A 116,672-nucleotide genomic window follows, 5' to 3' on the forward strand; every position below is an offset into this window, starting at 1 on the left:
GCTATTACTTGCCTAAGGGAGAATGTGGGTTTAAACTCAGCTAGTTTAGCTTGTATTAAAGGTAGTATACCTTGTCTTCAATAGACTTAGTTACCATGTGTTAGCTAATACCACACCTTAAAATGTAGGTGTAGAGATGATTTTACATCTGTATAGCATTGGTGATATTGGAATACTGCATAAAGTTGTGTCCATATTTTTAAAAGGATGTTAAATTGGAGAGGGTGTAGAAGAGCACCTGGAACAATTTCAGGGCTTGGAGAAAACGCCCTTACACTGAGAGACTTAAACTAAAATAATTGAGTTATATGAAAAGATTGAGGTGACTTTGATTACAGTATGTAAGTACTTTCACAGGGAGAAAATACTGGGTACTAAAGAGCTCTTTAATCTGGCAGAGAAAGCCATAAGAAGCAATGGATGGAGGTAAAAGCTAGACATTCAAGGAAGAAATAGGCACACATTTAACAATAAGGTTGACTAACCACTGGAAAATTACTGAAGGAAATGTTAGAGTAGGCTTTAGGAAGCTGCTTAAAAAAGGCCTTAGGCAAATGTTTGGTATTGCTAACCTAAAACCCATTCTCTATTGCTTAAAAGATCAGTTTCAAAATGAAACCTGACAAAGGTTCTTTTATTATATCATACTAAGCTTGAGCTTTGTGAAACTCATCTTATGGATCCTAGTATCCAAAGAAGGTTTTTATTACGTTAAAGCAGGGGTAGGCAACCTCTGGCACGCATGCCAAAGGTGGCACATGAGCTGATTTTCAGTGGCACTCAAACTGCCTGGGTCCTGGCCACTGGTCTGGGGGGCTCTGCATTTTAATTTAATTTTTAAATGAAGCTTCTTAAATATTTTAAAAACCTTATTTACTTTACATACAACAATAGTTTAGTTATATATTATAGACTTATAGAAAGAGACCTTCTAAAAATGTTAAAATTATTACTGGCACGCAAAACCTTAAATTAGAGTGAATAAATAAAGACTCGGCACACCACTTCTGAAAGGCTGCTGACCCCCGTGTTAAAGTTTGGTTACAGGTAATTTTAAGATGAAAAATGGCACCAGTCTGGCTGAATTTTGAACTTTAAGTAAATGAAATTTTATACCAGCTTTTGGGCTGTTGCCACACATTCTTGAAGCTAGCACGTTTAAAAAGTAGATATTTTTGGATGACCAAAATAGCGCACGCTCCAAAGCAATATCCTTCCTGTGGTATGCTGGATCTGAGTTACACATTCTCCTCAGCATCTTCTGCCAAGTCAGAGGAGGAAGATAAATACCAATTGTATCTTTACTCAGGCAAAATTTTGCTGTAACCCTCCATGTCATACAGAGCGTCCAGCCACTCTTCACAGGACAGATACTGTGACCTACAAACCCTGATCCACGATTCCCTGTATCCTGGCCCCTAGGCTCGTACCCTATTGGGGACCATCCTGCTCTGCCTAGACCACCTTTAGCCTGAGGGACTAACATCTCCACCAGAGTTGCTTCATCTGTGTTGCTGGTCCCACAGTCCTTCCAACAACCACAGGTACAAGAGGAAGAGATAAAAACAAAAACTAGAGGGTGACCTCCCAGTGATCCTGTCCTTGTCCCCTTCTGAGGCTGTAGTGCCACTAACAACCCTACAAAGGTTCCCAAGATTTATTAAAAAGAATAGCTGGCCCTTCAAATCTCTATTGGGGGGCTCTAGGCCCAGACTCACAGGTTAGTGAACATTCTCCAGGCTTCTTCAGTGAGGAAAAATACTCCTCCCTTTCAAGAAGGCTATCGTGGACCCAGACAAAACCCTGTGGCATATGCCTACATCTCCCAGGGTAGATAGGAAATATCAGGTGCCTCCCAAGCATGTGACATTTTTACTGTCACCCTATCCCATATTCCCAAGTAGTCAGAGCAGCTAACTAAAAGACAAAACAAACTCAAGTCCACACTTGAGAAAAAAAACCCAAAGCAATTAGATTTATTTGGCCAGTAAGCCTACACCATATTGGCCAGGTATGACTTCCACACCCATAAGAGACTGCTTGCCTTTGCAGACCACCTGCCCACCAATACTGCCAAATTGTGGTATTAGTTAACGAGGGCCAGCTAGTGACCAGGACAAGCCCGCAAGTTGCACTAGATGCGGCTAACATTGCTGCCAGATCCATGATGACAGCAGTTAGGTGACTAGCATCCTGGCTTCAAGGATCAGGATTCCAAAATACACTGGAGGACTTGCCTTTTGAAGGAGCTGAATTGTTCAGTTGTAAGCTATGAGCTTCTCCACACATTGAAGGACTCGCAAGCTACCCTTCATTCCCTCTGACTGTATGTGCCAGCTCCTGAGGAGACATTTAAAACAGCTGTGTGGCCCTCTCAGAGACCACTTCCTCCACCCTTCTACCATCAAAGAATGAGTGTTAAGGAAGAGACTGGGAAAGGTCTAGTTGAGGCCACAGGAGGAAGCATCCGAGTGATACAGTAGAGGGTTTGAACAAACAAACTTCATCTGCTTCATATGGGGTCTCTGGCTACCCCTGGACTAGACCATGAGTCCTAGGGAAATTGTGGAAGTCCCATCATTTGGGTCATTTAAAATGAGAAACTGTAATTTAAGAAACAGTCCTGCAGTAGACACCATGGTTGAATACCTCTCTGACATGATTTTATAACCTCCCCCCAAGAAAGGCATCATATTTATCCAGTCTTCAGTAGCGTGCTTTTTAAATCATTCTCATTAGCCATCCTAGACTTACATCTGTCTTTCACTATGTTTGCCTGTTTGCAATGGAAGTGGTCCAGAGAAATGACTTATTTGGGAAAAGTTAATTAGTCATTACAGAGAGCTATCCTGGCCATAAAATACACCATACACTTCATGAAACATACTGTTCCACTCATAAAACAGGTTTCTGGCAACTGTACTCCAATTTCAGATTGTTGGTTACTAACATGTTAACCTTTTCTCACCTTGTTCTGTTCCATTCCATATTTGATTCTGGGAGTACTGCTGTCAACACCTATCTTTAACAGGACTATTTTATGAAGAGCCCTTTTGCCGCTGCTGTACATGAAGATGCATTAAGCTAAATTATTAGACTGCAACCTGGTTTCCAATGTTGTAGGTACATTGTATGTCTGCAGCTAAGTGCTGATGGAAACAAGAGGATTTAGCCAAACTTCCCTAGTTGTGGGAACAATAAGGTTTTTAGCTGTCCAATTACCTATCACTTGTACCTACATTAATTATGGGAACAAAATTGTGCAGGGTGGTTAGGGGTGGGGGGTCTCTGGAGGGGGTAGTCAGGGGACAAGGAGCAGGGGGGGTTGGATGGGCAGAGGTTCTGAGGGGTCAGTCAGGGGGTGGGAAGTAGGTGGGGGTCAGATAGGGGGCAGGGCCAGGCTGTTTGGGGAGGCACAACATATTGCATACACCATGTTCTAACAAAAATGATTTGCTGACTATTAATAACAGAAATGCTCAAGGCCAAAGCAAGTTCGATATAACACGGTTTCACCTATAACGTGATAAGATTTTTTGGCTCCTGAGGACCGTGTTATATCGGGGTAGAGGTGTATTTACAGACTGGCAGTTGCCAAATGCACAATGGCCCACCCGACTCTGTGCTGCCAGCATGCCCCTTCCCCTCGGGTGGGCCCATGCGGTGCCACATAGCCCCCCTGCCAACACCAGAACACCCCCCCATTCCCTATTGCCGAAGCCCCCCGACCCTTCCACAAATGCACACCACCACAAATTCCCAGCACCCCACACAGAACACCCCCTCCCTAGTGCCCCAACACACAAAGACCCACTGCCATGCACCCTGCCTCCCAGCCCCACTCACCGGCCCTGCTGGGAGGCGACTGTGTCTGCCGGGCTGAGCTGCCAGTGCAGACAGGGCTGGTCCCAGGCTGGGGAATCACTCTGGGCCCTCGGGAGTGGCGTGATCAGCCAGGCCAGGGCCTGCCCCGCCCAAACTCCATCAGGATCCACTTGCCTGAAGGGGCCCAGACAAGCCCCCCACACTACCCCCCCCCCCCCAACTGGCTGAGATTGGCCAGGCTTCTGCATCAGTCCCAGGTGGCTCAGCTCCAGGGAGACAGGTGGTGGGAAGCAGAGACTGCCTGGAGCCGGAGGTGCACTAGGGTCAGGCCAGGAGGCAGAGAGAAGCTGACGGGTGGGGCCAAGGGGTGGAGAGGAGCCCTTGGCCGGCCAACAGGTAGGTCGAGAGGAGCAAGGGGTGGGGGGAGAGCCAGCAGGCTGGCAGGGTCTCAGGGCACAGTGCAAGCAGAGCAGGCCGGGGCCCCTTCTGAGCATGGGCCTGGCTTCATGGCACCATTGTAAACCCGGCACTGAGTGGAGACACTGTATTAGAGCTACTCACCACTGGTTGTTTTCTTAAAGGACTTGCTCAAAAGCGAGACCTTTACTACAGCTACAGTGCAGTGGGGGATCCACTGAGCCAGTTGGCAAGATCTGACTATTTGCCAGTGGTCTGGGCATTACAAGTTCAAAATGCAAGTCATTTGAGACACCATCAGATCAAAAATTATGGCCAGCTAAATCTCCAGAAGTCCTAGGAAACTGAAGTTTCTGTTGCAGTGTTTCCTTCAAATGCTCCCTTTAAGAGGGAGGTACGTTTGATCTTTGGAAGACTCAGAGGTTAGAACTTCCAAATACTGCAAATCCCTGGCATTTGCAGCAAAGGGAATTCCCCATCCTGTGGACTGGCCCTAATCATAAAACTTAATCATGCACCCACTGAACTCAGAGGTAATGTTGCCAATGATTGCATGGGGTGCAGGATTGGGCCTCAAGAATTGCTGACCACATACTCACATGACCAGTCCCATGGAAATCAATGTGCGAGGTCACATGAATGTGTAGTCTACAATGGAACTGTAATCCAGTGCTAAAGCAGTATAAGAGCAACCCTTACATAAAGCTTCTATACTGTCAATGTGAAAAATGACAGTATGTTTTTTAGCAAGATGATCGTGAGCAACATTAACTCAGAAGTGCTTTTTAATGTTAAGAAAAGAATTTTAAGCTTTTAGGCTGAGTAAAGAGATGATTTTACTGTACATTATACTGTATTAAGATCTAAATCGGCCACTTATTTGCATACTGGGGATCACCAACACAAATAAGTTGTTTAATAAATTATTGTACATACTCTTTTTAAACAGTAGACAGTTGGATGCTACACTTTACATTTCTGTGAAAACTGTTTATTTCCTAGTTTACATACACTCAGTGATTACATACTTATTTCACAACAAAACAGAACTCAGTGCACAAGTGACCTCTAGAGGGTCACTGGTCTTTTATTCCAGACTTGGTCAATATGTGCATCTTTGCATCAGAAATACTTAAAACTGTGGTTTGATTTTGCAAATAACATTAAAAATAGCTGCTTCTTACTCATCTGATCTGCTCCCTGTATGTACTGAATCACACCCTCTTACTTTAGTGACAAAAATAAGTATTTACTGCTTGTTTTACACTTGCTAGAGCTGCATAGCCAACAGGACTGAAAACAGTGAGCTGGATTCTATTCTGGCTTGTGCATTATCAACAAAATAGTAAATTCCAGTTGCAGGACTAAATTCTGTCCTCAGTTCTACCTGTTCAGTTTTATTGAAGACAATAGGGTTAAAGAGATGAGACTGAAGAGGCAAATGTTCAACATACATTTTTCCACCTTATGCCAAAAGGAAGACATACATGTGTATTAAAATATTGTACAAAGTGTGGTTCTTTTCATTTGAAGGTCTAACAAACTGCAGTTGCTAATCTTCAGTTTGAATTTTTTGCCTAGAGTTCAGTGAACTTTGAGATATAAAGGGACTTCAAAAAGGCTGCTGATTTAAATATACATTCTTATTTTATTCCCATATTATAGATTATATTCTAGCATTTTAAAAGAAAAAATATAATGAAATAAAATTTTAAAAATTGCTCCTCCTGTCCAACTGTCTGGAAAAAATGCTGTTTCACATAGTGCACACCTGAATCAAAACCTGGTACACGCAAAGAGCAAGCCAACATACAGAGTGGCTGCAATTGCTTTGTAATAGCTGAAGCAACAGTATTTAGAAACTGGTGAAGAGACTGAGTGGGATGTTGGTAGTACTAATTAAAGCAAGCAGAAGTAGTAGAAAATTAATAAGTGAACAGCCAAACACCATAACATACAGTACACTTCTGCCTTTTTTTTTTTTTTTTTTAATGTTAGTGTTTAATTTCTTCAAAGTACTTTGGGAGGGCACTGTAACTGTACACTTTTTATGTCATTAAGATTTGGAAAAAGTTGTATTTGCAGCTGTTCTGTATTAAGTTCCATGAACAGAGATGCCAAACAATCTATAACTGTATCTCAAACTCTTTCATTCTATGGGCCATTACATAAGAGAAAGATCTACTCTCCTAACATCCCAGTTCCCTAATACTTGTCATGGGATTACTGGCTACTAGCGACAACAAGCTAATTTAAGAGGAGGGAGCCTATCCAGGAAGTTAATTAAATAATGAGCCCGGAGGCCTGATAAAAGGCCCTCAGGTCTCAGTTCCAGGGACGTGCTTACAGAAAGAGAAGCTCAACTAAGGGGGAAGAGCTCCCAGCAGACCACAGGTCCTAAGGAGGGCAGTCCAACCCGAGCCAAGGGGCAAGACTTTATTTCAAGTTAATTTGAATTTAATAACGTAGGGGAAATTTGTCTTGCACCTCCCTTTGGACTATGTCAGGCAGAGCCGGCTCCAGAGTTTTTGCCGCCCCAAGCAGCACAAAAAAAAAAAAAAAAAAGCCGCAATCGTGATCTGCAGCACTTCGGCAGCAGCTCTACCGCCGTTGCTTCATTCTTCGGCGGCAGGTCCTTCCCTCCGAGAGGGACTGAGGGAGCCGAAGAGCCGGACGTGCCGCCCCTCTCCGTTGGCCGCCCCAAGCAGCTGCTTGCTGAGCTGGTGTCTGGAGCCGGCCCTGATGCCAGGAGTAAGGCCCTGCAGCTGCATATGTTCAGTACAAGCCAGCTAGGCTGCTTGTCAGATTGGCTGAGGAAGCTAGCAGGCCAGTTCTTAAGCTCAGCAGCAGCTCGATGGCTGCTCAACACACAAGTCCACAGACTCTCTGCGCTTTTCTCTCACCAGGCCCTACTGCTCCAGTCCAGATTCTGCCCTCCAGCCAGCCTTGTACCCATCCTATCCCAGCCTTGCTCCTGCCTTCTCTCTTGGTAATCTGGCTCTGACCCTCATCTTTGATTCCAGAATCCAACTCTGTCTTCGGTTTTAACCGTCGGCTCCGATTCCTGGTTCTGGCCCTGTATCGGCCCCTAGCTCTAGCAGTCAAGTTCCAACCATAAGGCCTGACTATTGCTCTGATCACTAGGCCTGACCACCTCCGACCCAGTCTCCTGCCACTGTAGAGTTCTTAAGGGGCCCAGAGAGAAGAGAAACTGAGGAAGGAAGTACCTGCACTGACACTCTAGGTGAGGAGGGGGTACTACAGGGTAGCCACAGGTATGACCGGTGACAACTTGGTTCCCAAAATATTTAAGTTATGCAGACCAGCAGAACTGCTCAATAGGCAACCATTTAGAGACACTGATTTCTATTTTGCTTTCCAGCTCCTCTCACTCGCACCACCACGCAACATGCAAGTGAAAAAACAACTATTGAAACAAATGCAGGATTAGAAGTAATCTCTCTTTGATAGGCTAATTTTGTTGTGTTTTGTAATAAAAGATTTGTCATAGTGGAGGGGCAGTCATCCACCAAGATCTAACTGGCTCTAATCCTGATTATTCTTAAACCTGGAGAAGCACCATCTCATTGTGTCTGTTCTCAACTTCTTTCATTAATCAAGCTCGACTATAAGACTTTGGCATAAGTGCTGGCCAATAGATTACATGTTGTGCTTCCTGGTATTATTCAGTCCAATCAAGCAGGCTTTATCCAAAGAGAGTTCTAACTCGCCCACATATACAAGCAGGCAAGTACTTGATCTTGTACAGCACAAGGGCAATCTGTGTTTGTGCTGAAGAAACAGCTTTTAGTAGAGTGGAATGAGTGTATTCTGTATTTGGCCTAAACACTCAAGATGGAAGGACAGGCTATGTTAGTATCAAAGAATATCTCTCTCAGACATTTTAGTGGTTTGTTAAACTTTCTGAATATTAAAAAAAAAATTAACTAGGAGAAAAATATAGTAACATTAAATGAATTGATGAACACTATTTAGACTAGCGCCTGTTGTATTCATTTAGATGGAATATATGGGCCAAAGGCACCATCCAACAGCAAACAAGGTTTGGTATACAGAGACCTCAGCCTGCTTAGTATAGTGCACACACTGTTAAAATCCTTTAAAACCTTTTATTAAAAATACAGAAATGAAAAACAGTTAAAGTATTTGAAATGTAAAATATTAAGACTTTCATTTTAACAACATTTGTTGGTCCCTTTAACTGGAGTTTTTAGAAGGCAAAAACCCCTTGTTTAACAGGCTTTTAAATGGTATCAAAGATAGAAATACTTGTCTTTCGGGGGAAAAGGAGAAGAGACTAGTATTGATGGACTGAACCTGCTGTTAAAGTCCAGTCCTGTTCCTTAGAAGACAAAACAAGACAAATGCACAAAAGGGAAGAGAAAAGAACAGAAAAGATAGAGAATGAAGATTCTGTCTCTGGAGTTGACTTTCAATTGCAACCTCACAGCTGGAAAAACACAGGCACAGCACACCTCTTAGCCATTCCAAGATCTGGCAAGCTTGTACCAGCATCAGGCTGTTTAGGTCACAGCATTGCTTTTAGCTGCCCCTTGCTGGTCACAGGCTTACAGCAGTGTTGCAAAATATGCAGTCTTGGCCAGCTACACCATACTCTTATTATTAGACAGGAGGAAAAATGGGAGAGGGATAAGAAAGAGAAGAAATAAGGTAGGAAAGAAAAAAAAGATACATTTGGTGGGAAGTGGTGGGGAGACAGTCTTACATCCCAGGTGGCGTTCAGGATTCAGCTGGAGCTGATGATGTCATCTGGCTCCCTCTCTCTGGCCTGGTCCCATCAGGACATCTCCTAGGATTGGAATACAGAAGGTCCGGGTCCCAGGAGATGACAGAGGTAGCAGTCATGATTGCAAAACTCACTCACTCCCTTTCTTTGAGTCAGCTGGTGTAGTGGTAGCCTCCATCTGATTGTCTATTTTCCCCAGAGTTTCTCTTTTTTAAGAACACCGAAAGGGAGTGATAGGTGAAACAGCCCATCCCCTCATTATTTCAGACACACCAATTTTGGTTAATTGATTTTTTCAGTGTCGCACCATTCTTGTTTAGCAGGCATGATCTTAACACAGTCCTTCAATTATATCAGTAGGTCTTTTTATTTGGACTAGTTCACTGTTTGCTTTCTGCACCATTTCCCATCAACATTTGTTGTTATAGGTTATTGTGACATTTCATGAACTTTCACTTACTTTTCACAGTTGAGCTCCTAATTAGGGTAAATTTGTAGGCCCAACTATTACAAAACATCTGAGCTAATGCAAGTCAACAGCTTTAATCTAAAGTGGAGAGCTGAGATCATACTTTAAATTGTGTAGGTACAAATTATAATTTCTTTTAGACAGACTACAACAATGATACTCAGACCTCAGTGGTTCAGTAGCCAAATTAGCAATAAACATTAGCCAAAAGAGCCACTGTAGTGTGAATTCATTGTTTCATTTATTATAGTACTATATATTCATTTTTAAACCATATGATAGGGGAAATATATAAACATACTGTGGCAAAATTGGCATTACACATATTAATCTCACAGCAAAATGACTGATCAAGTATTATTTTAGCAACTATAATTAATAAAGTAAAAGCATCTTGATTTGTTAATTAAATCATACAGTATTTTAATATCACATGCTGTAATGAACTGCAGAAGACACATTAAAGAGCCACTTGTGGCCCGAGAACCACAGTCTGAGTATCACTGATCTAGACTAGCACATGATTAATGAATAGTTTTGGCTTAACTAAAGGCTTGCAAGCCCAAAATTTGCAATGTCAGATGCATCCCATCAGGCAGGTTCAAAAAGCAAAATCAGAACCAAACACAAATCTGGTGGTTTAAGCTTGGGAGTCATCTCCTCTAATTTCTTTTCCCCTTCAAAGGTGGAGGTTACTAGTTTGCATTACAATTTTGCAGCATTCAATAGAGTGCAAAAACCCAGATTAATCAAATAGTTCACATCAATCGCATTTTTAATATCCTACTCAAAGCATTTCCAGCTGAGTCCTGTGGCTTTTGACTGCCACATCATTCAATGAAAAAACAGTTACCTTTTCTGTAACTGGTGTTCTTCGAGATGTGTTGCTCATGTCTATTCCACAATAGGTGTGCGTGCTCACCACGTGCACTGGTGCTGGAAGTTTTCCCCCTAGCAGTACCTGAAGGGGGAGCACCCCCGCGACCCCTGGAGTGGCACCTGCTTGGCACGGTATAAGGGGAGCTGTGCGCTCCCCCCACCGTCAGTTCCTTCTTGCCAGACAACTCCGACAGAGGGGAAGGAGGGTGGGATGTGGAATAGACATGAGCAACACATCTCGAAAAACACCAGTTACAGAAAAGGTAACTGTTTTTTCTTCTTCGAGTAATTGCTCATATGTATTCCACAATAGGTGATTCCAAACTATATCTGTTGGAGGGGGGTAGGAGTTCACAAGTTTCCAGGATGGAGGACAGCCCTGCCGAACCTGGCGTCATCCCTGGTTTGGGAGACGATCGCATAGTGCGAGGTGAACGTGTGAACCTATGACCACGTGGTGGCCCTACAAATGTCCTGGATGGGGACGTGGGCCACGAAGGCAGCTGATGAGGCCTGTGCCCGGGTCGAGTGTGCCCTCACAATGGGCGGCGGGGGAACGCCCGCTAGCTCATAACAGGAATGGATGCACGAAGTGATCCAATTTGAAAGCTGCTGAGTGGAAATCAAGGTGAGGCAACAAACAGTTGCGAGGACTTTCTGAACGGCTTAGTCCGCTCAAGGTAGAAAGCCAGAGCCCGCTGCACGTCGAGCGTGTGGAGACGGCGTTTCTCACTGGATGCGTGAGGCTTGGGGCAGAGGACCGGTAGAAAAATATCCTGACCCATGTGGTAGGCGGAGACCACCTTCAGGAGGAACGCAGGGTGTGGGCGGAGCTGGACCTTGTCCTTATGAAAGACAGTGTTCAGTGGTTCAGAGGTCAGGGCCCTGAGCTCTGAGACTCACCTGGCTGACATGATAGCAACCAGGAAGGCCACCTTCCACGAGAGGTTAGACCAGGAGCACATGGCCAGTGGTTCAAACGGGTGCCCCGTGAGACGAGCCAACACCAGGTTTAGGTCCCACTGTGGAACCAGGGGGTCTAGAATACGGGAAAAGACGGTCTAGACCCTTAAGGAACCGGCCAGTCATAGCATGGGAAAACACCATGTGTCCTTGCACCGGTGGATGAAAGGACGATATGGCCGCCAGGTGTACCTTGACGGACGAGAGTGCCAGGCCCTGGGCCCTCAGGTGGAGGAGGTAATCAAGGATAAGCTGGATCGGGGCGGTCACCGGGGAGACCCCTTGGTCTGCTGCCCACCTAGAAAACCGGGACCACTTTGCCAAATATGCGCGGCGAGTGGAGGGCCGTCTACTTTGGAGGAGGATGCGCTGAACTTGCTCTGAGCACATCCTTTCCTCTCTACCTAACCACTGAGCAGCCACGCCGTAAGGTGAAGAGCCACTAGGTTGGGATGGAGGAAGCGGCTCTGGTTCTGTGACAGCAGGTCTGGGTGGAGCGGCAACAGCCACAGCGGAGCTACCGCCAGGCCCATGAGGGTCCCATACCAATACTGCCTGGGCCACGCCAGGGCAATCAGGAGGACTCGGGCCTTGTCCGACTTTATCTTCTCCAGGACCCTGCTGATTAGAGGGAACAGGGGGAAGGCGTAGAGAAGCCGGCGTGACCAGGACAGGAGAAAGGCATCAGAGATAGCACCCCTCCCCAGGCCTCCCGGAGCAGAACCGGGGGCATTGCCAGTTCTGCTGAGTTGCGAATAGGTCCATCTGGGGAGTTCCCCACCTTCGGAAGAGCTGGTGGGCCACTTCCAGGTGGAGGGACCACTCATGTTGCGAGGAGAAGTCTTGCTCAAGCGATCCACCCTCTCATTGCAGGCACCCGGTAAGTGGAAGACCTTCAGGTGGATGTCATGGGCTATACAGAAGTCCCACAGCCTGAGGGCTTCGAGGCAGAGGAGCAGGCCCCGCCTTGCCTGTTGATATAGAACAGTCAGACCATGTTGTCCATGAGGACCCTGACTACCTTGCCCTCCGGGTGTGAGCGGAAGGCTATTCATGCCAGCCACACCGCTCTGAGCTCTTTGACGTTTATGTGTAGGGTCAGGTCCTGAGCCGACCACAGGTCTTGGGTCTGAAAGCTCCCCACATGGGCCCCCCAACCCAAGTCCGGCACATCGGACAGCAGTTCCAGCGACGGGGCCCTGTCCCTGAACAGGACCCCTTGGAGCATGTTGTTTGGGGTGGACCACCATCGCAGGGAGGTAATCACAGCGTCCAGCCTGGTGAGGACCTTGTCCATCCTGTCCGTGGCCTGGGAGAAATTCGAGGCCAACCAGAGCTGGAGGGGCCTCATCCTGAGTCTGGCGTGACAGACCACGTAGGTGCACGCCGACATATGACCCAAGAGCTGCAGGCAAACCCTGGCTGTTGTCACCGGGAACCTTGTGACAAGGTTGAATGAATTCTTAAATGCCATTTGTTGTACAGATCTCTTCAGTCTCTATGCAGCTTTCAAAATGAAGCCCTGTATTGTTCAATTTGATACTTTCAGGGTCTCACACCTGTCTGGCGGGAGGGAGGCCCTGGCCGACGCTGCATCCAGGAGCGCCCCGATAAACTCTATGCGTTGAACCGGGACTAACATGGACTCAGTGTTGTTTACCAGTAGGCCCAAGGCAGTGCACATGGACAGGAGTGCCACGTGATCCCTCACCTGCGACTGGGAGGTGCCCTTGACAAGCCAATCGTCCAGATAGGGAAATATCTGTACCCCCGCCACGTGAGGTAGGCCGCTACTACCGACATGCATTTTGTAAACACTCTGGGCGCAGTGGACAGCCCAAACAGGAGGACCGTAAATTGGTAATGATTTTGTCCCAGCACAAAATGGAGGAAGCGCCTGTGCCCCTTGAATATGTGGATGTGGAAGTACGCATCCTGTAGATCGAGGGCAGCGTACCAGTCCCCGGGATCCAGGGAGGGGATGATGGAGGCCAGGGAGACCATGCAGAACTTGAGCTTCACCATGTGCTGGTTCAGACTCCGTAGGTCCAGTATGGGCCTGAGACCCCCTTTGGCCTTCGGGATAAGGAAATAACGGGAGTAGTACTGCTTGCCCATGAACTCCTTGGGCACCGCCTCTATTGCTCCTAGTCCTAGGAGCCGCCCCACCTCCTGCTTGAGCAGAGCTTCGTGCGAGGGGTCCCCCAGGAGGGACGGGGGCGGGGTGGTTGGGCGGGGTGGAGGTAAACTGGAGGGTGTAACCCTGGGAGATGGTGTTGAGGACCCATCGGTCCGAAGTGAGCTGAGACCATTGTAGAAGGAAAGCACACAACCGGTTGGAGAAGGGAAGCTTTATTGGGGTTGGATCCCTGATGAGGACTGGCGGGTTGCCCCCGAGCATCCCGTCAAAATCACCTTTTCCCCGCCTGCTTGCCCTTGGAGGGTCCAGGCTGGGGGGCAGGCCGAGACTGCCTGTCTCTTGTGTTGCTTCTTATGGGCGGCCTCGTACTTCGGGAGGGCGGCCGGGGTCGGAGTCTGCTGCGGCTTGAACTTAGGTTGTACCGGAGCTGGGACATAGAGACCCAGGGTCTGGAGGGTCATGCGGGAGTCCTTCATGCCATGCAGCCTTGTATCTGTTTCCTCCGCGAACAGAGCTTTCCCATCAAATGGGAGATCCTGCATGGAAGATTGGGCCTCGCTGGAGAGCCCAGAGAGCAGGAGCCATGACGCCCGTCTCATGGACACTGTGGAAGCCATTGAATGTGCGGCCGTGTCCGCAGCATCCGAGGCAGCCTGCAGGGAAGCCTGAGCTGCCGTTGCCCCTTCCTCCACCAGCGCCCTGAACGCCTTCTTATCGCACTCCTGGAGGGAGACCTCAAATTTAGGCAGGGAGCCCCACAGATTAAATTCGTACCTACCCAAGAGAGCCTGATAGTTTGCCACTCGTAACTGGAAGCTCGAAGACGAATACATTTTTCTTCCGAAAGAGTCTAGTCTCCAAGAGTCTTTGTTTTTTGGGGTCGGGGGTGGCTGACCCCGTCGTTCTCTGTGGTTGACCGACTCGACCACCAGGGAGTTGGGCGCCGGGTGGGTATATAGGTACTCATACCCTTTAGTGGGTACAAAGTACTTGCGCTCTGCCTTTTTTGATATGGGGCCAACAAGGCTGGTGTTTGCCACAGGGCATTTGAAATTTTAGCCACCCCTTCATGGAGCGGCAAGGCCAACCTACCCAGTGCCGATGGGGACAACACGTTGAACAAGGAGTCTGAGGGCTCCTCCATCTCCTCTGCCTGGAGGTGGAGGCTTGCTACTACCCTCTTTAAGAGCTCTTGGTGAGCCCTGAAGTCCTCCTGCGGGATGGAGGGAGGCGGGGCCGCAATTGCCTCCTCAGGGCGGGGCAAAGAAGCCGGTGCGGGGTTTTGGGTGTCGGCCAGCACTGGAGGATCCACCACCTGACCGACTCTTCTGTCGGGGGTCTGGAGAGGGAGGCCGATGGTGCTTCCAAAGCTCCGGCCACCAAGCGAGATCCCACCGGAGGCCACGGTGCCCACTGGTACTACTGGGCCATACTAAGTACAACGCTCAGTGCCACTACACCTGTTGCCCGGTCTGGCCCATCGAAGGATGGCTATGAATGGATGGGCTGGCATAGGAGCGGCGGTGCCAGGATCTGCGATGGTCACGGGACCGCGATCTCGACATGGAGGACCGGTACCGCTGGTAATAGCTATTCCGCGAATGGCCTCGACGGGCGGACCCACGCCAGCGAGGCACCGGCGATTTCCGCCCAGGGCTGCGGTGCCTTGGTGGAGACTTGGAGCAGGAGCCCGAGCGGGAATAGCGTCAACGACCGTGCTGTGACCGACTGCGGTACCTTCTCTGGGATGAGGACCAACGATGACGTCCACTGCGGTCCTGTCGATGTCCGCTCTCTGAGGAGGACTGGTGCAGAGAGGCCCGGCCGGACAGAACCCAGCCCGAGAGTCTGGTTGGTGTCGAGGGCGAGCCACATGGACCCTGCTCTGAGCGGACGCTGGGTGGTGATCGGCATCGGGAATGTTCCCTCAACCGAGAACGGTACCGAGCCGGGGGCGACTGTGGAGATCCCAGTGGTGGCTTCCCTCTGGAGCGTGGGGCCGACATCGGCGGCGCTCCGGGCACCGGCATGGACAAGACGTCCCGGGCCGCCTGGAGGGCTTCGGGCGTGGATGGCATCCAGAGAGGCCTGTTCCGAAGGGGCCGGGTTACTCCGCTCTACGTGAGTCGGAGGCCTAGGGCCAGTGGGGATCGAGGACTGCCCGACATGGGCCTAGCCTCTGTCCCAGACTTCCCTCGGTGCCGCTGAGAAGAGGGAGTCTTCTTGGCCCTCTTGGCGCGCCCCGTGGATGGGGAGTGGTGCCGACTAGTTGATGGCACCAGCGGATCGCCGTGTACCGACACCGCGGTGCCTAGTACTGGCTCGGAGCGGAGTGCCAGGGTCGGGTCAACACCAACTCCATCAGAATGGCTCGGAGACTAATGTCCCTTTCTCTTTTGGTCCGAGGCTTAAACGATTTGCAAATCTTGCTGATATGTGTTTCTCCCAAGCAGCACAAACAGTCTGTGTGCAGGTCGCTTCTTGGCATAGAACACCGACAAGAACCGCACGACTTAAATCCCGGGGCTCGGGACATGCCCTGGCCCGGGCTCACTGACTAATTAAACTAACTACGCTAACTAACTACAGGTACTAAACGAATGAACAGTTCTGGGGATGAGCTACAGCAAAGCTGGAGCAGAGCAGTTCCGACGCACCTTCACTGGCGGCAAGAAGGAACTGAGGGTGGGGGGAGCGCGCAGCTCCCCTTATACCACGCAGGGGTACTCCCCCCTACGGGTACTGCTAGGGGAAAAACTTCCGGCACCAGTGCACATGGCGAGCACGCACACCTATTGTGGAATACACGAGCAATCACTCGAAGAAGAACAGTAACTTATCACTAAATGCCCCATAATTTATTCGGCATGATTTACAACAAATGACCTGCTCAGACGGCAAAGACTGCAATGAGCAGAGTTAAAATTAGTTACAAAAGAAAGTACAAAAGGGGTCTTACCACAACCGGAGAACATGTTTCAACACAATTCCTACACACTTAAACAGTTAATCCTTTTTATACCTTATTTTAAAGAGCTGGTGATGTTTCTACAACTGGAAAAAACATTGGCCAAGAAGAGGGTGGTTGTTTTTTTTAATCCTTGTGCAGAGACAAGATGCCAAAAGGCTAGATCAAAATCCAATTAGACTTTTTCCAACAGAGTGCTTCAAAAACATCACACAGAGGCTACACCATTTTAATATGCACCGTATGTAATTTCCCCTCCACTTCTGATTCTGATGAAAGTTTGATTCATACCAGATTGGTGCTAATTATTTCTAAGTCAGATGTCCATCACAAGAATTCTCACTTTGATGGAAAACAAACAAAAAAGATAGTCACTGAGCTGGAATTCACTTGGAGAAGTCAGATAAGGATATCAAAAATGTGGACATCAGAATGAAGTCAGTGGAACAGCATGTTGCAAAGCTGGTCACGTTATACTGGAGATTATTTAAAGAATAGCGATGCAAGATCGCTGCTTTGGAAATCAGGTAATCTAGAGAGAAATTCGGATTCTGAGGACTACAGCAGATAAAGAAACTCCTGAATTAAATACTTTCCTGGAAGGCACAATGTCATCAGTCTTGCAGCTGGATGTGAAAGATTATTCTTAAAGTAAACAGTATGCCTGAAGGATCCTCAAGAAGGCAAATAATGAAGTTCAGAAGAGGCTGAGCTCCTAGGTTTTGCTATTCTGAATATATCAAACCAGTGCGCTACCTAAAAATCCATCTAATATATTACACAAATCCTTCAATGCTCAAAGGGAAACCCCATGAGTCCAGAATCACACCCTTCTGAATTCTATACCAGGGCAAAACCCAAATGATAGTAAACACAGTGCTGAGATATTTCCAGGCCACTGGTGATTGCTTCAGAAGTCACTTTAAATTGAATTTGGAAGTTGAGCTCCTGAAGGGTAGATCAATGATTGTTCCTCCCTTTCTCAATTGGTGGGCTGAAGGAAAGCAGCTGTCTCCTTGCTAAGGCAGACAGTCAAGGAAGGTCAGCATCTACAATTTAGCCTTAGCTCTTTAAAGGAATATTTATTTGGATTTATAAGAACTGACAAAAAAAATTCCTCTCTCATAAGGATTTATTTCAAGAAACTCTTTTGGTATAGACTAGAAATCAGAGAAGTAAACTTGGAATGATAAGAATTACTGTGGGTGTATTGGATTTGGTGCTTAATTACCATTAACTAGAGGAAGGGAAATGCAGAGTGGACAGGCTATCAATAAATTTGTTAGTCTCTAAGGTGCCACAAGTACTCCTGTTCTTTTTGTGGATACAGACTAACACGGCTGCTACTCTGAAACTTCAGAGAGTTTCTTTCTCAAAAATTCATCTCCTGATTGGTGTCTCTGACTAACTTAATTGAGACCAAGCATTGCACACTATAACAAAAACAATTTGAAAAAGTGGTCCTCTAAATAATTGCACTTTAAGTACAAAATAAAAGCTGTATTAATAAGTGAAACAAGAACTTGTAGCAAATGGCAACACTAGTTCTAATGTCAACATACCCAGGACGGTGCTAGCAGAGCATCAAGTGATTCAATGGTAAATATTGAATAGATGAATAAAACATGCTTTGTTTGCTCATTAATGCGAATAAAAATAAATAGAAAAAATTTCACAGCTTTTTCTCTGGCAGGGACCTGCCCTGTATTTACATGTGATTTCTACACTACCATCTCTCCTTAATCTGGCAGGGTGATTTCCTACAGAACTATTCTTATATTGAAGTTATCACTCATCTCCTTAATGGGCTATATAGGTAAATTAATTTTTAAAAGACCTCAATAGAGTTATCATGAGTAAGACGTCTGTGCATAAACGAGTCTCAAATAAAAGTTCAATTGCTTCACAGGTACAGTATCCACCAAATAATGACGTGCATCAGAGAAGCAGGAACTACTGAAAGTACTTAACCATGAGAATGAACCTGCCTCAGCATCTTTTTTGGTTAACACTACTAAAGAACAAGTTTTCAGTCCTTAGAAACAGAAACAAAATATTTTGTTAATAATCCTGTGAACTGATTAGCAGCAAAGTGCAAATGATTCTCAAAACTATTTTCCCAGTATCCTTAAAGGCTTAGTGATCCTCCTGCAGTCCCCTCATAGGCAAAACTTCCGAAGAGTTGAATTAGGTGTCTTTCCTATATAACAGGGGTTCTCAACCTGGGGGTCGGGACCCCTCAGGGGGTCGTGAGGTTATTACATGGGGGGTCACGAGCTGTCAACCTCCATCCCAAACCCCGCTTTACCTCCAGCATTTATAATGGTGTTAAATATATAAAAAGTGTTTTTAATTTATAAGGGGGGGTCTCACTCAGAGGCTTGCTATGTGTAAGGGGTCACCAGTAAAAAAGTTTGAGAGCCACTGCTATATAGGGAATAGTGGACTGAGGCATTAATGGGTAAAATGCAATTAAGTTCAGGCCTGCCAGGTATCATGGATGTGATAAGTGACATGGAGTCTCTACAGGGAATTACAAGTCTCATCTCGTAACCTGCTCTGATTACATTGATTCTATTATGCTCCTCTGCTTCTGCACAGGAAGAAGTGTAGTTTATTTTATTCCGGAAAGAAAAAATATGATTTAAATGTTTTGTTTTAATTTCATTCTTATATTATTGTCAAAAAGGTAGACAGACACTAGAGAACAGCAAACAAGACACTCAACAAGAAAGTTTTAAAAGAGAGACATACGCAGTGCCTGATGGGTAAGCGGGTCTGATAGTATAGGGATTTTTAAAATTACTAAATAGAACAATTTTAAAAATAAGCTATGGGAATAAAACAGAAGAAAAAAGTCAAGCCCTCTCTGAAGGTTGATAGGTCATATTTTTGACTACCTTTTAAACAAGTAAAATCCATTTATTCATGTCACAAGTGACACCATAACAGAATTTTCAAAAGCCTTCTCAATCCATCACTAACTTCAAGCACTCAGCAGCTGATCTCCCAGTGATTTGCAGCATTCCATTTAACCATCTCCTCACTGGTCAACCCCTATTATGAAGACCTTCCACCATTCCTTCCATGATAACTTTCTCAATGTTATTTTCATCTCTATCCTTGATGTGACTAAAATACATAAGTTTACATCTGTTGGTTTCTGAAAGCAGGGTCTGTTTCTCTGCAATCATATTTCTAACATAAGCATTTGTCGTCTTTTCCATCCAGAACATACACAAGAATCTTTGCCAGCCCACATCTCAAAGGCTTCAATTTTCTTCTTGTCAAAGCAGCATTAATTTCCCATGATTCACATCCATAAATCACTATGGAAAAAATTAGGCTTTTCACCAATTGAACCTTTGTACATTTCAAGATGCCATGGCTTTTCCAAACATTCATAAGGGATGCCATGGCGGAGCAACCCATTTCTAGTCTTCTTCTGATTTCTTTGGAACACCTTCTTTGGTTGGATATATGTGATCCCAGGTAACTGAATTCATCTACTGCCTTTACAACTTGACCATTAATTGTGATGTCCAATTGCATTTTAACTGTGAAGTGTTTGAGCTTGCAAAAAACCACAAAGAGAAAGACAATGGTTTGGCAGCTGAAGAATATGAGAGAGAGTAAAAGAAACTGAGAAGACAGATCCAAAGGCAGACTAGAAGAGACAAGACTTTATAAGGGCAAAATGCATGGTACTTGAGAATTACAAAGACAGTAATAATACAAAAGGTATGTTCACAGTGGTCAGACTTCTTACAAAAAAATGTTTTCCCTGTTGTAATGGGGTGTCCCTGGACTTTGTAGTTCCCTATGGAAGGCCCTGTGGGGTCCCACTACACCCTGCCCCAGGAGCAGTGAAGGTGGGTTCTCCAGGCATGCCTAGAGAGGCCTCTCAGAAGCAGCCAAACAAAGCCCAGCAGGCTCAGCTAAAAGGAGCTGCAGGTTCTTAGCAGCTCAGTTCCCATCTAGGAGCAGAGGGGAAAGGAAGGGTATGTCTCTCTGGCCAAAGGCGCTTGAGAGATAACCAGAGTTTGGTTCTGGCTGTATTTAAGCTGGGTTTGCAGAGACAAAGAGGACCTACAAACCTTAACCCTGAGGTAAGGGCGAACCTAAAATAGGCCAGGTAGAAAAAGGCCAAGGGAAGAAGCAGCAATGTACTGGTGTACTTGCTGTTTATAGGGTCCCTGAGTTAGAACCTGTAGTAGTGGGCAGGCCTAGGTTCCCCTGCAAGCCACAGTGGCAAAAATCCCAACAAAGGGGACAACCCTGAAGAACCTAGCAAGGATGACGGGACTGTCAATTTATTTAACTCTTTGCTACCCCCAGAAGGGGTTCATTTGGACTGTGTGTCTTGGCTGGAGGGCCAAGCTACGGAAGACCAACCAAAGTTGACTGGCAGCCTGCAGGGGGCACCAGGGACAAGAAAAGGATTGCAGGGCTGCACCTAGCTGCTAGGAGGCACACAAGAGGTGAGTGACCCATTACACCTGTGATCAAACATAATAAAAATCATAATGGCAGTGTCCTTACCCGAAGTGATATCAAATGCCAGTGGAGAGATTGTGTCAATCTGTAGGCCTTACCAGAGCCATCTTGCATGAAGTGAAGAAACTGCCTGCCAGCACAGATGTGAAGGAGAGCTTTGGGCCCAGCTAGCCCTGTCCCATTATACCTGCAGCCAATCCCAGGCCTGGAGGGTCGGGGGAGGAAAGGTGAGAGCAGGGCCCAGTTCAGGGCTGAATGGTGAAGAGGCAGGAACTAGCTACCACCCTACCTGAAAGGATGGATTACCAGCCTGGCAGCTAAGGCAGCCACCAAGGAGCACATTCTGTCTCCCAGCCAAGGGAGACTGTGGAGGAGACCTCTGAGCCTCCAGCAACTGAGGGGGTGATTGCAGACCAGAGACACTGTGGGGTTTGGCTTCAACAAACTCATGGCTGCCCTGCCTGAAGGACCCTGGGACTGCAGCAGGACACTGCCCAAAATCCATGAGAGGGCACCACAGGAAGCAAGTCACCCCAGCAAATTGGACTATAGTGGCCACACCCCAAACTGAAGGGAGATCAGGGCAGTGGATTCAGACTCCCTACTTGGAGTTCCCTCCATTCAGGATCAACTCAGAGAGCCCTGGGCTGGGACCCAGTGGAGTGGGGGAGGGCCTAGGTCCCCCTATTCCCACTGCCTGAAAGACTGAGGCACCTTGACCTGGAAAACAAAGGGCCGGCAGGCAGGCGCACCAACCACTAGCCCACCTGGTCCTCCAAGCACCCTGTTACCGAGCTATAATACAAGATGACAGAGAGTATGGAGTCAGAGCCATCAATCCTGTGAGAGCAAGTGGTGCATGCTATTATGAAAATGAAACCTGGGAAAGTACCAGCAATAGATAACACATCAGCAAAATAGTTAAAAGCGATTGGTGAGCACGGTCTACATTTTGCTTCATCCCAAACCATTTTTCAGTGACTTACAAAAAAAAAAAAAAAGTCACAAGTTTAGCACTTGTATTAAGAAGGAAAATCCATTCATATAGCTTTTGTCTCCAAAATTACGTAATAGGATCCTTTGTATTTGCACTGGGTAAGAATTGCTTTTCCTAGGTCAGCAAGAACACTAACACATTAAACTACCAGGAATTTCAAAATTCTGCCAAGTTAGGCCTCAAAAGCTCACTGAGCTAAAGCAAACAGATGTTCTATTATGCAGATTGGCTACTGTAAGTATTTTTAACTTTCTTCATGGTGAAATAATTTGGCAGTTCTTGGGATTGTCCAACTGGATGCTTTTGTCAACACTGCATTAAGAAGCAAAGCCGTGTTCATACACGAGGAAGACAAAACAAAATTCAACAAGGTAACAGATTTCACTTTAAGGTCCCCTGGAGCATACTTTAAATCAAAGTAAGTGATTATAAAAGACATTGTGCATGAGCTTTTGTTTCTATATGCATTATATATAAAATTTCTTAGGATAATCATTAAAAGCACTGAGTTCTTTTGCATCAGTTTGTTTTAAACAAATAACTATAGACAAGTCAAACTGAGATCAAACAAGAGGTCTGATCCTCAATGCTGTTGAGCATTCTGTTTTCAACTACCCTGTTCTATTCACTCCCTGTGAAGCATCTGACAGGATACTGGACTAGATGGACCATTGGTCTGACCTACTAAGGCCATTCTTTTGTTCTAGATAGACATACAAAACAAGCTCAGAGACCCAGACAAAGGCTCCATCTTATTAAGCGTTACTAACATAAAAAGAGCCTTTAACTGAAATGGATCAGTGTTGTGGACCTCACAGAAGCGAATAAAGAGTAAGCAGAAAGAATAGCTGCCTTGTGCAGTGGGATTGGGAAGGAGTTACAAGCGTGGGTATGGCATAAAAGAAGACATGAAAATGAGAGATAAAGAATGAGACAAAGTGAAAAGTAAAGTGGAATTCCATAAATTTGCTTCTGGTTAATTTCAGTGAGTCCCTCCCTATTTCTTGTAATATTGGTGAAGGGGAACAACCCTTAAAGAAGAAACATTATAGAGATTGTTAGATCTCAATTAAGATCATTAGTCCAAGTCCTTCACCTAGAACATATGTAAACATTCCCAAACTTCCTGATGCATCCAAAAGCTCCAATCTATAGGGCCCAATCCTGCAAAGACTTAAATCCAGGCTTACCTTTACATAGTATCAGTAACTCAACTGAAGTCAATAAAATTACTCACAGTGCATAAAATTAAGCATGCAAATAAGTCTGTGCAGGATTGGGGTCTACATCTAAAGCAAGAGATGGGGTTTGAGGACTGACAAGCAGGAGCTCCAGAGTTCTAGTCTCTGCTCTCATGAGGGCTCTCTATGGTATGTCACTTCTCTTCCTCAGTTTCCTCATCCATAAAAAGAGGATAATAGTACTAACCCTGTGTCATGGGAGTGCTGTAGTTTGTGAGTATTAGATGTTTGTAAAGCACTTTGAAAATAAAAGGCTTTATCCAGCAGTCCTTACTCAGGCAGAACTTCACTTCAAGTCACTATACGTTCTGCCTAAACACGTCAAGATTTGGCCCAAAACATTATAATTAAGTATAATTATTTAATAATCACAATACCAGTAGTTAAGGATAATTAAAAGGCTAGTTTTATCACCTCAGAATGAGTCATGAGATCACTGAAATAAAGTGGTCTATGTTTACATACTGCCTTTAAAGTTAAAAACTAATTGAAAACCTCTCAAATGTTTTGATCAAGATCTCTAAATCAAGCAATATTTTGTTCATATCTCCTTCTAGTGGCAGAATATGAAATAAGTCACTCAAATGCACTTTTGTAATTTCTTAAAACCTTGTGGAATACTGCAGTTCTATTATCACCTGTGCTGAGGGGAGTGACCTGCTATTTTATCAAATTATTGATTCAGATAAAAAAAAAAATGCAACACTTGGAATGGAAAAAGCCCATGCACTCTACTCCCCACCTACCACCCACAGAGTTAGAATTCATGTGGTTTGTAATCTGTCTTGTATTCCTGGATTAAAGGCAAAAATGCTCCAGAATCCTTTCTGTATTTGGGGCTGCTCCTCTCCATGAGTCTACCTGCTCATTCACTAGTAGCTCTGGGTAACTGCTCCATGAACTGATTGACTGATTACAGGCCAGGGCTGGTAAATCGCCTGCCTCTGGCAGCCATCAGCTACATTTTCAGTTCAGCCTACGAAAATGAAGCACTCTGGCTGTAAACCCCAGGCGAGCTCGGTTCCCATAGCAGCTTCCATACTAACCCAGCTCGCATGGCCCCTGGCCAGGGGCAGAGGCTACTAGAAGTTCTCAGGAGACAGGGGCTGTGTGGCTGCGTGACTAGGGACACAAAACTGGGCAGCAGTGGGCCTGCAAACATATCACGTAAGATCACTAGGCACCAACTGTGCTGAGGTCTGGGATGCCCCTTGGGGAGGCAGCCTGGGCCTTGGGGAGGCAGCACACAGCCTAGGACCAGCCCCCCAGTAAGTTCTCCGGCACAGGCCGGCTGTACCCCTACTGCGGAGAGAGCCCTAGGGCCACATCGCCCTGACACCTCCCCCGCCCTCTGACCCCCTGCTCCGCTATCCCGATCCCGCTCTTCCTCCCTCCAACCACCGCTCGCCTGGCAGCCACTTCCCCTCCCCGGGCCAAAAACTCTCCTCTCCTGCCGGCCTAGCCCAGCCCCTCCAACCCTCGCCAGCCCGCTGCGCCCACAGGGCCTCTCGGGCCCGGGACTGCGCGGTGCCCGTTAGCGTTTGCCAAGCGCTGGGGCCAGTTCGCCCCGGCGGGAGCTAGGAGACGTTTGGAATCTCCCCGCGGGCGACCCTATGACCCTGGGTCCGGAGGGAACCTCCAGCAAACCGCCGCCCGCGCGCGCCCCAGCCCCTTCCCCGCCCTAGCAAGCGGCTGGAGCAGAACTTCGCTGCTCGGGACCCACTCCCGCCTGGGAGGCTCGGGCGGCAGGATCTGAGCCGTAGGGGGCGGGACCCTCCCGAATCTAAGATGGCGGCGGCAGGGTCACGTGGTGCGCGCTGAGGCGCTGGCTCGCGGCGGGGCCCGGGACATGGCGGCGGCGGGAGCTGAGGAGGAGGAGGTGGGTAGGAATCTCCAACAGCGGCGCAGGTATGAGGTGTCTGTGCTCAGGCTCCTTGCTGCTACCCGGCCTGATTAGTGGGGGGTGGCGGCGGCGTTTGGCTGCCCCTGCTGCCGGTGCGAGCTGCCGGGGGCTCGCGTAGGACAGCCCAAGGCTACGGTCCCCGGCGCTCCCTCCACTTATTGCACGCTGTATGGCACCGGAGCCCCGGGCGGGGCTGGCCCCTGGAGGGTGTGGCCGGGGGGTGTCTGGCCAGGCGGGAAGCGGGGCTGGACACGGCCGGAGAGTGAGGCGTCAATGACAGACGGTGGGCGGAAGCCCTCACTCCTATTTTCCCGTAATATTTGCACCAAATTAGGCATCAGCGCTGCCTTCTTCCTCGCACAGCCCTGCGGCTGTGCCCCCACCCCAGGGCAAGGCGGCAGTCCTGCTCCCCGCCCTTCAGTCATTGCTCTCTCTGGCATAGCCTGTAGAGTGTATTGGAACGAAGACTGAACCCTGTTGGGAGCAACTGTGGTGATCGCAGCCATGTTGCTGCTGTGTGGAAATGAATAGCGAGATAGTACATTGCTTTGATGTCATACTGCCTGTCCCCTCTTGGGTTAGCTGGTATAAAGCTGGGCATGGTTGTGACGGCTGCAAACTCACGGCTACTACCTATTACTCCTGGGGGAATTCTATGCCACTGCATGTGTGCAGAATTCATTTTCCCCGCAGATTTCTTTGCTTCCCTGCAGAAAAATGAAAACGACTTTTTCTGCAGGGAAAGGGAAGCTGCAAGAGCAGTCATGCACTACTCCCTAGTAGCACAGGTACATTGTTTCAGGCACCTGAAGCAGCTGGCAGAGAGGTAAAGCACTGCAGTGGTGGGAACACCCCATCCAGTGGCTCCTACCCTGAGCCAGGATCAGCTGCTATTCCTGTCTGGGCTGGAGGCAGGAGAGGATGGGACTTCCTCTTCTCCTACAAGGAGTGGCTGGGGCTGCGTCAAACCCACCCTCAGAAACTTCCCCCAGCTGTAAGAAGCTCAGCCTCCTCCCCTGCTTTCTGCCCCCATCACTCCTCAGCTTTGGGGGGAGGGGTCACTGTATGGGGAGCTGCTCGCCCATCCACCCAACCCCCGTGTATCCAAACCTCCCATATCCAGACACCCCTGCCAAGTATCACGCAGTACATCCAGAACTCCCCTAGCCCTCCATACCCAAACCCCACCCCACTGAACCTCAACCCCTGCATCTGGAGTCCACCTGGACCCAGACCCTCCGCCTTCGGACCCCTGCACCTAGACCACTGCCCACTGAGCTGCCTGCAATCTACCCCCCACCCTGCTGCCCTGCATCACCCTGAACCCCCACACCACTGACCCCCAACTAGCTGCACTCAGACCCCCTTTCCCTCAGCATCCAGACCCCTCCGCTGAGCCCCAGCCACCTTCACCTCAAAGCCCCTGTAGAGTCCTATTGCCCCTACATCTGGAACCCCCCCCCAAACGAGCCTCTCTGCATCCAGATCCCCCCACACCTAGACCCCCCCACTGAGCTGCCTACACCCAGATTGTCACACACACAACCCTCTCACCCCACACCTGGATCCCCTCATACTGAGCCTCTCCACACTTGGATCCTGCCTGCCCCACAACTGGTGTACCTGGCACAGAAGAGCAGGGCCCTAGGGTGTTTCTGGGGCAGACCCAGGCCTTGTGCTGTGTCAGGGTCAGGTGCAGCCTCACCGGCGCCCCACCAGTTTCCCCCGCAGGGCTGAAGCTGGGAGGTGTGGGGCTGAATCCCGGAGCCCTGGTACTCCCAGTGCGGCAGAAGCCCTGAGCCCATGGGCAGAGTTGGGGACATGAAGGGCATTGTTCCTCTCCCACCCCCCAAAAAACCTGCATCACAAGAGCACGGCAGCCCCGGGGGCATCTCCTCTCCCTGCCCCCTGGCCAGGTCGGAGGTGGGAAGCTGGAGCCAGGCAGTGAGGGGCAGTGTTCCCTCCTCTCCTTCTGGTGCCCCAGGTTGAAGCTGCTCCTCAGCTCCCAGCCTCCTTTGCTCCTGCAGAGGCAGCCGGTAAGAGCCCACCCGGGTGGGGAGACCCGGCTCCACGGCTGGCAGACTCCTCCGGGAACCAGGGCCGGCTTTAGTAGGTGCGGGGCCCCATGCTGGGACGCGAATTGTCTCGCGCCACTCCGCCCCCTCCCTGCCCCATTTGATCCCTCCCCAAATCCCCACCCTGGCCCCGCCTCTTCCCCCAGCACGCTGCATTCCTCCTCCTCACCCCTCCCTCCCAGGCTTGCGCTGATCAGCTGCATGGCGACGCAAGCGCTGGAGGGAGGGGGGAGAAGCAGGACACGGCTTTTTTTTTTTTTTTTTTTTCCCCCCCCTCTGCTGGCAGCCCTGGATGTTGCGGGGACTTCTTAGGTGCGGGGGCCCGTTCCGGGGAATCGGCCGAATCGGCTTAAAGCCGGCCCTGCCGGGAACAGGTGTCGTAGGGGAGTCCTCACAGCATACAGCCCCAGCTACCCCTCTCCCTACACCCTGAGCTACCCCCTCCCTGCACCCAGCCCCTAGCCACCCCCTCCGTGCACCCACAGCCACCCCGTGTGCATAGGCGCCGAGTCTTCCCGGTGGGTGCTCGACCCCGCTCCTGCACCACCCTCGCCCCGCCCCCATTCCACCCCTTCCCCAAAGTCCCCGCCCCCTTCCTGCCCCCATTCCACCCTCTTCTCCCAAGTCCCCACCCCTGCCCCGCCTCTTCTCCACCTTCTCCCCTGAGCACGCTGCATCCCTGCTCCTCCCCCTCCCTCCCGGAAAGTCCTAAACACAGTCAAGCAGCTGTTAGGCGGCGGGAAGCAGAGGGAAGGAGGGAGAGGAACGGGGACGCGCCGCATGGGGGGGGTGGAGAAGGGGGCTTGGAGGGGGGAGCTTGGCTGCCGGTGGGTGCGGAGCACCCAGTAATTTTTCCCCGTTGGTGCTCCAGCCCCGGAGCACCCACGGAGTCGGCGCCTATGCCTGTGTGCACACAGCCCCAGCTACCCCCTCCCTGCATCTTGTGCTACACCGTCTGCACACAGCCCCAGCTACCCCCTCCCTGCATCTTGCGCTACACCGTCTGCACACAGCCCCTAGCTACTCCCTCCCTGCACCCTAAGTTGTTTTCAAACTTTTTGAACTAAGCCCTCCACCTTTTGAATTATAGTTTTTGGTTGTGGGCCCTCCCCAACCCAGACAGGCTGGGTGGCCTGCTGAGATGAGTCAAGGGGTGGAGGTGGCACTCCCTCCCTGTACCCCAATAGAAGTCAAACTACGCCTATGCCCCTGCCCCGAGACCTCCCCTGCTGCTGCTGGGCCCTGAAGTTTTTATAGCATGTCGAGGGGGGTCTCAGAAAGAAAAATGTTGAGAACCCCTGATCTAGTCCAGCCCCCTGTGCTGAGATAGGACCAAGTAAACCTAGACCTTCCCTCACAGCTGTTTGTCCAACTTTTTCTTAAAAGCCTCTGCTGATGGGGATTTCACAGCCTCCTTTGGAAGCCTATTCTAGAAGTTAACTAGTCTTGTCATTAGAAAGTTTTTCCTACTAGCTAACCTACATCTCATTTGCTGCTGATTAAGCCCATTATTTCTTACCTTACCTTACCTTAAGTGGACATGGAGAACAATCCATCACTGTCCTCTTGTAATTGCCCTTTGCATATTAGAAGACTGTTATCAGGATTCCCCACCCTTCTTTTTTCTAGAGTAAACATGCTCAGTTTTTTTTTAACTTTTCCTCATAGGTCAAGTTTTCTAAACTTTTTACATTGTTGTTGCTTTCACCTTGACTCTCTCCAGTTTATCCACATCTTTCTTGAAGTGTGGTGCCCAGAACTGGATACAATACTCCTGCTGAGGCCAGGTCACTAGTGCCAAGTAGAGAGGGACAGTTATCTCCTGTGTCTTACATGTGAAACTCCTGTTAATACACCTCAGAATATTAGCCTTTTTTGCAACTGCAACACGTAGTTGGCTCTCATTCAATTTGTGATCCATTGTAACCCCCAAACATTTTCGGCAGTACTACTGCCTACCCGGTTATTTCCCATTTTGTAGTTGTGCATTTGATTTTTCCTTCCTAAGAGCAATACTTTTCACTTGTCTTTATTTAATTTCATCTTACTGATTTCAGACTAATTCTGCAATTTGTCAAGGTAATTTTGAATTCTCATCCTAGCCCAGCCTATTCTCCAAAGTGATTGCAAGCCTTCCCAGCTTGGTGTCCTCTGCAAATTTTATAAGCATACTTTTGATGGTTTACAAATGGTAACATTTTATAGTGTAGAGCAGCAAGCTTTTGATGCTCTAGAAGAATGCAGGTTATGATAGTGGCTTTTATAATGTGGACACCAGTCAGCTAGGAAGTGGACTGACACCAGTTCATTTCACACAGGATACTGGAACTGGTGTTATTTGTATTAGGATAATACCTAGAGTGCACATCTGAGATCAGGTCCCAATTGTGGTAGGCACTGTACAAACATACAAGATGGTCCCGCCCCCCAAAAGCTTACATTCTAAATAGACAAGATACTCCAAGTGTGGAAGGGAGAAACTGAGGTACAGAGAAGCGAAATGACTGCCCAAGGTCACAGAAAGTTAGTGGTGGAGAGCAAAGTAGAACTCAAGTCTCCCAAGTCCATTTGGTACTTTATCCATTGCACTGCATTGCCTCTCCAATGGAGTCATGTTTTAAAAATCTTCCAGTTATAACAAAGTTGGTTTTTATTTGAGATGTTTATTTTTGTGATAGTAGAGGACTGTGATGGCAAAGCCAGATTGTTACATGTAGACAACTGAAACTGGAAAAAATACTAGCAGCGAGCAGCGGTCAGCAAACAGGGCGGCTAACAGGGGAGTTTAAGTGGGAGTGAGTCTCATTGGAGGAGAAGGTATCTGTACTTGCGTCTGTCTTTGTGGTGCTTGTATGTGTAGAGGCCTGTAGGGGCAGTGTGCTGAGCCCCGAGCCCTGATTAGGGGGCGGAGCTTGGCTGATTAGGGGACCTATAAAAGAGGCCTCCCAGCCAAGCAGCGAGCAGCGGTCGGCAAACAGGGGAGTTTAAGTGGGAGTTTACAGGGGGAGGCAGGAGGGCGCGGCGGTCGGTGTGCTTTGTTCCCTCAGAGGCTGCAGGCAGAGACCATAGCAGCCATGAGCCAGGCAGCAGGGGACACAATGCAGATGAAAGCATGTAGCAGCTGCGGTATGTATATAGTCCTAGCAGGTGCAACAGATCAGAGGTATGTTTGTATGAAATGCCGCCTACTTGCTCTGTTAGAGGAAAAGGTTCGGGGGTTGGAGATGCAGGTAGAGACCCTGGTAGAGTTTAGAAGGGGGTTTGAACAGCTAATGGAGCAAAGGCAAGGGGTAATTGAGGGGGAATGCTCAGGGGTGCAGGTGGAAGCGGGGGCTATGGTCTGTGAGGGGGAAATGTCGGGGGGAGAACAAGAGCAGTGGAAACATGTGACCGTGAGAAGCAGGCCAAGGAAAAGGAGAGCTAGTGAGGGGGAAATAGAACTCAGGAACAGGTTTGGGTGTTTGGCTAACGAGGAGGGGACGCAGCAGGTGGTAACTGATGGTGGGAGGCAAAGGAAGAAAAGAAGGGCGGCTAGTCCAATAGACAGGGGGGAGGAGTTGATGGAGACGGCATCAATACTCGGCCCCGGGAGGATACAGGATGGCAATAGGGGGACTATAAGGGTAAATGGAGACAGACAGGAGTTACGGCCGCACGGGACAGGGGATAGAATGCTAGATTGCACTGCCCCTAGGCAAAGGCAGGTGTATGTGATTGGGGACTCTTTACTGAGGAGGTTAGACAGGCCAGTGACCAGGGCGGACCCAGAAAACAGAAGGGTGTGCTGTCTGCCGGGCGCTAAGATACGGGATGTGGACCTGCGGTTGAAAAGGATCCTAAAGGGAGCAGGAAAGAACCCCTTGATCATCCTTCATGTAGGAACAAATGACACGGCTAGGTTCTCGCTAGAGAGAATCAAGGGAGATTATGCCAGGCTGGGGAAGACGCTTAAGGAAGTTGAGGCTCAGATTATCTTCAGTGGGATTCTGCCTGTTCCTAGAGAAGGACAGCAAAGGGCAGACAGAATTGTGAGGATAAATAGCTGGCTGAGGGAGTGGTGCTATAAGGAGGGCTTTGGGATGTATGGACACTGGGAGGCGTTCGGGGACAGACAGCTGTTCTCGCGGGATGGACTTCACCTGAGTAGGGAAGGAAATAGACTTCTGGGAGGGAGGCTGGCTCATCTCATCAAAAGGGCTTTAAACTAGGAACTTGGGGGAGAAGGTTGGGAGATGTCCAGTTAATCTCCACGCCAGATTCCAACACTGAAAATGAGGGAAAAGAGATAAGCACAGATATAGATAGGGGTAGGGAATTGGACATTAGAAGGAGGGGGCGGATGGACACTAGGGGGTCCGTACCAAAGTGCATAACTAATGGGAGAAAGGATAGACAGCATACGGTAAGATGTTTATACACCAATGCGAGAAGCCTAGGTAACAAACTGGAGGAACTGGAGCTCCTGGTCCAAGAAATGAAACCTGATATCGTAGGAATAACCGAAACATGGTGGAACGGTAGTCATGACTGGAGTACAGGTATGGAAGGGTATGTGCTGTTTAGGAATGACCGGAAAAAAGGTAAAGGTGGGGGTGTGGCACTGTATGTGAATAATGAACTAAAATGTAAAGAAATAATAAGTGATGGAATGGATAAGACAGAGACTGTCTGGGCAATGATTACACTGGGTAAAAGAACTACTAGAGCCTCCCCTGAGATACTGCTTGGGGTGTGTTATAGACCGCCGGGATCTAGCCTGGATGCGGACAGAGAACTATTTAATGTTTTTAAGGAAGTAAAAACTAATAAGAGCTGTGTGATCATGGGGGACTTTAACTTCCCGGACATAGATTGGGGAACAAATGCTAGTAACAATAATAGGGCTCAGATGTTCCTAGACGTGCTAGCAGATGAATTCCTTCAGCAAGTAGTAGCTGAACCGACGAGGGGGGATGCCATTTTAGATTTGGTGCTGGTGAGTAGTGAGGACCTAGTTGAGGAAATGATAGTAGGGGACAACCTTGGCTCGAGTGACCATGAGCTGATTCGGTTTAAACTAAATGGAAGGATTAACAGAAATAAAACTGTGACTAAGGTTTACGATTTCAAAAAGGCCAACTTTAATAAATTAAGGCAACTACTTAGGGAAATGGATTGGGCTAACATACTTAGAGAGCTAAAGGCAGATGAGGCCTGGGATTATTTCAAGCTGAAGTTGCACGAGCTGTCCGAGGCCTGGATCCCGAGAAAGGGGAAACGGTTAGTAGGCAGGAGAATTAGACCTAGCTGGATGAGCGGGCGTCTCAAAGGGGCGATTAAGAAAAAACAGAAAGCGTACAAAGAATGGAAGAGGGGGCAGATCGGCAAGGAAACCTACCTTATTGAGGTCAGAGCATGTAGGGATGCGGTGAGAAAGGCCAAAAGCCGTGTAGAGTTGGACCTCGCGAGGGGAATTAAATCCAATAGTAAGAGGTTTTATAGCCATATAAATAGGAAGAAAACAAAGAAAGAGGAAGTGGGACCGCTGAAGCATGTAAATGGAGTGGAGATTAAGGATAATCTAGGCATGGCACAATATCTAAATGAATATTTTGCGTCGGTGTTTAATAAGGCTAATGAAGGGCTTAGGAATAGAGGGAGCGGGACACAGGGGAATAAAGGAGGGGCGATTGACATTACAGTATCAGAGGTGGAAGCCAAACTTGACCAGCTAAATGGGACTAAATCGGGCGGACCGGATGATCTCCATCCTAGAATATTGAAGGAGCTGGCGCGAGAAATTGCAAGCCCCTTGGCGATAATTTTTAATAAATCTGTAAACTCGGGGGTGGTACCGATGGACTGGAAAATAGCTAATGTGGTTCCTATTTTTAAGAAGGGGAAAAAAAGTGACCCGGGTAACTACAGACCTGTTAGTTTAACTTCTGTAGTATGCAAGGTCTTGGAAAAAATTTTGAAGGAAAAAGTAGTTAAGGACCTTGAGGTGAATGGCAATTGGGACAAATTACAACATGGGTTTACGAAAGGCAGATCGTGCCAAACCAACTTGATCTCCTTCTTTGAGAAAGTAACAGACCTTCTAGATAAAGGAAATGCGGTGGATCTAATTTACCTCGATTTTAGTAAAGCGTTTGATACTGTGCCGCACGAGGAATTATTGGTTAAATTGGAAAAGATGGGGATCGATATTAAATTCCAGAGGTGGATAAAAAACTGGTTAAAGGGGAGACTGCAGCGGGTAGTACTGAAAGGTGAACTGTCGGGTTGGACGGAGGTCACCAGTGGGGTTCCTCAAGGTTCGGTTTTGGGTCCGATTTTATTTAATCTATTCGTTACTGACCTCGGAACCGAATGTAGGAGTGGGCTGATAAAGTTTGCGGATGACACAAAGTTGGGAGGTATTGCCAATTCGGAGAAGGATCGGGATATTCTGCAGAGAGACTTGGATGACCTTGTAAATTGGAGTAAAAATAATAGGATGAGATTTAATAGTGAGAAGTGTAAGGTGATGCATTTAGGGATGACTAATAAGAATTTTAGTTATAAGTTAGGGACGCATAGGTTGGAAGTGACGGAGGAGGAGAAGGACCTCGGAGTCCTGGTTGATCGCAGGATGACTATGAGTCGGCAATGTGACGTGGCTGTGAAAAAAGCTAATGCGATTTTGGGATGCGTTAGGCGAGGTATTTCTAGTAGGGACAGGGAGGTGCTGCTTCCGTTATACAAGGCGCTGGTGAGACCTCATTTGGAATACTGTGTGCAGTTCTGGTCTCCTATGTTTAAAAAGGATGAACTCAAACTGGAACGGGTACAGAGAAGGGCCACTAGGATGATCCGAGGAATGGAAAACCTTTCCTATGAAAGGAGACTCGAGGAGCTCGGTTTGTTTAGCCTAACCAAAAGAAGGCTGAGGGGGGATATGATTGCTCTCTTTAAATATATCAAAGGGATTAATACCAAGGAGGGAGAGGAATTATTTCAGCTCAGTAGTAATGTGGACACGAGAACGAATGGATATAAACTGGCCGTGGGGAAGTTTAGGCTTGAAATTAGAAGAAGGTTTCTAACCGTCAGAGGGGTGAAATTTTGGAACAGCCTTCCGAGGGAAACGGTGGGGGAGAAAGACCTTTCTGGCTTCAAGATTAGGCTTGATAAATTTATGGAGGGAATGGTTTGAAGGGATAACATGATTACAGTCAATTAGGCATTAACGTGCAATCGCGGGTAAAATGAGGGTCCGGCTGTAGAATCTTGCCTGTATGCTCGGGGTACTGCTGATCGCCATATTTGGGGTCGGGAAGGAATTTTCCTCCAGGGTAGATTGGCAGAGGCCCTGGAGGTTTTTCGCCTTCCTCCGCAGCATAGGGCAGGGGTCGCAGGCTGGAAGATTCTGTTGTGGGTGGGTCAGCTTTTGTGGCCTGCATCATGCGGGAGGTCAGACTAGATGACCATATTGGTCCCTTCTGACCTTAAAGTCTATGAGTCTATGAGTCCCAATTGTGGTAGGCACTGTACAAACATACAAGATGGTCCCGCCCCCCAAAAGCTTACATTCTAAATAGACAAGATACTCCAAGTGTGGAAGGGAGAAACTGAGGTACAGAGAAGCGAAATGACTGCCCAAGGTCACAGAAAGTTAGTGGTGGAGAGCAAAGTAGAACTCAAGTCTCCCAAGTCCATTTGGTACTTTATCCATTGCACTGCATTGCCTCTCCAATGGAGTCATGTTTTAAAAATCTTCCCGTTATAACAAAGTTGGTTTTTATTTGAGATGTTTATTTTTGTGATAGTAGAGGACTGTGATGGCAAAGCCAGATTGTTACATGTAGACAACTGAAACTGGAAAAAATACTTTATTATATAGGAGGAAGAACTTTGAAAATAATACTGATACTGTCACATTTTACCGTAACCTTAAAAAAAAAGTGTAATAGCTACTCATAAGCTGTAAAATCAAACTTGCAATATTTCCTTTGCTACACTTTTAAAATTAAATTGTGTGTTCACTGATCACTATTATAAGATTGGTTATGAAAATTGGGCATCTATCGTTTATCTTCAGAAAAAGACCGGCAAGGATCTGTCAACACCATTTTCTCCTCCTATACTCCCCGTCCCCTCAAAGTAAGGAATTACAAGAACAAATTAAATGGAAAGGCAACACACTGTAAACAGATAGAAGGGAAAAAACTTTATAATTAACCTATAAAATTCACTGCTACAGTATATAATTGGTAAATGTTGAATCATTGTAAGATTTAATTAAAAATATGAATAAGTATAATATGTGCTGTTACGCTAGCTAGCATAAAATTATAAGGACTGTCAGTCCTTATTCTTCCAGGTATAAACTGAACACTATCTGAGGTCGAATGCAAACAACCTTCAAATTCAGTTGCAGTTTTGGTGACATGGACAGAATGTGTACTAGTTGGATATTATTTTGCTCTGGTATAGCAATGTCTTTGTGTTGTTTTGCAAACAAAGAATATAGGTCAAATTTTGGTTCTACAGTTCTAGTTTTGAGGGTGGTCTGTTTTAATAGCAAAGTAATAGACATATTTGTGTTCATTTTAAAGTTAATTTATTTAGTGTTCTAAATATATGATGCATGAGCTTTATACGTTTATTTTGCAGGAGCAGCTGGTCATGGTGGAATTATCTGGAATTATTGATTCAGACTTCCTAGAAAAATGTGAAAACAAATGCAAGATTTTGGTGAGTTTGACTACAACATATCAGCAAAGAAGCAAGTTTTTATTTTCGTGAACTAGGAGAAATTTTAGGGCCTCATTGAACTCAATGGGCTTTGGATCAAACCCTTAGTGCAGAAATATGCAGACTATATGGGCGATAAACTGTCCATGGTCTGTGCACAGAGCAATTAGCATCAGTGGACAATGTGAATGCATATCAAAAGTTCCCTTTGGCCTGTGAATATACTCTTATGCAAAACTTAGGGTAAAACTTACAAAAACACCCAAGTGACTTAAGAGTCTAAATCAGAGGTGGCTAAGGCTTGTAAGTCACTTATGCCCAGACTCATAAAGGGATGTAGAGGTTGAACTCCTAACTTTTGCATGCGTAGCCACCTAGTGGAATCCACAAATCCACAAAGTACGGGTTAGGTACTTAGGTTCCCTATAAAATGCATGGAGGGAGAGATGCCTAAGAATGGGATTCCCAAAAACCAGTACACTTGGTGTGGAGTTGCCTAAACTAGCTAATGTGAGATGCTCAGGAAAGGGGTGTTTCCTACGTCCTGCGCCCTTATTGAGTTAGTTGCTTAAGTCCAAGCTACAAGGAGGTGCCTACATCTGTTTATGATCCATACCCAGGAGCTCTGCTCCTAGAGTCAGACAGCTTAGGCACCTAAGCAATTTCTTGCAAGAAACAGAGGATGAGGATGAAGTGTTGCCGGTGGCAGTACCCTTCTTATAACTTTTAGCCCAGTGGTTAGAGCACTCACCCAGGTTCCATTATGCCCTTTGCCTGCGGGGGAGTAATGATTTGAACAGTGGTCTCCAACCGCTGAATGCCCTCCCACCTCTGAGTGCCCTAACTGCTGGGCTATGGAATATTCTGATGTCGATCTCCTTCAGTCTTTCCTGGTATAGCTGTTCGATTTAGCTAAATACTTAAATAGTCATTGGGCAAGAGACAGACAGTGAGAATGACTCTAGCATGGTGGTTACTCACCTGGGAGTGGGGATACCCAGGGTCCAGTCCCCCTCTTCAATGGGTAATTGTTTATCCAAAATACAACAGCTTCAACAGGAGAGATTGAGGGAAACCAACATCAGAATATCTCTTAGCCTGCTGATTAGAGCACTCTCTCCTAAAAGGATTTGAACAGAGGGTCTCCCCTGTGGATGAAGGGGAGTGGAATCTGAGTCCCACTACCATCTTTTTCAGACTGATTTTGAACAGGCCCTGATGCAGTAGGCGTGCTCTGAGCACCCCTACCAGATCAGGCCCCGCAGGCAAGATAGGCCAGGGAACCTCTGTCTTCACCTGGTTTGAGGATCCCATTGGGGCTTAGGCATGAGATAGGTGTCCAGACTGCTAGAGTGAGACATTGTGTGCATGCCCAGAGACACAAACTTAGGCATCTAGAGAACTTTGACAGCAAAAATTTAGGTGCTGAGTGAGTTTGCATACATACAGGCTTAGGTGGCTGCCAAGCAGGGGCTTTGTGGATTGCAGTGTCACTTAAATCTGGGGCTTAGGCACTTAAGTCCCTTTGTAGATCTAGGCCTTAGGTGATTTTGAAAATTTTACCCTGATCCATGCAACTTTAATATGGGCAAGTACACTTCCTGACAATTTCTTGACAACAGCTTGCAAACAATGCCCATTTTTACCTTAATGACATCCTGTTTACTCTCTCAGCCCAAAATACTGCCCAGTGAGCCCTGATATACAGCATATGAAGAGCAGCTTAGTGTTAAGTTTTCAGCAGACATTTTTATCTCTTAAGGTTGTCTACTGTATTACAAAATTACTGTCAAAGGCAGAGAGGGTTACCTAGTCCTCACTCTTTTGCAATTGAGTGATTTTAATTGATTCCCCTATGTGAGACAAGGTGTCTTGCTTGTGGAAACTACTGATTGCCCCAGAGTCTTATATATGGAAGACACTAATCCTTTACAAGGGGTTATGTACAATGTGGACGTTTGGTAGACCCAAAGCTAGAAAGAGATGAAAAATGCCTTTGAACATGCCACTGATGACCAAAATAAATGAGTCAATAAAATTAGTTCCTAAATCTCAATTACAGCGACATCAGAGAAACTTAATACAAGTTCATACATACATTATGCATCATTCCTGTTCTCCTGAGTACATTTTGTTCTTGGGTCTGACCCAGCTTATTTGAAATATGGTACACAGATGGCTGACTGGGCATGTTACTGGTGACCTTGCCCAAAGGTAATATCATGGTATTGCATATTTTGATCGGTATCAATGTGATTTGCTTTAAATTGTATTCCTTGCGATTGTATTGTACTCTTACTAGAAAACTTTTCTATATTTACAGAACACCACCACTCTCTCACTCCAAGCCACTTTTCTCCTTTCCCACAATGAGAATTACTTGAGACTCTCTTATTGTGTCATGAAGATCAGTTCTTATAAATTGGATAAAAGATTCAGCCCCATGATGCTTACTCTGGATTTCAATGCTCCTGGAATCCTGGTCATGGGGGGGAAAAATGGCCTCACCTTCAGGATAGATTTGTGGGGGAGGGGAAAGAAATAACAGCCAAACAAACAGTGTTTTTAAATAGTGAAAGCCATTTACTCTTATCAGACACTACTAAACTTTTCCAGTTTTTGCTTATACAGTAGTGCAGGGATCTACATTTTCTATCCTACTTTGATGTTAATGATGTTATCAGTTTTAGCAGGAAAAACAAAACCCCAAGCTTAGTCTCAGAAGACTTTTTTTAAAAAGTTACTTTTTGGAAGTATTTGTGGGAGAATCTCATTAGTTTGTATTAACAACAGTTCTACCCACTGTGGATTTTACAAAATTAACATGAAAGGCCCTTATCTCACAAACAAGTAACTTAACTTTACACACCCGAATAGTCTCACTGATGAGGCCAAACAAATATAATTGTATCTATCAAGGTCAGTACATTACAACAAATATGCTTTGTTCAGGTATTTATTTTAAGCATAGTTTAATTTTAATTATATTTCACAGTATACTAGGAAAAATAATGAAATATCAGTAAGGGGGCATCACTATAGTACTAGTTACTAATGAGACACCCAGTTTTGAATCTTTGCTAAGAAATGGAGTGTGACCTGGGGTGCCTGGGGCAGCCCTTACTGAAAATGTTAAGGCCAGGGCAGGCTGCATAAGGAAGAGCAGACACTCCCAAACTGGTGGTTAACACTGAAGTTAAACTCACCAACCAGTCACAAACTGTGCTTCTGATCCCCCACACTGGTTATTGAGAAGCTAAAAAAAAAAAAGAAATCACACAGCTCCCTTTATTGCATTCCAGTTCTCTGGTTCCCAATCAGCACCTAGGTCCAGTACAGTGAAAAGTTATTTAAAAACTCTGCTCACTATACAAAATGTTCTTCTGACCCCAAAGGGTCAGCCACATCACCAGGTCAATATTACTTTGGATCTTACGTAAAATACCATGCTGACAGTCAATCCTTTAGAGTCTAAAACTAAAGGTTTATTCTAAGGAAAAAAGAAAGAACAAGAAGAGATTTGTTAAATGGTAAAGCAATTGGATACATACAGAGACTTCAGAATCCATATATCAGGTTCTTAGCAGTATCCCTGGATGGGTCATTCAGTCCTTTGTTCAGAGCTTTGTTTGTAGAAAAGTTACTCCAGAGGTAAGAAGCAGAAATGAATACAAAATGGAGATGATGCAGCTGTCCTTTATATTCCTTTTGCCATCTGGCTTGTACTTCCTGTGTCCCAAACACAAGCTTCACAGCACGTGGCATGGAAAAGTCTTAGAGTTCTCTATCTATAGGCATGTCCCTACTTGTCCTGCTGACTCATAAGGTGTAGCCCCTGGCTCCTTTCAGTGGGTTCTTTATACAGCTGATGACCCTGATAGGCCATCAAACAGGCTAGGCAGTGCTGATGCCAATCTGTCTGTCTGGGGGTGTCACCTAGAAACACAGCACAAGTTTTGAAATACAGATATATCAAACATATCTATAACTAACAATAAAAGGTGATAGAAACATATAAACAAGATTTTCATACTTGGCAAATCATAACATTTTCACATGGCATATCCGGTAAGATTCCTTGCAATTTTATAATATTGGGATCAACAATATCATAAAGTGTCTCCCATATTCCATACAGCGTCACATGGAGTAGACTGTTTTTTTTTCTTTCTGAAAACATTTCAGGCTTATGAAGTGAGAATACGTGAGCTTCTGTTGTTTTTTCAGTTTTAAGGTTGCTCGTGTTCTGATAGCGATTTAGAAAATTAATTTTTGTGTACTTAAAATATTGTGGCTCACCATTAAGAGTTCTTCTGATCTTGCAACTGATTCTCCATCTGATGTCTTCCTTAATTTGTGGTATCATAATTGGGTTGTGTGGAGAGGACTGATATTACAAACTGAGGATTGTGATTCTGTATGAAGAATAAGCAGGAAGAGCCAATAACCTGTTAGATTATAAATCTTGTCCCTATGCCCTGTATAGTTGGAAGGGCTCAGAGCCAGCACAACTTATGAGGTTCTGTTGTAGAAGGGAGGGCAGGATTTTGGAACCTCGTGCAAGGGTCTCAACCTCTATGCTGCAAAGCTATGTTCAGTGGGGACTTCCAGCATCCCTGCATGCAACTGGGTTTTGGGAAGGCATATACTCAGTAGATCCTCTGGCCGGCTCTGCCCTCCCCCTCCAAACCATGCCTCCCCAACCCAAAAAACACACTCCCAAAATCAATGCACAGGAGCCACAGAAGCTATTGTAAACCTGAAGTTGCATTAATGGCAGTGAAATAGATTTTGTACTGAACTGCAGCCAGAATAAGGATTTCTTCCACCCTCTTGTCCACACAGAAATCCCCCAGCATGCAGCCCTGAAACTAGATAAAGGTTTTCTCCCTTAGGGAATAATTTATTTTCCATGCAAGTAAACTTAGTAATATAAAAACTCTGAGTTAAAATACGGTTTTCCCTGAGGCAATTACATAAAGTACTTTTTAAAAGCTGTTAAGAAATAGGAGATTGAATACAGGTTAGTTTATGCTCCTTTGGACTTCTAGCAACTGCCTCTTCCCTCTACATGCTGTAGCCTTTTCCAGGTCAAAGACTTTTTAAAAGGATTCAGTAAGTGGGACACCATCAACTGAAAAATAGTGTTTGTCTTAAAATCATGTACTGAGTATAATTAATATAACATCTAAAGTTACTATGATTGAAAGAAGTTGTCACCCCAAAATATTTGTTTGTTTACTTTGTTTCACAGCATTTTGTGTTTAGTCAGGTTCACTATTTCTTTTGTATAGTCACTTCCCTGTTGATTGTGAGACACTCTCACAGAAATGGGAGAAAAAATACACTTTAAAAATAGGGGAAAGTGATTGTAAAGCCACAGAAACTTGTAGAAGGAAACAGAAGCAGGAATAGTGCTGGAAACCACTTTTAACTCACTTTTAGAAATGTACTTGATAAGTTGATGGTGTCCCTTTATTTTCAGAGATCTGCTGGTTGCATATAAATAATACCTTCCTATTGCTGCCATTGGACTGGTGATGTGTCTGCGTGCTGTTTAGATGTTTGTGTACTATGCAACCTTTTTTTCTCCTGCACACCTTTCTCATTTGCTTACCTAATTGTCTGAGATATACTGTATATCTGTTTCATCTAAATCTCACCGTTTAGGAAGCTTTTGAGTCTATAAACTGAAAATAAAGTTTCCTTTCTGTATGTTTATTTTTCTCCCCATACTAATCTCAGTGTGATAGAATAGACTTGATTTACTATCGCTAGTTTGCATTTCATATTGCTTTTTTGTCTTGTACTGCATATACCATTTCAGGGAATCTGTATATAATGTTGGTTTTACTGTACTTGGCATACCAGTTTACCAGTTGTTTTCTCTAGTCTTGATGCCTTGCCTTGACTAGCTGAAGCATGACTTCAATGTAATTTCTGTCTATCCTTGTTCGTAGGGAATAGACACAGAGAGGCCCATTTTGCAAGTGGACAGATATGTCTTTGCTGGGGAATATGAAGGTAGGAGATGATTATATGGATGAAACCTCTCATTTTCAGTGTGACATGTAGGACCCAATCATGAGAGATACTGATCATCCTCAACTTCCATTGACTTCAGTGGAGGTGGAGAGCACTCAGCTTTTTGAAGTACTGGGCCCTTGGCAAATAACCTCTGTTATTTCTCCGCTAAATGTCCTTTGTTCTCCATAGATACCCTTGGAACCTGTGTGGTGTTTGAAGAAAATGCAGAGCATGGTAAATGATACATCTTGTATGTTCTGGTTTGTATCTGAGCTGAAGCTGTAAGGTTCAGATAATTTTCATGTTTCAGATGATGTGGATGTTCACTAAAATGAATCAATTAATTTTTATTTATAGTGGACGCAGAAGGAAACCAAAAACTACAGCTGAAATACAAGTGCCACACGGTGAAGAAGCTGAACATGACACGGACGCTTCTGACTGAAAAGAAGGAAGGAGAAGAGAGTGTAGGTTAGTGCACCTGGTCTTATACGTGGGAACATGTGAGATCATGCTAGGACTAAACCTTATCCTTGATACGAGGCTGAAGACAGAAATTAGTTTGACCATTTAGTGCCAGTAAACATCCAGGGAATTAAAGGATACAAGCTTTCTGTTCTTAAACAACAAATGATATATAAACAAATTAACTGAAATAAAAATTAATTATAGCTATTTGTAAAGCTTCCTGTGATTTTGGCCATACTACTTTCCATTTTAATATGCATTCTGTAGGCAAATTAAGTTCTGGTGCACTTGCTTCAATGGTGTTGTACCATTTCACAACAGGATTAAATTTTGCCTTTTATCTCTAGGCCGGAAGTCAATGCTGTTTCTGTATTTAGATATTTACAGTAATACTACTAGCAATTTCTTATTCCCAATTGTTCCTGCTATTTTGCTCATGCACAGGGTTAGGAATAAAGAGCCATTTTATGCTAAATTTATACATATTCAGCTGGAAGATTACATTTTATGGTAATAAAAAGTCATCTTGTGAGCGATCTAGATGTGAAGATCTGATCACAGATGGGATGACTTTTACCCATAAGATGTAACATTTCCTCTCCCCACCTAATACTACCTATTGATTTATTAAGAAATCATTCATTTTAAAAGATAGTGTAATATAGTTGCTTAATTAAAACAATGCCACTGTAGGAAATGTTCTAATTGAACTCTCAAGCTTCCTCACAAGCAATTCAATGCTTGCACATGACAAACACTCAATACTCATACATTTGCCACTTGACACATTTTGATTACTGTATACTGAGATTGTGTGACTTCTGAAGAGCATACTTACATGAGGGAAGAAATACCAGTTCCATTAGTAATCTGTATTTGCAGTACAGTACTTGTTTTTAATAAACTGGTCTACAGACCTGCTGTACCGCTTTTCATTAGTAGTCGTTCTTAGACGTTCTCAGGTGCCATGTTCCATCAAGTTATTTGATATTCTAAACTTAAATTAACATGATAGTCTTCATTCTGCATCAGTAAAATATATTCTCAGCATCTTGAATCGTATGGAAACAGTTTTGGAACTTGCATAGGTGCTGTTTGGCACCTAGATACAACAGTGTTGGCACAGTACAAAATAAATACCGAAGAATGGTAAACTAATGTCTGTGTGATCCACTATTTCGCTGGTATTATAAATAATTGGAAAACCAACCTTTGGATGAAAAGGATTTCCCCCTCCCGGTATTTATAATGCAAGTGGGATTTTCTGTTGTCATATAAATGCACTGATTCTAAGATAAATAGGAATTGGAAAAGGATTATCCTATTAAATAATAGTTTTTAGTTACCCCAGACACACTTAGACATAGTTAACCAAGACACAGCCCTAACTTTCAGGGAACCTTCAACAACCACAAAAACTAGTGGCCTCAACTCCTGAATGTATGGTGGGACTCAGCCCAAAGATAAAGATCTACATTATTGAAAGATGTTATTCCCATCCCAGTCATTCTTTTGGATTCGGCAAGGAAATGTTGACCTTTACAACTTTGTACCATTTATTTTTTGTATCACTGCTGTGGAAGAATGGAAAGCTGTTAGATGAACAAACAGAACCAGCATGAGAGAGACACACAAAACTCAAATGCCAGTAAATCAACAGAAGGCATCCCCATTAAGGGGGAAATACCATCCCCATTAAGCAGCCCTCATTGCTTTGATGTATTATTGATTTTAATCTCTTGGAGTGTACTGTAATTGAGTGACCCCATTTGTGACAGCAATAGGTACCATAAAAAATCATATATTACCAAATTTTAAAAATGTAATGGGCTTAGCTGGTGGTGCAATAGTTACATTTTACACAGCACATGGGAGACCACATCTCAATTCTTGGTACCTTCGTAGGTTGAAAATACTTAGGAGTCAGCAGTAGTAGCTGGTGTGTTGGAGGTGGACAGGTGTTGAGTCATCTAATAGGAAACACTGGCTGATGTGAAGAAGCAGTGGAGCTAAGGGTTTGTTGGGGGCACTGCTCAGCTAGAAGAACAATAGTTCTGATATGTAGCTCTCAAGTGCAAAGCAAATGAAAATGGCTGATTTTCATCATATAGATGATTAGAAATCATCTATATGATGGGGATTCTGAAGACCCTCTCTCAGTTCTTAGAAAAAATATTATATTGGAGACATAAGCCAGTATAAGCAAGCAAACAAACCTTCTACCCCGCAGAGTTTTATGCTGTATTGCTTCAGGACAGTGAAAATTAAGCTGCTATTTGTCTTAACTAAGAATTTTTCTCCTCACTTCAGCACATGAGGATCATAGTGAAAACAAGTCTGTCTTATGCAGCAGAAGGAAGTAAGGACATTTGGGAGGGATTTTACTGTCTCCAGTTTGGAAAATGGGTCACAGGCAGTTCCCTTTCCTCAAGTCTTTTTGTAGCAGAAGCTTACGGCAAACACTACCTCAGACGTGATGATGATTTTCCTCAAACATAACATTACCTTTGTTGCATATTTCTAGTTATTTTTTAAGGCTAAAATAATAAACTCGTGAAACTAAGAAAATATATCGTCTTGCTGTTAAAATCTCTCCTCCCCGTTTCACTAGTTTATCTTTTTTCCGACCAGGTGGTGTGGAGTGGTTACAGATTAAAGACAAAGATTTCTCATACAGCAGACCTAATACGATTTGTAGTTTTCTGCACCAAAAGGAAGATTCTGAGGAGGCAGCTCAGGCCCAGGACAAATTGGCAGATGAGTCGGAGGGAGAGGTCAATGACAAAGGGAACTCTGACCTAAATTACGAACTGAAGAAGCAGAATAGCATGGAAATGGATGACTCTATCCCTCTCATTGATAGCCCTGCCTCTGAAGCAGAGAACTCTCCTAGAGGAAGTGCCCAGGACTTACCTTAGATGATGCTCCTAGGTGATGTCAAGTCTGCAGCGTCCAGAAGTGAGGATTAATGGAGTTAGTTAATACTATGAACCAAATTTTTAAAGTCACCTCAACCTGACCTCCACTTTATGTGAGTAATTAATAGTGAGTGCAAAACTGCACCCACAAATTTGGAAGCCATTTTAAGGTCTTGAACGTGATGATTATAGTATCTGTCTCTGTGTTAAATATACATGCATTTCAAGCTAGCATCTTTACCTCTGAGTTGAAGACCAGGAACAAATGACTAAATGAGAAGGAGACACCATAAAAAAACTCTGATGCATTGCACATCCATAAATATCAGTAAAAGTAAATATTTTTTTTGTAAGATATCTGTTGCAAAATAAAGCCTTGACATTTTCAGTTATAATTTCAGCTTGGGGTTTCATGTCATTACTAGGGTGACTAGATGTCCCGATATTTGGGGCTTTTTCTTATATAGGCTCCTATTACCCCCACCCTCTGTCCCGATTTTCACACTTGCTATCTGGTCACCCTTACCCATGTGGACATTCCTTTCAGGAAATGCTATACAAGTGACCTATTTGGTAAGATTGGTAGGCACCATACGAAACACATCTGAGTTGTTTTTGGTAGCCTGTTTCTTTCCTCCCTCCACTCCATATGGTCCCCAATAGGAGACCACTTCTGGTCAGAACGTTTCAATCAGCAGTTGAAGTCTGTGAGTGATCTAGGGGTTTAATCTTGTTCTGTCAACAAAAGGCAAAACTTATTCTTTACTTACTTTTATTGTAACATCTCATTGAGTTTACTAGAACCTCACTTAACCCTGTTTTGTCCAGCTTGCACCTGTCATTCATTGATATAGACTTGACTTTATATATAGTGTTGCTAAAGGGACACTAGTTAGTTTCAAAACTTCCAAGTTGAAAATTAAAGAAGAACAACTTTAAACCATGTTCTGAATATTTTTGAAATAATTCCTTTAAAAACACTTTCAGGATTTTTTTTTTTTTTTGCTCCCCTATTTGACTAACCATTATAATCAGTTTCTCCCTTGCATACTGTTTGTTTGGGGGAAATAGTGAAACTGACATTTCATAGCACATTATGTACAAAGTAAACCTTGCATTGTTTTGCCAACTTGTTTCAGACAGTCATAATAATCTTAGATGTTTTTAACTATAATAAATACAACATTTTCAAACAAAAATGTGACTTTCACATTGACAGTGTTTTTTCTCTAAATTAGTGTGTGTTCTCTATGGAAAACTGTTGTGGAATAGAGTGAAGCAATGTGGCATTTGTGGTGTCCTCTGTTCTCCACTAGCCCATTGTGCTCACCTTTCTGTCGTTTTCAGTGTTTAAAGTAACAGCACAAAACAGATTTTTACATTTCTAAATGTTATGTAGAATATGACATTGGTCATTTTGGCTGCTGCACAGTGGAAAAATTGGTGGAAGGTGAACAAAGGATAGGATGGAGAAGTGAGTAAGGCTAGCTGGCCCAGCATTAGAGATACAGGACCAGATCTTCGTCTGGTGTAACTGGAGTAGCTCTATTGACGACTTCCATCCCAGCCTAGAGTAACTAACAAAAATGTTTGCGTCCTGGAATAAATTTATTGTGGAGTTTCTAAATTAGCATTTAGAAAGGTGTTAATCGATTGCCAAGTAGCTGAAGTTACAACAGGATCACAACTCTAATCTAGACATACTTGGTATTTCTTCCCAGAGCATTTCCACTGGGAAAATTGGGCCCTCTAAGAGACTGTCTAAATATACACATTGCCCTGGTTTAAATTACATTGTGTTGGTTAAATTAATGCAACTTTTGTATGTGGAGACTCTTTTATGTAGGTTTAAAACAAGTTATTGGTTTGGCTTGCACCTCAGTACGCTTACCAACACAAGGTAAATGATACAAACCAGGTTTAAATGGCGATGACTATCCAAACACACAATAGCATTGGTTTAACTGAGTATAAAATCACATCTTTAGTTAACCTCTGTATGTAGACCAGGTCTAAATCTCCACTGGCAACAGCAAGAAAATGCAGCTCTACCAGTGATAGCAAGAGAACTTTTGCCCTTTCTACACTACAGCTTCCACTGTAGCAACCACTGGTGGAAAGTTGAGTCCAATATTTCCTAGTGTTAAGCAAGCTTTCTGGTTCTCACACCAGAAGGACAATATCATAAAGCATAGATTAGTAGTTTTTTAAACATAATTTGGTCTAGCGATCACTACACGTGAAATACTCAAGGACAAATTCAGATATAAATCAGAGTTAGCAATGAAGTTTTGGCTACAAGGGAAAACATGAAAGGAAAAAAAAACAGTTCATCTTGTTCCTGAGTAACATGGTTCATGGTAGAAATATCGTAACTTTTTGCTTACATTTAAGATAAACTGTTTCAATGGTAGCCTCCTAGCTTAGCATCCTCCACTTTCTTTTGTTCTCAGCTTTGATATAAACACATTTTTATGGTCTACTAGAAAATGCTTTTGATTATGTATAAATGTGTCTGTGATGCAGAAAGAGGAGTCAAGGTTTTCAAATATTTCCAGGCTCTGCTCTTCCCCGATAGTATTCTCTAATCACTTTCTTAATAGGATTATGTTATGCTACAGTTCCTATTGTATGTGGACAAAGGTGTATGTCAGAATACATTATGTTTACCAATAAAATAGGTATTTATTCCTAACACCAGCACAACTATGTAATAATCTAGTCATTATGAAATGTAGATTGAGTAATTCATCCCCAACTTTCTGAGTATAGTCCAGAGGCTGGGATAGCCAGTCAAATGGGACCTTATTTCCTTATTCCCCTATTCCCCAACCCCACTGTCTGTTCTTCAATGGGGGAGTAACAATTAGGTCTCAGTAGTTTTTATTTCTCTTTCTGAATTCCTTCCACCTTATGGACTTAGATCTCCTGTTGAAATGCTAGCACACAGGGCTTTAGGGGGAAGCTGTTACTCCTCTGTTCTGGGCTAACTCTGGATGCAGACCCAAAAATGCATAAATTTATCTGCAAACCATTATGCCAGCCTAACTTCTGTCTGAATTGTTACTTGTTCTCAGGGGTAAATGTGCTGTAACTGTTGCAATGGGAGCCTCTGCCTTGCACTGGGGCAGCTAGCAGGTTTGGGCCTTGATTTAAAATGACAGCTGCACCTCCTGCCATGGAGACCTAGTTGATGTGCTATATGTGGCCTCCTTGTCAGATTTTGTTACTGGCAGCAAAATCTGACACTGAGTATGTATCATGTATTGGTTCCTCATCAAAAGATGCTTTCTTTTCTTCTCATGCACAAGATTGACCCTATCAGAATTGGCTTCCTTTCACCTTTCCTCATCCCTCCTTTATTTCAAAAGGGTACAAACAGTTTAAAACATGGAAATAATTTGGCAAATGTGATACGTTTGAATTAATTTGTTAATATATCTTATCATAAACATTTTTATTTTTCTACATTTAAAAATACTAACCTTATCATAACAATTATTAAACTTCAAGATTGGGTACTTTATTTACATATAATTTTAAATATTCATTTTTATTATTAAATACACTATTGCAGCAGTACTCTCTCCTTAATGTCTAAGGCTTGTCTACACAAATATTAAGTTGTTAAATCTATTACTTTTGGGTGACATTTGACATACCTTGAAAGCTATTAAGAAGTTATATAATTGTTAAAAAAATAGTATTATTTTTAAATAATAAAGGTTTTCTTGAGGAAAAACTAATTAAATAAAAATCTGAACGTTATGGATCACACATCTACATAGGGTGAGAACAATCACAAATGAATAGTCAGGTTAGATGGACCAAAACATTTAGGGTCTAATCTAGCCTAAGGGGTCCACCTTCCTTGTCTTGAAGGATTTGAGGTCTAAATGTTTTCATTAATCTTGGCAAATTGACTAATCTTTTTGAGGGCTCTATAGGGGGAGGGCATTTGTGCTCACGCACATTCATTCATTCTCATTCTCATTCTCTCTCTCTCTCTCACACACACACACACACACACACACACACACACACACACACACACACACACACACACACACACTGTTGTTAAGAGAACTTTTCTGTGCTCTATGCGACACCCACCAGCGTCCTCTTCTCAGCTGTTGACAGGCTATTGATTTGGGATTTTGATTTTTTGTTTCCTCTAAATTGACAGGGGATTCTTTAAAACCCTCAAACCATGTAAGCAAATGTAATAGAATGTTAAACTGTATCATACAGTTCAGCCACCAGGTGGCGATGTGTATCATACCATACCTGAGTGTACAATAGCTATACCTCTCAGCAGTGGCTGCACATTAAAGGATCGTATAGTGAACACATCTGGTGTATGTCTGTGAAGGAAGCTCTGTAGCCAGTCCATATCTGGTACAGAAGCCTAGCCTACTAGTAGCAGTCCTGCAGTCTACATGTACAAGGAGTACATTATACAGTCAGAAGTCAAGGTAGCCTAACTGATGCCAGAGAAGGCAGAAACAGAAGGAAAACAGGAATAAAGGTTGCAAACAGAAGGAACAAAGCAACAAAGGTTGCAAGTTTTAAAACATGCTGCCCTTCGGTGCTTCAGGGAACTTCAACTTTGATACACCTTCAGAATGGACAGACTGGAAGCAGTATTTTACAAAATTTTGCATTGCTACAAAACTGCACTAGGCAACTGGAGATATTTAGGTATCTTCTTTATTTTATGCTGTGGGGAAGCAGGCAACACATATCTTTAAATCTTTTGCCTTTACTGAAGACAGTCACAAAGAGGACTATGAAATGGTTCTGACTGTTTGATGCACACTTGATACCTCAAGAAATGTGATTGATGAAAAAGCATGTTTTTACCAGTGAATTCAAGAACCAGGAGAAAATAAGAGCTCTTTATATGAGCTCTTTTATAAGAGCTCTGCATCCTTTGGCTAAAACTGTGATTTTTGGGACTGCAAAACATGAAAATATCAGATGCAGGATTGTTATTGGGTAACAGACGAAAGCCTCTCATAGCAACTACAGTTAAAAACAGACTTAAATCTATTCACACCTATCCAGATAGCAAAGTTGCCTGTGTGCTGCTGGCAGGCCAGATGCCAGCTCTTGCCCAGGCTGCAAGCATTAGTTAAGAACCGACAAACTTATAGCTGGAGAACAGACCAGTTCCACCTGTATGTTAGTTTTGCTCAAAATAGGTATTAGTCCTATAAGAATCTATTTAGTGTTTAGACTCTATGAAATGTTTGTAAGTTGCTGCATGCATTAATCTCACTTGTAATGCCAGAATTCCATGCGGTAAGACAATATGTTAATTTATAACTTTGAAAATGTTTGCTCTGACCTTGTGAACTCAGGCAAGGGAATTGCCACAACCCCCTGCACCATCCAGAAGGACTATCAAAATCAGGTGGGCCATTAAGGAACATCACAATACTAAGGATTGATTAATGGCCCTAATGCACCTGGAAAATGTTACCTGCAAGGAAGCTCAGCCTGTGGGCTTGGAAACTGAATGAAGGAAATAAAACAAAGCCACGGGAAAATTTTTCCATCTTTTTGACTGTTTGAACTCTGAAGGGCCAGAGAGTCTAAACAGAAGCCAGAGAGCCTCAGGGGCTGCCTCCTGGATCTGCCCTGGAAGACATTTTGAATTGACAGATCAGTACAACTCTCAAGTATCAGAGGGGTAGCCGTGTTAGTCTGGATCTATAAAAAGTAACAAAGAGTCCTGTGGCACCTTATAGACTAACAGATGTATTGGAGCATAAGCTTGCGTCTAACTAAGTGGGTATTTACCCACGAAAGCTTATGCTCCAATACATCTGTTAGTCTATAAGGTGCCACAGGACTCTTCAGTACAACTCTGTCACTCTTAGGATTTAGATAACTCTGCGTATATGTTTGCTTGCTTTAACCTTTAAATAACTCCTTTTATATCTTTTTCCTTGTTAATAAATCTTTAGGTAGTTTATTACAGGATGGCTAAAGGAGTCTCTTTGGTGTGAGACCTAGAGTACCAATTGATCTAGGGTAAGTGACTGGTCTTGTGGGACTCGAAGCAACCTGAATATTTTGTGATTTTTCGTGTAAGTGACCATTTATCACTTTATAAGTCCAGTTTGGATGGCAAGATAGACTGGAGAGTCTAAGGCAGTGGTGGGCAACCTGCGGCCCGTGGGACGCACGTGGCCCGTCAGGGTAATCCACTGGCAGGCTGCGAGACAGTTTGTTTACATGACCATCCACAGGCATGGCCGCCCACAGCTCCCACTCAGTGGCCACGGTTTGCCGTTCCTGGCCAATGGGAGCTGCAGGAAGCGGCACGGGCCACTTCCCACAGCTCCCATTGGTCAGGAATGGCAAACCACAGCCACTGGGAGCTGCAGGCAGCCGTGTCTGTGGACGGTCAGTGTAAATAAACTGTCTCGTGGCCCACCAGCGGATTACCCTGACAGGCCGCAGGTTGCCCACTGTGACTCCATAGTAAAACTTATAGTGATGCAGGAGTTCATATTTGTTATTGGCTTGGTGAAATCTAATTATGGAACACACCAACGTTTGGGGTGTTTGCCCTGCTTTTGACTGCCCTGAGGGAGGCATTCACAGTTGCGAGCCACTCCAGACAGTGTGACTGTCTGAACTAGTCAAACAGAAGAACAAAAGGCAGAGCAACTTGAAACTAGCTTACACACTGTAAACAGACACTGTATGAGTGCTAAAAGTCATTACCATAACAGTTCTGAGCTCTGAGGGAGTTCCAAGCTAACTACAAAACATTTTAGACTAAATGCACACGATGTGGAAAGTTCCATAGCTCATGTGTGGTGAAATATGTAATAAATGCACAAAATACTAAGGTAGTCATGGAGCTGACTATAATTACAGTCAAGAGCATTGTTTCTGGGATCTATCACGTGTGATGATACATATCCTGCCCTGAGAGTGAAACTGAATATTCATTGGAAGACTACAGACTTTAAAATTGACTCCAGAGCAGAGGGGACTGTCCTCTAAGGCCTGGTCTACACTAGGAGTTTATGTCGAATTTAGCACCGTTACATCGAATTAACTCTGCACCCGTCCACACCACGAGGCTATTTAGTTCGACATAGAGGTCTCTTAAATTCAACTTCTGTACTCCTCCCCAACGAGGGGAGTAGCGCTAAATTCGACATGGCCATGTCGAATTAGGCTACGTGTGGATGGAAATAGACGGTAATAGCTCCGGGAGCTATCCCACAGTGCACCACTCTGTTGACGCTCTGGACAGCAGTCCGAGCTCGGATGCTCTGACCAGCCACACAGGAAAAGCCCCGGGAAAATTTGAATTCCTTTTCCTGTCTGGGCAGTTTGAATCTCATTTCCTGTTTGGACATCGTGGCGAGCTCAGCAGCACTGGCAACGATGCAGAGCTCTCCAGCAGAGATGGCCATGCAATCTCAGAATAGAAAGAGGGCCCCAGCATGGACTGATCAGGAAGTCTTGGATCTGATCGCTGTGTGGGGCAATGAGTCTGTGCTTTCCGAGCTGCGATCGAAAAGACGGAATGCAAAGATCTACGAGAAGATCTCTAAAGCCATGGCAAAGAGAGGATACAGCCGGGATGCAACGCAGTGCCGCGTGAAAATCAAGGAGCTGAGACAAGGCTACCAGAAGACCAAAGAGGCAAACGGACGCTCCGGATCCCAGCCCCAGACATCCCGTTTCTACGAGGCACTGCATTCCATCCTAGGTGCGGCCGCCACCACTACCCCACCACTGACCATGGACTCTGAAGATGGGATATTGTCAACGGCCGCTTCCTCGGACATGTTAGCAGACGGGGAAGATGAGGAAGAAGATGAGGAGGACGAGGCAGTCGACAGCGCTTACAACGCTGATTTCCCCGACAGCCAGGATCTCTTCATCACCCTTACAGAGATCCCCTACCAACCGTCTCCAGGCGTTAACCCGGACACAGAATCAGGGGAAGGATCAGTCAGTAAGGGTTTTAAACATGTACACATTTATTTTTAACAGAACAGGAATATTAACAATATTAACAATGGGTTTTTCATGATTAGTTTGCCCTAGGCGCTTAACGTTTCAGTCCTTGGCAGTGCAACTACTGAAAAAAAATCTAACAATGTCCGGTTTAGCATGATTGTTTTGCCCTAGGCGCTCTACTGTTTAGTCCCTGCCAGTGCAGCTACAGTAAAATCCGGTCTATATGTCCGGGGATAGAGCAGAAATCCTCCTGGGACATCTCCACGAAGCTCTCCTGGAGGTAATTGGAAAGCCTTTGCATCAGGTTCCTGGGGAGAGCGGCCTTATTGGGTCCTCCGTGGTAGGAAACGTTTCCGCGCCAGGAGACAATCAAGTACTCGGGTATCATTGCCTTGCAGAGCATGGCGGCATACGGCCCTGGCCTTTGCAGGCTTTCTTGAAGCATCCGTTCTTTCTCCGTCTCTGAAATCCTCATCAGAGTGATGTCGCTCATGGTGACCTGCTTTGAATTAGGTAGGGGAATGTTAGTATTGGGACTGCTTGCCTGTTCCTTTACAAAACTGTAACCGGCGGTTTACAGCCACGCGGTGGAGGCGGGAGAGGAGCAGCATACAGGGATCTTTCCCTGGGACAGCCGCGAGGGGGTGGGACAGGGGCAGAGTTCATGCTTGCCGGATTGCTGGCAGCAGGGACTGGCATTGCTTTGAACGTGAAAGGAGGCCAGTGCTATTATTAAAGTTTTAAGCAGCCACAAGTCTACAGCTTACCATGTCAGCCTGTTACCCAAATTCCGCTGTCCTGTCCCGCTTGTCTGATCTGCACTGCAAGACCCCAGGCACTGAATGCGAAGGCCGAAAATTCGACCTTGTCCTGAGTGCGCATGTGATAGGTGCTGTGCATGGTCTTGTTCACAGAGAAAGACTATGTTCTTTGTTCACAAAAAAATTTATCTTTCTGAGGAATTCACTCCCTTTTTCCCATCCCACAGCTGCGACTGTCTCCCGACCTACCCTGGCATCACACTCCCAGAGGCTAGCGCAGATTAGGCGTAGGAAGAAGAGGACACGGGAGGACATGTTCTCGGAACTTACGGGCTGCTCCCGAGCCCAGGCAGCCCAGCAGACCCAGTGGAGGGAGAACTTGTCCCAAATGCACCGATCACATATGGAACGGGAGGAGAGGTGGCGGCAGGAAGACCAGCAGGCGACTCAAACGCTGCTTGGACTAATGAGGGAGCAAACGGACACGCTCCGGCGCCTTGTGGATGTTCTGCAGGACCGGAGGCAGGAGGACAGAGCCCCGCTGCAGTCTCTCTCTAACCGCCCTCCCCCGCCACAAAGTCCCATACCCCCCTCACCCAAAGTCCCAAGAAGGAGGGGCGGCAGAGTCCGTGAAAACTCTCACTCCACCCCTGCAGACTGCTCAAGTACCAGAAGGCTCTCATTCCCCAAAATTTGATAAGTCCTTTCCTTCCCGCCTCACCCAAGCCCCCGTCCCAGTTTCATCCCCCAGTTTCATGTGTGGTTGCTAATAAAAAATACGTTTCTGTTAATTACTGTTTCCATCATGTTCTTTTACAGGAGAGTCTGTTTGGGGGGGGGGGGGGAAGGGGGTTGGTAATTGGACAGGACAGTCACCTTTACCAGGATACAGACGCGGGGGCAGGTTCAGCAGCAGGGCACACACACATTGCAGTCACTAGTTACCCTGGTCAGTCTGGGAGGTGGTTTTCATGTTCTGGTGGGGGGGGCTCTGTGACTTTGTGGCGGGGGAGGGCAGTTAGAGATCTTATGCAGCGGTCCTTATCCTGGATCACAGAGCCACGCAGCAGGGGATCTGTAACCGTCCTCCCCCTGCCACAAAGTCACATAGCCCCCACACACAGAGTCCCGAACAGGAGGGGTGGCAGGCTCCGTTGAAACAACCAGTCCACCAGTGCGGAGCCTGTCATTCCTCGAGTTTAGAAGCGTCCTTTGCATCACTACACTACACCCGCTCCCCACCACAGTCTGCGTCCCAGGTTCAACACTTTACCGCGAAAACAGTAATAAAGAAAACGGTGTTCATTAACAAATTTCAAGTGATTTTATTTTTAAACGTGTGTTGGAAGGGGGGGAACGGGGTGAACGGGGTATGTAACTGGAGAAGATAGTGAACATTCACTGGGTAAAGAGACGGGGGCAGGTTCAGCTTCTCTGTAAACAAACTTAATAGTCACAGGTTACCCTGCTCACTCAGGAACCTAGCTTTCAAAGCCTCCCGGATGCACAGCGCGTCCCGCTGGGCTCTTCTAATCGCACGGCTGTCTGGCTGGGCGTAATCAGCAGCCAGGCTATTTGCCTCAACCTCCCACTCCGCCATAAAGGTCTCCCCCTTGCTCTCACACAGATTGTGGAGCACACAGCAAGCTGCAATAACAATGGGGATATTGGTTTCGCTGAGATCAGAGCGAGTCAGTAAGGTTCTCCATCTCCCCTTGAGACGTCCAAAAGCACACTCCACCACCATTCTGCACTTGCTCAGCCGGTAGTTGAAGAGTTCTTTTTCACTGTCCAGGGCGCCTGTATAGGGCTTCATGAGCCAGGGCATTAGCGGGTAGGCTGGGTCCCCGAGGATGACTATAGGCATCTCCACATCCCCAAGAGTTATTTTGTGGTCCGGGAAGTAAATACCTTCCTGCAGCCGTCTAAACAGACCAGAGTTCCTGAAAACAGGAGCGTCATGAACCTTGCCCGGCCATCCGACGTTGATGTTTGTAAAACGTCCCCTATGGTCCACCAGTGCTTGCAGCACCATTGAAAAGTAGCCCTTTCGGTTAATGTACTGGCTGGCCTGGTGGTCCGGTCCCAGGATAGGGATGTGAGTTCCATCTATAGACCCACCGCAGTTTGGGAATCCCATCGCGGCGAAGCCATCTATGATGACCTCCACGTTTCCCAGGGTCACTACCTTTGAGAGCAGTAGCTCAACGATTGCGTTGGCTACTTGCATCACAACAACCCCCACGGTAGATTTGCCCACGCCAAAGTGGTTCGCGACTGACCGGTAGCTGTCCGGCGTTGCAAGCTTCCAGAGGGCTATGGCCACTCGCTTCTGGACACTCAGGGCTTCTCGCATCCGGGTGTCCTTGCGCTTCAGGGCAGGGGACAGCAACTCACAAAGTTCCAGGAAAGTCCCCTTCCGCATGCGAAAGTTTCGCAGCCACTGCGATTCATCCCAGACCTGCAGCACTATGCGGTCCCACCAGTCCGTGCTTGTTTCCCGGGCCCAGAATCGCCGTTCCACAACATCAACATGACCCATTGCCACCATGATGTCCTCGGCGCGGGGTCCCGTGCTTTGTGACAGGTCTGTGCCACTCTCAGACTTCAGGTTCTCACCGCGCTGCCATAGCCTCCTCGCTCGATTTCTCAGGATCTGCCTCTGGGAAAGGTGGATAAGGACCGAGGTGTTGACAACGGCCATAACTGCAGCGATGGTTGCAGCGGGCTCCATGCTCGCAGTGCTGTGGCGTCCGCGCTGTCACTGACCAGAAAAGTGCGCGAACTGATTTCCTGCCGGCACTTTCAGGGAGGGAGGGCGGGAGTGACGGTTCGATGACGACAGTTACCCAAAACCACCCTTGACACATTTTTTTCCCCAGAAGGCATTGGGGGCTCGACCCAGAATTCCAATGGGCAGCGGGGACTGCGGGAACTGTGGGATAGCTGCCCACAGTGCACCGCTTCCAATGTCGACGCTTGCCCCGTTAGTGTGGACTCACAAAGTCGAATTACTGTCCTTAGTGTGGACACACACGTTCGACTTTGTAATATCAATTCCACATATTAGATTTAAGTAAAATCGAACTACTCTCGTAGTGTAGACATACCCTAAGAAGTGATTTACAATCACCTTCAACCCCTCCCAGAGCTGAAATCACCCACAGCTCTGACTAGCCCCGGAGATATTCTGAATTGAATGGGCCAGTTCACTACAGAAACAATTTACAAAGACAAAAGCTTTGCATTCAGAGTGCATGTGATCAAACACCAACAACTTCTTAGCTGCAGCATGGCAGCCATGATGGGCCTAGTGAGAAAAGTGGAAGAACTCACTTGAGATCCAGTACAAATAACCTTCGGAGACAATGCTGAACCATGCAGTGTACCTACACATTGTAGGATTCCTATTGCGTTGCTTCATAAAGTGGAAACTGAGTTTAAGAGAATGGAACAGATTGGCTCAGAGATTTTCTCGATATTGCCAACAGGCCAGCGTGTCCCAACGGTACTGGTTGTAGAGAAAAGTGGAAAAATACAAATCTGTGTGGATCTTAAGACTTAATGAAGCAGTTGTGAGGAAAAAAATATATTTACCCAAACTGGATGACTTCCTTCCTAAAACAAGTGAAAAGAGCTACAGTATTCACCAAGCTGGATGTCTAGAGTGGATTCTGGATAACTCCTTTAGCCAAAGAGAGTTCTAAACTGATTATATTTGTCACACCTTTTGGCAGATTTTGCTTTCTCAGATTACCTTTTAGGATTACCAGTGCACCTGAATTTTTCCAAAGAAAGATGACAGAACTGTTAATGAACACTAATGGAGCTTTAGAGACTAACAAATTTATTTGAACATAAGCTTTCATGGGCTACAGCCCACTTCATCGGATGCATGTAGTGGAAAATACAGTAGGAAGATATATATATATATATATATATATATATATATATATACACAGAGAACATGAAACAATGGGTGTTACCATACACACTATAAGGAGAGTGATCAGTTAAGGTGAGCTTTTATCAGCAGGAGAGAAAAAGAACTGTTTGTAGTGGTAATGAAAATGGCCCATTTCCAGTTATTGACAAGGAGATATGAGGAACTGTAAGGGGTGGGGAAATAAGCATGGGGAAATAGTTTTACTTTGTGTAATGGCCCATCCACTCCCAGTCTTTATTCAAGCCTAATTTAATGGTGTCCAATTTGCAAATTAATTCCAATTCAGCAGTCTCTCATTGGAGTCTGTTTTTGAATTGTTGTTGTTGTAATATTGTGACTTTTAGGTCTGTAATCGAGTGGCCAGGGAGATTGAAGTGTTCTCCAACTGGTTTTTTATTTCAATAGAAATAATGTACTTTAAAGACATTAATGACTCACTGTTAGCGAGAAACTGCAGTGCACTTTTGCTCACTTTGGTATTCCAAAACAACTAGTGATGGACAATGGATCACAACTCACAGTCGCAGAATTTAAGTCATGCTGAATGAATTATGAGGTTGGTCATATTACTAGCAGCCTGTATTCCCCACAAGTGACTGGAGTGGCTGAGAGAGCTGTACAGACAGTCAAGAAAATCCTACAGCACTAAGAACCATTCCTTGCTTTTCTGAGTTGTGCTTCAGTGTTGATAACAGCTACTGGCTATAGGCCAGAAATGTTAAGGTCTGTGTCTCTGCAGTGTTGGTATTAGGGTGACCAGACAGCAAAAGTGAAAAATCGGGATGGGGTGTGGGGTAATAGGAGTCTATATAAGAAAAAGACCCAAAAATCGGGACTGTCCCTACAGTAGCGTAGCTAGGGGGGGAGCAGGGGGAGCAGCCACTCCCCCTGAGCACATTCTCCAAAAGTGGCACCGACTCCCTGGGTGCTCCGGGGCTGGAGCACCCACGGGGAAAATTTGGTGGGTGACCGGCAGCTCCCAGCCCCAGCTCACCTCCGCCTCCTCCCCTGAACGTGCCGCCCTGCTCTGCTTCTCCGCCCCTCCCCCCTGGCTTCCCGCGAATCAGCTGTTCGCGCGGGAAGCCTGGGAGGGCAGAGAAGCATGCGGCAGCTTCGCGCTCAGGCCCAGGGAGGTGGAGGCGGAGCGGAGGTGAGCTGGGGCGGGAAGCGGTTACCCTGTGCGTGCCCCCGGGTTGCCTGCTGCGGGCAGCCCCCCCACACACACACTCACCAGCAGCGGTGGGAAGCGGAGCAGCCCGGCCCCAGCCTGCTCCACTCTGCCAGCTCTCAGCCGCGTCGCTCTGCTTCCCGCTGCCGGTGAGTGCGGAGAGGTTGGGGAAAAGACGCTCCCCTGCACTCACCGGCGGCGGGAAGCGGAGCGACGTGGCCCCAGCCATGTTGCGGGGGGTGAGGGGGAGGGATTGGGAAAGGTCCCTCTTCCCCCCCCACACACTCACCGGCGGCAGGAAGCGGAGCAAGGCGGCCCCAGCCCGCTCCGCTTTCCTTGCCCCTGCCCCTACCCCAGCCATGTTGCTTGGGCCAGGGGGCTGGGGAAAGGTCCCTCCTTCCCTGCACTCACCTGTGGCGGGAAGCAGAGTGCCGCGGCTGGGAGCTGGCGAAGTGGAGCAGGCTGGGGCCGGGCTGCTCCGCTTCCGCTGCTGCCAGTGAGTGCAGGGGGGGATCCCTCCCTCCAAGCCCTCTCCCCTGAGCGACACGGCAGGGGCTGGGGCGAGGGAAGCAGAGCGGGCTGCTCCCCATCTCCCGCTAATCCCCTGGGCCACTCTGGGCCTGCGGGGCCCCCAAAAGTGCCCCCCACAGCTCCTGCCTCCCAGACCCTCTGGGTCTTTGGCGGCAGGACCTTCAGTGCTGCCGAAGAAACCCGGAGCGAGTGAAGGGCCTGCCGCCGAAGACCAGACCCGGAGCGCCGCCGGGTGAGTAAAAGCGCCGCAGCGGGTGTCGCTTTTTTTTTTATTGCTCCCCCTGTTCCCTCCACCTGGCTATGCCACTGTGTCCCTATAAAATCGGGACATCTGGTTACCCTAGTTGGTGTAGCCCTGTCGGTCCCAGGATATTAGAGAGACAAGGTGGGTTCGGCAATATTTTTACTGGACCAACTTCTGTTGGTGAGAGAGACAAGTGTTCGAGCTACCCCAACCGGAAGAAGAGCTCCGGGGTAGCTCAGGAACTTGTTTCTTTCACCCCCAGAAGCTGGTCTAATACAATATATTACCTCCCCCACCTTGGCCTGCAATGCCACTGCCCTGGCTAGGGGGTGCAGTGGAAAGACGCCAGCCAGGAACGCAACGCCCCACCCAGCTTCTCATTTTTGAGAATTTTGCCCCTACTGCCTCTCCGTAGCCATTTCCCCACGGTAGTTCCTTTTACCTGTTTCGATCTGAGGGCGGTGACCGCCGCAATTTCTACCGCGCATGCTCAGTAACAGAAAAGTCGCACGCACTCTGCGAGTCCCAGTCCCTGTCTCTCTGCGTCGAAGCTGGGATTTCTGACGGCGGATGTGATGTCATGACGCAGTGAAGGGACGTCCCTGAACTGGTCCGTTGTGGGTCCTGCACGCACGTGGTTGGGGGGGGTGCGTCAGTCTCTCTTGCCGGCGAGATGGAGGCGCTGGACCGGGTGGTGTAAGTGGCGGCTCCGGGGCGGCGCAGGGGCTGGGAGGGCCCGATAGCGCCGGCTGCTCCCACGCCCCCCGCCTTCGGCTCTAGGCGGAGGCCCCGGCTCCCGCGCGGCGCCGCGCAGCTCAGTGTGGGGGGGTTGCTGTCCGTGGAGTGGGCTGTGCCCCCAGGCGGGCCCCTGGCCAGGAGCTGGGCTCCCGAGCTAGCGCAGGGGGGAGAAGAACAGCGTTCCCCCGGGCCAGCTGCCCCAGGGGAGGCACCGATTCTGCTCCTTTACGGAGTATTAACACGTATCTCCCCGGCTCTGCCCGCGGCCAGCCAGCCGCGAGGGGACGAGAGGCTCCTTCGCGGGGCCTCCAGAGGTGTAAACGCGAAGGAGGGAGGAGTGCTCTGTAGGGTGCTGTATTAGGGCAGGGCCCTGTGGCTGTGGGATTTGCTGTAGGGGGGATTCTCTTGCTTCAGTTCGTCCTCCAAAATAACCTCCCTAACCCACCCCACTGCAACCAGGGTGATATTGAAACACTTCGTGATTTAATTATTAACCAATCTAAGTTATTAACGAATCAGGATGTTATTACTATGACATTAACCAATTGTAGAATACTTGGTCAGTCATTTTGCTGTGAGAATAATATATATAATAAAAATAGTAAATGAAACAATGAATATACACTGCTGTGGCTCTTTTGGGTAATGTTGTTCACTAATTCGGCTCCTGAACCAGAGATCTGAGTATCACTGATCTAGAGGTAGGCGCCTACTTTCTGGTCCTGTTTAGCATTTCAGGAACAAACTCTTCAGGCTTAGTAGATCGTTCTTGTCTAGGTGCAGGCAAAATTTTGTTCACAGATAATCCATAAAGGTGGTGCAGTGGTCACTGGTGAAACTGAAATGGAACATCCATCTTAATAGAGGACAGTATGGTTAATTGCAGGGGAGGGCAAACTACGGCCCGCGAGCCGGATCCGACCAGTCAGGACTTTCAATCCAGCCCACAGGATTGCCAGCCCCGTGGCGTTGCAGGGCTAAGGCGGGCTTCCTGCCTGCCCTGGCCACACGCTGCTCCTGGAAGTGGCCGGCACCACATCCCTGGGGGAGGGGGCCAGAGGGATCAGTGCGCTGCCCTCGCCTGCAGGCATCACCCCCACACCTCCCATTGGTCAGGACCCGGGAGCAGTGCAGGGCCAAGGCAGGCAGGGAGCCTGCCTTAGCCCCGCTGTGCACCGCTGCCACCCTGGAGCCGTTCGAGGTAAGCAGTGCCAGGCTGGAGCCTGCACCCCTCCTGCACCCCAACCCCTTGCTTGAGTCCCCTGCTGCACCCCGCACCTCTCCTGCACCCCAACCCCTTGCCCTGAGCCCCTTCCTGCACACCACATCCCCTCCCATACCCCGCACTCCCTCTGAAGCCCAGCCTCTTGCCCAAGCCCTACATTCATGGCCCTGCATAAAATTTCCCCACCCAGATGTGGCCCTCAGGCCAAAAAGTTTGCCCACCCGTGGTTAATTATGTTCTAAGGACCCGAATTCAGGTTGGTCATGGTAGCAATTGTTCATTGGCAATTTTTCTTCTAACTCTGTATTTGTACATGATGATACATCATGAAGTAGCAGAGAAGTGCCAAGCGTAACTTGGGCTTTTTAATTCGCCTTTAGGCTGCCATTGATGGGCTCTTAAGGGGATCTTCTGTAGTCCTCATGAGCCATAGTGTGTGGGGCCATGATGCAGGGTTTTGGTGTGAAGGGAAACCATCAGGACTTCAGCAAGGATGTGGAAATATTGCCACACCTTAAATTTCAAGTCAGCAGAATTCAGGAAATTAAAACTTAAGGTCAAGACTTTACCTTCAGTTTCAGTAGGGGTTTTTTTTTGGGGGGGGGGGGATGTTTACAAATCAAGTAAAGCATTTTCATTAACTCCTTTGTGGTTATTTTGTATCATACTTGTTCATATTTTTGTTTTATTGATTGAACATCAACCAGCAGTGATTGTTTCAAGCATAGTCTAATATGTTTTGTGCAAGTTAATTTTGTAATTAATTTATCATTGTAGAAAGCCTAAAACAAAGAGGGCCAAAAGGTTTCTTGAGAAGAGAGAACCCAAGCTCACTGAAAATACAAAAAATGCTATCCTCATAAAAGGTGGAAATGCAAACTTAACAGTGACTGAAACACTTAAAGATATTGTAAGTATATTGTTGGAAATATGTGTACTGAAATAAATTTTAACATGGGCTGTGTATCGGGAGTAATTTCACACATTTTTAAAATAAATTGTGTCTCCGAATCCAATATTACCAGTCTTGGTTGTTTTGTATTCCTCCTGCCCCCACCCAGTGTGTGTGACAGTCAATATTGCCAACTCTACCAAATTTAGAGAGTCAGGTGACGTTGCCCACTGCCAGAGGACTGAGATGAAATTACAAAGACTTATGTTTAAAATGCTGCCTCATAGTACAGAGCTTTCAGCTTCTCCCCAAACCCCAGAATTCTAATGAAGTTTGTCCCCCCACCTATTAATTATGCACCTTCTGTGTACTCCCCTCTCCCAAGGGTTATTTACCTCCCTCCCACTTCCCAGGCTGGTGTCACAGAGATGGGGAGGAGGCAACCCACTTTTCTCAGGAGGGGAAAGGGAACAGGGAGCACAGCTTCCCTGAGCTGCTGAGCTCTTCCTATTTCCTCCTCCTCTTCTGTGAGAGCTGTTCCCTCTCCCCTATCCAAAAACTCCTCTCAGCTCCTGAGAGGTTGGAGGTTGGCAGGCAGAGAGCTCTCCTCCTGATTGGCTGCCTTCCCTATTTCCCTGCCACTTGCAGGGAAAGCAGACCATCAGAGGGGTTGTGCCCTTCCTCCCCACCCCCTCAAGCAGGGCTGAAATTTGTATGACAGCAGGAGTTTCTCAAATCATTGTGAGACTGGCTCCAGCAGAGGTCAGAATCCTGTTTCTCTCAAGGAAATTGAGAGATTTGTCAACACTGCAAGTCTGTAAGTATGTCTACACTTCACACTCCTTTCAACAGTGTGTAGAGTACATATACTACATGCCCACCTAGCATGGGTATAAATAGCAGTGCAGATGGTGAGGCACTCCTTAGGCAAGTAGAATAAAGACATGCCTTGAACCCTGTGGGTTTACCCAGGTATGCACCCTACTCACTGGAGCACTCACTGTAGTATCCTGCTGCTTTCCTGTTGCTGGAGCCATGCCTAGCCACAGAGAGATTCTCCTGCAGTGGGGAGTTGCTGAAGCTTTTCCTTGCTGCGTACTCTCTGCCGGAGCCTTTCACTTACAGATGTAGCTATGTACTGGAGTATGGATGCAGCTTGCATTTCACTGAACATATCCTACACACCGCCATCAGTGGTTTGTAGTGTAGACATAGCCTATTGCATGTCGGACCAGAACTGCAGTATCTCTGAGGGGAAACGGGATTTATCGCTAACGTGAAAGATGCCAAATCATAAGGACTAAGTCATAGATTTATAGATTCCAAGGCCAAAAGGAAGCATTGTGATCATCTGCATAGCACAGGCCATAGAACTTCCCCAAAACAATTCCTAGAGCAGATCTTTTAGAAAATTATCCAATCTCGATTTAAAAATTGTCAGTGGTGGAAAATCCACCACTATCCCTGGTAAATTATTCCAATGGTTAATTACCCTTACTGTCAAAAATTTGTCTTATTTCTTTTCTTAATTTGTTTAGTTTCAACTTCCAGTCATTGGATTGTGTTATATCTCTCTACTAGATTGAACAACCAATCACCTTATCCTCCTCTTTGTTAAACTAAATAGACTCAAGGAGCTCAATCACTGTAAGGCATGTTTTCTAATCCTTTAATCATTCTTGTGGCTCTTCTCTGAACCCTCTTCTTGAATTGTGGGCACCAGAACTGGACGCAGTATTCAAGCAGCAGTCGCACCAGTCCCAAATATAGAATATAAAATAACCTCTCTGCTCTTCAAGAGTCCTCTATTTATGCATCCCATTATTCACTGAGACATTCTGTAATGATCTGACTGTCTTTAGGTCCAGGCTTCTTTAAGAGCTAACAAAAAAACAACTTATTAGAAATGTCTGTAAAAAGTCCTAAATGATTAACAAGGATCAAATACAAATACACTTCAAAATAAAATCTTTTCAAATAAATTGATTGATTTGCCAAAACCTGACTTGGTGTTCAGATATTTTACCTGCAACAGTTAATGCCATCAGACACCTAAAATAGCGCAAAAAATAATAATGCTGTGATAGGAATGTGTTTGACATCTGCTGTTGTAGGGAAATGCTAAACTTTGACCTTAGGACTAATTGGGTTTAAAATATTTTGTCTTTAACTTTGCCTAATGTGTATTATTAATATGGGAGTTTAGTAATGCTCTGCCTTTCTGTAATGCATTTCATTCAAGATCTCAAAGTTGTTTAAAGAAACTATTGTTTTCACTTAGAGGTGTTACACTTAGGTTTAATCCCCATTTAACAGATGGAAAACTGACGTATGGAGAGGTGATATGCTTTGCTCAGTGTTGCGTAGGTATAATTTGTGTTGCAGTTACACCTAGGAATCCCTATGTCTGCACTGCAATGTGAGCTCAATGTTAGCAGAATTTGAGTTAGCAATTCCTGAGTTTGTTAACCCAGGGCTTGAGCATCTATACTCATTTGTAACCACAGGTTAGGAATTGTTGAACCCTGGCTCCCAGCCTGGGGCTCTACCATCTACACTACATTATGTGGGCCTAAGTATAACCACCCATATCCCAGACTTACTAATGCCCTCCCAAAATGTGGCTGCTCTACCCTTTTTTTGTGGCGCAGTGTGGGAAAACTTGACTGTTCAGAAGTGTAGGATAAGTATAAAATTAAAGAATTAAAGTTAGCTTAAATTTGGTTAAGGAAATATACATGTATTTTAAAGAGAGGCCCTGACTAGCAAGTAGAAGGAAGGCCTCAAAAATAAGTGATAAGGCCAGAAGGAATAAAGTAGGGAGGATGTCTGGTTCAAAGAATAACTAACGAGATAAGGGGAAGTTTCTCAAAAGAAGTCCTCTGACTTCTAGGGATGACTGCAGATGGTTTTAAATAAAACCAAGATAATCTGTTTTAAAATGAGCCAACACGGCCCTTCCCCAACCCACACGCCAACATTAAAGCCTATGTGAACCCAGGTGCAATGGGAAGACTGTTCGACAGCAAGAGGGAGGGGAGGGAAGGCCTTGCAAAGAGAGGTGGTTGTAAATCTTATCTGGATTAAGACTGGAAATAAGAGTGAAATGTTTTTAGCTGAAGTCAGTAATTTGCAATGACATCACTTGTTCATTAAAGGTATAAAAAATAAACTTTTAAAGGGTTCATTACTAATACTTGGCTGACCATGTTGGAGCCAACCAGAATGGGTCTAAGCACCCTTGGTTGTAAGTATCTTGATCAAATGCTTATGAGTACTTTGTTACTGTATTGGATACTGCATAAAGATACTTTGGATTTAATAAAGCAATTTATGGTTAAATTGGTGTCTGGTGATTTCCCATATTAATAATTCTAAATATTATTCATAATTCCAACAAGAGGACAAAGAAAGTCAGTCTGTGGTATTGTGGAATATCTTTGGTGAACTCCCAGAGCACTAGTGCAGTGGGGCTGTGTCTACACTGCAAAGCAATAGGGCTTGAACCCTGGATCCTGGCATGACTCAGTCTTGGACCCTTCACCCCCATGGGTCCTGGGACCCTGGGTCCAGGTCCTGGGTTAGCATGATTTATGTGAAGATGAAAAGGGGGTTAGGTTTGTGCCTGAGTTCAAACCCTGGGCTTACGTTGCAGTGTTGATGTACCCCCAGTCATGGACCAGGTCCCCATTGTGCTAGGCACTGTTCAATCGGTGTGTCAGGTCCATAATTAGGAATATAACCTTGAACTCCTCTTCCAGTGCTCTAACTGCAAAGCAACATTTCCCCTCAATTTGTATAAATATTTTAATAAAATAAAAAATGGTGTAGTTTTCTTTGAAATTTAATATCTCCAGTACAAATGTTGAGATTATTGTGAGTGGGAAGTGGAGGTGTTCTGCTGCCTTGTTCTGGTGTTTCAAATGTGTTTTTTGGGCTCTGTAAACCTCTCCTCTTTAAAATTAGTAATCCAGTCTTAGATCTCTACTTTCTTGCCCCTTTTGTGAGCATGTCTACAGAGTTGATTTCTTTCTGGGATAGATTGCACCTGATGGCCACTGTGTTTAATTCTCAAGTAATTCATTTATCCTTTTGATGCTGTTTTCATGTAGAATTTTAGAAAGAACAATGCTTAGTATTTCAGTGTGTTAAAAGAACTTTCTCCTTCACTTCAAATTCTTTGTTTTACAGTATGCTCTGAAAAAGCCCTTTGCTGTACTGTACAAAAAGTAAGTTACATTTTGCAATTTTAAAATTGTTTGAAAAAGTTGGGCTTAATATTTTCAGAGAGAAACTAGAAAGGTGCCGTGTAGGCCAATAAAGTGGATTTAAAGAAAAAATCTGGCTACATAATAAACTGAGGGTGATTCTAAATGACAACAACGACTTGGGGAAAAGCCCATAGGTGTTTAAATGTCTGAGTTCAGTCCCATTTATCAAAATACATGAAGTAAAAACTTCGCAAAAGGGACAAGTTACTGATCAACTTCACAGATGATCCAAATCTGCATGAATAGCTAATGAGATATGGCAGCAGTTCAGCTTGGCACAGATAAGTTGAAAGAGTAACATTAAATCTATAAAAGGTAAAGTTGCAAGTAGTGTTAATGGGGAATACAGTTTATAATTTAATATGTTTATACAAAATAGGGAGCTATTAGGCAGAAAGTTGTAATCCTGGTGCTTGGATGTACTACCTCATGAAAATATAGGAATATTAAACGTGACATGGATGAAAAGGCAAAGACAACTGTAAGATGTATCATGTGATACCTGGAAGGCAAACCTTCATTTTGTGGAGGGCATTTTATTGCACTTCTGGAGTACTGTCTCTATGGTTGTTTGGAATTCGTGCATCATAATAGCGAGGAAATGTGGAGAAGAGTGCATCTAATGACAGAAGGACTTTGACATAGGGAACACTAAGGAAGGACTAACAGAATTAATATTGCTTTGGAACTCAGCTTCTAAAGATGAAGTAATCTTCTCAGAAGAGCACAATAACCCAAGTGCCACCATGGCACCTAGTGTGAAGTCATACAAAAAATCCCAAATCCTTCTCTTTTTTTTTTTTTCTTTAGAAAAAATATTACCAGACCTTTTGAGGATCAAACATCATTGGTAAGTTAAAAACCACATTTTATTTAGCTTGCTATGGAACAAGAGAGACTATGTACAGGATACTGTCAGTCATGCAGGGCTGCCATGGAAAGTAGTTCTCCCAGGTTCACTGGAGTTATACCCCAGAAGCTAAATTATAGGGAATTATTGTGCAATTTGGAGTAAATTGAATATCTGTGTAATTCTAGATCCTGATAGATACTGCTGTTGGTTTTATGTTGCCAGGTTATTTTCTAGTAACACTCATTTGTCTGAAGGCAGAACCCTCATACTATTATTGTGGAAATAAAAGTTTTGGGGTGCTCTTGAAAGTGCATGCATGTTACTATGAAATTATGACAAAACAGATTTAGGATTATAGAACATTGTTAGAAGTAAAGGAGCTTGTCATGAAGGGAAGGATAATATTTTTACACAGCTCTTATAAATTCACATCAACCTCATGGTCATTAAAGTATTGTTTGTGAATATTCATCTTAGTTTCTTCACAAATAAAAAATCTATAGGGGAAAAAGACTAAAAGAAAAATTTAGGGTGTCCTGTAAAAATTGCTTTTCTTAATTACATTTGAGTAGAGGAAGAGAAGCACGTATTAAGCTGAGGTGCTCTGCCTGATTTCAGCTGTGCAAATCAAAGATCATGAATTACAAGTTTTATTCCAAAGTTCACAGACAAGAATTTTCCATTTAAAAAATGAAAACAAAAAATAAAAATTAAAACAAACTTTTTCGGGGTGTGATGGCTGTTATATACATCGGACTAGATTTGGTCTCAGTTCAGTGCTTTAAGGTCAAGTTGGTATCTGAACAGGAAGACAAAAATAGAGAGGCTAATCCCTGGATTACACCTCCCACATTTACAGTGTAATCAAAGCATTATCTTAAATCCTGGGGTTTGTCTGTTTTAGAGAGTCATGGAACAACATACTTGTTTAGAGCAAAGACTGCTGGTCACAGGTGATTGGTTGTTCATAAGAGATGGGAAGTGATAATATACAATCATTGTTTAAGAACAGACCTCATTTGAGATGGATTCTTGTAGATATTGACTTGGAATTAATCACACCTTTGCTCCGTCAGGTACAAAACAAATATTAGGGCCTTCTTTGATTTTTTTTTTTTTTTTAAACGTTGAAAAGTATATGGAGAATTTACATTTCTTCATATTTTTCATTGACTACATTCTAAGACCATATAAACTTTTGGATAAACAGTTCATTTACTGCTAATCCTCTTTGCATTGATATTACACTGCCAGTTGTCCAATAAAACAGATTTTTGTGGTAATTGTGAGAAAATTACCAGTTATGAGTTCCTAGAAATGCCCACAGCGTAATGAGGGAAGAATTCAAGTCCCTGTTGCTAGAGCAGCCTTCACAAAGCTGTTGCCATTCCTGGCGCAGCTCTCAGCATCAGCCTTGCTTCCTGGTGCCACGTACAGCTCACGTCTCTCCTTCTCCTCAGCTACTAGTCTCCTTAATTGTTCTTCCACTGGGAACATGCCTTGCACCTGTTGAGGGGCGGAGTCTCCCTAGCCCAGTATTACACTATTCCTTGCCCTGGTTCAGTGTGAGGCCTGTAGACCCCATTACAATGACAAATTGCATCATTACCCCATGTAAACGGAACAGTAATGTTATCACCATTTCGTCGTTTATGCCATTTGTTAGTATTGCTAATATGAGGAGTTAACCACAACAAACAGGCTCAATTCCTGTGGGGAAAAATATGCTGACCATTTAAATATTATGGTCCACTAACTTGTACAAGGCATCAGGGAATAGATTGACAAATCGTAGGCTTCATGTAATGTCTGTAAAGTGTTTTGAAGATTAAAAGACCCGTATAATGATGAAGTGTTATTTTGCGTCATCCTCACTAAGACTTACCTGTTTTGTACTTTGTTTTTGCCATTGTTTTCTCTTAATGGAGAATTGTGCATCCATATCTACTAACACTGAAGGACCTTTCTTAATGTCCACCTCAAAGTGAAAGGTTCAGTTCATCCATATGATATCAAATGAGTGTGTTCTGTTGGCAGGGACTCAATATCTGCACATAATTAAGACAGCGTGCCAGGCCATGTATCTTTTCCTCTGCCAAATTGCTAGCAAGTCAACCGAGCTTACTTTGGAATGTGTCCTTTAGAGCAGGGGTTCCCAAACTGTGATATGTGTACGCTGGGGGTACACAGAGAAATTGTGTAATGGTGGATTTTAGTTATTATTTTATTTATTGCATTTTCATAATAGGCTACTCATATGAAGCTTTCAACCTCGGTGGGAATTTGTTATATAAAATATGGTAGTTAATTTACTTCAATGTACTAATGAGAACACAGATACGTCACACTAAAACTATATCTGTATATAACAGTGAAATATGGACAAATGGCTAAAGACGGGTAATGTTAAGAAGAACACAACAGTATCAGTGACAAGAAAAGTAGGGGTATGCAGGCAGCTGGTAGATCTGGAAGGGATTATGCAATAAGAAAAGTTTGGGAACTTCTGCTTTAGAGGATTTCTCTTTGGTGTCCAAATTTCTAGTTCATGGATTTTCCTCCATCTCTTCTTGGTTTTAAGCAAGGCAGAGTATTTTGATGAATATCCAACATTTGAGTTAATTGCAATACTATATTACTTTCCTTTGGGGAATTAGTAGTGGGAATCCAGAGGAAGATGAGTGTCAGTGAACTGCAAGATGGTACAGTCAGTTAAATGGGAGCAGGGGGGTTAGCCCCGTCCTGTGCTCCATGCTCTTGAAATTTCCTTTCAGACAAACGTCCCTTATCCTGTGAAAAGTGCACAGCATTTTCCAGAAGTGCTGTTGGGAACATTTAGACTAAAAATTGCAGTATTGCTACCCTGCCTCCCAAAGCATTCGTAAATTAGGCTCCAAAAATTAGGCTCCAAAAATGATGACATTTCAAATATATATCCCCACGCTAGTATGGCTAAAAATAGCAGTGTAAATGCAGCATCATGGACTACACAAGCATGCCAGGGATCCTTGGTATGCACTTCCATTGCTAGCCTGTCTACGCTGCTATTTTTAGCCGTGGGAGTGCAGGTATGTCTATGCTGCAATAACACTTTGGATTTCAGTGTAGACATATCCTAAATGAGGAAATATAACTGTTTACAAGTATTTAACAGGATGTTGCATCAAAGAGGGCAGACGAGGAGTTCAGGGTGGTCAGTGCAAAAATGTAAAGAACAAGGAGTAATGGGACAAAATTAGGAAATGGAATATTTAGCTCAGTGATACTCAGACTGTGGCTTGCAAGCTGCAAGTGGCTCTTTAATGTGTCTCCTGCGGCTCTTTGTAGCACATGATATTAAAACACTGATTTAATTATTAACCAGTCTAAGTTATTAACCAATCAGGATGCTTTTATTATGTTATTAACCAATTAAGGTATTGGCTTGCTCTAAGTTATCAACTTATTTGCTGTGAGAATAATATGCAATAAATATTTCCCGTCATGCTGTTTAAATATGAGTAGTGCTATAGTAAATGAAACCATGAATTCACACTTCTGTGGTTCTTTTGGGTAATGTTGATTGTTAATTTGGCTCCTGAACCACTGAGGTCTGAGTATCACTAGTTTTTCCTGGCATTTGACCTAAACTATCTGGCATGCATATAAAACAATGGATTAACCTCCCAAGAGGGAATGGGTTACAATTTGAAATTTGTAGCTGTTCAGTTGATTTAACGGTGACATTAACCATCACCAAATCTTTAACATGTTTGCAAACTGAAGTTTGTGGTCTTTTTTAATCTTATAGGAGTTTTTTTCTAAGAAGTCGGATTGTTCTTTGTTTCTGTTTGGTTCACATAATAAGAAGCGGCCTAACAATCTAATAATAGGTAAAATGTTTTCTTTTTTTTAAAAAAAAATTGGGTCGAAGAAATGGCTCTTGAGAATAAATGTTTAACCCAAAATTTTGTTTTTTCTTTTGTAGGTCGTATGTTTGATTATCATGTCCTGGATATGATTGAGCTAGGCATTGAGAAATTTGTGTCACTAAAAGATATTAAGGTAAGATACTCTTAAACAATGCAGGAGCTGTAGTGACATCTATTGGTGAGCACTTGTAGTGAATCTAGTGTACTTTCAGTAAAGAAAACAAAACCATTTCACTATTGCCTCTTTTAGACTTCCAGGATTAACATATGCATTCACGTCAGAATCTTATTTTTGTGCTTTGTAAAAATGTTGTTAACATTTGCTATATGTTTACCAGTGAATTCCTTTGCAGAGTTTTAGTTGGGACCAAACCAAGTCTACAATTTTTTTAGCTGCAAACAAAAATAATTCAATTTACAAAGCTACTAGGTTGGATTCTGCCCATGGGAGGCCTTCAAAGTTATTGGGGGAAACCATGTATAGGTTTCCAAAGGCAGAATTCATCTCACTGTAGCTCAGGATATTTCTGTTATCAGTGTGAGATACTTCCGAGACCTTCTCAGGCCATCAATTATACACAAACCCTGGTTTTCAGGAACTGTATCTGGCTCAGTATGAGGGCCAACATTTTGAATTCTACAGACTTAAAATCCCCAAACCTAACAGCAAACCCACCTTGGTGTGATCATTTTAAGTTTTGGTTTTGCCAAAAAATAGGTTAGCTATTTTATATGCCTTTTTACACTATTATAATTAAGAACCTACACAGATTAGCAACTACATAGTTTGGAGATTCAGAACAAGTAGTACGGATGAAAAAGATCTTTTAGGTAGCAAGAAATTTAACTTTGAAAAGTGATTCCTCCCCTTAAGCTTGATAATTTTCACAACAATTGCACAGTAGGGAGTTGTGATCAATTGGCTGTATAAAGGTGCATCAGAAGTTGGAAATGGACTGAATGATCTAGTAAGTCTTTTCCATCTCCTTCCCAATGCAAGAAATACAGTATGCTTGCTTGTATTTCATGCAGTCTAGTTCTAAATAGTCCCAAACAAATGAACTTCCATTGTAGGGTCTTTTCCACAGTCTAACACATTTTATTATGAGGAAGCTTTTCCTTATTCAACCTAAATGAGAACAACACTCACTTACTGTTTTAAAAACACTCAAAACCCAAACACTTCCAAGTACAAGTAACATGTATAGATTTCTTTTTTAAAAATGCCTTCCTTTTTGTGTTTATCAGAGACCAGAACAGCTCAGAATGGCATGTGCCTGGTCACTTGCATAAATAAGATGCTCTATAACTTAGTTTGATATTTGTCCAATAGAACAGCAAGTGTCCGGAAGGAACAAAGCCCATGTTGATATTTGCTGGTGACACATTTGATTTAAATGAAGATTACAGAAGATTGAAAAGTCTTCTCATTGGTGAGTATTTTGAAATAAGACCTTGTGAGCAGTTGGACTTCATAAATCTGTGGCAATGCTAAATGTTGAGAAATGTTGGTTTGCCTGTTAATGTTTGTCCATGTTCAAGAATGCAAGATAACATTAAGGAAGTGGTATTAGGATTTACAGCGTACCATAAAAGTGAAGTTAAAGCTGTAATTACCAAGTCTGTTTCCAAGGACGGAAGAAAGTAGATCAGCTTGGGAAAACCATGAAGACTAGAGGTGGTTGAAGTGGGGAAATTGACATTTCAAGAGTTAATTTAGTCCTGAATATGAACAAAAAGTCAATCTCCTGTGAAACGAAAATTCCTCGCAAAACATTTTTTGGAAATATTGAAACAACTTTGTCAAAACACTGCATTTTCTAATAGTAAACTATTCCATCAGAGAATTTGCAACCAGTTCTGATCAGGACCTCACTAGGTTGAATTTTGGGGTTCAACGTGTGCAATGAAAATGAGAAGTGGTTGATAAGGCAGAAACGTATACAATTAAATGTGTATGTTAACTTCAAGCTAGGCACAGATTTCCATTAAACAGAAATGTACAAACTTTTTTGCACATCGAGGGTGGGAGGCATTGGAATAAGCAGAGAACATGCAGATGATAAATAAGGTTATGGATTTTAATTAGGAGTGCTAAGAGCAACTACAAAAATGGGTGTACTTTCTAGACCAATTATTTTTGTCTAAAATAATTTAACTTGTTCTATTTGGAGCTTAAAAGTAAGATGGTATCGTGGCATTATTCACAATCTGAGTACTCTTGGGAAGTAAGTTTTAGGAGTGAAACTAGAAGGTAGAATGACTGGATATCTGCTCCCCTTCTCCTGCACGTCTCTCCCTGCAGCAAGACTTCATTAAAAGAAATGGGTGGTGCTTAACCTGGAATGGGATTTTGGGGAGAAGATGTGGACTATGAAGTGGTGTGTGTGGGAATGTTGGTGGGGCATGAGCAGGGAATGAAAAGGTGGATGGAGGCATGGAGATTCAGATGAGACTCAAACTTCTAAGCCTTACTTATAGTTAAATCCCAAAGAACCATTTTTGCCTATGTTAGTTTAAAAATTGCCACTGCCTTTGGCTTCATAGCTGCACGATCTTTCTAAACTACAATTGGAGATGCTAAAAAAGACGACTTTCTGTGACTACTACATTAATAAATTCATTGCTGCTATTCTTAAGAGCTCATCTATGTATTTTTCAGAGCTATAGCACCAAATAGGATGAATTTTATGGCAAAGCTTTTTTTCAGTCAGTTCTCGGAGCTGGGGACCTGTGAATGATTAAATGATTACATCACTGTCCAGATTATATAGGATGCAAACCATAAAAGATTGTGTCTGTGCCACTTTGCCCAAATTTCTGGAAGAGAATCATTACACACCAGTAACGCCACACATTGTTGTTCTAATGTGCATCCCTTTAAGCATATTTTCACATCGTTGGGGTGATGGATCGAAATGCGTGCACACAATTGAGATTTATATGAAATACAGGTTTACTGCTGAAATGGATGGTGTTGCCAATCATTAACAGATATTTGCTAGACGCTAGTCTAGCCCTTTGAATTTATTCTTTTGCTCATCTGAGTAACATATCCCATCCCATTTGTTTGCCTTAAGCTTTTGTTTACACCTAAATATACGTCAGTCAAATACACATCCATTTTTTTGCTGCAGAACATATGCCAAGTACACACCAAATGTCCTGATGTTCTGTTGACTTCAGTGAAATGTCTAAAGACAAAACAATAGGTGGGTTCCTCAAATTAATAGTGGGGTTCCTCGGATTAAGGATTTAATGAGATGTTGATACCATCAAATAGTTTAGGTTTACAATTTGACCTGCTATGAAATTGCTGTTATATGATAGGGAGCAACTCTTTCCGGTCCTGAGAAAGATAATGTATTTAAACCACCATTTTGTTGCCAAGAAACTTTAGAATAGCAGTGACCGTTTCATAAGGCCTTGTTACTACAGCACTACTGCCAAGAGCCGGGAGGCTGTTATCTAATGACCCCTTGTTACTAGACTGTGTGATGTTATTGATGTTAGTGGTAAACAACCAGGTTTTCATAGACATGTGGTCCATAAGGACATTTTGTACAGTTTTGGGAAGTCCTATGCCAGCAATCCCACATTATAGAAATCAGTGGGGGTAGAGGGATGAACTCGCATATTATATAGTAACCAAATTAAACTAAGCTTTTAAATCCATTTTTAAAAAACTGAGGACATCTCATAATGGTTTGGATATGTAAATAGCAGCTTCTCTTTACCCCTGTACATAGACCAACCAGACAAAGATTTGTCACTTTCTTCCCTCTCCCATTTCCATACAAACATTGTCTTAAAATTGTAGTAGTGCCATTGGTTTCTGGTGCCAGTGTTAGGAGTCTGTTGGTCCCTGTGAGATGTAGTTGCTGCACCCCTGGTTCTAATAGCCTCCTGTGCACATATTTGTGAAACACTTCACCACTCACTCATTCCTTTATTGGACCCACTTGTGTATTAAAAATTGGCAGATGTTGGGTCACTCTTCTTAAAATGCAGGCTTGGACTGAATAGGAGGAGACCGGTTTGTTTTGAGATAGCACTTAAGTTTCTCCTTCATCCTATCTCCCTGTTTGCACAAATTATTTGGAGTCCAATACATTGATATGGAGGGGTCATTTAGATTCTCTTGAAAAAGAGAAGGTAGAGGTGGTACGAAGGGGACAAAGAGCAGCATAAAACAACTGTTCCACGTCCTGTTGCACCCATCATGCTGCTGCAAAGTCCAGCAGTATTTGTGCTGTTCAGACAAGAACTGTTGCATCTTCCTAATAAATGGCCAAATTATAAATTACTTTGGAACACACATATCAAGTCCTTGAAGACAAAATGGAAGTTCTCAAAAGCTCTTTTGCTGTGGTTACTAAACCAGATGTCCTTGAAACACGTTAAACACATGGAGAAAAACAAGGGGTAAACTGGTGGCAGGAATTAAAAAGATAAGGAAAACACGGTCTCTAATCCAGCCACAGTGGACTGTCTCAAAAACTATGAATAAACCAACATTTTCAAATCCCTAAAGTTCCAGAGAGGAAATACACTGTCTACAGATGGTGGATGTCATAGAAACTTAAATTCCTGACCACCTGTATTTGGATACAAAGATCATCCTGTGAGTGGAAAGCTATACTACAAGAACATACTAAAGGATAATCTGCCAATAAAAGCAATGTAGATACAATTTCACATGCCAGAAGAGAGAGAGTCTTAGCTACAGCCTGGGAAAATAGACTCTAAAATAGAAGAAAATATTGTACCGATGACTTTTTCTCTAGATACGAATCCAGTAACCCAACAAAGGAGGAGGGAGAAAATATTAAGTGACCCAGAGTATTTTTCTGGCTAAATTCCAGGTAGTGTCCACCAGACTTTGTTTTCAACATAGCTTCATCACTGATTTTCCCAGAAAAAGGTCACTGAGGAAAACACTGGCTGAAGAATCTGAAAATGAAACTTAAAGGGAAGCAAGCCGTCTCCCTCCCCCCATTCAGCAGTTCTGCTTCTGGGTATTAGTCTTTTGTTTTTTATTAACGTACCTTGTTCCCTAGGTCACATCCTTCCTCCACCCTCTGCAAAGGGTTGACAGATTTGCATGGTTGTGTGCTCTTTGCTCATACACTATTTTAATGGCCCTGATATGAGAATTATGTTAGACAACTAACTGATAGTTAACTGGTATCTGAATTTGTGCTTAGTTTTACAGGGAGCAAACTGTAAGCTTCTTTCTAATGTAACTGACCATGTTGCGTTTGTCTGCTAAATGTGTATATCTACAATAGTAAAAATATTCATTGCAGTGCAATAGCAAGCATTAGCTCCTTTAAAAAAGAGCAAAGGTGTTCTGTTTGACCTTAGACAAAACTGCTTTATAAAGCAATGATGGTCTCAAGTTTCCAAGATGGTGGTATAAACAATGGGGAGTAAAAGCAATCACGATAACACTAAACACTATCTCCTTCTTACTTAGTATATGTTTATCTTGTATTGATCTTGATCACTTATTTATACCTCCTCTTAACTGCTAGCTTTGGTACCAGAGACTTTTAATCCATCACTTTGTCCAACAAACTCTTAACCTAGCTAAATGTTATTTCCGTACTAATGTATACTTAGCTAAACATATGTGAGATGCATTTTCTTTTTCTGAGTTCATAGCTGAAAGTTTAGAAGAGTGGATAAACTGAAATAACTATTGCTTTTTGTATTATTTCACAAAACTGAAGTTACTATTGCTATTGAAGCAATGATAATGTTTGTTTGGTCAGTCTTTTTTGGGGTGGAGTGGGGTGGGGTTGATGTTTAAAATAAAATCTGGAGCTTGTATAGCTACCAAATTATTTCTGGAAAGCAGATGACTGTTATGTTCTCTTACCAAGACTTCTGCACTTGCTTAACTTTGCACATGTGAGTAGGCTCAGTGGGACTACTCATGTATGTAAAGTTAAGCATGTACATACATGAGTAGTCCCATTGAGCGTACTCACATGCAAAATTAAGCAAGTGCAGTCTTGGATTGGGGCTTGAAGTAGTGAATAATCCTGCATGTGAGTCAGAAAGGGACCCTGTTTAGCATTACTGGGGTTGCCTCTAGAAAGGCCAAATCTGTTTCTAGTTAATCTGAGATTCATTCACTATAACACAGATCTATTATCAAATAGACTGGAATCAAAAGTCCTGCTTATCTTAAACCTCCTTTTTGAAAAACTTCTTTATTTTAAAAAAGTAAAAGTGCCAGGTTTCTTTACATCCTGAAATATTCTTTCAGATTTCTTTCGAGGTCCTACTGTGCCCACTATTCGCCTGGCAGGGTTAGAGTATGTTCTGCATTTCACAGCTATGGATGGCAAAATTTATATGCGAAGCTACAAGTAAGTGTTGTTCCCCCCCGCCCCCCGTCTAACAGGAGCTTAGATTTCATTTCTATCTGTAGCCATTTTGTGCTCTTCCAGGGCCAGATTCAGCCCATGGTTCTGTGCACATGTAACACCAACAGACCCTGGTCGTTGGTGAGCGGGATCGAACCTGTGACCTCTGAAGCTTAATGCATGAGCCTCTACTGCATGAGCTAAAAGCCACATGGCCCCTACCTAAGGCTGTAGTGCAGACTCATTAATCTCTAAGTGGTCTCGGTGCCACTAGAGGAGACAGAATACCACACCCAGGAGGTGTGTGGGTTACAGAGACATAACTGTATTGAAATCAGTGGGAGTTGCACACACATTCAAGATCAGACATTGGCATCTTGGTTATAAGTTTTCTGAACCAAAAATAAAATTCAACAGTGGCACATGTTTTCTAAAGGCCACGTTCTGTCCTGTGGTCCAGAAAATAAGTAGAAACACAAGTACGAAATGCAGCAAAGGTGGACAACGTTTTTTCCCCACTCTCTCTCTTCTGCAGAGTGTTGTTGAAGAAGTCGGGATGTAAAATACCGAGGATTGAACTGGAAGAGATGGGACCTTCATTAGATCTGGTGATGAGGAGAACACATTTGGCTTCAGAAGACCTCTATAAATTATCTCTTAAACAACCTAAAGCCCTCAAGGTACATAATCCTTGTATTTTATACAAAAATCTTTGCTCTTCATCATACATAGTCTTTAATACAGAACCAGTTTTCAAGTAAACCATGCAAAAGACCAAGGGATGAAGGTGTTCTTCGAGTGCTGGTCCCTATGTGGATTCCAAGCGTAGGGTGCGCATGCACGCCATGTGCCTTAGCTGGAACTGTGGATAGTAGTGTCCGTTGACCCGCGCGTGTCGTGCGTCGATCACGTGGTGCGTCCGAGGCATTAAGAGGCTGCGTGGGTTGACACCACTCCAGTTCCCTTTTACCATCGCATGGCCAGAGTTGGAACCCAGTCCCTCCGTGCTCTTAGCCACCGAAGAGTACTGCGTTCAACCTTTTTTTCACTGTATATAGTTTCTTTATTTACTTAATTAGGTAGTTGACCGTTTTTCGTCCATAGCTAGTTACGTTACTCGTTGGATCTTTACCCTTCAGGGGCTTGTCTCCCTAACCCGGGGATTATGCCCTGTCAAGCCAGGATTATAAACTGTGCCTCGTGCCCTCACTCTTTTCAGTAAGCGACGAGCACACCCGCTGCCTGAACTCTCTGGGCAAAGCCTACATAGTCTCTCGCTGCTCTGTCTGGAGCTCCTTTTCATGGTGGATCCAGGTGGCACACAAGCTTCTGTTCCAAAATTTTCTAATGTCAGAAGCCATGTGCCCATGTGGGCAGCAAGACCCGGCTCCGGCGGAACCACCGGAGCGATGCCAGTCACGGACGGTGACCGCCTCACCTGGACCCTCTCGTACAGCACCGCCAACACTGACAAAACCTCACCGCGTGCACAAGTAGTACGGGCACAAGGGTCGCTCCCCGATGGGGACCATCTCAAAACGCAGTGTTTCCTCCCCAAACTGGGATTGGTTGGGGGAGAAGTTGTGCACAACACGTGAAGGTCCAACTTCAACTTCAGCACTGCCTTCCAAGAAAATGCACACAGGACATTGCTCTAAACGCCGCCACTCTCCACCGGCACCGTCGATTCCAACACCAGGACCCTCTGTCACTTCCGGCACCGTCGACCCCCCCCTAGGTCCGTCAAGCTCAGTACTCCCAGTCTCATGCACTTCTCTTCTCTTACACCAATGGCAGAGCTTACATTACCCTTCGCTGGTACCCCACCACGTTCCAGACCACCATCAGGTCCCAGGCTCCCTACTGTGGCCTCCGTCCCGCTCCGACGACGACGGCCGAGCCCCTTCTCCTGGTCGACCACCTGCACCATCGACTCCCCCTTTCCCAGACCAGTCTGAGTCCGACTGGTCTTCAGAACTGGACACAGCTCTCTCACCTTCTTGCTCTTATAGTCCGGACCCTCGGCACCACACCTATCCTCCGGACTACGGTCACACCACTGACCCTTGATTCCCGGTACCTGTGGGCCCCGCCCATGCATGGCAACTCCTTGGCCATTTTGGGCCTCATGGGACTCTTACCATCATCACAATGCACACCACCCACACCGCATCTTTCCCACGCATACGGCCACTGTCCAGGAGAAACCCCTGGACCCTCTGGGTCCATTGGCACCAGCGGCCCCGATCACACCGCTGGAATTGCCCATTCCTATGGACGCTTCATCATCGCCGGATGATGCCCTGATCCCAGCTTCCTTCTCCCCACCGGATGACCACACACAATATCAGTCGCTGTTCCGTCGCATGGCCGCGGCCCTCAGCCTTCCACTAGAGGATGTTCAGGACCCCCATGACTAATTCCTGGACATGCTTCAATCTCCGGGATTCTTTACAACCAGCCCAGATGGTGTGGCATACGCCAGCCTCTTGTGCCCCATACCAAAGCGAGTGGAAAACCGCTATTCCGTCCCCTCTAAGGACACAGATTTCCTGTTTACCCACCCACCACCAAATTTCCTGGTGATCAATGCTGCCACCTCACGTGCCCACCAGCAGCACTTTAATTCAACAATGCCAACAACAGATCGCAATGCCAAAAAACTAGACTCGCTGAGTAGAAAAGTTTATTCATTAGCAGTGCTACAATTCTGTATTGCCAGTTATCAGGCCATTCTGGCCAAATACAATTTTCTGTCCTATTCCCAACTGGCAGACTTCCAGGACTCTTCTTCCTGACCGACAACAGGACTTCCAACACATGGTAGATGAGGGGAAGCTGGTGGCCAAAGTCATGCTCTAGGCTGCAGTAGATGCTGCAAACAGCTCCTTAATGTCCGGAATCATTCTCTGTCATGACTCGTGGCTATAGTCCAGTGGTCTTCCGAAGGAGGTCCAAATGATGGTGAAAGACATCCACTTTGACAACAATAAACTGTTTAGCGACAAGACGGACAAGTCCCTTCACTCCCTTAAGGACTCCCAGGCCACCCTTCGCTCCCTGGGCATCTATGCCACAGCCCCCACCCACCGAAAGTAGCGTCCACCTTTCCGTCCTCGTCCTCGCACCACTTATCACCCGTACCCCCAGCGACCCTTTGAACCGCTTCAGCATCAACCTTGCTCTCAACGGTCCTGGCACTCTCCCTCTGCCGCTTCCACTTCTCACTGACCCAAACAATCGTTTTGACTCTTTTATATCAAGACCTGCAAACCTCCCATAACCCTTCTGGACACACCTCCCATCATATTCGGGGGTTGTCTGGCACTCTATCCACACTTGGAGTTCCATCACCTCTGACTGCTGGGTGCTAGACATCATCTGTCAAGGATACCTGATCAAATTCCTTTCCTTCCCCGCATGCTACCCACCCAGGAGGCGCCCCCCCCCTCCCCCAAACCCTTCCCAACTCCATCTTCTCCCCAACAAAACCACTGCCCTTGTCCACAAGGGTGCCATAGAGCCTGTGCCAGACCACCACCATGGCTTCTATTCCCCCTATTTCCTTATTCTGAAAAGGCGGCGGGGGGAATATGCCCCATTCTGGACCTCCGCACCTTAAACATATTAATCCGCACCTTTCACTTCTGGATGGTCACTCTCCCCCTTACAATCCCTTCCCTCCCCCATGGAGTTTGGTTTGTGGCTCTCGATATGAAAGATGCATACTTTTATGTAGACATTCACCCTGCTTATCGCAAATTTCTTTATTTTATTGTGGCAACGCCCATGATCAGTTCTGTGTCCTCCCCTTTGGGATCTCCACTGCCCCCCGCCTATTTACCAAGGTCTTTGAGGTTGTAGCAGCCTATATGCACCGACTGGGGCACTCCCTATTTTCTTACCTAGACAACTGGCTTCTGGTAGCACCCTCTCACTCCTGCCCACCATTTGCACCCTACGCACCCTCCTTCAGAGACTAGGAGTATGCATCAACCTCGTCCCTACGCTTCCACTTACCTTTATAGGAGCACATTTGGACTCCATGACAGCCAGAGCCTTTCTTCCCAGGGACTGCTTAACTGCCCTTGTTACCCTCATTACCATGCTCAGATGTCCACGCACACGTGCCTGCCAATGCCTTTCCCTTCTCAGACACATGGTGGTTTGCACTCCTGTTACACCACATGCCCTTCTCCGTATGCGCGGCCTCCAACATTGGCTCCGCACAGTCTACAATCCACAGGTAGACTCTCTCACCAAGCTACTAATCCTCCCCTTCAATGTCTTGATCTCCCTCTCATGGTGGTGCAACCCCTCCACAGTCCTAGTGGGCATGCCATTCATGCCCCCCACACCAACCACCACCCTCACCACAGACATGTCTTTAGCGGGCTGGGGTGCCCACCTCGACAACCGCACTGTTCAGGGCCTCTGGTCCACATGAGGAGCATGAATGCACATCAACATCCTTGAGCTCCAAGCAGTCCGTCTGGCCTGCCAAGCCTTCCTAGACTCCCTCCACGTCCAAGTACTCTCAGACAACATGACAGTGGTCATATACATAAACAAGGTGGTGCATGGTCCCCCTCTCTGTGCGCAGAAGCTGGGGCCTCAGTACCTCCATCACGATGGATGCTGCTATCGGTCACGCTGTCCTACACAGTTGGTCCTCTTGAGAGCCCTTGAGCCCACCTCCTTCCTGAGTAGTGCTCTCTCTATTCCCAGGTTTGGAATCCACGTAGGGACCAGCACTCGAAGAAGAGGAGAAGGTTATTTACTGTAACTGGAGGTTCTTAGAGATGTGTGGTCCCTATCTGGATTCCAGTCCCGCCCTCCATCCCCTCTGCTCTGGGCTCTCCTACCACCTGGTGAGAAGGAACTAGAGCAGCATCAATCTGCGCAGCCTCTTAAAGCCTTGGATGCACCACATGGTCGATGCACGCAGGTCAATGGACACTATTATCAACAGTTCTGTCTCCAGCGCATGGCGCACATGCGTACCCCACGCTTGGAATCCAGATAGGGACCACACCTCTCAAAGAACCTCCCTTGACAATAAGTAACCTTCTGTTATTGCACACTATCTTTGCAATGTTCAGGTCTTTTTGCTAAGCTAAATGATGTCATTGCATGATCTATAGAGGGACGCACGGGTAGGGCAGGATAAGGAACTGGTCTGGTGGCATATAAGGACAGGAAAATAAATCTGTATGCTCTGGATTTTATCTGTACAATACCATTTTTAGGTGTAGTTATCTTAAATTGTAATGGAAGTTTAATTACTGGTGAATATGGTGACTTGTGATGGCAGATGTGCTTGCCTACAGTCACTGAGTGACTGAATGGTATTCTGTGCCTGGAAATGTTAACATTGTTCTTATCTTGCAGCCGAAGAAGAAGAAGAATATCTCTCACGATGTCTTTGGTACGTCATATGGTCGGATCCACATGCAGAAACAGGATCTCAGTAAATTACAGACAAGGAAGATGAAAGGGTTAAAGAAGAGACCTGCAGCAAAGATGACTGAAGAAGATGAAGGGATTAGTCCTAAGAAATTAAAATCAGTCTGATAGGATAAAAGTTTTGGACTCTTGATAACTTCAGCTTTTGTTGCATTTATCACAAAATAAATGTGGCAGATGTGGACCAGTCAGCTGCCTTTTTTTTTAAAATGCTGTAATCCTGTAATTATTTTTAATGCATAGTCCTACAAAAGTGAACTTCAGTGGTGTTGGGCTGTACAGTGACATTATTTCCTCAGTTGTCTGAAGCTTGATATGCTTATTTGGAGAAATCAGTAGAACTAATCATTGAAGAAAGCCAATTATCTAATAGTTTACCAAATGGCCTTCTAGGGTTTTTATCCTGGGGACTCTTGTTAGACTAGTCTTGTCATATAAACTTTCTAGGAACTAAGCTGTTAGCGTGTAAATGCTGGCCTTGATTTGTTTTCAGCTAATGTTAAAGGTATTTGGACTGTTGCATAACTTTGTGAATACTCACCGCTAACTTAATAAACTTTGGACTATTTTATTAACTATGCATTTCAAAAAAGAGAAACTATATCAATATTAGTATGTGCTAATGAACTATGTCCTCTTTGTAACTATTGCTTTTAGCATTACTTACACTCCGTAGAATTAGGAATGATCTGTCAAGCTGCTTATACTACATTCATCACTAAGGTATCTGAGCATCTGATACTCACCATAGGTATACGAGACCTTTGAGTCTCTTAAGCACAGAACCTTATGCTTGATTTCCATATGGAGTGCAAGGGACAAGACTAACTTATTCAGTCTACTGTGTTTTTTAATCTAGGTATTTATACCATGCTCTTCACTATATTTGAGTTTCCATAGAGACACTGCTAAAGAAGCAAAACCTCGATTTATCTTTTCTTTCCTGATTTGGACAAGTTTCTTTTCATACTCTAAGAAAGCAAAGTTTAAAAAGTTGTCTTGCACTGGGGTCACGCTAGTGAAATCTATTCAGAACTGAATGAGATGAAAAACTTTGGGATCTAAAAGGGAAGACGATTTTAAAGTACAGTAAGCTTTATTCATTGTTTCGTAGGAAGTAGTTTGTTTTATTACATTTTGGAACATGTAGGAAATTGGTAAATTAGCTATTTTTTCATCCTCCCAATTTATCTCTTTGTTTAGAAAGCCATTCATAGATTATAAGGCTGGAAGGGACCACTGTCGTCATCTAGTCTGATCCACTGTATATCAGGCCATAGGACTTTCCTGAATTAATTCCTGTGTGAACTAAAACAACTTATAGAAGAATATTCTGTCTTGATTTAGAAGTTCCCAGTGACGGAGAACCCACTATGCCCGTCATAAATTATTCCCATGGTTAAAAAATTACACCTCATTTCTAGCCTGACTTTGTCTAGCTTCTAGTCCCAGCCATTTGGCTCTTGCTATACATACCTTTGTCTGCTGGATTGAAGAGCCCATTATCACACAGTTTTGATTGTCATATGCAGGCACTTATAGACTGATCAAATCACTCCATAATCTTTTGGTTAAGCTAAACCAATCAAGTTCTTGGAATCTGTTGCTATAGGGCAAGTTTTCCAATCCTTTAATCATTCTCATGGCTCGTCTCTGAACCTTATTCAATTTATCAACATCTTTTTTTGAGTTGTGGACACCAGAACTGGACACAATATTCCAGTAGCATTAGAATCAATGCCAATTACAGAGGTGATATAACCTTCCTCCTACTCCTGAATATTCCTGTTTATGGATTGCATTAGGCCTTTTGGCCACCATGTCACCCTGGCAGCTCATGTTCCAGTTGATTATCCACTGTGACCCCTGGGATGATTTGGGGGATCTATCTGTACAACTTATGAATTTGGTGTGAAATTATGATCTCTGTATTTTTATCAAGATGCAAATTCAATTTGGAATGTGCAGCCCTTTGCCTTCTCTGGGCCTTTTACCTCCATGTTGGACTGAAGTTCCAAGGGGTGGCCCAGTGGAAGGGTTAAGGGTTATCGAGGGTTATTAAATCTTGATGGAACTCTGTTTAAAAAAAGAAACATCTTGAGACAAAAGGATGACTCCTACCTAGGGGAACTGGTTAGGCAAAAGGTTGCCTAGCAATGCAGTCACTTGGAGGGGAGTGTCTGTGACCACCTGAGGAAACTGATCAGGGAGACAGGTACTGGAAAGTTATAAAAAGGCAGGAGCTGACCTAATTGGGGTCTTAGGCCATTTTCACCAGCTCAAGCTGGGGGAGTGGCTGCAGGAGCCTGATGAACCTGGGGTGAACCCAGCCTACCTGAATGCAGATAGACTCCTAAACTAATGTTGAGCTAGAAGGGGTGATCGCATGCAAGATAAATGATTTCTAAAGGATCTTTCTTGTGCTATTGGACAAAGAGTAATGGTGTCTTAGACCAGTGGTTCTCAACCAGGGGTCTGGGGTCCCTTGAGGGACCGCCAAACCAAATCAGAGAGCAGGGCCTCAGTTAAGACTCACTGGGGCCCAGGACAGAAAGCCAAAGCCTGAGAAGTGCCACCCAGGGCTGAAGCCAAAGCCTAAGCAACTTAGCTTCACAAGGACCCCTGTGGCATGGGACCCTAGGCAATCACCCTGCTTGCTACCCCTTAATGCTAGACCTGGTTTTTAATCTACTGGATATGCAGAAAAATAGTTGTGGCACAACTGGGCTGTGGAATTTTTATAGTATGTTGGTGGGGCCTCAGAAAGAAAAAGGTTCAGAACCCGTGTCTTAGACCACTTGGCATAGGATTCTGTTTGCTTTCACTACCGCATTCCTCTGAAGAGAAAAGGCTGCCACCTTTGGTGGGATGCTGGGGAATGTGCAAAAGTTGCTGGGGAGGCTGTGGGGGAAGACAGAAGTAGTTTCAGGACCTAGCTGATTGGAGTGGGGCGTGGGAAGGGCCCCTCTACAAAGAGGCGTCAGCTGCATCCAGAGCAAACAAAAAGCAAACACTGGTCTAGGTATCTATCCTTTGTTCTGTCTGTGGGTACATCGTCACTACCCGCCGGATCAGCGGTTAGTAATTGATCTATTGGGGATCGATTTATCGCATCTTATCTAGACACGATAAATCGATCCCCAAACGCGCACCCGTCGACTCCGGAACTCCACCAGAGCGAGAGGCGGAAGCGGAGTCGACGGGGGAGCCGTGGCTGTCGATCCCGCGCCATGAGGACCCGAGGTAAATCGATCTAAGATACATCAACTTCAGCTATGCTATTCTCGTGGCTGAAGTTGCGTATCTTAGATCGATCCACCCCCCTAGTGTAGACCAGCCCTAAGTGTGAGGGGATGGACTAGGTGACTTCAAGGCCTCTTCCAATCCTACATTTCTCTGATTCTAAGTCCCATATTAGCTGTCCCATTATTTTGCCTGGGGTCTATGACAGACCTACAATTACTCAGGTTGTCCTGTTCCCCATTTTTAAATATTGGCACATTAGCTTATTGATATCCCCTCACAGCAATCTGAATGAGAAACAGGCAGAGCTCCTCCAAATCTGTGACGACTCCTGAGTCTTTTTTAGTCATAGTTTCCCAGAATAGTCCCCTATCCTGTAAGTAGGGCTACGTTTTGTCCTATATTTTGACCTTATATTTGGCCCTATTAAAACACATTGTTTGCTTGTACCCAGCTTACCAAACTATCCAGATTGCTCTCTATCAGTGACCTGTCCTCTTCATTATTTACCACGCCTGCAATCTTTGTCATCTGCGAACTTTCAGTAATTTTGTTTTCTTCTTGGTTATTGATAAAAATGTTAAATAGCATAGGGCCAAGAACCATTCTCTGCAGGATCCCACTAGAAACACACCCAGTTGATGGTGGTTCCCCATTTACAATTACACTGAGGACCTGTCAGCCAGATTTTAATCTATGTAATGTGTCCCCTGGTGATTTTTTTTGTACTATTCCAGTTTCTTAATTATAATATTATGTGGTACCAAGTCAAAATGCTATATAAAAATCTAAGTATATAACATCAACGCTATTCCCTTTATCAACAAAACTTGTAATCTCATCAGAAAAAGAGTTTGATAAGACCTATCTTCCATAAAGCCAAGTCAATTGGTATTAATTATATTACCTTCCTGTACTTCTTTATTAATTGGGGGAAATATGGTCTACATGAAATTACAATAAGGTGGGTGCACAACTGGTTGAAAGAGGGAATTCAAAGACTAGTTATCAATGGTTCACTGTCAAACTGGGATTGTATATTTAAGGGGTTCCTTCAGTGGTCTCCCTGGGTCCAGTATTATTCAATACTTTCAGTAATGACTTGGATAATAGGGTGGAGATTATGCTTACAAAATTTGTAGATAACACCAAGATAGGAATGGTTGCGAGTACTTTGGAGCACAGGTTTAGAATTCAAAATGACCTTGATAAATTGGAGAATAGGTCTGAAATCAAGAAGATAAAATTCAATTAAAAAGTGCAAAGTCCTTCATTTAAGAAGGGGAAAAAAATCAAATGTACAACTACAAGATGAAGAACAACCAGTGAGGTGGTAGTACTGAAAAGGAGGAGACCAGGCATTCTAGGGAAAAGAAACTGACTAGATGACAAATAGTGGGAAGGTGAAATTTTGGAAAAGGAAATGAGAGGAAGGAGGCAGATATTGTTGGGTGTCTACATGACCCAGTTTTCTGGGATTCATGTGTTTTGGGGACCTGTCCTGAGTAGGTTTACTGAAGCCCGGTACATTACCAGTTTTAACTGAGTCCCAGAACAAAGTCAGAAAGTTCACTCTGTTGACTGGTTGACTAAGGATGATTTGCTAGGGGAATGGAAGGTGTGTGGATGGTATATGTGGCAGAAAAAATAATAGGTGGCTTTGTTCTATATTTTCTGGATTTTGTGGCTTTGAGTTCGTTTTTATTGTTCCTCAGCAACCTTAGCTTGTTTTCACAAGGTGTTTCTATGTTTGAATGTAATGGTTTCCTCATCGCCCCTACTAGCTGGGTTGCAGATGGGTGGAGCTAGAGAGGAGCTGGAGAATTGGAAAGTGACTATGAAAGGTACCTTGGGTGTAGTGTTGGCTGTAGCTAGCCACAGGGAAGACAGGCACTTCTGTGTCAGGGCTTTGGCTGCATTAAATAGTTTTAAAGACAATGTGGCCTTGGTGCATTCATTCAAATACTCCAAGTGCTGCAATCTATAGAACAGAAAGGAAAAAGTAGAGTGTAGGAAAAGTAAATAAAAGCTCTAATAAATTAGCATTTCAAACATGATTAAATAGAGATGAATGGAAAGCATTAGATATATGGTACAAAATACGTATTAGTATGTGCTTGTATACATGTGCATAATATATAATGGATGGGTGGATGATTTCCCTGTCTCCAATGGGTCTTATCTCCTTGTTCAGATACTGCTAAATATCTCAACCAATGCTGATTTATCCCTGTATCCCAAAGATATTTCTGAAGAGGAGGGGTTTGTATCAAAAGTCAGGTCTTTGGGGGAAAAAATCCTAGAGATATTTTGTCCTGGCCCACTTTGTGTCAGCTACTCCACCACTGAAAATAGCTTAGCTGTGCCCCTGCAACAGCCTAAGCAAGACTGAAGGTGGGGGGTGAAATTTTTTGACTTGGATGTATATTTTGAAGAAGATTACTAAGGAATCTGTGGACTCAATAAATTGAGAACTGTCTAATTAGAGCAAGCAGTGAGCATTGTAGAACAGGTCCAGGCTCATCCAGAAACGAGTACATCAACCATTCTTTGTTCACTCCTGCTTTCTTTAACTTTCAGTGATATTCTATCAGCCTTTGAGCATTGATTTCATTACTTTTCCACCAGCCAAGAGGTAGATTTGCAAAATAACTCAGAAAATGGAGGTAAAATCCTGACCAGAACTTAATAGAAAAACAAAATTATGGTTGATTATAATTTTCCCAACATTCAGAGTATATACTCCACTCCCAACACTCTCTGTCACTACTTATGCTACCACCATCCTTCTGATCAATCAGTCCCATAACCTGGGAGTTGCATTTGACGACTCCCTCTCTCTCTCACACCACTCATCTAGGATATGTCCAAATCTTGTTGCTTCTTCCTCCATAACATTTCTAAGGTCCAGCCTTTTTTTTTTTTTTGGTCCACAATGCTAAAATTTTTGGACAGGTCCTCATCATCTCCTGTCTTGATTACTGCAATCTTTTCTTCTGTGATCTCCCTACCTTCCACATCATTTATCTCCAATCTCTACCAAATGCAGCTGCAAAATATCACATTTAGCCTACTACACTCAACACATCTGCCCTTCAATGCTCTTAACATTTCTGCCTCATCTTACTTATTTCATTGCTCCCCCTCTTCCACTTTGCCCACGATGCCAGCCTGGATTGAGTACTTCTTCACAAATGTCTTTATGCTTTTTTCTACATGTTCCCTTGTTTACTGAATGCCTTCCTTCAAGGGATCGGTAATACTACAACCTTCTCCTTTCAGATCTTTATTCAATTCTTATTTTTGCCATGATACCTACAAAGTAACAGACAGTGTACAGCAGCTAGGCTGGTGGACAGTCTGTATTTAGTTATGTAATTACAAAACAAATAATATTAAATGTCTATATAGTGTATATAAAGTGCATGTATGTATTATCTCCCTCTCCTCACCCTTCATATGCTCCATGACTTAGATTATAAACTCTTTGGGGCAGGGACCATGACTTCTACATATGCACAGCACTTAATACAGTGGGGCTATAATTCTGATTGGTTAAATATTAAATTATAACATTACTTCAGGAACTGTACTTTTTTACTGGGGTGTTATTTCAACCATCCTGTCTCCTTGAATCTACTGCCTGCAGTAAATCACAGGCTGCTACTGCAGCCCATTTTGTTTGTTTTACAGCAGAATAACATCCTGTGCTTTTTGCTGCACCTGTGGTGCCTTATATTAGCCACTGATGGACAGGCTGAGGCCTAGTGACCGCAATTATCAGGAGGAAATTGATGACAGACTTAGTCTCTTCCTTTAGCTCACACTGAAGTGATAGGGACTGTTCCTATTTTTGTCCCATCAGGCAAGACTTTCTGCCTTCATAAGGAGAAAAGGGGATGGAATGAGCATGGCTTTCTGTTTTAACTAAGCTGTGTTATTCAATTTCTTTCTTAAGTAAGGGAATAAAGCCCTTTCTTCTCTGGGGAACAATTGGGAAGAGAGTGCTGCAGTGAGTTAGAGGAAAATGAGGGCTAGTTAAATATGTTGTGCTGTCTATATCACATTCTCAGACACAATAGAGAATTCCCAGTGCAACAAGGCATTACAAGGTGGTGTAAGGGAAACAGCCCCAGCATCTTGAGGCTTGATCCTGCAACATGCTGGAGTCTAGGGGAGTTGAGAGTGATCAGTACTTTGTAGGGCATGGACTGGAACTGTTATGCTAGTATATCAGTAGCTCTGCTCCTGGATGTTCCTATACAAGAACACCAGCATAGTAAGAATCTTTCTTTTTCTGCCATGCAGTGCCCTTCACAGCCCATCTTCCCAACATTAGTTTTCAAAAAATTGGGTTAATATAAAGAACCCCTGAAACATTCTGATAAAAGCACAGGCAGTAAGTATGCCAATAAAAAGTAATGAGTTTTTAATTCCTACCAGCTTGAGCTCAGCTCCTATTCGCTCACTTTGCATACAGTAATAATTCTCCAGTGATTAGGACTACTTGAATGAAATGCAAGGAGGGCTTTTAACCCTTTAAGGTGACATGCAGAGGAGGACAAAATGAGTGTGTGTGTGTGGGGGGGGAGGTTGGTTTCTTTATGTTTTAAAGAAGACCTGCAAGGTTTATTCCTACTTATTTCTTACATTGAAAATTCAGGTTCTGTCTATCTTGCTTTCCCCTGACAATACAGTGGATAACTGGAGAGCTAGTAGGCTTAGAACAGTAGAGAAACTGGATTAAGTGAGACAGGAATGAGTTTTGTTCATGCTGTTTAAAACCTTTTTGTTTGGGGGTGGGGTGGGGGAGTGTGTTTTATCAAATCTGCTTAATTCAAATGCCTGAGAAACACCAGGTGTGAGAGAAACACTTCTGTAGTGGGGATAAACTGTTGGAGGTGGAGAGGGAGGGGGGCTGTTTCTGTTAAATATTAAAAGCAGGTACTTCTTCAGTTAAGGATGAGAAAACTCATAGGGGAGATTTTCAAAAACATGCATGGCAATTAGGTACCTTTGACTTTTAATGACAGGGAGGTGCCTAATTGCCAGCGGTGCCTTTGAAAATCTACCCCCACACCTGAGACTCCAAAGAGTGCTTTGCAAAACCAGTGAATGTCCCAGCTGTGATGTTCTTCATATTGCTACAGCAAAAGTAAGCACAGAATAAAGACCTTTTTAAATAAAACCTTTCAAACCTTCTCTGTCTATCAGGAAGAAAATAAAAGGACACTTCCCCCTACCCTTTGCAGGGAAAATATTTATTTTTACATAAGAGTGGGGTGGAATGTGGGTCTGGGGGTTACTATCAATTCTTAAGTCCATTCTGGTGAAATTTAGTGATATATGGCCCTTAACCTCAAAGAGCGAATCAGCACAACTTTTGGTGAGGCAGATGATGATGATCCCCATTTTACAGATGGGATAGTGAAGGCAAAGGTTAAGTGATTTGACCAAGGCCATAGAAGGAATTTGTGTCAGAGTCAAAACTAGAATGCGGTAGTTGCATGTTCTCAAACCTGTGCTTAGTCCACTAGACCAGTGGCTCTCAAACTTTTTTAATGGTGACCCCTTTCACATAGCAAACCTCTGAGTGTGACCCCCCTAATACATTTAAAACACTTTTTTATATATTTAACACCATTATAAATACTGGAGGCAAAGCAGGGTTTGGGGTGGAGGTTGACAGCTTGTGACCCCCCATGTAATCATCTCATGACCCCCTGAGGGGTCCTGACCCCCAGTTTGAGAATCTCTGCACTAGACTATGCTGACTTCTTTGCAGCTTGAGCTACACTAGTTACATAACAGAGGTACTGGCTAAACTGCCAGCACCTAGCTAAGAAGGAGTTTGTAGCAGCAGATCTGTCTATTGTAGTGCTGTGATCTTTAATCCTCCCAAAAATCTTAGGAGCTATGGACTTAATTTTCATAGACCCCTAAATGCAGCTTTGATTGGCAATTAGGGAGACTAATTAACTGATGAGATCTTTAGGAAGACTCATGTTTAGTCCCCAGTGCTCAATTTATATTTTCAAGGCAAACTTTTAAAAATAAAGTCCTAGAAACTTTCTAAAATATGAAATCTAAGAGTCACTTTTATTGTTTGGGATGTAGAAGTACATGGAAACCCATTGGCAGAGGCTTCACAGACCTCAAAGGTAAGCTTCCTTTCCCCCCACCTGTGCCCATTATGTGGCTTCAAGAAGTACAGACCCATCTATTACATATGTCTTACTGTTTTAAAAATTACTTCGTTAGAGAACTCTAGCTATATTTGTACATTTCTGTCTTTGGAATGTGTTAATTCAGGATAGGCATGATATAAATCCTTGAAGTTTATATTAGACATAGTAGAGCTCTGTCTATTGTATATAGGGGTATAACTTTTGAAATTATTCCAGTTTCCATTTGGCAATCCTCTTTTGAGTAATCCTCTTCTTGTGGCTCATATTGTAGTTGAAATTATCTTTTCTCTTATTAAGCTTTTTGAATGGACTTTTTTTTTCTGCTGCTGTAGGTTTACAAAAGGGACACGTACAGAGCTTATGAATAAGGCTTTGTAAGCTGAATTGAATGTTCTTGTTTAATGAACTTGAATAAAATATTAAGCTGTACTTACTGTAGACTGAGTATAATCAGCTGGTACTAATTGCATTTAGAATCTGAGTGTGATATGTTATGTTTGGAAAGCTAACATTATAGCTGAAGAAAGATTTGTGCTTTTTCCAGTTATGAATAATATTGTATTTTTTCATTTAATAGAAATGTATTATTTTAAGGGAATAATGGTTGTTCTGGTTTCTCATTATTTTGTTGCTTTTCATTTCTGAATGAAAAAGCTGTTATATAGCTTAATTGATAAAACTATTGAGCAGTAGTTTAAAATAAAGACACCCAACACCTGCTAAAAGAAAAATATTTTTAATGCTAGGAAAGGGTGAAAGTGATATGCTCCGTCAGCATGAGGGCTGCAAAAGGAATAAAAGAACTATCTTAAATACTGAATCTTGTTCCTAAAGATGCCCTTATTAGATGAAACACTCTATACAGTGTAAACACAACTCTGTAAAAGGAATATACACTGGTGTGTGTGTGTGTGTGTGGGGGGGGGGGGTTATACTAGCAAACAGTAAGTCTTGGGAAAAAGGTATGTTAAATGTTGGTATATAAGAAGCAAAGCTTTTTGTCAAACTTCGTACTGTGTACAACTATGCCAGAATTTGGTTAGAGCCAGCTGTACCAGACTTATAATGGATTCCAGAAGCTAAACTTGAAGATTTTGTTGTTCTATGAAAAAGAGGAACAGGATAAACTTTTCAACCTGATGGGTAGAAAAGCTAGTTTCCATATGTCTTAATTCAATCAAGAAAGCAAATCTGAGTGCAAAGAAAGGACACACAAATTGTTAATATGTGACTTGAGGAGGGTCGGGGCGATGTTTAGTTGTTAGAGCAAGGGTCTGTAATTTAGGAGGTCTAGGTTCCATTCCTGACTCTGCCGGTGTGACCTTGAACAAGACACCTCACTTTTCTGATATGTTTTCTCCAACTTTAAAATTTGGATGATGATTGTCTCTGCATGGCACTTTGGGGTCTTAAAAAGGTGCTACATATAGGAAATTAAAAGTATCACTGTTGTTACCAGTGTTCTGCATAGAGCACAGCTTAAAAAAACAAGCAAACAAACAAGAACACTCTGAGAACAGGCCTTTTAGGCCTTCTCCGTACATCATATGCAATATAAAAAGAAGGGCACAGCTGCTCCACCCTCCGTTTGTTGGTCACCTTAGTGGTCCATGCTACAAAAACGTTGTAGCAACACTGTCTTAAGGCATGTTAGTCCTATGATCTTGGGGATCTCAAGAGATTTTGAATGTCTATAAAATAACTACCACTATTTATTTGACACAGAAGGAATTTGCCGCAGAAATTTAATGTCTCAGATGAGGTGCTTCACAGCAAGCTTTGTTGTACTTTTAATTTTTGAGTGTTCCTGTTTGCTTGCCATAGTATATTATAGAAGAATGTCCCCATAGAATTTTAGAATGCAGCTTGTTTTAGTAAAATGTTGTTTTTTTGCTCCTGCAGATTCGAATCCCAGTGGAGCTCTTAATGAAAGCAAGTGTGGGAATTGTTGCTTCTGTTTACTTAATATAGTCTGAGTCTCCAGTGTGAAGTGCTCATGTGACAAAGTGGCTTGTTGGTTTAGAGTTATGGTTCATTTGTCAGGTATAAGAAATCTAGATCCAGATAATCCATCTAAGCTCTCTGCCTCAATTGGCTTACTACTGAGGCTTAGTAGGATTCAAAAAAGGATTAGATATTTATATGAATAATAAGAATACCTGCAGTTGCGTTAGGTAGGATTATCATTCATAAGTGATATAAACCCTCTTTCTAAGGACATAACCCCAGACAGTTAGCAGCTGGTTTACAGTGAAACTGGAGCTGGTCAGAAAATGCAATTTCTGTTATACAGGAAATTCCAACATTTTGAATGTTTGTTTCACTGAATTGAACTGAAAACCTGAAATTTCCCATGCAATAAAAATTCTGAAAAATGTTGGGACCATCAAAACATTTCACGTTGATGTCAAAATATATAAAATATTAATTTTAATATTTTATTATAAGTCAAAACAAAATGAAAATGATACAGTTGAAATTAAACATTTGGACTCTTTCCCATTGAAAATGTCATCAAAATTGACACTTTCCTGCAAGCTAAAAATTCCCAATAATTTTCTATTCAAAATGCAGTTTTGACCAGCTCTAGATAAAGCTGTTTCAGGGCTGACTGAGTCACCATTGTGACAGAAGCAGCTTTACAGACCAATTGTGAATCACACACCACAGTTTGAAAACACCGCAACTGCGAGTAGTATAGTTCTTGCTTGGTGTGCCAAAGGGCTGTATCTATAGATCATCCTTTCACATAAGTTTTCCTGAACGTTACAGAAAAACGTATTTCATGGCCACCATTTGCAATCTGATCACCATGATCTGACTTTCATCAGTATGAAATTACATACCTAGGCCATGCATGGTGTAACTTCTGAGAGTTACAACAACCCTATATTAAACATATATAAGTATATAGCTAGTAAAAAAGACCAGCGTTCAAGGATGCCTGTTGGTTCAGGTTGAAAGTGGTGACGTGGACTGTAAGTGGTAGAGGGGACATGGCTGAGGTTGAAAATGGGTGCTGAAGTGCAGATGTAGTAGGGGTCTTGAATAATTAAATTGCTAATTTCCTTCCCTTTCATGGTGTGTCTGTATTTGGGCTATGCAGTCTGGCAACATTAATTCACATTTTGTGCCTGCGTTAATATATGCATGCACATATGGATTAGAGTATTTTAAATTTCTCTAGAATTCTGTGCACAACAGCACCTCTCCTGTAGAGATAATGAAAAATCTAGGACTGTAGTGGTATCATACTATTTTTGGACTATGACAACAAAATGAAAAGGATGCTTCTTTCCACTGAAACAATCTGTGATGATATTTCTGTAGCCCCATAAAGGTACATTATGCTTCACAAACCTGTACAATACATTCTCTGTTTTGAAAAGTTTATGATCTATGTTGATTGAAACAGGGTGTGTGAGTTGTAGCAACAGACAGTTGTGGACAAAAGTAGAACAAGAGTTAAAACAATAAAATTATAGGGTTGCTTTGGTATGCGGACATCTTGATGGTTCCAGATTATTTATTTTATTTTATTTTATCTTGGGGGAAAAAAGCAGTTACTGTAACCTTGGACAAATCTCTCTTGTGTACCATCTAGTTACATTTCTTTATCTACCCAAGTTAAAGCATTTTTCAACATTTGATAGTTGCCACTGTTTTTACTGTTTCTACAGAAACATTCTCTTAAGTGTCTTAATGCAAAGAACCTTTCTAAATCTTTCCACTTTGCATGGCTGAAGACTACATTGTTAATAATAAAGTGCAGCTTAAATGGTGAAACTGAAAGCTCAGGTCACTTTTTGCTCCCTAGTCAACATATTTAGGCTACCTATGGGTTAGCCCTGTTACTGGAAGCTTAGGACTTGTCTACATTAGAAAATGTTGTTGTGTTTAAACAGAACTGAGAACATTCAAGTTAACTGAAATGATGACCTTTTGCAGTCAGTTTAGACCAGAACAAGCTGAGTTTAGCATCATGTCAGCTAATCTGTGTTCTGTAAACACAATAATGTTTTCTTATGTAGACCAGTTCTAACTGAGGCAAAGGGTATATATGGTAGCTCTTACACCCCTGAAAACTTGGGTTCAAACATAATTTAGGTTGCAGTTGAAATGAATTTACTCCTGCTTCTACCTAGTATTACTGTTGTATATTTCAAAAGTACAAAAGTTAAAGTTAATTTCCAGAAGAGAAAAGACCAATCAGTTTCCTATGGCATCAACAAAAAATGAATAAAAAACAACAAAAATCCTGGCAAAGTCACAGATCCCAGAAATTATTTTCCTCCTCTCCACTTCTTTTGCCCACTTCCAGAGCAGAACTGACCAACTTCTATCTCCTTCAGTGTTGGTGGTTCAGTTGCTCTGAGTCCCATTGTCTTGCTTTCGTGTTGTACCTGGGATGGAGAAGAATTTAATGTTTCCTATAAATAATTGCTTATTCCCTGGGCTGAAGTCGTCATCTAAGCTTAACCAGTACAATTAGATACAAAAAAACCCAAAGCAATCTGAGTCAGAAACAACTCCCAGATCTCCCAGCAGATGGCAGTTATTGCTCTTATTATTCAATTTTATGAAAAGGAAAGAGATTTGTGTAGACAGACTTTAAGCCAGGGGTGGGCAAACTCTTTGGCCCGAATGCCACATCTGGGTATGGAAATTGTATGGTGTGCCATGAATGCTCACAAAATTGGGGGTTGGGTGCGGGAGGGGGTGAGGGCTCCGGCTGGCGGTGCGGGCTCTGGGATGGGGCTGGATATGAGGGGTTGGAGGTGCAGGAGGGTGCTCTGGGCTGGGACTGAGGGGTTCGGCGGGCAGGAGGGGGATCAGGGCTGGGGCAGGAGCGGGGGTGTTGGAGGGGGTCAGGGGTGCAGGCTCTGGGAGCTCTTGCTCAGGCAGCTCCCAGAAGCAGTGGCATGTCCCACCTCCGGTTCCTATGCGGCGGGACGGCCAGGCGGGCTGCATGCTGTCCCTGCAGCTCCCGTTGGCTGTGGTTCCCAGCCAATGGGAGCTGCAGGGACAGCGTGCAGAGCCCCTTGCCTGCTGCTACGTGTAGGAGCTGGTCAGGGAACATGCTACTGCTTCCGGGAGCTGTGTGGAGCGGAGAAAGCCACCGACCCTGCTCCCCGGCTGGAGCACCGGAGCGGGGCAAGTCCCAAACCTCGCTTCCCAGTGGGAGCTCGAGGGCCGGATTAAAATGTCTGACAGGCCAAATTCACCCCCTGGGCTGTAGTTTGCCCACCCCTGCTTTAAGCCTAGGAAAAATAAGTACAGTAGATCAGAATCATTTATGTTTCTTTTAGATTAAGACACTTCTGAAAATTGAATTCAGCTTCCCTATCGTTCCCGAATAGCTGAACGATTATTTGAAATAAATATCACTATTCGTTAAAGAAAACTATGTTACAATACTTATAACAAGGTTAAAAGGCAATTATTCATTCAGTCTTTAACACAACTTGCTATGCTGTGGTACTGCGTGGTACACACTGACTATAATCTCGAGCCCTCTTGCAATATGTTGTCATTTCTGCTTTGCTTCCTCACACTCCCATCACAATGCCACAGTGGTTATAGAATGTATTGAGTGGAGCCATACATCTCCATTGCCTCCTTGAAGGGTCCCAGTATAGTCTTAAACAAAAGCACCTGAAATCAAGATAAATATTGAACTCTTGGGTGCGTGTGAATGTGTCCCATTAACTTCTCCGATTTAGAGGGCAGAATTTAACTCCAGAAATAAACATACCATTCAAGCAAAGCAGTATTACACAATTTGTAGTAAACATATGGAATGGATTGCCAGAGAAGACTGCCAAAATGCATGTCCCAGAGAGAGCTAGATTTGTTGTTGAATGAGGGGAATGATTCAAGGATATGGTGAAAAAAGCAGTAAAATGGGAATGAGATTAATCATAAAAGGGATGGCATACTGAGAGAATTTCTTTCTTCAGCCTATTTTTTAATTGTTCTTGCACTTCAGCTGCTATTTAGAGTGTATGGCAATGATGGTGTTAAAGGAATGCTGTGAATGCATATTATAATTTGTGTAGTTGTGAAAATGTGCAAAATATAATTTAATTCAATAAGGTTTTGTAATCAGTACTGGCTCCATAATGTAGAAATCATAAGGTATGAAAAATTAAGCATGCAAGGGACCCACTTTAAAGTTTCTAACTAAAATGTTTTCAAATAGAATAAAAAGGTGCCTTGTCTGCATGATGGACTAACAACCTCCAGAATTTAATTATATTTTTTAATCAATACTTGCTTGATGGTCTAGTGATAGCTCCCCCTACGTATAGGGGAAGTCCAAATTTGGGACTACAACTCAGTCTTTAGCCCTCATACTGGCTGAGCCTGAGAGTATAGTAGCAGATGTGTATATTAGGGGTGAAAAGCTTCTTGCCTCACACTCTGGTGACTCTTCTGACTTGAGAGGCATGAACAGGATCGGAAGCAAGCTTAATCTTGCTTTGCTTGGCTGGAAGTTTAGTTGGCCCTGGCATGAGACTGAGGGGTGGAGAGAGTAAAGAAGGAAAAGTGGTAGGGATAGGAATGTGGAGTCCTTCCAAGAAGATAGTGTTTTGTAGTTAGGCGATGAATCTCCCAAACTGCTTACAATATGTTTTTTGTCTTCCTGTCACATCAATATGACCAAACTAATTAGAACAAAATTTAATGACAAAACTAATTCCAGATTTGAGAACATGAATCCTAATTATGAATTATGTTTTGTTAATGCCATTTATTATTGTAACCTTCACTGTGGATTAGAGGGTTTTTTGTAGCAGAGGCTTGATACCCATCATGGGTATCAGACTATATCTGAGAAGCTTTTTGTGACTAATCAAGGGCCATCAACATTGAAGGACTCTTCCTTACTGGAACAATGGGTTTTCTATCAGTGGGACCATTAACTTTGAAGCTGCTAGGAGTGGAGTGGAGGGTGGAGCTTATGTATAGAGAGCCTGAATCCCCCCACATCTTGTAGCACATGGGGAAACAGATGACAAAGTTGGTTTTTAAAAGGGGTGCTTCTCTAAGAAAGGGATGCCATTCCACACCCAGAAGCAAGGTAGCCAGGCCAACAAGGCTGGAAAGGCTGACTGGCCTAAGCACTCAAACCAAATCCAGGACTCACAGGGCGGGTGAGATCTGATCAGACGATTGTATTCAGGAGTTTGTTGTTTTCCATGGATCTGTAATGCTCTTGGACTTTGAATTAGGTGTTTATGGATAAGAAATTCTCTTGCTTTACTGCCACTTTGTCCCTGAGAATGTAACTAGGAAACCAGCCCTCCTACACCCAGGTGGACTCTGGGAGCAAGAGGGAAATGTCTAAGCAACTGAGGACTCAAACGGGCTGTGGGCTGCTTTTGAGAGACCAGAGCCTAGGAATGGTGATCAGTTTCTACCCAAGCCCAAGGGGCTTAGAATCAGGTGGGATGCAGTGGTTGGATTCAGTCACAACAGACTGGTGTCTAACCAGAGAGCAGAACTGTGCCAGGCTGTAACAGTTGGAGCTCATAATAAATATCCTTGAGGTCCCTAAACAAAACCAGGTTTGATATTTCCTGATTTTGCTAAGCAAATAATGGCTTTTTATAAAAGAAAAAAAATCAACCCTTTCAGGTTGTCCTTGTGTTCATGATATATATATATATATATATATATATATATATATATAAAAAAGAACAAACTCAAGTTTTAAAGAATACTTCAGAGGTAACCTGCAAAGGATCAGTTTTTCTCTGAAAAGTGACTGAAAGCTACATTGTGAAGTTACATATTTGTATCTCTATGGTTCTATATCAAATATGCTCATTTCACAAGTGGAAAAGTTGTTTTTTTTAAGTGCCAGCCTTGAAAACTCAGTCTGGAAACTGAAAGCCAGGCTGCCTTCTTGGCTCATATATCACCAACAATAAAGATTCTGTAATCAGAACATGGGTAACAATTCTGTTAATGATACATGAATCAGAATGAATCAGCAACGCTAACATAAGTCAAAAGTGATTTTAAAATTTATTTTATCCCATAAAGCAGATAGGAGACTGAATATGTGCAGGGAAGCAGATCTGTTGAATAAGGGTAGTCTACAGTGCAGCTGGAGGGAGCATGCCTCCCAGCACGGATAGACAGACTTGCGCTAGCTCTGCTCATGCTACATGCTTTAAAATAGTAGTGTGGACATTGCAGCATGGGCGGCAGCAAGAGCTAGTCACCTAAGCTCAGACCCAGAGTTGAGCTGCCAGTGCCACAATGTCCACACTGCTATTTTTAGTGCATTAGCTCAAGCAGAACTAGTGTGAGTCTGTCTGCCTGGGTGGGAGGTGCGCTCCCAGTTGCAGTGGAGACGTATCTTAAGAGGGTGCCATTTTTACTTAGGTTCTGTCTACATTTGAGAAACTTGCACCAACATGTAATACATCAATATAGCTACACTCAGTGGTGAGCTGGAGCCGGTTTGCGCGAACCGGTTGTTAAATTTAGAAGCTGGTTTAGAACTGGTTGTTAAAGGGGTGGGCAAACTCTGGCCCGCGGGACCGTCCTGTCCGGCCCGCCTGAGCTCCCAGCTGGGGAGGCTCCCCCAGCCCCTCCCCCGCCTTCCCCCCTCTCGCAGAGCCTCAGCGTGCCGTGCTGCCCTCGCCAGCGCTGTGGACCACTCCTGGGCAGCTCTGCAGCTCCTGCCGCTTTGAGCGGCGTGGTAAGGGGGTGGGGCTGCGAGCTCCAGCGGGCCGCACGGCATCCATACACACTGCCCTGAGCAGCATGGTAAGGGGGCCGGGCCGGGGCTGGTAGGAGGAGTTGGATAAGGGGCAGGGAGCGGTTGGAGGGGGCGGAGGTTCTGAGGGGGCAGTCAGGGGATGGGGAACGGGGGGGGTTGGGTAGGCATGGGAGTTCCAGGAGTCTGTCGGGGTGGTGGTGGATGGGGTCGGGGCAGTCAGGAGACAGGGAGTGGGGCAAGTTGGGTAGGGGGTGGGGTCCTGGGGGGCAGTTAGGGTGGGGGGTCTCAGGCTTGTACTCACCGGGCGGCGCTTAATAACCGGTTCCCTACCGGGTCTTCAGTGGCACTTCGGCGGCGGGTCCTTCACTCGCTCTGGGTCTTCAGCGGCACTGAAGGACCCGCCGCCGAAGTGCCGCCAAAGTCCCAGAGCGAGTGAAGGACCCGCCGCTGAAGTGCTGCTGAAGACTCGGTAGGGAACCGGTTATTATGATTTTGGCAGCTCATCACTGGCTACACTATTACAAAACAGAATGTAAATGGCTATATGATGTAAAGAGGGGTTTTCACTGGTTCATCTTAATCCAATGAACTGCTCCAAGATAAGCAGTGCAGTATAGTACTTCTATATATTAAGGGTTTACTCTATATTAAGGATCTAGTTACACTGGTGAAAATTACTCTTATGTAGACAGGCCTCAGGGCTTGTCTACATCCAAAAAGTATTCAAGAATAATGTACTGGTAGGTTGTGAATAGCTATTCTGTAATAACTATGTGTGGACACTCTTATTTAAAAATAAGAGTGCCATTGTCTGATTTGCTTAATCCACTTCCAAAGTGGATTAAGCTAACTTGGAAAAAGGCACTTTAATTCTGGGTTCAGTGTGTCCGTGCATGCAGTTCTTCTGGAATAGGCATTCCAAAGTAACTCCATGTGTAGAGAAGCCCTAAGTCACTTTACAAAGCAGGACTTATTTTGTAAAGTGAAATCCTGTCGACTCTTTCTATGGGATTTTTTTTTTTTTTTTTTTTAAAGCGTAGGGGTTTGCCCTAGTGTATTGGCCCAAAATGTATTCTCTCACTCCCTCAATCTGTTAGCCATTTTGCAGCCACCCTCCACCTCCTGGTGGCTGCATCTCATTGTGGTAGCATAGGTATAGTTTAAAACAGCTTTGAGATTAAAGGTATTACTGTAAAATCATTATCTCCCAATATAGACTCGCCATTATACATAATGGGCCAAATGCAGGTGTGACTGCACTGATTTTAGTAGTTTAATCTTCTTACAGCAATGGTGAATTTGTCTTAACATTATCATTAATATAGTGGGTGCAATTAGATTTTGAGCTAAGAGTGAGAAATGGCCTGATAATGAACAACCTGCTATTCTCTGTACACAGCCTTTGGACTTCAACCAATAGCTTTACAGTTCCTAGTAATGTAAATGTAACATAAATGGCCTTGCCATACAATAGTAATCTACATTAACATTTAGAAAAGTATATTTAAAAAACCTATGAATCCTTTGCTTATCCAGGATAAGTCTGATGTACAGTACACTTCTAAGGATCATTCATGCAATTAAGTGGCTTTGATTTAATATCTGGCTGTTTCATTTGTCACAACTTGACCACACAGCCTTTCATCTGCAGGATGATACTCTGTGCGGAGGATTACCGAGAAGAATGACTAAGACTTTAAATATGCTACACTGAGAGATTAGAAAACGGTTGAAAACTAATAAAATCTTTTTTTTTTAAACCCTGCTAGACCATGGTGAATTCATATGGGTTCCCTGAAATTATTTTTGATTTCACCCTGACATTTGGGGGTGGAAGGAGAGGAGACTCCATCTTGGTTGCTCGTTGTCTTAGATTCTAATATTTTATAAAATACAAAGAGCCACCTAACTTGTCCATCATATTTTATCCTGGATGATAATTCAGTTGAAAACTACAGGATACAGTGTTTCCTGTGCCACATCCAGCAGGCTCTTATATTATTGTAACTCATAATTTTTCACTCTCTTGCAGGTCATAAATAACTCAGGAGGATCACCATGATGATAAAGCAGATTGCTTTTTGAAGGATAAAATTAGTCACAAATCATACTTACATTTCCTAGGAGGGTAAGTATAATGAAGCAAGACTGTGGTTTTCTGGGCATGATCCCAATTTATTTGCCACTATAATTATACGCTCTTTGAGTTAGTGTACGTCCTATATTTGTGTGCATGTTTTTTTGTCCACTGATAAACTGTTGAGTCTGAATGAATGACATCCCAATTTCAACTAGATATGACATTGGGACAGTCCTATTAATCTGGTCCTCTGGTAATCCTTATTAGTGAGAACTCTGACAAGAACAATACGTTATCTTTCCTAATTGCTATTTCAACCTTTTCAGACAGGAAAATAGATAATGTAGTTAAAGCTACAATTCCTTTTGAAGGTTGACTAGTGTAAATATGTACTGGATTAACACTTTTCACTGTTTCTTTACTCATTTATCTTATTTCAATACCTTTGGGAAAGAGTTTCTCTGTCAGGCTACTGACTGTAGTTTTATGAAAGATACACACTTACATTTGGGTCCCAACCTGAATAAGTCTTATGCACATTCTTAACTTTTAAGCAAATGGGACTACTCATGTGCTTAAAGCTAAGCAAGTACATAAATCTCTGTGGAATCAGGGCTTTAGGATGTGACTTGCAGCAAAACAATTTTTTCCCCCGTCGTGTCAAGAGTTCTTTTTCTGAAAAAATCAAGAGCCATTTGACATACAAGTACCAACCTCCATTTTGTTCACCTCAAAAGCCACAGTATAGTAGTTACAAACAGAATGAAGCATCTCCACATGCTCTTTGCTAATGCATGTAAACTATTTCATAGATTCATAGATTCTAGGACTGGAAGGGACCTCGAGAGGTCATCGAGTCCAGTCCCCTGCCTGCATGGCAGGACCAAATACTGTCTAGACCATCCCTGATAGACATTTATCTAACCTACTCTTAAATATCTCCAGAGATGGAGATTCCACAACCTCCCTAGGCAATTTATTCCAGTGTTTAACCACCCTGACAGTTAGGAACTTTTTCCTAATGTCCAACCTAGACCTCCCTTGCTGCAGTTTAAGCCCATTGCTTCTTGTTCTATCCTCAGAGGCTAAGGTGAACAAGTTTTCTCCCTCCTCCTTATGACACCCTTTTAGATACCTGAAAACTGCTATCATGTCCCCTCTCAGTCTTCTCTTTTCCAAACTAAACAAACCCAATTCTTCCAGCCTTCCTTCATAGGTCATGTTCTCAAGACCTTTAATCATTCTTGTTGCTCTTCTCTGGACCCTTTCCAATTTCTCCACATCTTTCTTGAAATGCGGTGCCCAGAACAATACTCCAGCTGAGGCCTAACCAGAGCAGAGTAGAGCGGAAGAATGACTTCTCGTGTCTTGCTCACAACACACCTGTTACTACATCCCAGAATCATGTTTGCTTTTTTTGCAACAGCATCACACTGTTGACTCATATTTAGCTTGTGGTCCACTATAACCCCTAGATCCCTTTCTGCCGTACTCCTTCCTAGACAGTCTCTTCCCATTCTGTATGTGTGAAACTGATTTTTTCTTCCTAAATGGAGCACTTTGCATTTGTCTTTGTTAAACTTCATCCTGTTTAACTCAGACCATTTCTCCAATTTGTCCAGATCATTTTGAATTATGACCCTGTCCTCCAAAGCAGTTGCAATCCCTCCCAGTTTGGTATCATCCGCAAACTTAATAAGCGTACTTTCTATGCCAATATCTAAGTCGTTAATGAAGATATTGAACAGAGCTGGTCCCAAAACAGACCCCTGCGGTACACCACTCGTTATGCCTTTCCAGCAGGATTGGGAACCATTAATAACAACTCTCTGAGTACGGTTATCCAGCCAGTTATGCACCCACCTTATAGTAGCCCCATCTAAATTGTATTTGCCTAGTTTGTCGATAAGAATATCATGCGAGACCGTATCAAATGCCTTACTAAAGTCTAGGTATACCACATCCACAGCTTCTCCCTTATCCACAAGACTCGTTATCCAATCGAAGAAAGCTATCAGATTGGTTTGACATGATTTGTTCTTTACAAATCCATGCTGGCTGTTCCCTATCACCTTACCACCTTCCAAGTGTTTGCAGATGATTTCCTTAATTACTTGCTCCATTATCTTCCCTGGCACAGAAGTTAAACTAACTGGTCTGTAGTTTCCTGGGTTGTTTTTATTTCCCTTTTTATAGATGGGCACTATATTTGCCCTTTTCCAGTCTTCTGGAATCTCTCCCGTCTCCCATGATTTTCCAAAGATAATAGCTAGAGGCTCAGATACCTCCTCTATTAGCTCCTTGAGTATTCTAGGATGCATTTCATCAGGCCCTGGTGACTTGCAGGCATCTAACTTTTCTAAGTGATTTTTAACTTGTTCTTTTTTTATTTTATCTGCTAAACCTACCCCCTTCCCATTAGCATTCACTATGTTAGGCATTCCTTCAGACTTCTCGGTGAAGACCGAAACAAAGAAGTCATTAAGCATCTCTGCCATTTCCAAGTTTCCTGTTACTGTTTCTCCCTCTTCACTAAGCAGTGGGCCTACCCTGTCTTTGGTCTTCCTCTTGCTTCTAATGTATTGATAAAAAGTCTTCTTGTTCCCCTTTATTCCCGTAGCTAGTTTGAGCTCATTTTGTGCCTTTGCCTTTCTAATCTTGCCCCTGCATTCCTGTGTTGTTTGCCTATATTCATCCTTTGTAATCTGTCCTAGTTTCCATTTTTTATATGACTCCTTTTTATTTTTTAGATCATGCAAGATCTCGTGGTTAAGCCAAGGTGGTCTTTTGCCACATTTTCTATCTTTCCTAACCAGCGGAATAGCTTGATTTTGGGCCCTTAATAGTGTCCCTTTGAAAAACTGCCAACTCTCCTCAGTTGTTTTTCCCCTCAGTCTTGATTCCCATGGGACCTTACCTATCAGCTCTCTGAGCTTACCAAAATCCGCCTTCCTGAAATCCATTGTCTCTATTTTGCTGTTCTCCCTTCTACCCTTTCTTAGAATTGCAAACTCTATGATTTCATGATCACTTTCACCCAAGCTGCCTTCTACTTTCAAATTCTCAACGAGTTCCTCCCTATTTGTTAAAATCAAGTCTAGAACAGCTTCCCCCCAGTAGCTTTTTCAACCGTCTGAAATAAAAAGTTGTCTGCAATGCAGTCCAAGAATTTGTTGGATATTCTGTGCCCCGCTGTGTTATTTTCCCAACATATATCCGGATAGTTGAAGTCCCCCATCACCACCAAATCTTGGGATTTGGATGATTTTGTTAGTTGTTTAAAAAAAGCCTCATCCACCTCTTCCACCTGGTTAGGTGGCCTGTAGTAGACTCCTAGCATGACATCACCCTTGTCTTTTACCCCTTTTAGCCTAACCCAGAGACTCTCAACACTTCCATCTCCTATGTCCATCTCTACCTCAGTCCAAGTGTGTACATTTTTAATATATAAGGCAACACCTCCTCCCTTTTTCCCCTGTCTATCCTTCCTGAACAAGCTGTATCCATCCACACCAACATTCCAATCATGTGTATTATCCCACCAAGTTTCAGTGATGCCAACAATGTCATAGTTGTATTTATTTATTAGCACTTCCAGTTCTTCCTGCTTATTACCCATACTTCTCGCATTTGTATATAGGCATCTAAGATACTGGTTTGATCTTTCCTCCCCGTTTTGTCCTGACCCTCCTTTCTCTCTGCCAATATAGCCCACACTCCCTCTCGTTTCCGACCCATCTCCCAGGTCTCCATGTTCCCCACTTACCTGCGGGCTTTGCTCACCTGTCCCCGTCGAACCTAGTTTAAAGCCCTCCTCACTAGGTTAGCCAGTCTGTGTCCAAATAGGGTCTTTCCCCTCCTCGAAAGGTGAACGCCATCTCTGCCTAGCAGTCCTTCCTCAAATAGCATCCCGTGGTCTAGGAAGCCAAAGCCCTCCTGGCGACACCATCTTCGCAGCCAGGCATTCACCTCCATGATGCATCTGTCTCTGCCCGGGCCCCTACCTTTGACAGGAAGAATCGAAGAGAATACCACCTGCGCTCCAAACTCCTTCACCCGTACTCCCAGAGCCCTGTAGTCACTCTTGATCCGCTCAGTGTCACACTGCGCAGTATCATTTGTGCCCACATGGATGAGAAGCATGGGGTAGTAGTCAGAGGGCTGGATAATCCTCGACAATGCTTCCGTAACGTCTCGGATACGGGCTCCCGGCAGGCAGCATACCTCCCGAGATGAAATGTCAGGGCGACAGATGGGCGCCTCCGTCCCCGTCAGCAGAGAGTCTCCGACCACCACTACCCTACTTTTCCTATTCGCAGTGGTGGCAGCAGACCTCCCAGCCTTAGGGGTACGAGGCTTCTCCTCCTTTACTGTATGGGGTGATGCCTTCTTTCCTGTATCAAGAAGAGCATAACGGTTACCTATTACCACAGCGGGAGGGTTCGGAGCAGTGGTGGAGCACTGCCTGCTGCCAGAAGTAACCAATTTCAAAGTAGCTGAGGTAGAATGGAGTGGTTGTAAAATAATCTACCAATTGTGATGAGTTCAGATTTTCCACTAAATAAAAATAGTGACATTTGAGGGTAAACTCAGTTGGATCACATCTTTTTCAGATTTATTTTTAAAATGACTTGGCATAAATTTGATTTTTCTCTTGTCGTGTCATATCACATTTTAAATCAATATTTCAGGCTTACAGCCAAGAAAAAGGCTGAAAGCTAGACTTACTATAATTAATGGACAAGGACCACCCTTCTCACACTTTTTTATATATTGATACATATATTTTTAGAGTAGATTAATGGTATGAAACTCATACCAGCACCAAGATTATATATTACAACCACAAATTTATAATACATATACTTTATATTTAAATTAGATATGACTGTTATATGTCCATCTACAACCTTGAAGTGTTGGTTGATATATTTAATATCATTAACTTTTTAAAATAATTGCTTGTGTTTTTCCAAAAATAACTAGTATTTCTTTAACAAATACAAAATCTGTCTAATATCTAGTTTGTAGACCTTAGCACATTTTCCACATGAAAGACTTGAGTAACAGTTTTAATATTTGTATTCCCTCATTTAGATATGCACTCATGTTCATCCACGAAGTAAAAATGCTGATGCTGGAAATTATCTAGTGAAATGAGGCCACTAACATCTGCATAGTCCTTGATTTCTACTTACAATAGAACCATCTTGCAAAGTGACAAAGAAGAAATGGATACACCATTAAAATAAAGTTTAGTTTAATTTTAAAGAGAAATTAGATATTACCAATAAGCAATGGAATAAAAACACTACTGATTATGTCTATTATTGTTGATTTGTCACTTAGGTAGTATCAACAGTGCTAGTTGCTCTGTGCTGTTTGGACTTCCTGAGATGTGAAAGGTCAGCTGGGCAAAGAACCAACACCCACGGACCTAAACAAGGGTTGCATTGAGATGATTTGACAAGCTGGTCCTCTTCTCTGGTGACTGTCATCTTGATCTCTAAACTTTTCCTTTAAAACAAAATTAATTTTGTTTTGTTTTGTTCTTATGGTTGCAAAGATGACCTTCAGAATGTGAAATCTATGTAAATCAATGCAGTGCTATCTAACCAAATCTACAGCCTGAAACAAAAGCTCTGAGAGATATGAACAGCCCCCATTCATCTGAATGAGATGTTAACTTTGAACATTTGTCAACATTATTAGGTATTTCACTGCTGAGAAAAGGAGATGGTCTATCATGCTATGATAATCTGTACAACATATTCAGAATAGGGTCATCTCATTTTTATGGCACAAGTGAGAAGAGCTTTAGAGACAATAACCACTTTTTTTTCCAGTCTGCCCATGGGTGTACAGGTCCAGTTGACTGATGTATCTCAGCTTTTTGGAGTCTGGTAAAAACAAAGACTTTCTACTATCAGAGGCTTGAACAAAAATAGTTGAATATTTCCTTCAGCTTGGTTTCTAAATGACTGCAACCAAAAAAGTGGCCTTGTACAATGAAAGATTTGTAGGGTCAAGAGTGCTTTTACAGTTAGTACTGTCTATTTCAGGGGAGGGCACACTACAGCCCGCGGGCCAGATCCAGCCTGTCAGGGCTTTTGATCCGGCCTGCGGGATTGCCAGCCCTGTGGCATAGCGAATCTAAAGCAGGCTCCCTGCCTGTCCTGACTCCTTGGGGGGGAGGGGGAGCAGAGGGCTCTGTGTGCTGCCCTCACCTGCAGTTCTTCTGCCTCAAGCTACTTCTCAGCAGGAGCGCAGTCTGAAGTATCAGTAAAATGTTCCCTCCCACTGAGAGATACATAAACACCATTCACTGAATGAGGCATTAGCTAATGTTGATCTCCACACAGTTGGTGACGCCACATGTTTTTGTGCGTTAACTGTTATCCTGTGTACCTTTGCTATCTGAGTTGGGCCAAATCTTGCTGTTGAATAGGTTCATTATTATCAGTTAAAAACAACTACAAAAAGTCTTAATTTAAAAATTAATTAAGAGGATGCATGACTCTATCTAAGGAACCACACAATTTTGTTGTAGCCCCTTGTCCTCCTTTCACCTCCCCCCCCACTTACTTTGCTTTTTCTTGTCTATTTGTCAAAAATTTCCCTCAATAAGTGCAATACAAATTTAGATTGTAAACTTTGCAGCACCGACTGAGTCTTCTATGTGTTTTGTAAAGAGCCTAACATTTTTCTGGGTTCAGTGAAACAATAATACATATACCTCACATTGCCTGTAGTTCTGTGTATATGTGAAGGTAGAACTGGGTCCTCAAAATGTGTACTCTTCAGAGTTAAAACAACAAAGAGTCTTTGTGGCACCTTAGAGACTAACAAATTTATGTGAGCATAAGCTTTCGTGGGTTAAAACCCACTTCATCAGATGCATGGAGTGAAAAATACAGTAAGCAGTAGATGGGAGTTGCCTTATCAAGTGGGGGGGGGGGGTCAGTGCTAACGAGGCCAATTCAGTTAAGGTGGAAGTGGCCTATTCTCAACAGTTGACAAGAAGGTGTGAGTATCAGCAGAGGGAAAATTACTTTTTGTAGTGACCCATCCACTCCCAGTCTTTATTCAGGCCTAATTTGATGGTGTCCAGTTTGCAAATTAATTCCAGTTCTGCAGTTTCTCATTGAAGTCTGTTTTTGAAGTTTTTTTGTTGAAGAATTGCTTTGCATTCTTTACATTTGTAAAGTGCCATGCATACTTACAACACTCTATACATAAAATGACTTGTCTAAAACCTGTTTTGAAATATCAGTTTCTATATTTACTTATATTGATATGTAAATATTTACTAAATAATGTATATTGGTTGTTCACTGAAGCTTTTCTAACACCAGGAAGAGATTCTGCATGTCAAAGCTTTCAGATTATTGATCTGTTTTCAAATAGGAAATTTTCAAATGGGAAAATTAATGAACATTAATAGTGACTTGGCTGGAATTTCAGATGGGTTTGGGGAAATGCCATTTACAAGATAAAGTTTTGGTGTCCTCATCTCAGTATACTTGTTTAAAAAAGAGAGCCCACGTTTTCCTGATTTGATAGGGATAAACGGTTTGGGCGTATATAATATAGAAAACATACTTCATTCTCCCTGTGGACTCAAGAATATCAAAGTATTTAAAAAAAATCAAACCTATCTTACCAAAACATTATTAAGAAAGATCTAGTTTTTAATTACTGTTAAAATGTATAAATAAGTAGCTACTTATTAAGTCCAATATTATACTTGGTGCTGTACAAGACACAAAATACAGTCAGTCTGTCCCAAAGAGCTTACAATCTAAACAAGACAGACATAGACTGGACAGGATGGACTGTTAAGTATTGAAGAAGGAAAGACTAAATAGCTATTTTCTTGAGTTACATGGAAATGAGTCTTTTGTAAGATGTGATTTATGCCCATGTTTATGATTTGAGTTTTGTCCATGTTACATTGTAATAAACAATTTTGTAGTTCTAGTGAGGCGTGGTTCAGGTGCTTGGCTACAAGCCCAGAAGACATGGTTTTGAAGCTTGCTTGATATAACGCTACTTCCAGTCCACCCAGCTGTAAGTGGGTACCTGATCCATTGGGTTAGGGGAGTAAAAGGCAGTTGGATGTGGTGCTAGCTACATAACTCCCTTGCGTACCACTGGATATGGAAACTGATGTGCCTTAAACTTGTCAGCCCAATGATCTAAATGCAGCTTCCGGTGGACTTTGAGTTTTTTTGTTTTGTTTTTCTTTCATTTTTAATCATTCTAGTTTTCCAGGTTGTGGTCTCTTCCCACTCATATTCTCCCTTGGAAAATATCTTTTTATGTCTCAGGCTATCCATTCTCACATGATTTCCTCTTCTACCTCTCCTTCACTTGGCCTGGTCTGCAGGAGGAAATTGTACTGACTTTAACTAAAATGGTTCTAAATTATTTTAACTCCTTTTAAATTCTAACTGTTAAAACAGATTTAGTTAAATCAGTACAATTTTCTTTTGTAGACAAGGTAGTTGCCTCTGTCCCTACTACTTAAGGCTGTTCTTTGTAATGGTTTTTGTTCAGATTTAAATTCCTCTTGCTACCTGCTACTTGGGCTGGATTAACCATTAGCTCCAGGTCTCCAACAAGGCTGGCCTTTCCCCATTCCTGTCTTGTCTGAATAATCTCATTCATTTTCACTCTTGGAAAAAAATGCCTTTTTGATAGCAAGAAAATCAACTGAAATGCCAATATTTTTATTTTGAGTTATCGGAATTACAAAAAGCTTAAAAATGACTGAGATCAAACCTGTCAAAACTCAGCCTGCAAAGTAAATTTTCAGCTGAAGTTAGTGACTAAGAATAGTCTAATTCTAGAAGAGCAAAGAGAGGACCACTTTTCACCAACTTGGGACTGCTAGAGAAATACCTGAGATCCTCAGACTTGGAAGAAAGGAGACTTATTATTGATTGTTGCTCTTGCGTACATTGTGCTACTGGTACAAAGTTGCCACATAGATCACATTACTACTTCTAGAATGACTCTGTGTCAGATTTTAAGGAAGGGCCTGTATATTCTAACTTCTGACAATATAAATTATGCAGTATTTTAGACTAAGACAAATAGCAGCAGCTCAGTAAGGTATAGAGGATTGCAGGGTTGAACAATACAAATTATTAGAAAGGTATATTTTTCGTATCTTGATCATGCTTTTAATATGTAGTTTTCTAATATACATGTTAAAATGATGTTACATTGTTAATCTCAGCAGCTCTTCTTTAGTTAACAGAATCTTGCTTTTGGAAAATCACATTTGATAACTACCATAATATAGTGAGGAAGGGAAAGCAAGTTATTTGATATTAATCAGAAGAACAAATTTACCTAACCACTTGAAAATATCAGTTATTAAAATAACTAACCAAAGTAAAAATCACACACACAGGGTTTTAGAAGGCCTAATATGGAAAATATTTATAATTTCTTTTTAGAGAAAAATATGGGTGTAACCAATGACATTGTTTAAGAGAACAGAAATATGAAACACCAAAATATAACCAGACAAATGTATTTGATATTCATGTGAAGAAAGCTTGGAAAATGAATTATTTTATTTGAGCACTGTCCAAAAATAGAAGAATGTGTTGTGGACCTTGCCCCAAATTAAACTGAACACGGAGAATTCAGTTCATGGCCCCATTTCAGCAAAACACTTAAATTACATGGGTAATCTGACTGCCCACATGCTTAAGGTTAGGCATATGTTTAAATGGTTTGTGGAACAGAGCCTATATAATCAGTCAGTTTAAAGGCCAATCTAGAATTCTGTCCTCACTCATGTGCAACCCAAAACTGAATTCAAATAAATGGGGGAAATAAGGCTATAATTTGATCCAAAAGGAGGATTTCAAAATGCTCTACTTGTCCCTGCCTCATCAATTCAGAGCCAAATTATGTTATGTCTGAGTGAATTTTTTTAGAAGGGAAGTTGTTGAACAGCTTGTATACAAAGACATAATGCAGGTGCCCCTTTTGTATTATGAATTATTTTGAACAGCTTTAAGCCTGCAGTAGTTTTTTCAATAGAAACTTTAAATTTGTCCCTATCCTTCCTGCTACAGGTTTTTCAGATTTTCAAAGTTTAAAAAACAGGACATCAGTGTGGCTCCCAAGATGTCAACTATCAGTATCCACAGGGTTTTGGTGGGGGAAGAGAGAAGTTGGCATGAAGGTGAGGAAGAAAAGCACTCTTCCTGGTCAACTACATTCATCCTTTTCAAAATGGAAAAATTAGGACACTTTACTTTAAAGGGCAGGTTTGGAGAAAAGAGTACATATCTTTCTAGGATTTCTTTATTGTTCTTTCCCAGTCTCAGTTACTTCTCTATCTTCTCCATACCTCAATTCACTTACAACCTCAATTCCCTCCACTCATGCATAACCCTGTCAATCCAACGTGTACACCTTCTGGGACAGATGCCCCCCAAAACCTCTTGCTCTTGACCAGCAACCCACTCCAGGCTCAGAACCCTTCCTGCTTCCACCCAACCTTGAGATTTGGGAAATCATTCCCCAGGATCAGAACCCTTTCTCTTCCACCTGAATCCGCTGCCTTTAGAGTCTGAAATCTCCTGACCCCTCTTCCCAAAATCAGACTCAGAAGAACCCTTCCCTCACACCTGGACCCCACTCCCTCTTACCAAGCCTCCCATAGTTCAGAGTCACTTCTCTTCCTCCCATCCATGTTTTGCCTAGAGAACAAGGAGCTGAGGCAGCAGACACAGACTGGCTGGATGAAGCTGGGAATATTGCAGGGGTTATAATCTGTTTTGAAGGGTCTAATTTGAATTACCATCACAGAAGCCTGTATTCCCTGCTCTGCACTTGCCCCCTTTGCTGCCAGCAGCCTACTTGCTGCTAGGCCTCCTGGTAGGGCTTCAGGCCTGCTAATTATCACACATCTTGCATGAAACTATGCATTTGGCAGCCCGGTCATGTCTCACTACAGACCCCCTCAAATGTCACGCTATAGAATTTTCAGTATTTTTTTCTATGGGCCATTAGTGGTCACTGTGACAGAGGAACTGCAGGCAGCAAAATGCTGCCTCTTCCACTGGTGCTGCTCCTTCTGCTGAATCCAAGCCAGCATGCAACCAGACATGCCAAACCCATGAAAAGAATGCAGAAATTGGGCTAGTTTTTGGCTTGTTGCTTGTTTGGCTTGGAGCTTGTTGCTTCTTTTTTTTTATCGGCTCCCAGCAAGGGGGGGGCAAGCAGGGGCAAAGGGGGGTGAGAGAGTCGGGGTGCATAGCGGGCCCACCACAGTCCCAGACTGCATGCTGGGGGGATCTAGTCACATAGAATGTTCGGGTTCTTAGGGATTGGCTTGTTTTGAAATGGGATTAGCTTGATTTTTGGCTTATTGTGAAAGTCGGGATGCTTATTTACCACATGAAAGTTGGCAACTGTTCATGCAGCAGTTGGAAAGAGGAGCCACAGGCTGATGCAGGAGTGCTCAATATCTGTAGATATGTAAATAGTTAAGGTGCCAGTGGATGGTGCTCAAGAATACATACAATAGTTCTTGGGTGTTGTAGGACCGATAAAACTTACCGCATGCTGCAAATGGCATCCACTAGCAGCTCTTTATTCAGCAACTAACAGAGGCATCTGCAGCCAGCTGCTCCAGCTCCCACCAGCAAGGGAGGTTAGTGAGAGAAGGTGGTCTAGGGCAAGAAGGAGGGAAGAGAGACTGGGTTAAGCAGGTAGGGGCAGAGGATGGAGGATAAAGACTAGGGCCAGGTCTACACTAGACTTAAATATGCATAACTATGCTGCTTGGGGGTGCAAAAAATCCACACCCCTGAGCGATGTAGCTATACTGACCTAACCCCCTGTATAGATAGGGCTATGTTGGTGGGAGACCTTCTCCAGTTGACATAACTAGTGTCTCTCATGAAGGTGGATTAACTACACCGACAGGAGAGCATCTTTACTTAAGTGCTGCAGCGGCGCCAATGCGGCATTTTAAATGTAGACCTGCCATAGGTAAGAGTGTGGGGAGCAGAACTGGCAGCAGAGGATTACAGGGAAAAACAAAAGGGGATAGGGCTTAAGTAGGGGAAGCCACTCTGTGTTCTCCTAACCTCCCAGAAGACATCCTCCCCAGGTTCAATCCATCAACCCCCTCCAAGCAACTTCACATCCTCTCCAGCCCAAACTCTCTCCAGCACTAGCTCTCCTGACCCTCACCACGCTGGCTCCCATGCCCTGCCACCTTCTTGTGAGGTGCAGGCTTCTGCTCTTTTTGCCCCCAACCCTTCCTGGGAGGAAGGTGGGTGAGGGAAGTGAGGTGTAGGAAAATTCCCTGTGTAGGAAATAGTGACACGTTTGCACTAAGGAGAAATATTGCATGCCATGTGTGATGTCACAACGTTTTACATAAGAGCAGGGGCAGATGGCCTTGCTGTGGCCAGCCCCAGACTAGGGAAAAGTGCCAGCTGTCATTGTAGGTCAAGGAAGACGCGGCACCTGCCAAAGAGGGGCGTGAAACAGTGCTAGCAGTTCCTTTCTTGTGGGCAGCAGGTGGTATAGCACCCTGCAGTACAGAGGCAGCAGCCACGCAGCGTATTGTGGCAGTAGTGTCTACAGTGTGGCTGACCGTAGTGAGGAGTCATAGCCCCGCTCTTTAACAGAGAGGGAAATGCCTCATTTGCCCTCTGTCCTGTGCCGCGAAGGAGGCGGGAATCTGGTAGGAAAGGCTAGGGAGGCACAGTTAGAGAGGATGGGAAGCAGCA

At 43.9% G+C, this 116,672-nt stretch overlaps 2 protein-coding genes across 2 annotated transcripts; both read left to right on the top strand.

The window, feature by feature from the left end:
- Positions 1–25,002: 25,002 nt before the first annotated feature.
- On the top strand, positions 25,003–45,666 carry GTF3C6 (general transcription factor IIIC subunit 6). Its single transcript, XM_065400999.1, is given in 7 exon segments — positions 25,003–25,043; positions 35,780–35,860; positions 41,821–41,884; positions 42,077–42,121; positions 42,245–42,358; positions 44,987–45,262; positions 45,265–45,666. Coding segments are annotated over 7 exon segments (636 nt in total). The 5' UTR covers positions 25,003–25,013; the 3' UTR covers positions 45,291–45,666.
- Positions 45,667–60,516: 14,850 nt separating this feature from the next.
- Positions 60,517–84,218, top strand: RPF2 (ribosome production factor 2 homolog). The gene is made up of 10 exons (XM_065400998.1): positions 60,517–60,614; positions 62,659–62,791; positions 66,965–67,002; positions 67,855–67,894; positions 71,688–71,769; positions 71,865–71,941; positions 73,142–73,241; positions 78,086–78,188; positions 78,721–78,865; positions 83,577–84,218. Exons 1-10 carry the CDS (start codon positions 60,592–60,594, stop codon positions 83,757–83,759), a joined length of 924 nt encoding a protein of 307 aa, XP_065257070.1. The 5' UTR covers positions 60,517–60,591; the 3' UTR covers positions 83,760–84,218.
- The last annotated feature ends 32,454 nt before the right edge of the window (positions 84,219–116,672 follow it).

Source organism: Emys orbicularis, chromosome 3 (assembly GCF_028017835.1).
Source record: "Emys orbicularis isolate rEmyOrb1 chromosome 3, rEmyOrb1.hap1, whole genome shotgun sequence".
In the NCBI taxonomy this organism is placed as follows: domain Eukaryota; kingdom Metazoa; phylum Chordata; order Testudines; family Emydidae; genus Emys; species Emys orbicularis.

Bases quoted from the DNA above. Each gene is read 5' to 3' on its own strand.
- RPF2 (XM_065400998.1), top strand. From the start codon at position 60,592: ATGGAGGCGCTGGACCGGGTGGT. The intron at 60,615-62,658 runs GTAAGTGGCGGC...TTATCATTGTAG, and splicing joins GAGGCGCTGGACCGGGTGGT to AAAGCCTAAAACAAAGAGGG. The intron at 78,866-83,576 runs GTACATAATCCT...CTTATCTTGCAG, and splicing joins AACAACCTAAAGCCCTCAAG to CCGAAGAAGAAGAAGAATAT.